Genomic DNA, 143615 nt, shown 5'->3' on the forward strand with positions numbered 1-143615 from the left:
GAAGACCATGAAGATTGTAATCGAAGGAAATGGATGTGTGTGCGCCGAGATCAAGGGCGGCCATTGTGGTGGAATGCTCAGGGTGGCCAGGCCATGGGACAAGAAACTAGGGCTTCCTGCAATGAGCAAAGCTCTAGCTTTCCCATCTAGTGACACCCACGGGAGATGGGTCATCGCTGGGAGGGGGTTGTGGATCGCTGGGTCACCGCTGGTCCTCACAGCTTGGCAGACCCCCTGTTTTACCCTTGTCCCTGAAGGTGGTTGTAGCTTGGTGGTAGGTCTGCAGCCGCTTTGTCTCCCTCTTCCCCTCCTACTTGCAGAGCAGTGCTGGGTCTGGGGTGCTCCGTCAGGCCAGGGAATAGATGGCATTGACAGGTGACGTAGCCTCCGAGCTCTCATTGCCCTCTGTTTCCTCCTTGTCCTTTTTGACTGTGTACTGGCCGATAAAGGAGCCGTCTTCATTGAACTGGCCCTCGCCACCTTCGCCATAGTCCACCAGGCTGTCATCACTCTCCTGCTGTTTGATGGTGCCATCCAGAGATGTCTGGCTGCCTTGCAGGGGCTTGTTGTCCTCATCACTGGCCAAAGAGAGACAGAGTCAGACCCGAACTGGCCAGCACAGCTTAACACGGGCCTGTGTGTGTGTGTGTGTGTCTGTGTGTGTGTGTAGAGCGGTAGGGTAGCTGACTTCCTACTGAACACACAGGGCAGGAGGGTGAGACTTGGAGATCATCCAGGGTTCACCCTCCCCTGCCCAGCAGACTCCACAAAAAGGGAAACTGAGGCACAAAGAGGACTAGCATCTTCCCCAAGGCAGATGGCATACTGGGGAAGATCAGGGACTAGAGCGATGCCAACGGTTTGGACCTAGCAAGTAAGAGAGTTGGGGAGTGGAAGGGAGGGAGGGACATTCAGAGACGCATGTGAGGGCTGATGGTTCGAGAAGACACTAGCAAGGCTGTTAGCCCCTTCTAGGCCCTGTCCTTAAGGCCCTCCTGGTTGACAAGAGTTCCAGGCCTTGGAGATATAGGAGCATTAGGCTACAAGAACAGATGTCCAGCCCATATATCAGCTATAATCTCCAGGACAGTGGTTCTCAACTAGGGTCATGACCATCAGAAAACACGTATTTCCAATGGTCTTAGGAACCCCCAACCATACATTTGTTTTGGTTGCCACTCCATAACGGTGATTTTGCTACGGAGTGATGTCCCAGTCCCTAAGACCATTGGTACTGTGTGTTTGCCAACGGTTGTGACCCACAGGTTGAGAACTGCTGCTCCTCTAAGCTGGTGTGGCGTCCTTAACTCCTGCCTGAAAACTTGCTTGGCAGGTGCTGCTGGTTACTTTTCACAGGTGACACAGGCTCCCAGGCTGGGAGCAGATGTGGGCCAGCAGTGGAGGTCTAGAGGCCGGCAGAAGGAACCACAGTGGTCCCAGATAGTCTGAGAAGATACACCGCTCCCTCTGTGCTCCTAGTCATCAGCCCTTCCCTGGCTAAACTGCCATTTTAACAGTCAGCGTGTTCCAACAGCAGTCTGGAGTAGACGGCTACCAGAACGGGGCCTTAGACGGAGCTGGAAGGAAGCATGGACAGATGGGGCCAGCCTGCCAGGCAGTTGGCTAACTAGGCACTCTTCCATTCAAGCCTCTGGATGAATGCCCTATTCTAGACCAAGGCCCTTTTCCACCAAGAATCCCACATGCTGAAGTCTGACTGCTGGGCCGTCTCTGCGCAGGGGCCCATTTAGCTGAAGTCCCTGGATCCTGTACAGGAGTCCCCCTAGGCCACCCTGCACGTGGGGGGGGGGGAAGCATGCATCCCCTTTACTTGCTAACCCCGAAGCATTAGCATTGCTTTGCCCACAGGAGCAATGCGGAGATGTGGAGAGGCAGCGGCCCCCTTCTTATCAAGAGCAGAGACATGTCCTGTAGTCACAGGCCATGGGCGCTCCAACGCCTCTTAATGGCCAGGCTACAGCCAGGTCACAAAGCCACAGGCCCACAGCTGCCATGTGCTGGGTGAAATCTGTGTGCTCTGATGGCAGGGCCACAGGAAGGGCGGCAGCAGAGAGAGGCAAGTGGGTCTTCAAGGCTAAGCTGAGTCCGGGCAGGAACTCACTACAGTCAGACTCTTACTGTGAGGGTTCTCCCCACACATGCCACTGCAGGGCACGGATGGTGCGCTAGGTGGTCTAGGGGACTCCTGTACAGGGTCCAGGGACTTCAGCTAAATGCACCCTTGGGCAGAGATTGTCCCTCAGAGTCAGACTTCAGCACGTGGGGGGCTCTTGAAAGGAAAGGGGGGCTGGGTCTAGAAGAATGGGGCTTTCCTAAGGAGACTTGCATAGAAGAGTGGTTAGCCAACTGCTTACCTGTCTGCAGACACCGCCCCCCCCAGACCTGTAAGGTCCAAGAGGACAGACTTGGGGAAGAGGCAGACCTCATGAGAAGGCCAAGGACAGAGCAGGAGAGCCCATTCCTTGTTCCCAGACACATTCCCTTAGGTTAGTTCTTCTGACTTCTTAATTTTAGCCTTTCTCCACCCAGTAGGATTCCTGAACTCATTTGATGCAGGTTCTAGGAGTAGAGCCCGCACAGCCAATGCTGGCTGGAGGGATGAAGGGTGAAGGTGGGAACAGCTTGTCCTGTGTTCACCCCCCACTCCCTTGGACAGCACCGAGGGCATGAGAAAAAAAAAAAAAAACAAAAAAACAAAACAAAACCCACGGCCTCTTAACTGAGGGCTAGAGGCAGCTCCCAGCCCACAGGAGGATAGACCCTGCCAGGTGATCCCAGGACAGCCAGGGAGGGAGGAGGAGACAGTCACAGGGATGTCAGGCTGGATGGACAGCTGCGGCCATAAGCCGCTTCTGGGTAGGCAGCAGATCCCTGCCCATTGACCTGGTGCTGTTTGCCAGGCTCCCGAAGAGCAGGTAGAAGAGGCGTAAGAAAGCAGGAGAGGTCAGAGGACGACGGGGTGACCTGTGCCCACTTAGCACGGTTGGGGTGGGGAAGGACTGTTTTCTGATATTTTCTCCCACCCTAAATGGTCTTGGATGAGATTCCATGTCCTACCCTGACCCATACCTGACTCAGAATATACTGGCCATCCAGATGGGCCAGTGACAACTTGGCAAAATCTTGCCGGAAAGGTCTGTTCAGCTCTGAGAGGGAGCACACAGGCCCAGGACAGGGGTGCCAGGTGGCACTCCAGGCCCAGGACAGGGGTGCCAGGTGGCACTCCAGGCCCAGGACAGGGTGCCAAGTGGCACTCCAGCTCCACCTCCTTCAGCTCTGCCACAGGAGGTCTCTCCGCTTATTCTTTCTCCTGGGGCTTAGGAGTGGGATGCCTGGGCTCGTTTTGAGCTGGGGGGGGGGGGACGACAAACAGGAAGTCCTGTCCAGTAGGGGGTACCAGGGTTTCTCAGACTCTTGGAGTGCATATACCCAGCCAAAGGGCTGCTGCAAAGGTAAAAGCAGCAAGCAGTCCCGTGGGCTGGAGGGGTGTGGGCGCAGAGACCCTGTAGCTGCCTCTGGGCAGCAAGGCCAGCTACCAGGGGAGGAAGGAGATTAGGCACTAGGCACCTGTAGTCAAATGAACCGTCATCTTCTTTGGGGTCTTCCGGGCCCAGAGGGACGTCCTTCTTTTCTCGAACTGGCCGGTAAGAGAAAACAAGATAGACAGACAGTCAGGATGATTAAGAAGGATGTCTCTATTCTCCAGAGTGCTTCTGAACACACAGCCCAAAGACATCCCCTTGGGGGCTGGAGAGATGGCTCAGCGGCTAAGAGCGCTTGCTGCGCAAGCATGAGAATGCAAGTTCAAGTCCGTAGCACCCATGTAAAAAGCCAGGTGGTGCAGTGTGTGCCTGTAACCCGGGAGCTGTGGGGGTGAACACAGGATGGCTGGGTCCAGCCTCGCTCCGGGCTCAGCGAGACACCCCGTCTTAAAGGAATAAGGCAGAGGATGATAGAGAAGGGCAGCCAATACCCTCTTTTGTATCTTTTGCACACCCACATACACCGCACCCTAGACACCATCTTGGGCTCAGTGACAGTCAATGACAAGCTTTCTTTTCACAAAGTACTATTAATGCCCCCAGGCTCAACCAGTTGCTAAGCTGATGACTCTCCTGTCACACCCAAAGGGGTCTTTACACCCCAGCTGACAAACCTCTCAGCTCCCTGCCATTTCTCCATCAAGTTGTCCCAATATACCAGAGATGGCATCCTTTTCTCTGCCAAAGGCAAACACTCCCTTGTTGAGTCCTTTCTGGGTTTGCTCTGAATTATAATAGTCTTATGTATTTCCTCACTGGTGACAGATGTTAGCTCTCTCTTTTAGGGCGGGGGATTGTGTTTCTCCAAAGCTCAGGGCAGAGCACTTAGAGGGAGGCTACTTCCGATGCCTGTGGGATGAAGGTGCTCTCCCTTGAGTCTCTCTTGTTGGCTTCCTCTCCCTATGTGGCCTCTGGGATGATGGCATACATAACCAAGGCCTGTCCTGCTGTGCTGTGGTTGGTCCCTCTGAGTTAGCTGTAATGTTGAAGTCTTGCCCCAATATTCTTAGTATTCAGCACAGAGCCCGACTGACATACCACAGGTGCTCACGTGAGGGGCTTTTTGATGCCTGAACGGGATAATCAACCCATTTGAGAGGGGAGAACAGGCCACAGAATCAGTAGTTGAAAGACCGAAGACTAGAGTCCATGCCCTGGTTCCCGGTTGGCTTGACTTGTTACTGTATGAGGGAAGGAGACTGGCTGGCTTGAGAGAACTTTCTGGGCTGGGACGCTTTGTGGAGGGCAAAGGTAGGCTAAGTGTGTCTGGTAGGTCCCTCAGGGGTCCAGTCCCCGCCCCACACTCAGTAAGCCCCCCCCCCCCATCTTTGGATCTCTATTCAGCTCTGGCTTTTTCTCTTGCAAAAACCACAACGGAAAACAGTGTTAACTATAGTGGGACAAAGTGAAAGAATTCCGTGCTCACCAACGAGGAATTAAATCCCTACCCTCCGTCACCTAGCAGGAGCATAGCTAGCTTCAGGACACAAAGGTCAATGGGTACCAGGCAGGGAGCGAAGGGGGCCGATCTTTCCTCCTCTTACTTGCTTCTTAGGGAATGTGTCTGGTGCCGGAGCTTTAAAGCAAAGCAGGTTCATCCTTCACTTCTCAGGTTATCTGTCCTTAGGCCTCCTGTCCCCTGACCCACCCTGTCACAGCCACATGGCTTTCTTGCCCATTTGGGAAAAAAAAAATCACTATTTTCTGAAACAAGACTGGAGAGGCCCTTGACTCTGAAGGCCCTTGAGGTACAGAAGAGACATGTCTCTGTGGGACTTGAAGGAAGGGCTAGGGTGTCATCACCCTGTCCCCAGAGCTGCGAAGGCTGTGGGCCTCAGGAGGGCGTGGCCCACCACGTGGATTCTCTCTGGGTCATGCTGCTTCTGCCTAGCCCCCTTCTCCCTTTCTAGCATGGCCACTGCACTGCCCCGCTTTGTTGAGCCAGTAGGTGGTAAGTCAAGGGTAGGCAGGCCCTCCCAGCAGGAGCCAGGGTTCCTTCCAGACCTCTCTGGAGCAGCCTAGGCGACAGCCATTCACCCGGGCAAATAAAATCAACTCAGTTGTTTGCTGGCAGATTGTAAGAAATAGGCCGATCTGGCTGGGGCCTGGTGATTCACGGGAGGGCCCGGCCACCCTCCCCGCCTCTCTCTCACCTGGGTACTTGCCACCTCGGCTCCTCTTGATGAAGCAGACGATGAGCAGGATCAGCACCAGAAGGGCAATGGCGCACATGAGCCCGATGAACCAGCCCTGGGTGGCGATGTCTGCCTGGTTATTGGTGTAAGCTGGCAGGGAGGGTGGGAAGGAAACCGTGAGCCGGTGCACAGCTATCAGGCAGATTTGTCCTAGAGCCTATTGCTTCCACCTAGCGGAACCTCTGGCCCAAGCCGGTGTGCTCAAGGGATGAGAGATAACGGTTAAGGAACCAGGGGGCAAAAGATCAGAGAAGAAGCCAAGAAAAGGGGTGCAGGGAGCAGAGAAGCAGAAGGCTGCGCAGGCCCTGTGGGATGGGGACGCTTACTAGAGAGAAGGCGGCGTTCATCGCACGCACTGGCCACAGCCTGGCGGGAATGAGCGGTGCCGCGCGGGGCGGCACGGTTCTGCTGAATGGGCCTGCATGGTACCTGTCAGGAGGCTGAGCACGGCCACACTTCCAGCTCTGCTGGAGGACAGCCTCTTTGTCCACCAGGCTTTGGCAGCGGCTCCCGGGCCAGATGGAGGTTCAGGTGGCCCTGTGCCTTTTCAAGTCTCCCCGGATGGACGGTGCCTTCTGACAGCAGGCACATAATTCAGGCCCAGGTGCCCAGGTCAGGCAGGCAGTGACTCCGGGTCGGCATCCCCTCGCAGGGTCACCTCGCAGGGAATGCCCCTGGTGGGCCGTGACAGGCCAACAACCTGCCTTCCTTTCTGCGGAGACCATCTCACAGGTCACAGGGAATGCAGGTGTGTCTAAAGGCCACGAGAGCTTGGATGGTGTCCATGCTGTCCAGGGGCTGGGGATTTGGGTCTGTGGGAGAGTGTGCTAAGTGCACACTCGCCATTCTTCCTGTGGACTAGAGGACAAAGGGGGATGCTTCCTGAAACACAGCCTTTCCTGAGAACTGAGACTGAAGAAGGGAGGGGTCCATAGAATGCAACATACCCAGGGAAGCCCAGAGCAGGCTTGGGAGAGTTAGGCGGCCCATGGAGCGAGTCACAGCACCAAGCCTCCTCCTAGGAGACACACTGGACCTGTGACACCCTGTGTCCTAGCTCTTGGGTACCTTTTACCCTTTGCCAGTAACAGAATGCAGAAACTGTTCCATAATCTTCCCAGAGCCAAGTCAAATACATCACGCCAGGAAGGCTCTCTCTATAAACACTAAAGAGTGACGAGCAGGCCCTCGGTGGCAGCCCAGTCCTAGCTGCCTTGCTGCAAAGAAGCCTGGTCCACAAGACATGCGGCTGTTGTCGCCTTGATCTGGGTATGCTGGGGAGAAAAGCCCTAACCTGTTTCCATCTGTGCTCCCGTCTGATGTCGCCACACTGTATCCCCGGACCCCACAAGGTGTTACAATACTCCTTTGCTTCAACACTCCAAAACTCCTAATTGCTATGAGAGGACACGCCACATTCCTCATCCAGTCAGGCTCTGCCAGAGAGCTGGCCCTGTAGCCCTACATCCCTCTCCATACTCCAACCCCTCAGCCACTTGCATCCTCCCTCTGGACCTTTGCACCAGCTGCTCTTTCTACCGAGAAAGATCAGTGAGTCTCTCGCAATGACGTCACTGTCTAGCTCTTGCCCCAGAACTAGAGGAAGATGCATCCTGTTGCAACTTGACCTCATCGTTTTGCTGGACTTTGCTGCTCAGGGTCCAGTACTCCTGTTCCTCTTCCTCCACTGGTCTGTAGACCATCCATCCCTTCCCCGGATCCTTCCCTGGACCAGGAGAGCCTGAGCCGACACAGCCTCTGCAGCTGTCCCCTCCTTACGTGCCAAAGGTCTTTCCTTCCCTCTTTTCTCCCTCCAAAGTCCTTCATTCCCATAAAGACCCTGGACTGCCAGCATGTTCCGTCTCTTCCTCTTTGCTCTCTTCTTTCTGTGTCTTAAACCACAAGCCTGGAGGAACCTGTCAGGCCTTCTGAGACGGCCCGTACTCTGTTCTGATCAGGTGGACTCATCAACTCTCATGGCTTCCAAATCCTGGCAAGTCTGCTCCTCATTCCCCGGAAGCTGTAAGCGCCACGTCTCAGTTGCCATTTCCAGCCAGCTGACCTCTCCCACACCTCCCACCCCACCCTGACTCTGACCTCAGGCAAGTCTTGACTTCTGCTTGGTGATGCTTTTAATCATCTCTTATACCAACAGCCAACCCCACAGCTCTGAGCTCAACACTCTTCCCTAACTTCTTGACCTGAATTTCCACACACGCTCCACATCTAAGGACCATTATCAATCCCCACCCCCCAAACAAGTCTGCTACATGGCGAGCAGCACCTATGCATCTTGGCGCCCATGGGCCCAGTGAGGCTAGCATTAGCACTCCCATTTGTTATTGGGATAATGCCTCCCTTATTTCCTGCCACACGGCCCATCTGACTTTCTTCCTGCCCCGTTCCCACCCTACCTGAGACTCTAGATTGCCATCCTCTCATCTGACTGCCTTTCAGATTCTCTACTCCCTCCAGAGCCTCTCTGGTCACTCCAGCTTACGGCTTCTCTGGACTATGCTCTCACGATCCCTATTCCACGCAAATTAACATTTCATTGTTCTGTTTCCTGGATCCTGGTTTCCAGTTTCGAGAACAAGGTGACCTCCCCCCTCCCAGTCCTCAAGCATGATGCGATCACATAACGAGTGAGTAGTGACTACTTACAGATTGACACTTAACTCTAAAGTAAGAAAGATAACCTGGCACCCCGCTCTTGGTTTCCCCCATACCAGCCAGTGGCCACATGGATGCTCCTGTCTACGTACCATGCCTAGGCAGTAGGTGAGGGGATTACGTCACTTGTATTTGGACAGTGGCACCCACATTTTGCAGAGAGGTTGGTTTGCATCTCTGCAACGACCCGTTTGCACCCCCATCTCCTTGTGTCTGTTCGGACACTCTGGCAGCCATCTCCACGACATGCCCTTTCTCTTCAGAAAGAAGGTCATGATGCCTGGGGAAAGTGGTCACAGGGGCAGTTTAGAAGGCAAAGGCAGCGTTCCACTCCTGACAGTAACCAGGAGAAGTCACAATGTAGCTTCAGACGGTTGGAAAAAAAAAAAACAGAGAAAAGAAAAAGAAAATTCTTGCAAACTTCAGACACCGAACCAAGTGGGGGCCAACTGACTGCATGTTCCTAAAAGTAAGTTTGTTTCTCAAGAACAGAAAACAATAGAACGATCTCAGCTTACACTGAGAGGAAGCCATTCCAGTGAAGCTCCCAAGAGTTAGCGCGCCTGACCAGCAATGCCACAGCTCCATCGATCTGCTAAACCGGCATTGAAATGCTAACTCTCAACCTCCAGAGACAGCATTTATATTCCCCACCTCCAACAGGAAGTGACAGGAGACACTCCTCTTCCATCATAGCCCTGGCAGGCACAGATCCAAATGCCTCTTGCCCCGAATTAGAAGTGTTCACATTCGAGCCTTCTAAGCCACACCCAAAGCAAGGCTAGTCTTCCTGATCATAGCCAGAGTGACCCTGCCTTGCAGCAAGCTTCCACGGAACTATTCTATACATCACACTATACACCACACAAAATGAGCCAAGTGGTTGGTTGGGCTCTGAGCGTTTTCTGAGACCAGGATGGAGCACACAGAGACAAAACTTTCTCAGTCTGGTTTTGTGTGTGCCTTATGTTGTCCAAGCCTGTAGTCACCTCTACTGCCTGGACCACATTTGCAACATTTCAGCTGGAGACTCAGAGTCATATCAAATATTAGGCTTGGCACTAGGGGCAGTTGGCAACTTGGGGGAAATGCATCTGTCCACAGTTGTCTGGCATTCTGTAATGATTGCTAATACACTCATTTCATTCAAACACATGAATGAGTCATTCCATGGGCTTTGTGCCAATTCTAGTTTGGGGCAGATGTCAATTTTATGTCGTGCTAGAAAAGTTCATGCAACCTCCAACCTATTTTTAAGAGATGGGAAATTCACTTGCTAACCAGACAGTCCATTCAGCTCCCATGTCTAGCTGCAGGAATCTGGCTTGGCCTTACACAACAGGCTCATCATTGAAAGTCATTCTGGAAATGGATGAACAAATACTGAAGCAGGGATGACTTTTCTTCACACACAGTTCCATGTCACCCTTCTCCATACGCCCTGTCTGATTCTGCCGTCTCTCTGGCCTCCCTGAGGTCTTAGCTGATTCTAATACCTATGCCGTCCACTACATTCAGCAGGGAAGCATGGATGGGCTTGTGAGAATCAAGGGCCATATATTTGTAGCCCCTTAGGTTTCTGGCTTCAGAAGCTTTAATAAGGGATGATTAAGTTCCCAATGGGATCTTTCTGGCGAGGGTTAGAAATCCTGTTAGCATTCCCAGAAGTCCTTTCTCCTTCCTTCCTGAACCACCACAGCATGCCATATGCAGACTAAAGTGATGCCCTGTGGTTGACTAAATGACCTGCGGTTGGGGCCCAGAGATGTTCGGAAAAGCTCTACTTTGATGAAATGCAGAGATCTGGGGGTTTGCGTGGCCTTGCCTCTGGAGTCCACCTGCAGGGAACTGTTTTGACACATTCATACGGGGCACACGCAGACTTCAGAGAGTGAAAATATTTTCTTTTCCTCGTGTGGTTTGCACACAGCAGTTTCTTGCCTGCCAAGAAGGAGGTGAACAACCTCAGCTCAGAGACAGGGTATTGAGCTTGGATGCTCCAGCTTGTCTGAGAAGAGGTTTGGGGAGACTTTGTGGATGCTATGTGTTTATGTGATTCTTAAGGCAGGCAAGCAGCCAGGGCCTCTTCAGATTCAGCACAGAGGAAGAAAACTGGGTATCGATGACAACATTCAGAACCAAGTATCACCACCCCCCCCCCCAGATACAGCATGCTTAATACTTGAAACAGATTAGGCCAAACCCAAAGGGAGGGTCTGGCCCTTTCCTTTTCTCTCTGGCTCTCTTTATCGGCAGTGCCTAGAGAGGCAGAGCTCTCAAAACAGGCAATGACAGGGAGCATCTCTAGGATGGAGTTCTACCCTCAGGCATTGTCGCCTCTTGCCCATGAGCCTGGGATCTCCAAGCAGGAGCAGGTCCAAGTCCAGCTACCCGCACTGTTCTGCCGGATCCAGACACATGGCTTCCCATGTAACAAGATGGCCTGGCTGCTCACTCAGATCTCCTGCCTGAGTGCGCCTAAGCAAGGAGCTGCACACTCCATTTCTGTGGGCTGAAAACACGTGGGAACTGGTAGAGGCACAGCAGGGAAGACACACAGCAGGGACCAGGCTAGAAGAGGTAGGGTGAGTCAAGGTTGCAGATGGACAGTGACTCCCTGGATACAGGCTACCAGTATCATGTGGCTGGGCAAGGGGACAGTAATGAATATTCAAGTCAACATTCAGAAATGCACATAAGTCATTGTGGGGTTTCCCCACCCTGTGTGCCTAATAACCCGAGTCTGACTAGGCCATCCCTAGAGGCAAAGGCTTATTCTTTTCTCGCATAATCCCTTTCCCTACCTCCCCTTAGCCCCAGGGCTTCAACTTGGCTGTGTCTCTGCTATGAAAGAGACACACAGATGCAGGCCCGCAGACAAGCAAGGGCCTCTGTGCTTGCAGATTCCCAGCTGCCCCCACCAGAAGAGAAATTTCTAAGCCTGGTCCCTCCAGAGCCCTAGGTAGCCTAGCCATTTGCTATAATAAAGATGCTTCTCTATCCAGGCTAAAGCTCCTGCAGAGCCAGACTGCTGTCCTCCTGCCCCTAACATGATTGAAAAACAAAAACAAAATGGAAAAAACAAACAAACAAAAAAACAAAAAACCCCAAAAAACACACAGCCTAAACCCACTTACTTTTAGGCAGGACAAACTTCGAGTGAAATTAAATAAAAACAAAACACTGATGTCGGCAAGGCAGCAACACACACACACATACGCCGGTCCCAGGTCTGGTTGCTCCTCCCCCTCATTCTACCTGGAGAGAGCAAGCTCCCAAACAGTGGGGCAGAGTGCACGGCTTGGGGGGGGGGCGACCCTACACGCACTGACCACGCTTGTGCATGCACTGAGCCCTTTTGTTCCAGGCATGGTGGGGAACCAAGCATTCCCTGTCCTCATTATCCAGTCCTTTGTCTCCTGATTCCCAACTCAGCAACCCGCCCTGGTCCAGAGCCTGGCTTGCTCTCCACTGGGACATGCACATCTGACTGACTCTTTTGACTTCCTGCAGGCCTGAGGCATGCCATGCAAGGCAAGGGATGGGGGTGGAGATGAGACCCGTTTCCAAGAAGAGACAAGCGGGAAGCTGGGAATGAGGATGAGATGCCCATGCTTGCGGGGGATGGCAAGGGCCAGATCCCCTCTCACCTGTACTTGTCATAAAGGTGATGACGGTACTGCTGATGCCCTCGTTGTCCCGGGAATACACCCGCAACGTGTACGTCATCCCGGGATAGAGGTCTGTCAGCTGTATAGGCTGGGCCTGGGCCTTAACAGGGACAGTTTTTTTCGTATGGTTGCCTGGGGAACAGAAACCTAGGTCAGCTTACAACCAGGCACCAGGAGCTGGAGGGAGCGTTTAGGTCCCGGCTCATCTGTCAGAAGTCGGTCCGGTCCACCACACACAACAGGCAGCTCCCTGACACCCAGCATGCAACCCTAACATGACATCTCCCCCCCCCCAAGTCTTCTTCACTGCAGACTTAGCACTAAGCACATCAAGATTGGCTGCCGCAGCCTTAAAGCCCTTCAGCTGCCATGAAAAGTGCTCGACAGGAGCCTCTGGGAGAGCCAGGAGGCTGGTTAGTGTGTCACATGGTTAGTGTCTCACATGGCTTTCACTTCACTCTTGGCCTCATCTCAAGATGTTGGCCACATTGCAAAGTCACATATCAGACAAAGTGCCTATGTCTCCCTCTGGGTGGTGGGAGGAAGGAATGATGGTAGCAGGCAGCTTAAAGCATCCAGGCCTGAATGGGGCTCCAGACCCTGAGGATCTACGCCTTCCTCTCAGAACCTAGCACCAGGTTTTTATTCCCTAAGAGTTGAGGGAAGGGAGCAATCCAGCTGAGCTTTCTGGCTGGCTAGTTGATTTCACTGCTTCTGGCAGATGTTAAGAGGTGTGGGCTCAAGAACCAGGGGTCCTTGCCCTGAGAAGGCAGACCTCTGGGACACATTCTGCAGTCTGTTTTTCATTCTGTTGTTTGTAAACCCCAAGCTCCGATAGAGCACACGGTTCACCTTGAACCACGGGCTGCCTGGTCTGTGTCTGTGACTGCTGCTTTCCACTGTTCTGTGAACAGTGAGCAGCTGCAGCTCAGGTCTGTGCTCTGAACTATGCAGCAGAAGATTCAGAACCCAGAGTCTTCTTGGCCAGGAGAGCAATATGGAAATGAGACCTGGCTCACTTTCGGATACTCAAAATCCTCATTCTGGGCAAGAGTGGACCCAGGTCACAGCTCACAGATCCTCCACAACAAATGCAAATCAAAGTCTTTGCTAATGGCTTTGAAAGCCCCTTCCTGTTCAAGTCTGCTCCTTCCACCTCTGCTATCTCTGGCAGGGATCGATTTCATGAGACCGCAATGAAGCCAGGCTAAAAGGCTTCTAAGCCTGTGGGAGTTCAACAGGAGCTCCTTAATGGGTATCTACCACTACCCACCACTGCCGACACCCCCTCCCCGCATAGCAATGCTTACTGTCGATGTACTCAACCACAAAGTCAGTTCCAGGCCTGAAATTGTGCTTCCAGGTGATGTTGGCCCATTTACTGTTGGGGAGCACCGTGACGTTCCAAATGGACTGCTCATCGGGGGCTGGCGGACGGGTTAGAAGAGGAGTTAGTGGTGAGGAGAGAGGAAGCACAGGAGACTCAGAGATGCACACACTACATGTGCAAACTCTCACACCCAGAGTCTGCCGGGAAAGGGAGGAGTCAGGAGCAACAGCTGTGCATGGGGCTCAACAGAGGTACAGGCTGTAGTCTTGACAGCCCGCCAAAGGTACCCAGGGGCGCACAGGACCGGTCTGCACGTGGAGGGGATCAGGAGGTTGTCTCTCGCTCCTTACAAGAAGGGGTTAGGAACAAGAGTGGGCTTTCACCCTTACCACTTGGGGCTCTAATCTGGATTTATTCCCTTTTTGGATCCCTTGTCATAGATTTAAACAGTGTAAGGAAAGGGGCAAAGAAACAGGCTCCGTGGTCAGAATGCTGGCCGAAGGAGAGAGAGCAGGCTTTCCTACTTCAACTCGAAGGGGAGGGGCTCTTTGAAAATCAAGCGGGAGTGCTTGGGGGTATGGCTCAGTACTGGGGTGCTTGCTGGCCATGTGGGTTCCATCCTTAGCACCGCCAAAAGGAAACAAAGTGAGAATGAGATGCCAAGGATAAGTCTAATTACAGACCCACTCTCCTGGCTGGAGAGTACTAATCACCTGACTTTCATCTGAGGCCCTCTGGTTAATGAGAGCCTGGATGACCTGTACTGTGTCCTAGAACCTCAGGGTCCCCAGTACAGTCAGAGTTGATGTTGCCAACACAGGCTAGATAGGATCAAAAGATGGTGAGCTGCCCTTACCATCCAACCCTTCCTTAGTGTCCCTGTATTAGAAGAGCCCTGCTTGTTGGCTTCTCGGCCACAGAGCCACTGAGGCTTGCTCTCCACGTAACAAAGGGGACATTAATTATCGAGCATCTGGGGGCTGGGAGCTACTTTATCAAAGCCACAGTGCTGTCTGAAACCATAGCCCATATAGAGGAGAATGGCAGCTAGCTGCCTTCAAATACCAGAGCCCCAGAAGCCCGATCACCACATTTCCCAGCAAAGGGCTAGCAGCAAAGGACTGGCAAGGATGCTTGTAGTTCAAGGGCTTTACAAACGCGGCTCCTGTATGTTTAATTAGGATGCAAGGGGCACTGTCACCAGCTCACATCAGGCGCAAATGACTACAGTATATCGGCGATGCATTTATTCATTATCTAGTTGACATGTGATTGAGTCTGCAGGGCTGAGGGAGTGATGAAAGATGCCCTGATTTACACTTCAAAGAAGTGTTTTTTGTTTCCCTTTCCTTCTGCAACCCTGTCAGGTGTTGTTTGCCCCAGGTGAACACAATGTGTGTCAAGTGAGGGCTGAGAAAAAGTTCCCATTGATGGTAGCAGGAGGCCCACTGCCTGGGAGGGAGGGAGGGAGGGAGAGAGGGAGACAGACTTTTTTTTCCTGCCACATGGGCCATTTTGATCACACTGGCTGCTTTAGAAATTACTTCTTCCTGGAAGTTCAAGGATCTTGGGGGTAGTAATGACTAGCCCAGATTTGGGGGTCTTTCTTGCTCCTAATCTCAGGACTCTGTATGACACGTAGAGAATTTGCATCTAAACAGCTTGTCCTCCCCCCCCCCCAAAGTAACACTGAGCCAGATCTGATGCTCTCCAGGGGAATGGTGATGATCAAGGTGCTTTTCGGAGCGGCCAAGCAGGGGCTGGAGAGAGGGCTGTGAGTAAAAATCCTCGTCATGCAAGCCTGTCAGACTGAATTGGGATCTCCAAAATCCCAAACAGAAGCTGAATAGGGAAGCACAAGTGTCTGTTATTGCGGACCAGGAGAGGGGAGGCTGAAAGAAGAGTCACGTGACACTTGCAGGCCGCTGTGCCGTAGCCATGTGACACTTGCAGACCTCCGTGTGAGCATCAAATGACCCAAATCCAGATAGTTGGGAAGCCAGCACCAACAACACTCTTTCTCTCATCTTCGTGTGTGGACCTGCATTCACACACACTAACATGCACACAGTAGCACGTACACACACACGTCCTACACACAGAGAAAAGAAAAACCTGAGCAACGGGAGGCCATGATGATTTTGAGGTGGGACCCATAAGAAGCGTCAGGACAGTGACTGCTAAAGAGCCGGGGTGTCCGGAGGGAGGGGCCAAGAAGGTGAGCTCTGGGCACTGGTGAAGTCAAAAGGAGGCCATGACCAGCATGCATTGCTCCATGGATCCCCAGCACGTCAGAGCTAGGGAGTAGCTCCTAAATCTAAAGACGACTCAAAGGATGCTCTGCAAAAGGACAAGCTTGAAACACTGCCCATTACGGTTTAACACAAGATGGAGGTGGATTACTGGGAAGCTGAGACACTTCACAGTTGTCCCCAAGCTCTCCACGCCGCCATCGGGGCTGTGGCCGGGCCCTCTGCAGCTTCAGATGGCCGGCTGCTGTCTACACTAGGGCTGTGAGTCATGGGGCCAGTGCTGCCTGGTTTAAGAGTGATGCTTCCAGGTCAGGAATTGCCAGCGAGCAAGGTTCATTGCTTCTGAATTCTTGGCTCACTTCTGTGACTTCGAAGCGCTTTAAGGATTCAAAGGCCTGTTCTGATAAAAAAGACGCCTCCCTATGCCTTAGAGGACAGCAACCCCCAAGTCTCTGATGGCATCGGATTGTGTAGAAGGCCTGTCCTGGGTTGGCTTTCCCCCTAAGTGCCATGGTTACATTCTAGCACCCAGCCTCTAAAGTACAGCAGCATTTCCAAGTGTCAGCTGTGAATCACCTGCCTCTGCCTGTGGCTCACTTAACACCAGCAATTGCACGAGAGCAAACACTAACAGGAGCCGGAAGCCTCCATCTACATTCAGAGGCTGGTAAGTGGGAGGATGGGAGGCAGCGAGGCTCAGAAGGTAGAGGAACTTGCCCAAGAGGCAAAAGCAGCAGAGGCTGGGCCTATGACTCTCTGGGAATGGAAGCCTTCCTTCTGGGTGCTCCCTGGAGGTCTTTCTAGTGGCTTCGTGCTATTTTTAAACAGCTGCGGTCTGGGCCCAGGAAGGTCGGGACCCTCTGCTCTATGATAATAATAGACTGATGCTTGGTATTCAGAAACGACTGAATTCTCCAAGTCCAGGGACCCTAAAGGCCATTCTCAGAACTCCTGATATGCAGGTTAGGGGTGCATGGGAAGGAAAGGGAGCATTGTCAGGCATTATGACCTGGTAACACCATTTCCTGCATGCTCTAACTTTTAAAACAGAAATACCTGCAAGAATTCCACGGGGACAGAGGTGCAAGGAAGGGGCAAGGCCGTGGGGCATGTTAGCCACTCCCCGCTCCTTCTTCTGGCCTCTGTCCCTAGAGGTGGACAGACATGGTACAGCCAGCTGCTTTCTTGGCCAGGCACATAGCCATTAGAAACTTCCCTTCTCACTACATCTCTTCCTGAGTGCCCATCCCTGCAGGGCTGACTGGTTGGCTTATGTTTGGGTCCTCTCAGAGAAGCCTGGCGCTGGGTTGAATGGCAGGATCTGACTAGCATAAGGAGTACTGAGTGGGGGGCCACCCATGTGTGCTCAGGGTGGGGACTCTGCCTTAGTGTTCAAAGTAAACCACCCCAGAGCCCACCACTCAGCTGAAGAAGCCTGGGGATGCCCGGAGGAGCTATGAGGTGGGCTCGGAGGGGCCAGGAGCATGGGCAATGCACAATACCGGTTTCCTGAATCTTAGTCCCAATGGTGGTAGTGGGAGGACTCTCCGTGGTGGTGGTGGCGGCGGCAGTGGTTGTAGTAGTTGTGGCGATGGTGGTGGCGATGGTGGTAGGTACGGCGGTTGGGATGATGGGGACTGTTGTTGCTTCACTGGTGGGAGCATCAATACTGCTCACAAGGCCTGTGGTACCCACAGTGGTTGGGGGTAACGTGGGAGGAGCTGAGAGGGAAAGGGGAAACAACCGAGTCTGGTTGGTCCCGTAGCACCCAGCGAGCACATCCGGCCCCCACGTGCAAGGCAGGCAGCCCAGTGGGGAGATGGGCTCAGGAGTCAGAAGCCTCCCCAAGCATCCGCACTGGTCCAGGAGGACCCCGCAACCGATACACAGCCATGGGAGGGGAAGAGAATGAAGCTGCTGTGTGTTTCATTTTCTTCTCATGGTCTGTGTAGCTTGAAGCACCCAGCATGCACCCAACCAGGGGCGGTGGCCGAAGGACACACGCGCACTGAGTCATTTGGACCCCAGGGGTGGCGCAGAGAGTGGGCCACACACCACCCACAAAGACCCAGAAACACCACGTGGGCCCGGTCCTGGAGCCTCGGCTCAGAGGAGATGTGGGCAGGTGACTGGCCTCTGCCCTTCAGGGACTCAACGCAAGCCTACCACCCCTAGCCCCTTGCTCCAAAGTTCCCCTTTATCATCTCTGTGGTTTCCTCACCAGCCCCCATCTCTCCCAGTTTTGCCTACTCCCGCATCCAAACTTCTAGTGCTATCTTTCTGTCTAGGGTACGTAGGCTCCATGCACCCCCAAATCCTTCCTGATCCCATTAGAACATAGTAACGTGGCCTGCGATAGGCAACCTTAGTCTCCCGGCCACAGAAAGATACGATTGTTAACAACAAAGGAGCTGAGTGCCACAGCCCCTCTCTGCGGAATCTCCATCTGGCCTCAAACATCTGGCTCCTTTTGGCCTGACTTGCTTATCTACAGTGGACTTTTCATGTTAGTTGGCCCTGGGGCCCAGTCCACAAATGCAGTAACATTTTCGTACCACCCTTCCTCTCTAGAACTTTCAGAGAAGCTAGCAAGGGACCTCCCCTCCTTACTTCCGAGATCTCTCTCTCTCGTGTGACATCACTGCTAATGATCTGACCGCTGTTTACTGTCTGGTGTTGGCAGTAGCCAGGGACTTAGTTGGACACACACAGTAACCCTAACTTCTGAGGGACAGTGACATCTGCTGCAAATCTCCAGAAACCCTGGGAAATAACACCCCCTGCATCTCCCATCCTTACAGAAGAGGGGTAGGCCAGAGATGGAAGGGGAGAACTTTCCCCAGAAGAGTCAAGTCCCGAGCCTGAGCCATTTCAGCCGGAATCCGACTCACTGCACCTCCCTGGGGCTCTGGTGTTATAAGCCCCTATTGGGAAGAAAGACATCTTTTCAAGGTGCCTGAAGCTCCCCTATTTGCTAAATCAGAGCTATTAATGGCCCTAAGTGTGGGGACTGCAAAGCCACACTGGGAAGATGACGGTCCATTACATCTCAGAGACTCCAAGGGACATTCAAAGCCATTAACACTGTATTTCCCTGCTTCCAGCCAACTATCAGACATCCAGAAGGCGTGGAGAGGAGTGGCTAGGGTAGGGGCAGGGAGCAGGGAGAGGCCTTCCTTCCTTATCATTTCTTTTACAGGGGTGTGTTCAGCCCTAGGCTGGAAGGTCACCTCAGTGCTCTTAACACTCCGCTGGAAGGGATCCGGCTTATCCTAACCCATCAACATGCTTGGGGAAGCACTGACTCATAAACAGAACAGCAGAGAGACTGGGAGGCACAAACCAGCTCCTTCAGGGCTGGCCCCATACCCACCCTCACCTCCGTCGCAAGTGACAGACCGGAAGGGAGGGTGTCCCTCTGAACAAGGCAGCTTTCGCCTAGTTCTGTGTGAATGATGTAGTTTCCAGTACTTTCTGCCAGATGGAATGTCCACGAGGCCCTCTTTTCTGTGACTATCATGAGAAAATACTCCTTGTGACTTGAGCCTCTGTCCTGCTCCACCCTATAGCTCGGGGATCTGCGTTTCCTTCCCCTCAGGGACAGTAGCTGTTCATTCTCCTGGGCCTGTGAGTCCGAGTCCATTTTCCTCAAAGTCCTCCTAAGACCGCATCCTTTAACACACAGGGACACACACGCCTCTCCTGCTCCCTTGGAGCCGCACGCTTTCCGGGGCAGCCTAGCAAATGCCCTTGGGACAGACATGCTGAGAGGTCAGAACAGGGTTCCAACTGCGTTGGACAGCTTGAAGACAAGGGTGAGGAACTACTATGTGGATTTCCAGCCCACATTTGACAGCCGCTCCTACCAAGTATTCTCTGTGGTGATAGTTCCTGGTACTTTTCCTTGAGCTCTGAGGCAAGCCTCGGGGAATAAGTGAGAAGGAGAGATGGGGAGAGAGGGCAGGAGCTACTGGCAGCTTCTGGGGTGCTCCCAGGGAGGGTCCCATAGAGTAGACCCTCGGAGATCACAGCTGGCAAGTCAGCATGCGCCTGACCCACTCAGTGCTGTGTCTATCATCCTCAGGATGGAGGATTATAGGATACAGCGAGGGCAGAGGCTAAGAGGAAAAGCCCTGCAGCCAGAGAGAACAGCCCAAGCCTTGGACAGGTAGGAAGGAAGGGATGAACTCTTCCCAAGTGAACTATGTATTTCTCAGGACATTAAGAGCATTTCAACCCGGACTGAGCTGGGGAGGAAGATTGATGAACCCTGAAGTGGGGTTGGCATACAAAGGGGACCATAGGCTACGTAGACATATTCCTGTGCTAGAATGCAATTTCTAGTCACAGCAGGAGCTGTGAGGTTTGGAAATGGTTCAGGCTGGTACTGATTGGCGGTCTCAGCTGGCCAGCAACCTAGAGCAATGAATGTCAAGTACCCAAGCTGGTTTTAGGGTGACCTAGATCTGGAAGCCTGGATGGGCCAGCTCTATAGAATATCTAAGGCCCCAAGAAAGACACAGCTAAGGACTTGAACGTTTGGGAGAGCATTGCATAGAGATGGAGAGATGACACATTTTTCTCATTTTCTTGTCCCCCTAAACCTGCCACAGAGCTGAGTTTCTATCAGCTACCCACCCAACATTTTGAGATCTGAGCTGAGTCGAAGACAGAAACGGCTTCCAGGCATTCCAAGATAGAATGCTCGGTCCAAGATTGTCCACATGGAATGAAGACTCCTCCAGCCAAGGCACAGATTGTTAGACAGATGGCAGCAACCCTAGCAGACTGCAGACACAGGTGGAAGACGGTTTATCGTTACTGGGTGATAGAAGGACTGATCCATCTTGGGGGAAGCACCGTGGTTTGGTGAGGATGAGAGAAGAGGGTGGTGGGCTGGACACTACTCCCTTTGAAAACGTTAGACCCAAGCTCGACTGTCCCCAGAAGGCGTTGCGTATGCAAAGCTGAGAACATCTGATTTTACTGGCACGTCTCAACTACAAAAAGGTACAATCTGCCCTCCCCAGGGTATCACGTGGAAATTGGAGCCTGACTGACGGCAGAGACCCTGGGCCCGTTCTGTCTGGCATGACGAGTTTAGAACCTCTAAAACTGGAAGGAGGAAGCGGAAGGAGGATTGGAACGGCACCTTCCATCCCCCTCGCAATGGCGGCTCACAGGAGGACTGCAGGCTGCCCTCCGAAGATGGCAGACTTCTTATGATTGGATCTGTTCATGGAGTGCCAGAACGGGAGGGAGACAGGAAGATGCTTGACCGATTCACCTTGAGTTGACTCGTCCCTGGTACCTGCTGTCACAATTGTGGAAGACAGGGTAGGGGCCACCGTCCCTCTAGCATGGCAAGGATTGTTGTCCCCAGACCCCAGACAACGTCTGTGTCTCACATCCTGGAAGAGGGCTTTAGATCTTGTGGAGAAGCACTGTTGGCTGGCGTGGTTACTGGGTGGGAGGAAGAGGGTGAGGAAAGGAATCGTGGTGGGACTTTTTTTTTTTTTTAAATCATTGGCGGATCTAGCTGGCAAAACAAAAGGAGGGCACGCAACAGAAGCAGAATTAACTTAGGAAGGAGCAGGTGGAAATAAATGGGCATAGGTAGGAAGGAGACCACGTGGCTAGGCTAGCTAATACACAGTGAACTCGGAGGCCTGCCTGGCTTGATTCCCGCACCTAAAGCATATGTCTTATGGAGCTTGCTTATGCAGGCTCTAGTGACCCCTGGCTTCTAGCCTTTCTAATTCCCCAGGCATTCTGTCCTTGGCTCCTAACTCACGGGATCATTCAAATTCACAGGACCAGGAAAGGAACCCTGGCATCTCTCACCTAGTTCTCTGGCTTGAAGACAGCCCTCTAAGTTAGAGCCCTTTGATGGTCCTCAAACCAATGACATGAGGACTGAAGGGGGACACTGTTAGCAGGTTGGCTTTTTAACACACACCCATCTGCCCAACTCCTGATCCCAAAGGAGAAAGTCTCTCCCCACATCAAACCCTGAGGAGCTGAGCTTCTGGGTCCAAGGAGATCTTCAATCCCTGACACCCAGCGAGACTCCAGGTCCTGGAGCCCCTGTCTTGCTCAGACATGCTTGCTTATTCTCACTGAGCAGAACATACGCTAACTGGTGGAATGGTTCTGGATCCCCCCATGCAGCATGCAAGGCCAGCATGCAGCGTGCTCACCCTTTCAGGGGACTGTGGCATGATCAGGGCTAGGAGCCAGCTGTTCATTCTGTAGCACACCTTCTAGAGCTATCTATATGCTCAGAGATGTCAGGTCCAGCAAGGCTCAGGGGGTCACAATAGATGATCTACATATGAGACCCCTTCCAGGCCAGCCTCCTTAGTAGGGGCAGGCTTTTTGTGAGAGAGGGCATGTTCATCCCTTCTAGTCAACACTCTCTGTACACCTCCCTTTCAAGTCTGGCTTCTCCACTGAAAGGGCGAGACTGGAGCACAATGTCGGCCTGAGTCACTTTCTCTTGCTGGGCTCGGGCCCGCTCAGGCTCCACCGCACAGCCCCGTGCCATGCCCGTTACCTCTGTTACTGGCACAATACCTGCAGTTGGAGTAGCTTCAGACACAGCACCCAAGATGGCCAGAGAGGGAGAGAGGACAGAGAGGGGAGAGAAAACAGTATAGGTGAAACCACAGAAGAAAGCAGAAAAGGCCTGGCTCAGGCCCCACCCCAGGGGCATGACTGGGTTGCAATGCTAAGCTTGCTAAATAGCGTTTAGGAGTCATGCTCCACCCCACTGGAGTCAGGCGGGTTCCTGTCATTCCATCTGGGGCTTAGAGACATTTCCAATACATCATGCTTCTACCCACATTCAAGGATTTGCCTTGTAAGAGGTGGCTGCAGGCACAGCTCAGGCAAAATGCTATATTTCCAGCTCTTTTTCCAAGGGCGTGTTCTGCCCTGGCTGTGTTAGGTGACCCCCCAAGATGCCAGGAATTGAGGATACAGATGTATGGAAGGGCAGGAGCAACCAACTAAGCACAAACATAGCCCCTGCACCTTCACAGCAAGATGCTGGGTAGTAGCGGGTGAGGGACCATCCCCACCTCAGACTCAGAGCTCTGAAATCACCCAACCTGGCTTCCCACTGTCTCAGTTCCCACCCCCGTTTACTGTACTTCATGAAAACAGGGGAAACCTAAATGTGAGAGCTCTAGAACAAATCTCTGAAAATTTCCACAAATCCCAAACCCCCTCTGTTCCCTTGACCCCTCCGGGGTTGCAGGATTTTCCCCTCCGGGGGTCACTAAATTTGGACAAAGGGGCTTTGTCTTCTGTCCTGTGCTGGGCAGAGAGGCTTTCTGCATATCTCTTGAACTATATATAGATCTGGCAGTCTTTGGGCAACAGACCCAAGCAGACACTTACCTGAAGTCCACCAGCCCTAATCAACTTCCTGCGTATCCAGAGGCTGGAAGAGGACACCAGGATCGGGAGTGTGTTGTGTGACTACTCCTGGTCTAGAAGACCAGAGAGGGCATAGGGGACCTCTAGCTTCTGCCTGGGTGCTGGCCTGCTGGGTGGAGGAGCTCAGGCAGCATGGCCTGGCAGCCCCTTGGGAAGCAGAAAGTTCTCCTGCGATGGGGGGTGGTGAAAAATCCTCAGAAGGACCCCATCTGGGTCAGGGTCAGACCGCAGGACCCGAGCCTCCCAGGAGGCACGTAACGGAGTCATCATCGTGTGGTGACCCCAGAGATGCCTGTTCATATTACCTCTCTTTTAGCCTCTCCATTTCATATTGAATGCCCTAAACTTCCTGCCCATGGCAGCACCTTCATTGGGGCAGAAAGCCAACCAGCCACTCTTGTAAATGTCTCTAGACTTTGTGAGCTTCGTATTACCTTTATGTCCCTTGCTTCTGGTGCAGTGTCTGGTGTGGTACTTGTGGATGGCTGCTCAAGAAATGGTTGCTGCATAGACCACTGTACCTCTGGAGAGGCAGAGGGTCCCCATCAATTTACAAGGACCTGCCAGGTTTGAGGCTTCAGTAATTTTGCATCTCTGGGAGGGTATGACGAAGCCAGCATATGGGCAAATGGGCCAAGAGTGCCCTCTAGTGTACACTCAAGTCAGGTGCAGCTCTCGGGAGGGAGCTGAGTGGTTGGGACTTGCCCTTGACTTAGGGTATTAGTTCACTTGCTCTTTGTGAAGCTGGCTTGGCAAATGGTGGTTCCCAGCTCCCATTTCTCTGCAGCCAGACATCTCATGTTATTCAGGCTGCAAAGGGAGGACATATTTCCTCTCTACTCTTGATCCAGTCAAGCAGCTTCAATCCCTGTCTCCTTGGCTCTGTATGCTCTTGGCAAAAGACAGGGTGTTCCCAGGGAGGACTCCGTTATCGCCTTGCCTCCCTCGTAGATGAGCGGTTTGACTCTTTGGAGTTCGTCAGATTGGCTATTTCTCAGGTTTCCCCCGACCTCCTCTCAGCTCCCATGTCCTTCCTTATTCCCCCACACGGATGGATGGGCGATGGTGAGTAGCTGAACAAGTCACCACAAAGCGAAGGACCAGGCCTGCCCACATGACTAAGAGTGATGACTTTTCCAGATACAGCACCCAAGACAGGCTGCATCATGCGGTGGGCGGGGCTGAGGATTTGGGGCCTCATTTCCTTTCTATCCTGGAAGGCCAAGCCCAGCCTCTGGTGTGTTTCTCTAGGCGCCCGGATTCACTAGGACCTTTCACTCCAGGGGCTGCTGCCATGGACCTACCTTCATTTGGAGGTGCTGGGGACTCCTCTGTGGCTGCTTCTCCAGAGCCCACCTGCGTCCTGGCACTGAGGGAGAAACGATAGCGCGATACAGGGTCCGCTCTCTGCACGGAGAACTTCGTCTGATTGGGAGAGAAGTTTTCCACCATCTGCTTTCCCAGTTTGGTTCCATTAACTGGAGAGAGAGGAGAGCCGGTGGTTTAGTACTGGCATGGGTTCTAGAAGCTGTGGCTTGGGCAGCTTCTGGACTTTCTGGAAAGGGATTAGGCACAAGCTCCCTTCCACCTGTTGGAAGCTCTGAGATATTCCCATCGGACCTCGGGGTTCACACTTGCCACTGGGTCCATTCCGAAAGCCATGTGGCCAGTTCTGAAAGATGAGTTTACACTTCCCAAGCCCCCCAACAAGGCCAGATCTCTGGAATTCTTTTCTTCTTTTGAAAAAGAACTGGGAAATTCCCCCAAGGCTTTTGAATTCTGTTTGTAAAAGGCCATTTCTTCAACACACCAGGGGAAGGGGCGGGTCCAGAGATCAGTTCAGAACGGCATGGAGGGCACATGGTTGTCTGTTAATATGTCAACAACATGTCACCGGACCCTTTGAGCTTCCCAAGGAGGGGAGGGGCAGCCAGCACTGCCTACCCTTTAACAACTTTGAAGTGTGATGGCATTCCTGGTCCCACCTGGTGATAAGGTAAGGACTTTCTGACCCTGGGCCCTGATGCAAATCATCCCACAGTAGCCTGACTGTTCTACAGATAGCTGCCTTATCAAACGATGCCAGCTTACAGTGTCTCCCCAGCATCCTTGGATGCCTGTGCACACACTGTTTACCCGTCAGACAGATGTGCCAATAGGGAAGGGGATCTCTTTCTTAAGACTCCTGACGGCTGGAGTGGTCTCTTTCAATGGACCAGAACAGATGGATCTGCGTAAGAGGAGCAGGGATCGGGGCTTGCCTGCTCCCTTTAGCTACAAGGAACTTTTCCTTGGTACTCTCATCCCTGTGCAATGCCATCTGCACCCACAGGCTTCCAATCTCCGCCCCTCAAGAAAATGGTGAGAACGGGTTTGGGATTACATCTGACTTAGAAAACGCAAAAGAAAAAAAGAAAGAAAGAAAAAAGAAAAAGGAAAAAAGAAAAAAGAAAGAAAAAAGAAGAAGGAGGAGGAGAAGCAGAACATACAGGCCACGTATTTGAGAGTGTATCCGATCAGGATTCCATTAGGGTGCTCCGGATGGTCCCACTCCAGGTTGATGGTCTCCAGGTTGGGCTGTCGGACTCTGAATCGCCTGGGGGCACTGGGTACTTGGGGAAGGAGGAGGAGGGATCCAGGAGATGAGGGCAGGGAGGATGAGGAGAACACAGAAAACAAAGCACAGGCATGAAGACATGACCTCGTGTATCCCTGGGCTGGACCACTGTTGAACTAGGCCCTAGAACCTGGAGGGCAAGGCTGCCTGCCTGGCATGCAGTTTCACCTGGTACGGAGCCAAGGAGGCTCAGACATTGCTGTTGAAGTGGCAGAAGAAGTCAAATGAATTTTCCTTTAGCAACCACCTTGGAGTTGGCATACGTTAGGCTGCTTCAACCCTGCAAATAGACCTCCAGATCTTAGAGCCACTCCCAGGCAGGGAGCCAACCCTAACTGTCTTGTGGCAAGGGTGCAGTTCTCAGTCCCCAGCCAAGGGCTCGCAGCATCACTGGGTGCAGTAGCGGGCCCCAGCTTCTGGAATATGGGCTTTATGGGGGAGGAGAGAGAGAGAGAGACTCGGGACACAGCACCCGGAGGGTGGGAGTGATGGGAGAGGCTGATGATGGGAACCAAACTGAGGAAGGAGAGACAGGGATAAAGAAAACAAGAGGGAAGGACAAAGGAGAAGAGAAAGGAGGAAGAGAAGAAAAACGGGAAACAGTTAAGGAGGGAGGGAGGCAAAACAGAAGGCAAAGCTCGTGCCTAGTGGACAAAAGAGCCCATGGGAAACCGAGGGTAGAACAGAGCTTTGTAGCCATCTGGACCACAGGGTTAGAGCAAGCCGTGGACCCGCAGGAGGGCGGGGTGACACTTGGTTACTACTCTGTACACACAGGCCAACTCCCCATAAATTTCTTGAGGCCAAAGGGAAGCTCGTGCAGGTCTTGCTTGCTGGTACGCAGGACATCGAAGTGGCCGATGCATGTGTGGCCTTTGCCTCAGAGGAGGTGCTGGGGTTAGTCTATGCAGACTGGAACGCATTGGCACATCGAACGCATCTCTTGAGACACAAGTTTCCGTAAGGATGGGCCGCCTTGGCGGTGGTCATCAGCTCGCTGAGGTCATCCAGGCTGTCCGGGCCAAGCCATGCTGGAGCTGCTCCAGGCTCACCGGAGACACTACCCTCATCCTACCCCACCTTGAAGAGCTGCAGGTCGGACCTACCTCCTTCCGGGGTGGTGAATTCCTTGGTTTCACTGCGAGGTCCATCACCTCTCCCATTGACCACAACCATCTCCAGCTTGTAGTTACTGTAGGGGAACAGGCGAGCCACCACGCCCCTGGGGCGGTCACCAGGGAAGCTGGCCTGCTGTCTCTTCTGAGACACCCACAGGTTCTTCAGCAAGCTGCTTTCCCTCCAGTAGTAAGCCTTAGAGACAGAGGCAGGCTGGTGAGGGACCAGGCAGCAAGGCCAGGTTAGTGGTTAGTGGTGGTAGTGACTGGTCCTTCCTTTGTTTACTACAGTCTCCCAGTCCCAAATGACCTCATCCACCCCATACAGACTGGGGGGGGGGAGGGTGGGCAGCCTTATGGTCCTTACTCATTAAGCAACCGTGAATAGAGTGATGTTGAACATGAAAACAGGGGTGTGGTTTCACCCATTTTTGGAGCCATGCTACCTCTTTGGAGAATGTGTCCGAGCTGGGCAACTTGTTTCACAGAGAGTCCATGCCAGAACCACGAACGCGGATCAGGGGTGTTGGTGCTGAGAGCTGTGCCTGGTGTTTAACGACCACCTCGCTTTCAGTTGGATTAGTACAGTTTAGGGAGGCAGCAGGTGGTCATGCAAGGAGCAGGTTGTCCCAAACAGTTGGGGTATAAGTCTCTGAAGCCAAGCAATTTCTTTATGCATTGTTGAAGGCCTTTAGAGATGGCAGGCACATGTCCAAGTGAGTTGGGGTTCAGGGCTGCGCAGTAGCAGCTCTTGGATGGGAAGGGTGGCCTTGGAGGGTGGCAGAAGGACTTATTAGTGGTGGGTAAGAAGCCACAGGGCAACTTGTCACAGCAGTGTCACCGGGGGGAAGCGGTGAGGAAATCCAGACTTAATGGAGACTGGTAAGTACTTCCGCAAAGAGAAATCTCCAGTCCAGCAGGTTAAGGGTTAAAAAAGGTAACTGTTGGGGAGGAGCTAGATCAGGTGCACATGGCCTTCCTCTCTTTAGTTCACTGCCAAGTTAAGTTCATTTCCCAAGAAGGGGCTGACCCCTTCTGCCTGTCCCCAGCTGTCCACCAGCCAACTCTTGATGACCTCCGAAGTCACAGGCCCAGCGGTAACCCACGGCTGTGTCATGCCCGCTGCCAGCCAGCTGAAATGTGGCTACCTTCCCAAGGGAAAACCCAAACCGCTCCCAGGCTGAAAGCACAAGGGGCCAGGGCCTTCAGGGGCTGTGCTAGGTAGCAGAGTTGGCTGCGGAAGGCGGGGGCTGGGGGGGTGGGGGGCAGCTTATGCCTGTTCAGTGTTTCCCCTGTTAGTGTGGCTTTTCTGGAACCAGGCTGGGGAAGCAAACGGCTCAGCAGGGGCCTCTGAGGGAAAGGGGGTAGCTCAGAGGTGCTTCTGTGAGGCACACGGTGATACACGTGTTCGTTCATACATGTGTCCCAAACACATGTGTTCCACAGTGCCAGCACAAACCCAGCACCCTCCTAAGGAGCTCTAGCTGACTGACTGGGCCTTCAATACACACGTGTGCTCATATAGTCTTGAGCTGTGTGATACTCTGCCAGCAAGGGACTGTGTGTGATTGGACAGTGGTCCCATCGGATGATTTCACCTAGTGATGGTGGTGTAGCCATCATGATGTCATATTACACTGTGTGTGTGGTGGTGCTATGGAAACAGGCCGACTGGGCTGCCAATCACAAAATCATAGCAATACAATCGGACTGCTTGGTAACGGACATCACTAGGAAACTGGTTCATGCATTTATAATACTATCCTATGCTTTGTATTTACTCAATACTCCCCATCTGCCTTTGTAGTGCTGGGAATCGAACCCAGGTTCATGAATGTTAGGCGAGCACTCTACCACTGAGCTATGCCCCTAGGCCCTACTTTATACAGTTTTTGTTTCTTTTTTTAAAGATCTATTGATTTATTATGTATACAGTGTTCTGTCTTCACATATGCCTGCAGGCCAGCAGAGGGCACCAGATCTCATCACAGATGGTTGTGAGCCACCATGTGGTTGCTGGGAATTGAACTGAGGTCCTCTGGAAGAGCAGCCAGTGCTCTTAACCTCTGAGCCATCTCTCCAGCTCCCCTACTTTGTACTTGTTTTAAAAATCCTATTTAGAAAATGCAGCTTACTGTAAAACAGTTTTCACTGTTACATTGGCAACAGCCTCACGCACCTTAAGCTTGCTGTGTGTGTTGGCTGCAGTGAGCGGCCGTGCTGAGGAACTGGCTTATATCAACTAGGTTTGCCTCAGTATGCACCATGATGCTGGCACAATGACGCAATTGCCTAATGATGCATTTCTCAGAACACGCCCCTGTTGCTAGGTGAAACGTGAACATATGTATAATGTACACAGATAGATATATGTATGCAGAATACATTCCCCACTGGGTAATTTTGAATTCCAGAAATCATCTTGAATCGAGTTTAGATCCTGTGAGCATTCCTAGGACCCCTTCCAGATCCCCTACACACGCGGCTGCTGCCCCTTGCCCTGGTTAGTGAGCAGGTGGTTAGGTAGGGCTGAGGGCTGGCCTCCTCACTCGATATTCTCTGAGCTGGCCTTGGACCGTGTCAGAGTAGACCCGGTTCCACTGAAGGCTGATGGCTGTGCTGTTCATGACTCGGATTTTAACTTCAGTGGGTGCAGCTCTGGGATCTGCAATATGTAGGGACAGAGAGCTGGTTATACAGGCAAGGTTGGCTCTTGGGTCCTAAGGTCCCCTGTGATGTATTTGGACACTCTACTGCATACCGGGCACTCCAGTGACATCTCAGAACTAGAGGGTGACAATCCAGGTGAATAGAAAAATTATTTGTGATACTCAAGTGCTGGGGTCATCTGCCTTCCTTTCCATTCTCCAGCTGTCCCAACTGCTCTGTAGCCTAAGAGGCTGCTCTCTTTGCAGCTGAGTACATTTTCCCCAGGCTTCTAGAGGAGTCTGACCAACATGAGGTGCCAGAGTAAGAGCAGAGGGGGAGTGGACATTGCTTCCTCTGCGGGGCTGCGGGTTGACAGAGCTTTGCTCCTCTGCCCACAGCCACAGCCCCTCCCCCCAGGGCTGTACTCACAAGTGGTGGTGACTCACGTGTCCCCTGTCCCCTTTGAGGCTCAAAGGGAAATCACAGGTTGTGGCTATGCTCACGAGGCTCCGAGACCTCAGTATTTTCCTCTAATCCTCTTCTTCATATATTTTCAATGGCCAATTCTGAGTGTGCCAATAGAAACACTATTGACAGACAGGAGATGCCCCCAATTTTGATCAGAAAAGAAACATAGCTCTCCGACCCCTGCTCTGCAACCAAAACAAAGCTGCTGCAATGGTGGACAGGCCCAGGGTGGACAGGTGCAGTGGAAACTATGGTGATGCAGAATGCCCCAAATCACTGACTGGCAGCCCCCACTTGACTCGTGCAGGAAGTATCTTCCATTGTAGAGGTAGGACTGGGATAGGCCCCTCTGCTCATATCCAGTGGGCTGTACCCGTGACTGCTCCTGGACATGGCCCTCGCCGCATTCCTAGTCACCATCCTGGGACCACTGGCCTTACCTGGAGCCCAGTCTTGCCTTCCTTCTGAGCACCCACCAACCCTTCCATCTCTGTTCGGGTCAAATGCAGACCTGGCTGCTGAGTCTGGTTCACTCTATAATACCCTGCTTTGCCCAGGAGCTCTGGGACTGATGCGGATGTGCAGGCACAGAGACCAGGCACACACTTTCACATACAGATCTAGAATGTTCTGTTTGCCCAGACCCAGCTTCTTAAGAAAATCCAATTTCACGTTCAGTCCTGGAATGCCGGGAGATGGTGGGTCAGGAGGACTCTGGTCGGTTCTCTGTAGGCTTCACTGCCTATGGCCCCCTTGCCCTGAGTGTCTAGCCTGTACCCAGCCTCTTTGGAGCATCGAAATAGCTCGTTCAAACAGTAGTCCAGATCTCTTTCTCAGTGCCAGCAAGGCTTGGCAGTAAAGCAACCTGTCTGGGGACCCAGGGACCTGGGTTCTATTTTCAAGCTTGACCATTTGTTGTTGTACAGTCCTGGGCAGGGCTGTCTCTAGACTCAGTTCTTACAGCTGCCTCCTCCTGATGTTACCATGGCTACAAGTAACAGCCCTGCAGGGTAACAGTACTAGGCCACAGTAGGGTAGCTCTGTATCCTGGGAACTGGTTGTCCTCACACGACATCCTGAGTTTCTGAACCTGTGAGAGTGGCCGCGCGTGTTTGGCACCGAGGACCCTGTTGGGGAAGGGAAGGGGGCCGATACTCACAATCTTCTCCTGAGTACCCAATGATGGTGTCAGGCTCGGGACCCTTCCCAAAGTCGTTTTCAGCCTGGACTCGGATCTCATAGGGTACGTAGACAGGGGTCTGTCCCACCACATAGCGAGAGCCCCACACTGTGACGTTGTTCCAAGTCTCTCGGGTCTCCCTCCGTCGCCACTTGACAATGTAGCGCAGGTTGGGGCCAAAAGCAGAGGTAGCATTCATGGGCTGTGCAGGGAGAGAGACAGACAGACAGGCAGACAGGGTGGACAGAGCGTTGGTAAAGCCACCCACAGCTTGCCCCCTCCATCTGTGCCAGACACTCTACCCAGGCTTGCCTGCCACCAGCCAGCTCCTTTCCAGTACAGGGGATGGTACTCTGCCTTTGCTGAGTCCCCAACGAGCCTAAAAACCCAGGAACTCTGTAGCACCCAGATTTTCTATGACAAATACGTTCCCCAGAGACTTAATCACTTTGGCTGTAAGCACCACCCACACCGCAGGTGCACAGGGAACAGATGCTTTAGTTAGGGCAAACCTCCTTCTAAGATAGAAGGATCTGGGAGTCGAAGTCTGACAGGCACGATCTCCAGTCGGAGAGAGGACCCTGGTCTCCTGCTGAGGAGCTAAAAATTCCAGAACTGACCTCACTCTACCAAACCTACATGACTTGAACCCATTCATTCACCCTGAGGACCTGGCTCAGGAAGCAGGCTGCCAGAGCTGGCCACACAGAGCTACAGGCCAGCTGTCCAGAAGTCAAGTTCAAGTTCAGCCCAGAGCTGTTGGCCAAGGATGATGGCCCGCCAGGCTTCAGAGTGATAGGGCTGGTGGTGACTCTGAGGAGCACATCCCTGACTTTAGAGACCCTTTAGAGACCACATTTTCAGCTTTTAGGGGTGGTTTAGAAGAAGTCAGTTTCTAAACATAATCCAGTTTTAATTTGGAAAGTGTAGTCAGGGAGCCAGGGTGAAGAGGGAAGCTGACAGTCCTAGCCTGAAGGGAATCACTCAGCCCAGGCTGTAGGAAGGACCTGGACTCCGTAATGGCCCCGGTGCCTCCGGCAACCCACTGCGCAGAGCTGGCACATGTCAAGCTCAGCACTGGTGTTTTGCATGTCTCTCTTTCCTAGAGCCCGACTCCCCCCTTCGACATCAGACCGTTTATTGTGGTGGCTTTCACAGTGAATTTTGCCAGACTGGCAGTCTGTAGGGTTGGATGACCTCTGCTCACATGTCTGCTCTGAACTCCTGCTCCTAGGCACTTGTCCTGTTTGGCTTCTGATTGCTCAGCTCTGAGACTAGTTTGGTTCTCCGAGGACAGCGGTCCCAATCAGTTATATAGTCTGGAACATACTATGGCCCCAGGGAGTAAGGAATGGGGGCTCCTGGGTGCCTGCTGCGAGGGTGGGGCAGGGAGGTGCTCTTACCGTCCACGTGATCTCCATATTGTTCTTTCTTGTCCCCTCTCCCTTCACGTCACTGGGGTTGGACTCGGGGGCTGGAACCCAAACAGATAAAGCTGAAGTCAAACTTGAGCCTGACCAGGCACCCACCCATTTGCTTCCCACCAATTGTCCCCTTATGCACTCTGGCTCTTCCCAGCTTCCAACTTTATTTCTCCCGTGCACGATACATCTTCCTAGCTAAGGTTTGAACCCTCCAAAGTAAACCTAATTAATTTCTTTTAAATTTAATCCTCTACCAGGAAGCACACATCTACAAACCTTTCTGCATCTCAGTAGCCATTGTGCTAACTCCATGTGTTGTATGTACCCTTCACAGATCATCCGCTAGTATGTCTTGTGACATGCTATGCTGGCTTATCCTGGTAGTTAATGTTCTGGGGCAAGCATGTCTACCTCCATGAGCTGGTGTGATCCCATAAGCTTAAACCTTATCCTAGTGTGCGAGGGAGAGAAATCCGACACAACACCAGATTATCTATTTTTATGTGTGCCTCTGCCACAGCTCTGCCCCTGCGAGCAGATAATAAAGAATCATTACCAGTAATAAAAATGACAGTTAAGATTTATTGTGTGCTTATTACGTGACAGGCACCACAGTCAGTGTCTGGCGTGTACTTTCCTTTTTTCTTTCATGTACATCTGTGTGTGCATGTGTGTGGAGGCCAGGGCTCAATACTGGTTGTCGTCTTGATCACTCTCCACCTTGGTTTTTGAGCCAGGGTCTCTCACTGTCCCTGGAACTCGGGGATTCGGTTCCACCCCACTTCCCCAGTGCGGAGCCTACAGACGAGTATAGTGAGATATTCACATTTCACGTGGGGACTGAAGGTCCGATTGAGGCCCTCATACTCCACAGCAAACATTTGGTCCCAAGACACATTTTCTTCTTTAATGATTTTAAAACATTGCATGTATTTATGTACTTAGCGTGTATATGTGTGGGTTCACACGTGCTACAGTGCATGTGTGAAGACCACGGGGCAACGTCGGGGAGTCAGTCATCTCCACCCACCATTTGGGTAGCTGGGATCAAACTCAGGTTTATCAGACTTGGCACCTGGTGCCTGTACCCCAGCTGTCTCTCCAGCTTTTCCAAGTGGCAGTCCTCACCATAGCCGAGGTATGTGTTACTATAAGGCGAGGAAGCCAGGTCTCAGACAGGCAAGTAAGTAACTTGTGGGAGTTCCCAGGGCCGGGAGCTGGGTAAACTCAGGGTAAACGCGGGCACCCGGGGCTCAGCTACTCACGTGCGCCACTGGTTCTGTAGCGCTCAGACGGAAGGCTGGGGTGGCTGCTCCCGACCTCGTTGACGGCGATGACTCGGAACTGGTAGTTGACATACGGGGACAGATGGAGCACGGCTGAGTTGACACTGCCTGGGAACTTGGAGTGGTCATGCCAGACCCCTGGTTGGAACTGGTCCTCTTCAAACTGGATGACGTAGTCTGGGTGGACAAGGAGGACAGGAGGACAGGGCTGTTTTGGGAGCCACAAAGTCCTGCTTTAGAAGCGCGTCCTTCTTGGCTTCCGTTCACATTTATCATCTCCCCAAGACAGACAGTGGCATGTGAAGAAGTCTTCCCAAGGTATGGGATGAGGCAGGAATGGGAACACACATGGGGGTGGGGGTGGGGGGATCATCCAAAGCTGTTTTGCTACCAGCTCTCTCTGGCTGTAGAGTACAGGGGCCCCGGGCTGACCTGTGATGGGGCTGTTGTTATCATCCCCTGGAATCCAGGTCAGCCTCACACTCCTCTCAGCCAGGTCAGTGAGTTCCAGGTCCCTGGGTCGGTCTGGCCGTCCTGGCAGCAGAGGAAAAAGATGCCACTCTGAGCTCCTGAGTGAGAGCCAGTCCCCTTCCTTGGGATAGGTGGCACTAGAGCTGGACAGCCCTGAGGGGCTCGGCTCAATACTGCCAGCAGATCAAACCCCAACCTACCCTGGAGGGCCAGTGCAGGGACCACCCCATTCCCTCCAGGAGATAAGGAAGAACCAAGAATCCCAAAGACCGTGGAACAAGGCAGGGCAGAGGGAACAGGGGCCAAGTCATCCTGATTCTTCGGATCTTTTAGAACACGTGCTTTGGGGAGGTATGGGGCTTCATCTCATTTCTCGCGATTACGGCTTGTTTCTCTGGCTGCCAGGGCTCTGAGGACCAGAGCCCAGAAGGACTCTGCCGTGCTGAGCAGAGCAGGTAGATGAGAAAGTGGAGAACGTTGCTAAGAATCCATCGGGAGAGACTTGGTTTGGATTAAGTGAGGGAGGAGAACAGTGGGGGCCAGAGGTGTCCACACAGGAGTAAGGGAAATGCCTTTTTATGGGGTGGTGGTGGTTTCTATTGTCCTGGCTTTGGAAGAGAGTCATCCAGCCATAGAATGCAGGTAGACAAATTCCCCCCACATCTTACCTCCCTGAACCAGCTATTTCCATCATTTGGCTGGTACTGGGAGGACCTAGACTGTGAGTCACTAAGTTCACGTGTCTGTGTGTGTGTGTGTGTGTGTGTGTGTGTGTGTATGTGTATGGGTGTGCGCACGCGTGTGTGTGCGCGCGCGCGTGTGTGAGTTGGAGGAGGGAGTACATATAGATGTGTGGCGGTCTATAAACTGGTGAGCCTGTACAGGAAAATCTGAGGAAGCAGCCTTCCTGACTGGCCATGAGGTACTTCTGAGGTGTAGTGATGGGCAGACAGCAGGAGCCTCAAACGAGGGCTAAGTGGGGTGGAAGGGAAGGAGATAAATGGTGGTCCAGACTTCTGAATCCAGCCTGTAGAAGGAGCCCAGGGCAGGGTTGTGACAAGGTCCAGAGATGCAGGTGACTGTGGGTGCCTGAGGGCCAGGGGTCACATGTGGGGCAGGTGGAGCGTTGTCCACCAGCTTGCAATGTGTAGTCTTCTCATGAGACACATTCCTCCTCAAGATTCTACCCCTGGACAGCAGAGCCCCTGATTAGTACAAATTACCTTTGGGCAGGGCAGCCAAACGGTTAGTTGGAGTGGCCTGATCAGCTGCAACAGTAAGACGGGTTATCCAGGTTAGCAGGTTATCTGGGTTAAAGGTTCTAGAAGGATGGCAATGGATAGATGAGGCTTTTGAATCTGTCCCCTCCCTTCCACGGACAGTCCCTCCTTCCAGCTGACCATGAGCTAGAGTAGGGTCTCTGGCTTCTTCCTGTCCAGATATATTAACACATCTGGGTCCATCATGGCCAGTGAGTGTGGCCTCCACTGCAGAAGTTCAGAGAGGGAACAGGACAAACGTGACAGCAGAGGACCTGCGTCACTGGGAAGGGGTAGCCTCCCTCCCTTCTGTTTAGGATGGCTTGGTATTTGCAGTCCAGCCTGGACATGTGGACAAGGAAAGGGGGCATCATTTTGTTCAGTGAAAGGCACAGTGTGAGCAGCATGGGAGGAAGTGTTGGAAGCACACACACACACACACACACACACACACACACACACCCACCACATACACACATACCATATATATACCACACACATGTACACACAAAATACACACACACACCACATACACACACACCACATATACACCACACACACACATACAACATGTACATACCAAACATACACACACACACATATCAAATACACACACACCAAACACATATGCACACCACACACACACACACATATACACACATACCACACCACACTTCACACACCACATTTACAAAACACACACAAACACACACACCCATCTTGGCCTAGCATTGCTTCTGGGTGGCTTTAGTCGACTTGGCGATGTGGAGAGGTAGCTGTAAGAGAGCAGGAGAGGCAGAAGTTGCTCTCTTCCATTTCACACCTTTCAGCTGGGGTCGGGAGGTCAAGGACCTCCCACAGGTCTTAGAGTGGCAGCCTCCTAATCCAGAGACCTGAAGAGGTCACCACGCCTGACTGCCTCTCACTAGGCATTGCCCTGGGGACCACCCAGTGCTCACAGCTACCATGGGCTGCTGGGAAGCGGGGGAGGGGTGTTGGTGCTGATGTGGATGGTAGCCATTACCTAGAACAGTGAGGTAGGCCTTGGCCAGGTCTTGGTCCAGCTCGGTGCTGGCCATGCACGTGTAACTGCCTTGGTCCCGCTCTGCCACGCCAAAGATGGTCAGGGAGTCATCTTCCTTCTTCATCCTGCAAGGTGCCAGGCTGAGGTTGGAAGGAGGGTGGCTCCCATACTGGGCGTGGCTGCTACCTTCTTCCCGAAAGGGGATGGTGAAAAGGAAAATAAAGGAGAAGGCAGGGCCAGGCGAGAGCCAGGGCTCCTGTGAGGGGTGTGACTGCACGTAGGAGAGAGAGTGGATGCTCCTCAGCATCCACACTGCATTCATCTCTGAGCCTTTCCCAAATTAGGGTACCGTTACCCCGACACACCCAAGACAGGCGGGTGTTACTGTTGCTTCTCTTCCCCTACCCGTGTTTTGTTCTGTGTGACAGTTTTGGTGCTCTGCCCCTGGGCTCCCCTGACCTGAGTCCTCCAGGGGACAGGGGGAGGGGCATCCCATAGTGATACAAGATTGTAGAAGAACTATTAGTACCAGTGGGTGCTGGCTGCCCATGCACACAGGCAGGGTGCATCCCTGCATGAAGCTGGGCGAGACTGGGAATGGATGGTGCCTTACTGCCTACAAGAGAGATAGATAGCAAAGAGAGCCCCAGGAAGGGAGGTAGGAATCAGCGGTCCTCAATCCTAAGCGTACATCAAGAAGAACCCAGGGGACCTTTCAATGCCATCAGCACCGGAATCCTACCCTTACGCAAATAAAGTCCGAATTGGTGTGGGAGGTACAGATGGGCACCATCAAAGCAAAGCACCCAGATCTAGGAGCTGAGAATCATCAGGCATTGCGCTGGGGCCAGACCTGCCCTCTACTGGCAGGCAGGGGCACTACAAGCAGAGCTGGAAGGCTTGGAGGGTGGAATGCAGAAGAGATGAAGGGAAGGCGGGGGGGGGTGGAGGGAGGAAGAAAGAAAATGAGATATAAATTAGGGGAGGAAGAAAAGCGAGAGAAAGGATGAGGAAGCAAGAAGATGGGAGAGGAAGGGTGGATGCTGGGGTTGCCCCTGAGGAAAGGGTCACTAAGGCCATCATCCCTCCTAGGAGCTCCCGCGTTGCATGCGTGACACTGAAAGCAAGATCAGACTTCCTCCTAGGTGTGCTCCCGGGATGGAGATGGAGAGCAGAAACCTGTTTCCAATGTACAGCGGCTCATCGTCCTTCAGCCAGGAGACCGTGAGCTTCAGGGACGGGTCATGCTTCACGCGACACTCCAACTGCACCGTAGTGCCCCTCTTCACCACCTGGTCCTCGGGCATCCTGTAGATCCTGGTGGGGTCTGTGAGGACAATCGGAAAGCTGGCATGGACCCCTCTTCTGCCCACCAGCCCCAGTGTGGCCATGAAGTGTGGCACGCCCAACCCTGAGGTGTCCATCAAAGTGCAACTAGCTGTAAGAATGGTGAGGAGTTCCTGCGTGTGTGTGGTAACCAAAGTCCCCAAATGGTTCTCTGGCTCAGACATCCACGATGGGAGTGGTGGTGAGGAGAAAGAGGTGATGTTCTGGATCGGGCTGCTAGGCTGCCCCAGTGTTCCCAGCAGACCCCAGGCAGGGGCATTTCCTATTGCACCTGTGGATAGCTGTGAGCATAGTTTTCTTGCCCCGCCTGAACTCTCACCTGTGAACCCCCTTGCTTACCTTTGACCTCTAGGCGGACTTGATTCTCAGCTTTGCCCAGGATGTTGGTGGCCACACAGGTGTAGATGCCTTGGTCCTCTTTGCGGATCATCTTGATTTCCAGACTGCCGTTTTCGTAGACGTGGTAGTTTCCACCATCCAGGTTGCTCCCTTGCCCATTCTTAAACCTCACAATAGAGCAGCGAACACAGCATACTGAGAAAGGACTGGCCCAAGGGAGTTAGGAAGCAGCAGAGTCCGCGGCTGGGTAGGGGTTTGGGGGGGGGCATGAGGTAGACACATGGAGTCCTGAGTTTTGCAGGCTCTGCCCATAGCCGCTAGCTGCCCCTTCTCTGAACAACACGGGCGTTCACCCAGATGGCTGGCTTTGACTGTTTAAGGATCCCTATAGGGCAGATGGCAGCAAAAAGGCAAATGACTCCTGCTGGGGAGACCTGGTTTCCTGGGACTTACCATCGGAGTGTTGGAATGGGAGAGCCGAAGAATGGACAGTCCAGCCGTGTCCGATTGTAAAGGATCACCCTGATGAGCTGGTTCCGGGGAGACAGCATCCGAGGGGGCACATCTGAAATTCCAGAGGGCCGATTCACCAATACGGGTGTGGAGCACAACCCTTCCCCTTCCTCCCAGCTGTCTCCGCAATATGTTTCCCCCTACAGCAGCTTTCCAGACACCTAGGTACCCTTATCCACCCCTTCCTTTTACAAGCCTCGTCTAAGGGGAACTGTCCAGCCTACAGCCCCTGGGGTCCAGGTGTCCCAAGATCATTACAAACGCTGCCCAACACATTTGTAGACCACAGTCATGTTACAATGTCAAAGGGTTACGATGTCCTTGATGTAAGGTTTAGATGAGGAGGGAGTATATTGATCCATCTGCCTGTCCACCATCTGCCCCGCATTCAAGCTAGCATCTGCAAAGGGTTTCCCCAAATTATCTCACAGGTTTTGGAGTTGATCCTCCACAGCCCTGAGGCATCTTGTATCTCCTTGCTCAAGGAGTGTGGCAACCATGCTCAGAAGCCCTTCCTTCCCAGCTTTTCTGATGGAATGGTCCCTATGATCCTCTGATTTGGTGGAGTGCAAACCCCACCTCCCCAAGCCCTTCCAGCATGCCCAGGCTCCAGAGAATGAAATGTACCTAATGGCATCACTATACTCCAGGAAGACCCCACTGCTAATGGGCAGAGACTGCTTTGAGGGCATGCTCACCCAGCACACTGACGAAGGCATTGGCCAGCAGGTAGCCATGCTCGTTGGATGTGTTACACTGGTACACCGCCCTGCTGCTGATCTGAGTGTCCCGGAAGATGATAGTATCTCCAGCCACCTCACGGTTGGGGTTCGGTGGTGCGGCTACAGGGTCCAAAAAAGAGGTTTTCCATAAGAAATGGGACCAGACGGACTGAGGGGTATGCAGGGCTCCTGGACAGGGTCCCAAATAGGCTAAGAGTTCTGTGGAAGAGGCAGCTGGGTGGACCCAGGTAGACCCAGCTTCCAGATTCAGCACTGCCGAACCATGTGACCTGGGTCCTCTGGGAGTTTGTTTCTCAATCCATCATCTGGCCAGAATCTGAATCTTTGCCTTATCCAAGCAATAGCTGGGCAGCTGTGGTTGAGGATATGAGCTATGGAAAAAGACTAACTTTGAAAATGGGAATCTAACTACATCTCCTGTCAGCACTTCAGACCCTGGTCTGTGGGACAACCCCATCACTTTATGGAGTCTTGTGACAATATCCTGAGACTTTCCACACAGGGGTAAAGGGAATAGTGGAAGGCCAAGAAATACTGTTAATTGTTTTGACTCAACTTATTTAGTTAATTAATTTTCTGAGGACAGGGTCTTGCTATGTAGCTCTTGCTGGCCTTGAACTTACCACGAAGCTCAGACTAGCCTTAAACTCATGGCAATCCTCCTGCCTTAACCTCCTTGGGATTACAGACATGAGTCAGTCATTATGCCAGGTATTCACCCATTATGGTTTTAACCCAGTGTGTATTGACAAGAACACAACAACGTCCAAGTAGCCAAAACCCACCGTCTTCCCATTCTCTGGGCAGAACCTATCTCACAAAAAGCTGCCCACCAGACAAAGCTTCGTGCTTATAAAAAGGTCTTCTTAAGAAAAGTGGCCTACATAGAGAGGGCATTCTTGCCTATAGTTCTCCCGGTATTGCTGGCTTTGGCGAGCTGTAGGCCCTGCCCATATGTCCCTCTGGGACTTGGGACAAATGAAGCAATACATATGTTCTGGGGTGCGTCATTCCTATCTTCCCCATAAGAAGGAAGCAGTGAGCGGAGGGAATGAGAAGGGGCTATAAAACAGAAACTTTCCAGAACCGCAAAGAACAACCACTCTTCTTATTTGTGACCACTGGACATATCTGGACTTGGAAGCAAATGCTTTGGCTTGATGGGACTGTGGGTTCCCTGGGGATTGCTTAGACCTGCAAGGGAAGCAGGAGTCTGGCCCTATGGCGCCACTCAACAGATAGAGAATCTGGGGACTCAGCAGACGGTAAACGAAGGCACGGTCGGTGTCCTGCTCATCTACTCAGCACAAAGGCACCTGGGGAGTGGCACCACCCACCTGGACGCCAAGCCTGGCCGATTTCACGGGCACAATTTCCCTGCCAGTCACTTCTCTTAGGCACTCCCCGCAGAGGTTGGGAGAAGACCTCAGGGCTGAGCTTCAGCCTGGGCCTGGGCCACATCTCCAGCACAGGTGCTATCAAGTGCAGCATCACTGCCTGCTTCCCCGAAAGTCTATAAGGAGGGCTGTGGCCACATCGCTGCTCATGGTGGGGTAGGGAGTCCCTGGGGACAGCGACGGATTCAGTGTCAGCCGGTGCAAGGCCTCTGCAGTCCAATGGGCAGCTCTCAGCTCCCCCCAGCCACCATGGCCTCTGCAGTCCTCACCTGCTGTGTTTGCCAGGGCACAGACACATCACCTAGCAGACTGCCTCCCCTCTTGGCCTGTGTCTGCTTCTCCTCCCGTTCCTTTCCTTTTCTTGACTATCTTAAAAATGAGTTCTCTAGGGCTGGAGAGGTGGCTCAGAGGTTAAGAGCAATGACTGTTCTTCCAGAGGTCCTGAGTTCAATTCCCAGCAACCACATGGTGGCTCACAACCATCTGTAATGAGATCTGGTGCCCTCTGCTAGAATGCAGACATACATGCATACAAAATACTGTATACACAATAAATAAATAAATCTTTAAAAAAAAAAATGAGTTCTCTACTTAGCACATGAACATCATGGGGCACTATTCTCGTGTATGCATGCCAATGAACTTTGATCATGTTGCCCCCTAGCTACGCACCCCCCCCAGCTACGCGCCCCCCAGCTACGCGCCCCCCAGCTACGTGCCCATCTCCCTCCCCCCCTCCCCCCCCCGCTCCTCTTGTTTCTCTCCGCACGGCCTCTTTTCTGTTTGCATGCCACCCATACTTGCGTTTAGTTATCCAACCATGTGAGAGTTTTGTCCTCCTACCTCCCCCCTCTTCCGTCTAAATCACTCTCTCCCCTTTTACAGACTTCTATTTCTGTGTCGTTGATGTGTGTATGCATGTACATATTCATATTCAAGCCCAGATCCCACACATGAGGAAACATGGAACTCCTGTCTGAGTCCGGCTTGTTTCACTTAACACGATGCGAGCCGGTGGTCTTCTTTGAAGCACCATTGTGTCTGTGTGCCGCGTTATTCTCTATCCGTTCACCAGTGAAGGAGGTGTGCCCCTGGAGAGGTGGCTTTGAGGTCTCATATCTGCTCAAGATACCACCCAGTGAGGTAGACTGTTGCCTGCAATCAACATGTAGTACTTCTAACTCCTCCAGCACCATGATGATTGGGGACTAAACCTCTGAAACTGTAAGCCGCTCCAAATTAATTGTTCCTCCTTTGTAAGAGTTGCCATGTGTCTCATCACAGCAATAGAAGCCCTACCCAAGACATGTGCCTTTTGTTTCTGTCTTGTCTTGTTGCTCTGAGGCTTCAAGAACTATTGTGAACATGAAAGCAGACAAACTTATAGTAGAGATACTTTCAGTTCTCCACTCTCTATGTTTTATAGGTTTGTTGCAATATAGACTTTATTCTGTGGAGGTCTGTTCTTTCTATTCCCGGTTTCTTCAGGAAACCTTATCATGAGGAGTGTTGGGCTTTGTCAAAAGCCTTTTCTGCATTGGGTGAGGTGACCTGTGCCTTCCGTCCATATGTCTATTTATCTGCTGTCTTACAGCTACTGATTTATACATGTTGAGTCAACTTTCCACATCCCAGCAAGGTTAGATAGAAGAAAATAAAAAGGAGTACAGGAGATTGTTGTGAAGGGGAAGAGGAAAGAAAAAGAGATTAAATGAAGATCACCAATGAAAAAGTCTGAAAAGAGAATGAGGTAGGCGTAAGGAAGGAATAAAACATAACATAAAAGACTTGCTGTGGCATTGAGGACACTACTTGGTTAGTAAATTGCTTGCTTTGATCTCAGATCATATGTAAAAGTGCCAGACACCGCGAGTATGTTTATAATCCCAGAACGGTAGAGGCAGAGACAGGTGCCTCACTGGCTCCCTGCCTGGCCAGCCTACTCCACTTGGCAAACTCTAGGCCAGTGAAAGACAAAAAACCAAGATAATGGCTCCTGATGAATAACACGCAAAGTTGTGCTCTAGCCTTTATCTGCAGGCACACACACACACACACACAGAGCATTTATTTGAAAACTAAGACGAAGTCAAGTAAAAATGTAATGAAAAAGAAAAAGGGGTAATAAAAAGGAAATATCAACAATGAAAAATGCATAAATGCAAGTAGTTAAAGAAAGGTAAGAAGAATAGAATATTAAAACACAAAAAGTTAAAAAAATAAACTGCAATAAATAAAACACTAAAAGTGCAGCAAAAAAAAAAAAAAAAAAAAAAAAGAAAAGAAATTTTCCCCAAACCACTTGATGGGGAAGTTCTCCCTCATATTCAACTGCAGTTATTCATGTTGTCACAGCCCCAGCCCCATCCGTGGTTAATGACAATAGATGGGTCTTTTCACTTCCTGAGCCCCACCCACCACTCAGAGACAGTGCTCAGACTCTAAACTGGGCAGAGTTATTGGGCAGAAAGCAAAGGCTGAGAAAGCTACAAAGAAGCAGAGATCCCTAAACATAGGGACACACCCACAGGCTCTAGGCTATTTATCCTCCCTTCTCTCAGAAAAAGAAGGAAGGCACTCTCTACCTCTGGGCTGCCATTCATTTCCTTCACCATTGACCAACCAACAAAACCTCTGGAGGGCAGAGGGGACAAATGGAGTCAGACTTACATTGCAAAGGCTCTCCGTTCACCATCCACTGGACAGTTGGCTTCGGGTTCCCATTGGCTCGGCATACCAGCCTCCCATCTTCACCAGGAGCCAGGATCAGGTTTTTGGGTTCGTCCAGCCAGTATGGAGCAGCTGAAAGTCAAGGCAGGCGGATGTAGATGGCGCAGGCTAGGCACGAGAAGCCAGGTGGGCTCCTGCGTGAGGGTGAACCCCAAATACCAGCCCTTATCTTTTACCCCCAGGGCGATGGCTCAGCCCAGCCTGCAGGTTGCTGCTTAGCCTAACCCATGGAGCAGAGTCGGCTTATTAGATTTTCCCAACAGGCTCTTAAAACATGGGGATGCTGGCACTCATCTCTACACCTACTGCCTGTCAAGGGACTGAGTGGCTGAAGCTCTGAGAGGCCATAGGCATTGATGGAGCCCTTGGTCGCATCCTTCAGGACTCCATTGTTGTAAGAACAGAGGTCTAAGAAATATCTGAACTATTTTCTTTTAGGCACTGAACTTTAGTCAGAGCAGGTCTTGGCCCTTCACCCTTTTTCATTATTTGGACAATTTTGTGAACATGTGGATTTTTCTGAGAAAAGAAACTTTTGGATTAAAACCTCAAACATCGTGTTATTCACCAAAAAAAAAAAAAAAGGATGAGAGCCCACTTGTGCGTGTAGGGTGCTGAAGGCAAGGTCATAAGATCAGTCACCTGTATGCTGAGAAAGTTCCTGTACTCAGCCCTCAACCTCCCACTGTGCATGAAATCCTGGGCTGGGAAGTGATTCACATAGCCCATCACACAGCCAGGACCCACAATGACAGGAGCTCTAGTATCCCAACCCCTGCTCGGGTGGACTGTGCCTGCTTTGAGGGAAGGGAAGCAGCTTAAAAATAAAGACGTGGTCCATGATGATCCCCATCCTTTAGAAGAAGCACAGTGCCATGCATTCAACACAGACAGCACAGGCTAAGACGGCACGTCACAGATGGGATTCCAAAGTGAAGAAAAAGCTCTGGAAGGAATGTCACTTGCAGAGAGCGAGCGATCAGAGCTGGGCAAACATTAAGGCATGTCCTTTTCTCAGCAGACATGCCCACGAGTGCATATAGTCACACATTCAGGGGTGACACCACCATGTCCCCACTCCCTCTGCCTCCTCGCCACAGAGGGAAGGTTGTCATGTTTGTGTTTAAGGCTGGCAACATAATCATAATGAGAAATACACACAACGTACCCTTTACTCTCACCGAGATCGTGTGCCGGATGCTGCCCATCTTGTTGGAGGCCAGGCAGAAATACTCCCCAGAGTCTTCTTCAGAGACATTGGTGATGCGCAGAGCCTTGTTAAAGTTCTCAAACTTGGTCTTGTCAGACGGGAGGTCCCCACCTTTCTTGTACCATGCAATGTCTGGTGTTGGGCTGGTAAAGGGACCAAGCAGGAGACAAAGGGCTCATTATAGAATGCAGCCCTTGTCTGCTAGAGAGCCTGACACCCAGCTATCCTAAAAGGGGACTTGGGCCCAGGAGGGAGGTGCATACCCTCTAAAAGCTGGGCTTTCCTACACAGAGGAGGCTGTTTGGCCACAGGGTCTCCATGGGAAGACAGAGCTAAGATTCCACATGATCAGCATGCCCAGCCATTGCCTTCGCTCTTTTTCCAAAGCGGGGACAGTCATAGTGAGATGCAGGTGACAGACATATAGTGTGCTGCTTGCTTTCCTTTCCCTGTGTACCGGTGTGGATTGATGCCCACCCATCCTCCAGGAACAGGGATAGAAGATGGTGCAGACTGTACGTACACCCCAGAGGCAATGCACTCCAGCAACAGGTCCATGCCACGGAGTACCATCTGACTGCTCGAGGTGCCCTGGGGATACATGAAGCTAGGCGTTCTTTCAGCAACTCCTCGGGCTGAAACAGGACAGAGCAAACTTCCGTGAGCCTCCTCCCCTGGCATGCCAGAACTGCTGGGTTAGAGAGAATGGTTCTCATGCCCCTCTCTTGGTTCCTTCCAGCCCACCCAAGCCACCACCCCCCGGATCTGGGCATCTTTATGAGGTGTGTTGGGAAGCTTGGGGTCTCCACCCCATCAGATCATGTTTGTAACCAGCTCCAGGTTCTGTAGAGAAGAGCCCAGAAACTCTTCCCTTCCCTTGGGACAGGGAGGGGGTCGTCAAGCAGTGAGATGTCCACTCTCTGTCAACTGTGTTGGGACAGAGGCAGGTCATTCAGCGTCAGTCTATCCTCTCCAGATAGGTACACTGGAGAAAGGAAAAGCATAGACTGGGGGCAACCTGCTCTTTGGGGCCCTGGCAAGGAGCTGGGATGAAGCATGCGGGGAGAATTGTTAATGGCATAAGGACGCATGAAGAGAACTGAGGAGAGATGCCCGGAAAGCTCTCTGGGGCCATGCCCACTCTGCCTCCTAACTCTTGACTCGCTGCATGAGGGGTGGGAGTGGCTTGGGTGGGAGGGATATGGCAGCCAAGGTGGGGGAGGTGGCCAACATTCAACTAGGCTGACAGCTCCCACATCGGTTGGAGAGGCTAGGTAGTCCACACAAGGATGCTATCATCAGCCTGTTCCCTGTGGAAGGAGCCATGGCAATCAGGTGCACCCATGGAGAATGGACCTCATCTTGTCCAAGGCTTACTTCTTTCCTATACTCTTTGTATAGCTCTAGAGAAACAGGTAAAAGGAAAATCAAAGATTTCCAACCAGAAACCCCAAGTCAAAAGGGAAGCTGGAGGAGGCATTACTGCTTAAAGATACTCGAGGACTGAAGGATCACTGTATGATGAGACTGCCGTGGGTCTTGGGCTCAGCCAGCCAAGTGGGAAGTAAGGGAAAGGCAGAGATGCCGGGAGCTAGGAGCCTTTGGAGATGCCTGGAGTGGGTACAAGGGCATGCTTCTGGGTTTAACAGGGGGAGGACTGGCTGGTGGGGGATCCGAACTTGTGCTTCTTATGGGAGCTGGCTGTATCTGCAGGTGTCTGGCTGGGTCAGGGATCCCCTGTCCTGGGGATGCTCAGCTTCTCTTCATTAGATTGGGAACCCTCTCACTGAGTTGACCTGTCTTTTATCTTTCCGTCAGGGGAAGAAAGGTTAAAACATATACTGGCTATCGGCACAATACAATGCATGACACATGACACATGACACATGTTCAGTCAATACTTGGGGGGGGGAAACAAATTAAAGGGGGGAGAAGAAACGAAAAAGGAGGGAACAATTTATCCCCCATGCTGTCTGTAGCTGTCCTTATCTGTCACAGCACACACACACACACACACACACACACACACAGAGTAGCAGCAACTGCAGGGTTAATTCATTAAGCGATTAGTTGATTACTGTCTACACCTGTGGACCTAGCAGCACCCAGCTCACAGTACCCAGGAAACAGCAGCTTCCTTCCACCCTCACCACGAAGTCACCAGAAACAGTCAAGAAAACACGGCACGGGCACCAGACTGTTAGGGAGAGAGATTCCAGAGCAGGAGGTTCATATTAAGTACATGAGTCTGTCCAGAGTTGTGAACCCCACGACGAGGCGGAAAAGATCCCAGCTCAGTCATCACACTCACGCCACACAAGACAGTCTGCAGGAGGCAGCCTGTGACCCTCCCCACACTTAGCTCACCCATGGCGTGCAGCAGAAAACCCAGGGTCAGGAAACAATAAGGGTGCGTAGCAGGAAGGTTAGTGGAGAGCCTGCTCTGGGCACCACGGCATGCTGGAATGTGACCGTAGCAAAGCTACATTTGCAGGATGTGGGCTGTCGGCCCACAGAGGTGTCTTAGGGAGGAAGCAGCCACTGGAAGGGAGAATGGAATGAAAGACTACCCTGTAAGGCGGAGGCAGCCATCACCACTCAGTGTGGACCTGACAGGGGCCAAGGCTGGGACTGCATAGTCTACAGCACCAGCATGTCGAATCCTCACGACACATCCTGTGTTTTATTTAGCAGAGGGCACTGAGTTTCTATGACGTTAACAGGCTTGCCCAAGCTCACAAGTTCACTCTGCTTTGGATTCTGAGATGCGCTTGTGAGGTTATTTCAAACTGACTCTGTCTGAAGCCGGAGATGCCACTTGTCCCCATTTCTGACAGACAATTTCAGAATAGATTTCTAATAACCCCAGCCAAAGAAACTCAAAATCCAAAGGTCGAGAGGTGAAGGAGAAAGGCGTTTGGTCCTATGATCTGCTCTGGTCTGCTTTAAGTTTCTCACTATCAAAGATCCCAGCTCTCCTCGGTGACAATGGAGAGTTGGAGAAGAAGCTTGGGAGGGAATAAAGAGGCTCCAAGGCCTCTCAACTGGCTTCTTAGGGGCGTGTGAATCTTGCAGGAGAATCATGGTGACTAGTGGCTTTTCAGAGCAAAGAAAAGGCTGGAACTAAAAAGGGTGGTTATGAAGAAATGGCTGTGCAGGACAGATCAAACGAAAACTTAAGGAAGGGGGCCTGGCTGGTGACTTTGGGAGCCCCTGCTCCCGAGGGAAGGTGCCTACTTCCTTTCCCTGGAGGAGACACAGGAACCAGTTAACTACCAAGATGAAGGCAAAGACTGCGGGAAGCTCTATGTAGTGAAAGATGTCTCCTTAGATAGGACAGCTCTCTCCACCATGGAGGCAGGGATGCTTCTGTCCATTTCCAGCCTTCAGGTTGGGGTCTACTCCGACGTGGAGGAACTCCGGGATCCAGAAGCCAGGCCCAAACCTGCGTAGATTCAAGGACAGCTGCCTTGCAAGCTATGGCTCAGAGAGGACTCACGGATCTCCAGAGCCAGATGGTGGGGCAGGGGACATCAGGGCACGACCCCCTTTTAATCAAATTGGCTTTAAGGGTCATAAGAGAAAGTTTCTGGCTGTCTTCTATTGAGAAAGGTCAAAAGTGCTGACTAACTTAGCTGTTCCCATCACTCAGTGCTGCCTGCCAGCGGAACAATGGTTCAATACATCAGCCGGATCTGGGAACGTTTGCCAGACACAGCTCCCTCTGGCAGCTGAACCCTACATCCAATTCTCTCTGCTGTCTTCAGTTCTCAGAACGGAGAACCAGAGACTTGTGAGGCAGGTTCCTGGCACCTCATCCATGCTTCTGGCCTTAGGAATGGCTGAGCAAATGGGGGAGGGGGAGCCTCTTGGTCTAGAAATACCTGGTGTGTCTCTCTGTCAGGAAAATTCTTTTATAAATTTAACTAACTCCTGCCTGCAATAGTTGTAGCTTTTTTTTTTTTTTAACCCAGTTCTTAGTAGAGCTCACAATCTGGGCAGGTTTCGTTCCTCTGGGGTACTCTGATGTCTCTCTCTCCCTGTGGAGTACTTCTCCTGTAAGTGTGCCTGCCTCTCTCTCCTAGGGTCCTCTTCAAATTCTCTGCATCTCCCTTAATTTAGAAACAGATGGCCTATATACAATCCAATCCACATAAAACCTTCCCCTTTAAATCCAGCAGTGGGTTGCATGTTACACTGTCAGTGTGAGTCAGCTTAGCAGGCTATGGGAACACAGTCCTCTTTAACCTTTGCAGCCGTCTTTGAGGCTAGTAATCTTCCTGTTTGGCAGCTGAAGAAATCAAAGTTCTAAGACATTAAATGAATTGCCCAGTGTTACCTGGTAGCTTGTCCTAGAGACTGGATTTGACTTGAGGCAGTATACCTCCAAGTACACACTATAAACCACCTGCTTTCTGGCTTGGGTGAAACCCAAGTGGCTTTCTCTGCCAATCAGAGGGGGAGATGGCTTCTGGTCCATGTCCAGAGGATGCCAACTCTGTGCAGATCATCAGAACAAAAGGGCTGGGTGGTCCTTCTGCTAGGAAGGAGACATGTCATATTTCAGAGCCAAATAGAGGTGTATACTGGACATTTGTCACTGAGTGTCCCTTGGCTAGCATCTCTGTCCACCCAGGAAGAACCTCCTTACTTTCTTGCTTTTTCCTTCTTTCTAAAACTATCAGCGTGGTTGTCCTTTGCTCAGTACGTGCTTTGTTTTACTGCTATGTCCTTCCCAGCAGCTTCAGGCTACGGTAGCCATGTTCAGGTATGGACGCAGTCTCCATGGAAGCTCTGTTGCCATTACAGTCCTGAGTGATTCTCACAAATCTCACTTATTTTCTTCGTAAAAAAAACAAAAATACTCACCTCTGGAGATAATGAGGGTCATGTATGGCTGAAACCACCCAGTATCTTCCATGGATAGAACAACTACATTTCCTGCCTTACATAAAGCAAAGAACTTGAGCCAGGTGCCCCCCCTCCCCTAAGGACTCTGATATATCCTGGATTTCAGAGCACTTCCTACAATAGATATTTGGGGTACTCTTTAAAAGGCACATTCCGTAGCAGTGCTCTGGGACTTTTGACACAACAGTGGCTGGCCCATTATCTTGAAAATAAATAATCCAGGATCCAACAAAGGCCGGAGCAACCGTGGGCAATAAATCTCTTTGGCAGTTTCTCAGTATGGGTTTTTGCAGCTGGTGCCAAGTCGGAACCTTTGCTTTCCCTTGGCTCTCGTTTCTTGTCCCATCCTCCACTCCAGACATTGATCATTGCCTATATTAGCAATCTCAGCGAAGACATCCCTGCCTATTTGAGCTCCGAAAGATCCCCGAGGGGACCTGATCTCAGCTCAGTAGCACAGCTGATGATGGAACCAGCTGCCTTGCCAAAGCCAGCGAATGCTGCCTCCAATGGCATTCTTTAGCTACAGTGAGGGGAGATTCAGGTGTGGAAACAGCCAGTTCCCCTGTTAATCAGACCTAGCAGCCAGCTGTGCTTTATTAGAAACACAACTGATTGTGATTGATTCATGACTTGTAGATGTAGCTGGTAGACACTAGATTTGCACGTGCTGCCGGAAGGGAGACAAAGCACAGGCATCAGGAATAGGGAGGGGCAACTTTCATAGTTGCTTGGAAAGAGAACTCTGGCCTGGAGTCTTAATACCACTTTCTAGAGAAGCCTTATATCTTTTAAAGAAAGATTTGCTTATTTTTATTTTACGAATATGCATATTTTTGCCTGTATGTGTGTAAGTCCGCTAGGTGCTGGCCTGATGCCTGCGGAGACCAGAGGGGGGTGTTGGATTCCATGAAACTGGGGTTGCAGGTAGGGCACCATGAAGGTGCTGGGACTCAAACCTGGATCTTCTGCAAGAGCAGTCAACGCTGTTAACTGCTGACCCATCTCTCTCTCCAGCCCTCTAGGAAAACCTTAGAGAGAGATGGGACCTGGCTGTGACGCAATACTCTTAAGAAGCAAAGTAGTTACAAAGCAGGCGGCTCATACACTCCCAATAGGAACTGGGCTTCCTGTCTCCTCCTAACTTCGGATTCTCGCCTGTTACCATCCCCTGTTAAGGTTAAGTCTGAAATGTGCCCTGCCCTGCCCTGCTTCTTTCTCAGCTCACGGTGCCGTTTAAGGGCAGGTGAAACATTCGGGTGAGGCAATAGCTGGTTTTAAAAGCAGGTAACTAGGGCTGGGCCTCTGAAGGACACCTGACCCTCGCTTCTTGCTGTGCTCTCTGAATGGCCTCTACATACACTCCAGCCAATAGTGAATGAAGCTACTGTGCCTGCTTCCCTGCCGTGAAGACCAAAAAAAAAAAAAAAAAAAAAAAAAAAGCTCTGAAACCGTAAGCCGACATAAATCTCTGACCTCTCAAGTTGTTTCTCAGATGATCTGAGCACAGTTATGCAAAGGTCCACTTTCCATCCATCTATCCATCTACCACGGGTCCTGAAGTCTCTGCTAGGTCCTCCATGGAGATCTACCCTGCTTGAATCTACCGTCTAAGAACTTAGCCAACGGGGACTTGCACATTGGAGGGGCAAGCAGAAAACAATTCCGATATGAGCTACCCCAAACTCCCACACTGGCCACCTTGCTCCAGGTGGGCAATATCCTGAGGTGTCCCTTTGGCATCTTGCCTGGCCAGCTGTCCACTCTGCCGCCCAGCAGGAGTTAATGTCACGGTATCAGTCAAGTTAGCCAAAGTGGATTAGGACAGGAGAAGTTACTTCCCAGACTCACCACTGTACATGTCAGGGTGGTTTCTTAAGGACGAGTCATTATAGGGGTTGTCTGCAATAAACAAAAGAGGGTGAGCAAACACCAGGAGGAAGAGAACAGAAATGCAAAGCCGCATCGCAGCCGAGGACAGCGCCAGTGGGTTTTTGCAAAAAGAAAATGGTGCTCGTGGAAAAGGAGTGAGCTTGGTAGAGAACAGCCAACACAAAACAGCTCAAAGGGAAACAAAACGGTTAAATCCTGCGAAGGAAGGCAACAATAAAACAAGATTATGTTGAAAGTAAAGAGATTAGGCTTGAGCTCTGTTTGGTCCATCTATAAACAAACGAGGTAAGGGTGAGGGTCTTGTAGCATCTTGGGGCTGGTCTGAATCACCTCCCCCCAGGTCCCAGGACTCCACATCAGACCAGCTAGACAAAAAGGAGAGTTAGTGAGACCTGCTGAGGATGGCAAAGCCCTGCCTGGCAGTAGCTAGGCTGCAGAGGTCGGTGAATGTGTGTTACAAGCAGTTTTCCCACAAGCCTGGTCCCAGAGCCACGTCAGTCCCAAATCACACACAGAGATGCTATGTTAGATATAAAGCTGTTGGCCTGTTACTAGTGTTTCTTATTGGCTAGCTCTGTCTTAAATACTAACCCATTTCTATTAACCTAAGTGTTTCCACATGGTCTTATCTTACCAGAGAGAGGGTTCAGACCTCTTCTCTCGTCTTGACTCTCTTCTACTACATCTCCCAGAATCCTCCTTGTCTCCTAGTCCTGCCTATCTTGCTTTCCTATTGGCCAACAGGGCTTTATTCATTAACCAATAAGAGAATGGCATCTCCCATCTCGTGTGTGTGTGTGTGTGTGTGTGTGTGTGTGTGTGTGTGTGCGCGTGCGCATGTGTGTGTGCGTGTGCACATGCACACAGACAGTAAGACAATCACCAGCAGAGAGGGACAGAGGGCCCTTTGCAGTGCCCAGCAACAAGAGCACTCTAATCTGACCAGGTGGGCATCCCTGTAGACCCTGCCAGACATCTGCTGGGGGGCCCTGGTGGAGGTTTTTGAAGGGGAGTAAGATGAAGGGATGGATTCTACACCTAAGACCTGGACAGCAAGGGGACAGGGACTTTCTTTTAAAAGCAGTGGCTTCCATTCCAATGTAAGACGACTAAACCCCTTGGTTATTTAGTCTTCAGTGAAGACATTATAACCCAGGACACATAAACATACCACTCTAAGTAGCATTTTGCTTTCTATCCATAACCCCAAGGGCTCAACTTCTGACTGTGCCCACAGGGGAGGGAAGCCAAGCAGACAACTCCAGAAGCCAGGACACAGTCCAGCTTCCGAGGGTCGCTAGCGGCTGTTAGAACATTTGCCTATTTAAAGACAGTTCAAGCCCCATCGCAGGTAATTATAAGAGGGCACATGAATTCTTTTCAGGGACCATCATTGAACTGCACCCCCAATCTGCTTTACAGCCTGCGATAGAAAGATCTTGACTCTCAGAACTGCTTCTCAGTGTGGGGCTGGTTGAGAGAGACACAGCCGTCTTGGAAGTCAGTTTGGATGGGCCTGGCTGGTTTGGATGTACCACAGTGCGATGAAGGGGTAGCTGGTCCCAGGTAGCAGGTGCTGAGGCAGTGCTGGGGGGGGGGAGAGAATGTCCACCCCCCCCCCCCCGGGGGGAGCACGCTGGCATACTCAGCCTGAGGGACCCTTCTCTTCACTCCGATGGTACCGGGTGGAACAGGGTCTTTCTCTCTTCTGGGGAAAGACCAATGTGCGCAGCAGCTTTGGGAGCATGTGGAAGAGGTCTAGGGAGATCCTGTCCTTGAGGGATGCCATCTGAACACCAGCAGGAAGTGCAGTGCATACTCCATTGTCTGTCCTGGCAGATCCCCTCCTCTCTATCCAGGGTGCCTCTTTTTTTTTTTTTTTTTTTTTTTTTTTTTTTTTTTGAGATAGGGTTTCTCTGTGTAGCTTTGGAGCCTGTCCTGGAACTTGCCCCATAGACCAGGCTGACCTTGAACTCACAGAGATCTGCCTGCCTCTGCTGGGATTAAAGGCATGCACCACCAACGCCCGGCACCAGGTGCCACTTAAGGTAGCAGTGGAAACCTTGTGCCTGTCACACTGTGGACAAAGTCACAGATGTGTCTTTATTGGCCCAATTCTCTTGGTTACATTTTACTTCATCCTAAAACAAGTTAAAATGATTTTTAGCTTGCCTGGTGTTTTGTTATATAGATATACATGAAAGTATTTGTGTATATCTTATTTCCCTTCCTTTGATACAACTAATAAAAAAAACCAGTGCAACGAGACTGATTTTGTTCCCAGAGACAGAATACAGGCGGACTTCTTGGCTTCCCATCCAGACCTGGTTCTGAAGGAGGCAGAGAAAACCTGAGCCCCTTCTAGACGGAAAAGTCAACAGAGCCCCACTGTGCTATTTTAAGAAACTGCCCAATTCTAGGCTGCCTCAGATGCCCAGAACTTGCTTCCAGCCAAAGCTGCTCTTGGGAGGACTCCAGGAAGCTGGCAGGGTTCTGCCCAGGTTACCAAGAGGGATTCTTGTCACTGGGAGAAGAGAGTTCCCAGTGGAACCGGACACTCAAAGTGAAGCAGAGACAAGCATCCCTTGCATCCTCTAGAGAGAAGAATGCTTCTGGAAAGTTCTGTTGCTCAGTGCCATTTAACCTGACCATGCTCCCAGACTGCCCAGAACAGCATGCCGCCTGGCTCAGGCCCTGGAGCAGCAGACTGACGCCCAGCATCACTCTTTCTGGGTGGACGTGAAGGCTCTGCCGTGTTACCCTCTTGACAACACTGCTGCTCCTTATTGCAAGGCCTGTCCTGGCTGAGGGCACTCAGAGGTCCTGGGCAGACCACACTGTCCTCCTTCACTCAGCCAGCTGGCAGACAACCACCTGAAGTCACCCGAGGCCCACAGCAGGCACATCAACTTCCTTTCCCAGGAGTCTCCTGGGGTGGGTTCAGGGGTCAGAAAGCCAGGGCTTCTTGCTGGGGTCTGCACAATCCCATGGGCTATCTGTCCCATCATGGGAGACAACACCCACTGGCAAAGAGGTAGCACAGACCAGGAGGCAGGTGACCAGGGGAGTGTTCAGAGGGAAAGACTAGCGAGGAAGAGGAAGAAAGAACAGAGGAAGGAAAAGAAAAAGGAAAAAGGAGGGAGAAGCCATGAGAAGCAAACGAGAGGAAGCTTCTCCTTACGGGTAAGCGCTCCATCCCAGAGGAAAGGGATGCGGCTGCGTGGATGCACCCCTGCCCATCACCAGCACAGACCAAAGTGGTCTCTGTCAGTGCTGAACAAGCCCATCCAGGCTTTTCCCCAGGGGACTCCCCAGTGTCAGCCCCTGGAGGTAGACCTTGGGAAAGCAAGATTCAGCCCCACTTTGACCTGTGGTGCTCGGGGGCATGCCATCCTCACATTCCTCACCACCCACAGCATGGCACTGACAATGACATTGGCAGCCTAAGTCGGGCAGGCCAGAGACTCTTTAGAAGGTCCCCTGCTAGCTGTGTTACATGCCCATGGCGTAAACAGAATCAGGAGACATCTTGAAAAAGCTGAGGGCTGTAGCCGAAACTCCTGCCTGGCTTGTCCTTGCCTGCCTCTGGAGAGAGCCACCACCAGTGTAGTGGGTCAGGGAATTCTAGTTTGCTTTTGTATTAGCCCCAAAAAAATCAGGGTATTAAAAAAAAAAAAAAAGAAAGAAAGAAAAGAAAAGAAACTAACTCCCACAAAGTGAAAACATAAATCTACGGTTTGTGGACATAACACATCCATGTGGCTCAGCAAATACACATTACAGAACGAAACACAATTTGTTCTGGTGTGTCCACTGGTCCTAGTATCTTTCCGCACTGGCTTTCTTCCAGAAACAAATGCAACTAATGACTAGAAATAAAAGGAATAAGCCAAGTGTACCAACTATAGGGATTCCTGACTCGATGGTCACCTAAAGTCTGGGTCTCAGACTCCAGGAGCATTTGAATGCGAGCCGAGGGTGGAGAGAGCCTTAGCCTGCTGAGGGTAAGACAGGGCTAGACCCTGGTATGTGACTCTTATTCCAACCAAAGGGCAAGCACTGGCTTAGTCCAGGACCAGGTTTGATTTATGCAAGGCTTCTGCATCCAGAGATGCTGTGTAAGGCAGAGGCAGTGGCTCAGGATGCATAATTCTGGGCCAGCTGCAGGTACGGATAATGTATGAGCTTAGGGCCTGTCTCCTGTGGCCCCCAGCTCTGAGCAGGGCCCACACTTACTGGTAAGGACCTTGAGGGTGAACGGGTTCTTCTGCTGGATGGTGTGGGTGAAGTGGAACCGTGCATTGCAGCTGTAGTCGGTCTGCATGTCCTGCAGCATGACGTTGGAGAAGTATAGGTCCCCATTATGACCCTGGGAGACACGCTTGTCCTGAGTGATGGGCTCCATGGCTGTGGGGAAGCAGAGGGGTGACACCCAGTGACAATCAGCTTTTTTGGGAAGGGGTTGTTTTTGCTTTTGAGACAGGGTTTCTCTGTGTAGCCTTGGCTGTCCTGGAACTCACTTCGTGGACCAGGCTGGCTTCAGACTCACAGAGATCTGCCTGCCTCTGCCTCCCGAGTGCCGGGATTAGAGCTGTGCTACACTGCCCAGCTGGAATCTCAGAGCTTTGAGGCGACTTGCTCATGAGCACACAGTTGTATCGGCCTCTCTGCACAGCTGTTTTGAGCCCTATGGCCTCTTCACATCTGCTTCTCACAAGTTGGTCGCCCAACTCAGAGAGAGCCCTCGTGTTAGTCTCCATATGTCTGTGCATCTCTGTTAACCAAGGCACCTTACGGAGGGATTTTTGTTTGTTGTTTGTCTGTTTTGGCTTAAAGATCCGGGGGAAGTTCGCCATGGAGAAGGCACGGTGGTAAAAGCGTGAGGCAGCTGCTCACAGCATTCACAGTCAGGGAGCAGAGATGCCAGCCGCTGCCTGGCTCCCTGTCTCCTTTTTATTTAACCCAAGATCCAAGCCCATGAAAAGGTGGGCATATTTAGGATTTTTTTTTTTTCATTTCAATTAACCTACCTAGAAATCTCTTATAGATAGGGATTTGTCTCCACGATGGTTCTAGAGCTGTCAAGTTCAGTTAAGAGTAACCATCATACCTCCAATTCAACCCACCCTCGGCAGCCCCCGGAGCTGGGCTCTGGGCGAGGCCAGGCTTCCACACTTACAGCTGCTCATCCAGAAGATGACTGGAGATGGGAGGCCAGGAGGGGGATTGCACTGCAGTGTCAAGGGGGCACCCTCTTGGACCACGACGGGGTCTAGGTTTTCCTTGGGCCACAGGGGAGATTCTGAAGAGAAACACAGGAGGGTGACGTGAAGCTGATGGCCAGAGCTTGCAGGCTCATGAGAAGGGGAACCGGGAGAACGGGGGAGGCAAGGATGAAGACATAGAGGGTTGCTGCTAAAAGGAGAGAGAAACTTTCTGTGACGGTGAATGTTCCCCTCTCCCCTCCTCCAGTGCTCAGAGTAAGATTGTGCCGGCTAGTCTGGAAGTTTTCTTTCCAGGAATCTTTCTGGGGTGGGAGAGACCCTTAGAGAGCTCTGTCTCCCGCATGCCCCCTACCCACTGGGGAGACAGCACCAGGCCCGTCCCTGACACTCACTGGACACCTGCAGGCGGATGCGGTTGCTAAGCGCGGTGCCAAATTTGTTTCGGGCGAAGCACTGGTATTCCCCTTCATATTCCTCAGGTCGTCCACCACTTCGGAAATCAATCACCAAGGTCCCAGACCTCCTCCTCATGGACACGCGCGGGTCCTTGGCAATGTTGAAGAATCTGCTGTTCCGAGTCCAGTGAAAACTGCGCGACAGGGGCCAAGCCAACCATATATAAGGGCTGGGAAGGGTCAGTTCCTAGTCCCTACTCAGTGGCAGACTTCTACTCCCTCTGTCACCCTACCTCTGAGCCAACGGACCCAGTCCTGGCTGGGCAGAGCCACACGATAAGCTTGGGAGAAAGCAAAGGCCCAGGTCATGTCTATTGGGACTGCACATCCTGTGAGTGCTGTTACTAGCTAAGGCCAGTGATGGGCAGTAGGTACCCATGTTCTCCAGCGGCTCTGTTCTGTGAGCACATAACTCAGGGACACAGTGGCTTCTTAAAAAAACAAAAAACAAACCAAGAGCCAGCTACTTCCTTTACCTTGTGGCATTCCTAGTCTCCTTTAGGAATGCAAACTCCTTATTTCACCAACCCGCATGTGCCACAATGCCACCTCCGCTCTGACACACTTTAATAGTGTAATTCACTCTGAAAACAACATGGATGGCAGAGGCTGCCTACCCCATGGTTGACAAGTGCTTCCTGCAGACCATGAACCAGCAGCATGGGAACCATGGAAGGGCAGCTTTGGAGGTGAACGAAAGAGAGCTGTAAAGAGCCTAAAATATCCCCCTAGGTCGGGGTGTGTTTGTGTGAGGGGCTCAGTAGCCTATCACATACAAGAATCTAATTCCACCAGGCATTGGTGTCACATGCCTTTAATCCCAGCACTCGGGAGGCAGAGGCAGGCGGATCTCTGTGAGTTCGAGACCAGCCTGGTCTACAAGAGTGAGTTCTAGGACAGGCTCCAAAACCTCCACTCTGCATCATCTCCCTTATGACAGCCACATTCTGAAACTTTGAAAATGGACCGTGTTATTTAATATCTTCACTTTGCCAGGTGAAATCTAGCCTTGGTGATCAAGTAGTGGGTCTAAATCCTGCTCCAATCAAGCTGGTGACTGGTTAGAAAGGCATTTAAAATCACCATCTTCCTCAGGAAGACACTGGCCTTGCCACAGAGGAAGGGGGGCAGATAAATAAGACAGCACAAAACAGTCTACATACGACGTTTTCCTCCTTCCTGTTTACTGACCTCCCATCTGGGACAAGCAAACACAAACTCAGAATGAAAGCCCTGAGTTAGCTAGGAAGAGGGACTGCCTGTAAACTGAACATAGGTGGGCGAAGCCCGCACAGGGCAGGATAGCTTGTTACACTAAAAGTCTGAAAATAACATCGAGCTGTGTCCAGAGGCACATACCTGTAACCCTAGTCCTCAGGAGGGGAGATGAGGCAGGAGAGTGATGAGTTTGAGGCCAGGCTAGGCTACACACCGAGATTCTAGGGTTTCACTGCAACAGAAACAAGCCTTTTAACACCTCCATCCTGGTTTCCACTATGCTGAAACTGGTAGAAACCCCACATATACGGGGCAGTCCTCTTTTTTCCAGAAGACGCGATGGTGGCTCTGAGCTTTGAGCAACTTTCTCATGAGCACACAGCAACAGCAGCCGCTGCACAGCTGTATGGGCCACATCTGCTTTTCACAAGCCTGCCTTCCTGTGTGGTACCTGGTGAATGTCAGTGGCTGTTTATCAGGTGGATGGACCAGACATTTAAAAAAAAAAAGATTTGTTGTAATTTTAGTTGTGTGTGCATATGTGCAGGGGTATGTGTGGGTGTGTGGGTATGTGTTGGGACATGTGTGAGATGTGTGTGGGTATGTGTGGGGCATGTACGAGGGTATGTGTGGGTATAAGGTGGATATGTGTGCGTGTGGAAAGTGTGTGGGGGAGTATGTACAGGGGTATGTGTCAGGTATGTGTCGGGTATGTGTGGGGCATGTGTGGGGGTATGTGTGGGGCATGTGTGGGGCATGTGTGGGGTATGTGTAGGGCATGTGTGGGGTATGTGTAGGGTATGTGTAGGGCATGTGTGGGGTATGTGTAGGGCATGTGTGGGGTATGTGTGGGGCATGTGTGGGGCATGTGTGGGGCATGTGTGGGGTATGTGTGGGGCATGTGTAGGGCATGTGTAGGGCATGTGTGGGGCATGTGTGGGGTATGTGTGGGGCATGTGTAGGGCATGTGTGGGGCATGTGTGGGGTATGTATGGGGCATGTGTGGGGTATGTATGGGGCATGTGTAGGGCATGTGTGGGGCATGTGTGGGGTGTGGGGCATGTGTGGGGCATGTGTGGGGTATGTGTGGGGCATGTGTGGGGCATGTGTGGGGCATGTGTGGGGCATGTGTGGGGCATGTGTCGGGTATGTGTGGGGCATGTGTGGGGCATGTGTGGGGCATGTGTGGGGCATGTGTGGGGCATGTGTGGGGCATATGTGGGGCATGTGTGGGGATTGTGTGGGGTATGTGTGGGGTATGTGTGGGGCATGTGTTGGGTATGTGTGGGGCATGTGTGGGGTATGTGTGGGGCATGTGTGGGGCATGTGTGGGGCATGTGTGGGGCATGTGTGGGGTATGTGTGGGGCATGTGTGGGGCATGTGTAGGGCATGTGTAGGGCATGTGTGGGGTATGTGTGGGGCATGTGTGGGGTATGTGTGGGGCATGTGTGGGGCATGTGTAGGGCATGTGTGGGGTATGTGTGGGGTATGTATGGGGCATGTGTGGGGTATGTGTGGGGCATGTGTGGGGCATGTGTGGGGCATGTGTGGGGTATGTGTGGGGCATGTGTTGGGTATGTATGGGGCATGTGTAGGGCATGTGTGGGGCATGTGTGGGGATTGTGTGGGGTATGTGTGGGGCATGTGTTGGGTATGTATGGGGCATGTGTAGGGCATGTGTAGGGCATGTGTGGGGCATGTGTGGGGCATGTGTGGGGCATGTGTGGGGTATGTGTGGGGTATGTGTGGGGCATGTGTGGGGCATGTGTGGGGCATGTGTGGGGCATGTGTGGGGAATGTGTGGGGTATGTGTAGGGCATGTGTGGGGTATGTATGGGGCATGTGTGGGGCATGTGTGGGGCATGTGTGGGGCATGTGTAGGGCATGTATGGGGAATGTGTGGGGTATGTGTAGGGCATGTGTGGGGTATGTATGGGGCATGTGTTGGGTATGTGTGGGGCATGTGTGGGGCATGTGTGGGGCATGTGTAGGATATGTGTGGGGCATGTGTGGGGTATGTGTAGGGCATGTGTGGGGCATGTGTAGGGCATGTGTAGGGCATGTGTGGGGCATGTGTTGGGTATGTGTGGGGCATGTGTGGGGCATGTATGGGGCATGTGTAGGGCATGTATGGGGAATGTGTGGGGTATGTGTAGGGCATGTGTGGGGTATGTATGGGGCATGTGTTGGGTATGTGTGGGGCATGTGTGGGGCATGTGTGGGGCATGTGTAGGATATGTGTGGGGCATGTGTAGGGCATGTGTGGGGCATGTGTGGGGCATGTGTGGGGCATGTGTGGGGTATGTGTGGGGCATGTGTGGGGTATGTGTGGGGCATGTGTGGGGTATGTGTGGGGCATGTGTGGGGCATGTGTGGGGCATGTGTGGGGCATGTGTCGGGTATGTGTGGGGCATGTGTGGGGCATGTGTGGGGCATGTGTGGGGCATGTGTGGGGTATGTGCATGTGATTGCCTGTGGAGCTCAGGTGTGGTGGCTGCTCCTGGGGCTGGAGTTTCAGGTACTGAGCTTTCTGACCAGGATGCTTGGAACTGATCCCAGGTCCCGTCAAATGCAGTACTCGTTCATAACCATCGAGCCTTGTGTGGGACTTATCAGTTTGCTTGCCTTCAGGATGACTAAGAAGCTAAGAAGTGGGTCCCGCCAGTGGTGGCTTCTTAGTCCTCTCCCTCCACTCACCTGGGGGCAGGGTTCCCTTTAGCTTCACATTCAATCAGGATGTTATCACGGGGGTCCACGATGTGGTCCTTCACCGACTGCTTGGTGATAGTTGGGGGCTGGGTCACTGCAACAGGACACATGTGGCAATGCTCAGAACTGCAGGGACCCGCCATGAATTTGGTTTAGAGAGTGGCTAAAGTCAAGAGCACACGGGGTGGGGTGGGGTGGGGTGGGGGGAGGCGAGCAGGTATGAGAAGTACCCTAAAGATGCAGCGTCTTAAACAGGGTTCCAGGATAGGGGTGGGTGTTACAAGTGGAGCATAGGAAACCCTTTAAGAAGATCCAGTCTCCCTCAGAGCAATTGACAAGCAGGCTTATGCCCCAGTGCCCGGCACAGTGCACAGGGCACAGTTCCTGCTAAATGTTTGCTGAATGGATACAGGAATGAAACCAGCTATGACTGCAGAACTTAGGGCCATGATTCTCAACAGATGGCCAGACTGCTGAGGCAAGAGCCAGAAGAGGCTTCAGTCCCTTAGAGCTTTGCAAGGGCTTCCTCGTGTACCAGCAAGCTGGTGTGTGTGTGTGTGTGTATGTTTGGTGTGCACATGTGTGTGGTGTATATGTGTTGTGTGTGGGTATGTGTTGTGTTGTGTGTGTGTGTGTGTGTGTGTGTGTGTGTGCAGTGCCAGCCACCAGTGGATGAAGGAGTTGCAGCAGCTATGGAGCATCCCAGCTGCCATCTGTAGCCCTTCTTCTGACCACCCTCCCCACCCCCTGCCATGGGACATCATCTTACATTGGCAAAGGACTCTCTATAGGACTCTAGGCTTGAGTAGCACCAGCGGGCAATGAACATGCCACCGAGTTCAAGCCCGGTTTTCTCAGCTGGCTTTCTCCCAGCCCCTCGTCCCTCCCTCCCTCCAACCTCCCAGAGACTCAAGGGCACGGAGGCGCACAAGGCACTTACGCTCATTCTGAATGCTTGCTGTTAGTTCCAGTGGGTTAGCAGTGCACAGGGAGAGAATGAGAACACTGTTATTGCACACAATTGATCAGCTCACTGCCGGGTGTCCCCTTGCCCTAGCACACGGGGTTGGGGTGAGGAGGCATGGGAACAACACTGGGCATGGGGATTTATCCCAGATCTGGAGCTTGGCAGATGAGCCAGGCAAGGTTGGAGACGAGACCCAGCAAATACTTCATGGAAAAGGCATATCACCGGGGAGACGGAGACTACACAGAAGGGCAGGGCCAGCAACCAATGGAGATGTTATCAGGGCGGTCCAAATGTCCCCAAATGGCAACGCTGCCTGGAAGGGACCCGTCAGATGCTCCCTAGCATCTGACAGCATTGAGGGAAATGGAAGCCTGGTGCACAGGGCCAGCGTGGAGATGCCGGGAACAAGTAGATGAGTGGATGCTATCCATGTCTGTGGGCAAAGGCCCTGAGGGCCTAGAACCCCATTCCCTCACTACATTCTCTGTTACACAAAAGCATCTTCTGCGAAAGTCCTGTTCCTGGGTGACAGAGTCCCGGCAATGGCCGAGCCCACCGCTCCTTCTTGTGTCTTCCATAAACGGTACGAAGAGGTAGGTAGGCGGCGCACATCGTCACCAGCCCCGTCTGGACTTACGGGCGGCGTACAGGTGTGCTCCAGCTTTTCACACTGTGACCCACAAATGAATCACTGCACCTAGGGCAGACGCGGGCTCTGGCTGGGAGGGCCTGCTGTAGAGCCTGGATTCTACTCTGCTGTTTTCCTTCAGTGCTGGGGGTGGAGCCCAGGCATGGGCTCTACCAGGGGACCGCATCCATTCTAAGTCCTCCACTTCTGACAAACGCCTGCGGCCTACGAGCTGTGCCCTGGGCAGCAAGGTTTTAGATGTGGACAGCAAGCATGGTTCAAACAGATGTGGAGAAAGGACAAAATATCTCTCTAGGACTCTTCAGTGTCTTTTCTTATGATGCCGAGAGGAAGCAAGGTGACGTCCACACGTCATGCTGGCGCAGAGGGCAGGCACACCGGGGCATGGTGGGCTGCCTTTTTCAGAGTGAGTGCTGTTGGGGAGAGCAGGAGGTAGGGGGCTTTGGAATATCACCATGGAGACCTTGATGTCTTCCCACCAGAGTGAAGAGACTCGGGAGGAGGAGGTGCGGGGGAGCCAGGGCTCACCTAGGCCCAAGAGAGCCATGGAAGCAGAGAAAAGGATGTGAAGAAAGGATGGTGTGTGGCAGGAATGAGCAGGCTGCCACGGAGGCTGTCAGCAAAAGAAAATCTCCATGCATGGCCTTTAAAAAGGGTCCACCAGCCAGGTGGTGTAGCTCTTGGAGCAACAAACAGACATTTTGCTTTTCACTTGGCCAGGTCTGCCTGGGCTGGAAACAAAGAAATGAAAAGCCAGACAGGACAGGCAAGGGGCCCTGAACGCAGGCTCTGTGGTGCTCCCCGCCGGCTGCACGGGGCCCTGAACGCAGGCTCTGTGGTGCTCCCGCCGGCTGCACGGGCTCTGAACACGGGCTCTGCTGTGCTCCCCGCCGGTTGCATGGGGCCCTGAACACAGGCTCTGCGGTGCTCCCCACTGGCTGCACGGGGCTCTGAATGCAGGCTCTGCGGTGCTCCTAGCCAGCCACCCAAGACTCTGAACACAGGCTCTGCGGTGCTCCCACCAGCTGCACAGGGCTCTGACCGCAGGCTCTGCGGTGCTCCCCGCTGGCTGCACGGGGCTCTGACCGCAGGCTCTGCAGTGCTCTGGCCATAGTACTTCCACCTGCGTATGGTTTTCCTGCCAGTATTCTAAGAAGCCTGAAAGCCAGGGGGCTGGCACAGGAGGACATGAGTCTTCAGACGGGTGGGGACCGGCACTTGAGCACACCCCTGCTGACCACCAGCTGGGCTCTAGCTTCATTTCAGGTCACAATGATGCCTGTTGGTCCTCATGTACCCTGCTCTTCCATGGCATCTTGAATTCAAGGAGGGGTGGTCACATGGCTATGTCCCGTGGAAGCTAGCCTTGGAGGCAGAATGTGTACTAGCTTCCCAGATGTTGTTGCAGAGCTGGTGGGTAGGAGTGTCTCTCTATCCCTCTGTCCTCTTCTGTGGGATCCTAGGAGGAAATGCTGAATCCTCTTGAGTGGCAGGAAGTTGGGAGTATATGAGAGCTATGAGAGCTTCTGGAAGACTCATTCTTGGCAAGGTTGTTCTGGCTGATGAGGTGACCATCCCTTCCCCCCCCCCCCCTTTAAGGTCATGCTGTCTCCTCTGGGCGAAAGGGAGGGATGTGGTGTGTGACTTCACTGGCAGGGCGATTGGAGCCAGAGGCTGGGCGAGTCAATAAGGGATTGTGCAGCCATCCAGGACGCTGCTCCAGAAAGATGCTGTGCCAAGCGCCAGAGTGGCAGCAGCGTCCCCGCCCCAGAGGTACAGAGAATGCCCTGAAGAGGCAAATAAGTGAGACACCCCCAGGACAGTCTCCAGCCAGATACCCTCAGCCCCACCCTGCCAGCCTGGTCTGTATATACAACACGAAAGGATGGCTCCGCCCTGTCCTCCTCCTCCTCAGTGGTGAGGAAGTTAGGGCCCTCAGCCTTCTGCCTCAGGCAGTACTTGGGTTTCCTGTTGTCTCCTGTAGAGCGTAGAAAACCTTATTTTCAATATAGAAGCCTGAACTATCTATTTCTATGTTCACGCTGCAGGATCACCCTCCCCTAAACCAGCCCTGTGTATCTAACGGCAGATGAGTGAGAAGTGGCAGAGGAGACACGAGCCTTCACCGTGTTCTCAAAAACTAATTTCCTCTGCACCCTCCTCTCCAGGGACACGCCCTTGCCACGCCGCTTATTAGACTGTCGGCCTGGCTGTTAATGAGACTCTCCTTGAGCCCACCACAGACGGTTGCCATGGGGACGTTGGTCTCACAGTCCTTGTCTTGTCTCCTTTCCATGTATGGATACCCAGGCAGCAGTGGTCTTGGCCAGCTTGCTTCTGGTCTCAGGGACCCCTGGTCTCTATCATCCAGAAGTACTGACTCCTCTGGGGTAGCAGTTACTGGAGTGGAGGAGGTCTGGCTTTACAGCGATGTGGGGCCTTCTTGGAGCCCATCTTTGCCTCCCACCTCCTTCATCGATCTGTTAGTGGGAGAGAGTCCAAGTCTATCCTGGCATCATATGGACTCTGTGACTTCCTTGAGGCAGAGAGTAGGGGGCAGATGCGCTATGCCTACACCTCAGTGCTGGGATGCTAAGACTTCCAGCACACAAGTGCCAACACTGTGGCAGAGGGGTGTATGCTTACAAGCAGGACCAAGGACCAAGGAACTGATCAACAGCCACCAGAGAACACAGTACCAGAGAGGGAGGATAGGGAGCCAGACATCAGTCCAGCCATTCAGGTTCACACAGGGCTCTGCCACCAGGAGCAGAAATGAGTTCCGTATTTGGATAGTTCTGAGGGAATACTGGGACAGAAAGGACCTGTACCTGGCTCCCCCAGGATAACATGTTATGGCATCATCTTTTAGAAAGATAATGTCCTCGCCAAAATCATCTGCCAGGCTATCCACCATCGTCCTTTTTACTCCAGCCAAGAGCGGCCTCAGCTTTGGGTGTGCCAAGGTAGAGAGAGAGACCAGTGATGATGCCCCCGCCCCACCACACTTGACCCTGAAAACAGCTTTTAGAAAGGGTGAGCCATGCGGGTAAGTACGGGAGAGAGAACTCCAGGTGGCTCTCAGAACTCCAGGCCACAGACACCAGCTTATCCACAGCCCTAAGAAGAGGCCTGCGTCATCTTAGTTTCCAATTTCCCAGTGGGGGAGAACACAGCCCTGCAGCCTGGAATTCACTGCTACCCCCTCGCCTCCCTGACCTCTCTCTGCAACACCTATTCCTCCAATATCAGGAGTAGAATGGAAAAGTGGGCACAGAACTCACGGTCCATTGGAATCTCAATGGCCCCTCCGAGGCTGAGGAGGAAGAGGATGAGGGCTGTGTGGACCCAGGGTGGCGCCTGCTGCCTGTCCATCCTCAGCACCGGGCCTTGCCCCCAGCTGCCCAGCCCACGGGCTCTCGACGCCTTGTGCCGCTCTACGTGGGCTCTCCAGACAGTGCTCAGCTGAGGAAAGAAAATGATACCAAGTGAGTTTCTCTTGAACTTGGGTTTTGCTCTGCTCACCCCCGGAGTCTCTAAACACTTGACGGGCCTCTTGGCCACAGAGCAGGAATCTCCTAGACCAGGGTTTCTAACTTTGGAACCAAACAACTCATGGCGTGGGAACTGTAGGCTGTCGGGAGTGCCCCTGGTCTCTGTGCCCAATGTCAGTAGAGCCCAGCCAGCCCTGTTGCCAATGAAAAGCATCTCTGGGCATTGCCACTTGTCCCAGATGTCCAGGTGCTGCAGGTGGCGTCTCCAGAGGACAAATCCACCAGCAATTAAGAGCCAGTATGGAACAAAGGCAACTTTGCAAAAAGCAGTCATTAAAACACACACTGTCCTAGAGGTCCCGAATAGATAGATGTACCAGCTCAAACCATCCCCCCAGGCCACCAGCTGAGTGTGCATGGAGCAGGATGCATTCGGTTAAGGACACAGGAGTAAGAGCTCATTGGTGGTCTTTGACCCTATGGAGAGGCAGGAGGACTATCCAAGGAGAAAGGATGAGCTGCGACTCAAGTTCAGCATGGTGACACTGCCTGAAGCTCCTAACTCTGCCAGCCTGCCAGCCTATGGCAGCGAGTCAAGGGGGAAGGCAGCAGGCAGGGGCCCCAGAGTCCCCGCAGCTTTCCGCCGAAGACATCTGTATCAGCTGAACACACAGCTCTGCCCTTGCTCTGTTTGGCTGGAACCTGAGGCCACAGTCAACTGCATACACCCACCCATCCATCTATGTAGATAGAGGACAGGGCCCAGGCAAGAGGGCCTCAGAGATGAGGCCATTGTTCTGGGGTCCTAGAGTAGGAGGCATCACCAGTGACTACTTCCCCATGCCAGGATGAAGGGTTCTGGCTCACCTTTCAGCAACTGTGTGTGTGTGTGTGGGGGGGGCCTCTCTCTGCCTGCCTCCCTTCCCATGGCCACCTCCTTGGTTTGGATCACCAGAGTTCCAGGCTAGAGTGACTGCAACAGCTCCCAAAGGAGCCCTGCTGCTCCTACTTCTGCCCGCCTTCATTCTCTGTCCATGACAAGGACAGTGATTCTAAAGCACCAATACAAACATGCCACTCCTTGTCACCTCTCACCATTGTCCCCAAGTTCACGCTGACTTCCCATACTGGCTCGATGCCCCACGCCATGTGCCTACCCGATCTTTCGCACTCTCCCTTGGCATGCGGCTCCTCAAGGACCTCAGTGTATGCTGTCTTGGCCACCGGCTCAGGAAAGATTAACATGTGTGCAGGACAGTCTGTGATCTCGGCCTCTTTCATTAGGATTTGCTGAGTGTTACTTAGGTGTTCCCAAATACCCACTCCCACGATGGCATCCTCGGCTTTGTACTCATCCCAAAAGTCACTTGAAGGTTCCATAAATGGGAAAGTTTATTATCCACTTAGGAATTTACCACAGTACCAAATAGCCCCTCAAAAAAAAAAAAATGCGTGGCAGAGGGACATAAGGACGGGTAAGAAAAATGAACAAGTAAATGAATGAATGAAAAAATTACTTAGATGGCATTATTTTTAAAAATATTTCCTTATTTGAGAATTCCATGACATGCATTTTGAACATATGTGATGGGAGATGCGATTCTGTATATATGTTTCTCATACTGGTTTAATGAATAAAGCACTGTTGGCCAATAGGAAAGCAAGATAGGTGGGACTAGGAGACAAGGAGGAAAGAGGAAGGAGTAAGGAGGAGTCAACATGGAGAGTCTGGAGAAAGCAGAATGCCGGCCGGCTCCCCGGTAAAAGAAATACATAGATCAGCAGAAATGGGTTAATAATTAAGACAGAGCTAGCCGATAAGAAACAAGTAACCAGGCCAACAGAATTATATCTAATACAGAGTCTCAGTGTGTTATCTGGGGCTGGCGCGGCGGAGGGACAAGACTCGGCGGCGGGAGGAAAAACCGTACTCGTTACACACATGCATCCCCTCTCCCACCTCCTCCCACATCTCCATGCCTCACCTACACAAGGGAGAGCTTTCGTCTTCTTTTATTAATCCCATCCAGTCTAGTTTGTGCTGCCCAGCTACTTCTAGGAGTGGGGGTGTCCTGCCCTTACTAGGAGTCACACCGTTAAAGAAAACTGACTCTCCTGGCTATTAAATGCCAATAACTCATCAGCTAGTATGTTTTTGTGCTCACCTTCCCCACGCCACGCTGGGATTTTGCCTGGCTGGAGCATGCACAGGTCTTGTGCATGTTACCACAGTCATGATGCATTCATGTTTGCAACAGCCCTGCTGTGTCCAGTAAACACTATTTCCATGAGGTTACCATGTCAGCTCTTACAATCCTGCTGCTCTCTCTTCTGTGAAGACCTCTGAATCTTGGGGAGCAGTGTGTGTGTGTGTGTGTGTGTGTGTGTGTGTGTGTGTGTGTGTGCGCGCGCGCGCGTGCGCGCGCTCCTCTAGAAAACCACTAGGTGGCAGAGGGAAGCACAAGCTGGATAGTGACTAAGGTGGAAGAAATCCCTTCCCTACAGGTCAGACACCAGGAAGCCAATGAGCTTGCAGAAGACAAGGGAGTAGAAGCTCTACCAAGCATGGGCCCTGTGGCTAAAAGGCATCACAGGAGTTAACTCTCCAGGATGGTCCTTTCCTTCAGAAAGGCCATTAATGCTTGACCTTGACTTAATATCAGCCTGACTTTCTGGCTGAAGCCACAGTGTGGGGGAAGCTCATGCTAGGGAAGGCATGGGCTTCCTTCAGGGAGGGGTGGGAGGGCTTATTCAGGCTCCCTGACCACCATGTGGCAGAAGTGATGGGAAAGGGAGAGATACTCATTCTGGGAATCTTGATATAACTAGGAAGCCAGAAATTACTCGTTAATCGGAAACACATTGGCAGGAAAAAGCCCAGCTGTTAGGGATGTTGAAATTCACAGTTTAACAGCACAGTAGATAAAGGACATCAAGATAACCACATTCCGCTGCCTGATAAATCCCTTCTTTGTTCTCAGGAACCCTTTCTTCCCCCAACCAAACGTTAAAAGATAAAAAGCTCAAAGGCTATCTAATTTTATACAAGCTACTTAATTGTAAACAATGCCCTCACTGTTTAGATGAAGTCAGAGGAGGACAAGACATTGCTTGGGATCACCCAGATGACTAGTACGGAGCTAGGAAAAGAATCCAGGCATCCTGAAGTCTTGACCAGGACTTTTCTACCTATGTTCCTTGTCTTTGTTACACAGCGAGGATGCTATTTTAAAAGGCAGCATATAGTGTGCCAGTTTTTCTGAAACTCAAACAGAAAACTCCCCACGATCCTTCAATTTTACTAGGTATATACCCCAAGGGTTTTAAACAGGTTCTCGAGTACGTGTGTGTGTGTGTGTGTGTGTGTGTGTGTGTGTGTGTGTGTGGACAGCTGTCCTGTAAAGCATCACAAGGGCCAAACAGTGGAAATAGTTCAAACATCCACCCAAGGTGGATGGAGAAGTGGGTGGGTGGATTTGGTTCATACATGCCATGCAGCTACAGAAAATAATGAAATGCTGAACTACACTACACTGTGAGACAATCCCCCAAAACGTGTTTAGTGAAAGAGCCCACACTGTCACACACAAATGATTCCATGTGTGGATTCTCATAGAAAGGCCTAGAATTTGTAATTGCAGACACAGAACACCACTGATGCCAGCCTGGAGGGTATCGTAGGGAGTGACCGTTAGTGGCGTGTGTTTCCTCTGAGAAGATGAAGATGGTTTGGAACCAGACAGAGGTAGTAGTAAATATACATGCTGTGAATATACTGAATGCCACTAAATTGTGTACTCGAAATGGTTTATTTTTAGATAAATATCACATCAATCATAACATTGGGCTCTGTAACATTCTCACAGAGATGGGAAAGTGGGTGACTGGAAATATAGACACAGTAGCTCGCAGCACAGAAGACAGGCACAGTTGTGCAAGCCTTCCGCACACTGTGCGGGGATTTCCATTTGAGTCAAGGGGATGCGGGCCTAGAGCTCTAGCTCTGGGCATAGAAGAGCGGTGTACAGCGAGGAAGAGAGGCCTGCCAGGACCCTCACATCAGAAGGCCCACGCCTCACCCAGCTAGAAACCAGGGGCAAGGGGGCAAAGGGGCGGGGCTCCTGGCCTACAACAATGACTCTAAAGACCGCCTGACTTAATGTCAACCACAGCGGCAAGGCCATCACTCCATGACCAAGGCATGGCATCTCCTAGGTCCCTTTTCAGGCCTTCCCAGTAACATAAGTTGCATCCATTCTTTTTCCCTGTTGCTGTGATAAGCACCCCAACAAAAGGAAGGGCTTGTTTTAGTTCCTATGAAGAAAGGGTTTATTTCATCTCACAATTCCAGATTAGTCCTTCTCTAGGGGAAATCAAGGCCAAGGAGCTTAAAGGAAGCAGTCACATCCATAGTCAAGAGTAATTCAAGATCCCCTGCCCTGGGGAGGTACCACAGTGGGCGGGTTTTCCCACCTGCATTAGTCAAGACAATCGCTGACAGACCCCCACACGACACACGACAACCTAATCTAGACGATCCATCATTTAGACTCTTTCAAGCTATGCTACATTGTATCCAGTTGACAATGGGAATTAGCCATCACAAGGGTTAACGGGTAAAGGGTGGGTGTGTGGGCTCTGGTAAGAGCCCCTTGGTGGGATGGGGAAAGCCCCATTCCCCATTCCCTGCAGAAAAAGGGAGCATGGAGGGTACACTGAGGTTGAAGAAAGCCCACTGGCCACCGCATCTTTCATGTTGGAAAATGAGACAAAATGTTTCTGTTTAGCATCACAGGGGGCCAATCAGAGCCAAGGAGGAGGAAGTTTCAGAGAGGAGGTTGCAAGTAGAAGTTACCCATCAGCCATAGCCACCACACACCATCCATGAAAAATGAATCAATTGAGCAGAGTGGTGGGTACCACTCAAACGTGCAAACTTCTGAATTCTAAACTTCTGGAGGAGGGGCCAAATCGGGTTTTAGATTCTTTCCTTCCTTCCTTCCTTCCTTTCCTTCCTTTTTTTTTTTTTTTTTTTTTTTTTTTTTAATAACTTGTGAAAACGAAAGTCAAAGAACTTCTGCTACCTTGTTTAGAAACAATCCACATCCTTAAGCATGGTGGTACACACCTTTAATCTCAGCACTCGGGAGGCAGAGGCAGACAGATCTCTGTGGGTTCAAGGCCAGCCTGGTCTCCAGAGCGAGTGCCAGGATAGGTTCCAAAGCAATACAAAGAAACCCTGTCTCAGGAAGAAGGAGGAAGAGGAGAAAGAGGAGGAGGAGGAAGAAGAGGAGCAGGAGAAACAATACACACCCTTGAGCGACCTGCCTGAACATTTGAGAGCCTCCTGAGCGACTCAGAATTGAGATATCTCCGACAGGCACAGGTGAATTTGGTCACTATATGCCACCAACCAGGGAAGACGCTGGCATGGTGTCTCTTGGTCCCATGCACTCAGTCTGCCTGCTTTAGGGTCATTGTCACTTACAAAGCAGGGGCCCCTGGCCTCAGAGCTTTGTACTTCATTCTGGAGCATGGAGATAATCCCAGCCCCTACCCCAGAAGCACTTCCCCTGGGAATCATGCGGCGTCTATGGGGCACACATGCTAGCTGCTGCCACGGATCAGGACTTTCCCTCCCAGGGATGAAGGGTACACACACTGGCAGCCCGTGTGACTATTCACAACGGGGGTGTACTCCCAAGAACTATCCACTCATTGTCACAGCTTGCTTTCCTATTTCTCCCTTTTGTTTTACTGGGTCCTGATTGCGCCCCCCCCCCCAGATTGAAAGCCCCTGGTGTTGATCCTACAAGCTGTTCCTGGCAGATGGAATAGGTGCCCAGAGCTCCGTCCTTCAAGCTGTCGCCTTCAGGAGCGACATCCTCACAGCCCTGTCTCAGGCAGGCTGTGACAGAGGTACAATATGTCTGAATGACAGAGAAAGACAGGCAGCCTGGAGATACGGCTCAGCTGGTGGCCCTGGTCCCCTGAGCAGTGGCTGCCACAGGCTTTCAGGAAGCAGGCTTCAGTCCCACCTGGTGTAGACACTGAGCTAGGGAACTCATGTGGGTGGAAACAAGGTTTATCCACTCACATACCCCACATTTCCAAACGAATTGGAAAGAACCAAAATGAAATGACCAAAGTTCAAGGACGAAAACCCCATCCACCCACACAGGATGCAGCAGCTCTACTGAGCAGGCGCAGAAATGCGGGGTGCCTTCCCGTAGGCAATGAATCAATTAGCTGTGACACACGAGGATGTTGGAACATTGTTCAGTGCTGAACAGAAATGAGCTACCAAGCCATGAAAAGTCGGAGAAGCCGCTTGGATGGATGGTTATCACAAAGCCAACTGTACATCATTTTGAAAAAGGCAAGGTACACTGTCAGTTAAGATCAGAGGGTGCCAGGAGGTGACAGACAAAAAGCCGTATCATTCCGTACTTGTGGACTGTAGACTCACATCGCTACAGAATTTTCAGACCCAAGAAATACATACGCAACGCGGAGTGTGATTCCTGCTGTCCTGGGGCCTCTGGTGATAATGGTATGCGGCTCTAGGAGTTATCAGTGGGACCCAGCAAAGAGTAGTGGTGCAGGTCACCGTCGGCGCCACACTCTGTTTACACAAGTCACTGTCTCCCAAGTTTGCCTCATCCAGCTTCCCTTCTCACCTAACTCATCACTCATCACCCAGGGCAACATGTCTACCCAGAAGGCTTCCTTTGCCACGCCTTCCCACCAAGTCTGCAGGATGTCCCCATCTTAGACGCTCTCAAAGCATTCTGAGATATTCTCCCCATAATGAATGCTACTTCTTGGTGTCAGCGAGTTGCCTGTATCCCCAGCTGAACCCCGAGTTCCTTGTGGTTGGAGGCAGCATCTTATTCAGCCAGTAGAATGTCTGTAGACACTTACAAGGTGCTCACTCAGCCTCCAGCCTCTCCTCTCATCCAGAACACTGCTCCCTCCCTGGGAGAATTCCTCACCCTTCCTAAGAGTGTCTTATCCCCGGGGTTCCAGGGTGGGGCCCAAGATTCAAGACAATCAGCACCACCTAAGGCTGTGGAACTGCCACCTGCTGGTCCTTGCAGACTTTCACTGAGACAGCTGGAGAAGACACATTCCCTTTCTTTGAAAGAGACCCTTCAGGGGTTCACAAGGGTGTAGGCTGCAGGTAGATGGCTGGGTGGGGCTTGGCAGCAGGCTGCTTTGTTCTAAGGCATCCCCCTGCTCTGCAGGGGAAGCTCAGGAGGGATGTTGCTCAGAGGTCTCCTCTCCTTGTTACTGTTCCTGTCAGCCCCAAATCCACAGGTGGGAGGGGGAAAGATGTCTGTCCCACCTCCAAGGCCTTCCTGAGATCTGAGGACTCCTGGGTCACATCTGGCAGGCTCTGGTGACTGACTGGTGCAGGACAGGAGGTGGCATGGAGAGCTCCAGGTTGGAAAGTGGACTAGCCACAGCTGTGGGGTGGTATTGAGGCTACAGAAGGAGGAGCAAATGGGCTCGTAGTAGGGATGAACAGAGTTTGGGCTGGGGGGGGGCGAGTTCCATTTGAAATGCCTCAGAGCCATGAATAACAGTCTTGTAGGCTCTCCCAGGCTGTGTGTGAATTAATGCCTAGGGATGTACCAACAGAGAGAGCTGAGGCCAGCAATTAGCTCTTGGAATAAGCTAATCAAGTGACTAGAATAGTACTACAAGAACCAGCTAAGGAACACATTCACACATCACTGCCACAGGAAATTGTGGGGGAGCAGAGAGATAATAAAAGCCCCCCCCCCGTGCCAATGCAAACCCCAGCCACTCCCATTAAAAAGACAGGCAGCGAGGCTGATCCTGATAGCTACCCCGAAAACAACCCAAGTACAAGAAAGTCTGTCCAGCTCATGGGCGTCTAAGGCCAACACGTGGATTCTTGGGGACTCAAAATGTGGCTATAGAGGGCCGGCCGCCAGCACCTATAAACAAAATCACCAGCAAGGAGGAGAAAGGCGGGACGGGGGTGGGTGGAAGATGATAATATTATACGAGGAAACAGTGTGGAGGACGGCTTCCCGACTCCGACAGCTCTTGGCACTGTGTCACCGAATCTCCCTCTTGTCACAGCTGAACTGTCTTTGCATCTTCTGAGAAAGCCAATCTGCCTGAATAATTGCCCCCTACAGGAAGACTTGGAAACTGCACTGCATCAGGGACACTGCTTGGTGTTGGGGGGAGTCACTCATTTACCTGCTTCCTGAGCACGGCCATGCCCGGTGGGGACAGCTACTGGCTTCCTGGCCTGTGTGTGGGCCAATAGCCATCTAGGATTTTCATGCAGCCAAGGAAACCTGGTACAAGGCTGCCCTCCCTTCTTGGTGCTGGAAGGGGTGGTCTCCATCTGCTGTGGCATGCCTCATGCTTGGCACAATCCCCTTGTCAGAGGGAGGGGAAGGGTGGAGGGGATGGAGAGGGAGGTGTGGAGGAGGGGATGGAGAGGGAGGTGTGGAGGAGGGGATGGGGAGGGAGGTGTGGAGGAGGGGATGGAGAGGGAGGTGTGGAGGAGGGGATGGGGAGGGAGAGTGGGGTGGAGGGGATGGGGAGGAGGGGTTGGGAAGGAGGGGTGGGAAGGGAGGGATGGGAAGGGAGGATGGGGAGGTAGAGGGGAATGAGGAGGGAGGATAGAAGAGCCAGGGTCTCCTTCCCATTAAAGATGTAAGCAGGGTAGCTGCCTCACAAGCAAGCCTCAGCTAAGGCCACTGAGGTTTCTGGACTAGGGGAAGGAGGTCAAGCAGTCTTCATGCTCTCTGGGGAGGGGCAGAGAAGGACACTTGCATTCACATTAGAGATGTGCCTGAAAAACAGCTGCTTCCTATGCAGCAAACAGACGGAACCCTGACGGCTCGGCTACTACAGAGGAGAAGGAGGGGTGGGAAGAAGGGAGTGAGGTGTGACCTTTTCCTCCAGGTGGCAACCACGAGGACCTGGGGGCATCAGTTTAGTTTCAGACCGTACTTCCTGGGGTGGGAAAGCACCCCACGACCCCGCGTTACTCACAGGCCACCGTCAGGACCAGAGCGTGCAGAGGACCCAGCCACCTCTGGAGCGGGGGGGGGGGGGGGGTGCCCTGCCCTCGCTGTAGGGACATAGAACTTGTGTCCCGCACTGCGGCTGCTTCCTCTGGGTCTGCACGTATCTCTGGTCACCGTGGCTCTTTAGACTGATTTTTCTCCACGCCCCCCCCCCCATCACAAGAGCAGCAGGATGGACGTCCTTGCATTTCTATCCCCGGCCACACAGGAAGTGAAATTGAAATGCTGCCTCTTGCTGTCATTCTGACCCAAGGCCAGCTGGAACCTAGTACATTCCAGTCTGGCACTGCAAGGAAGCCGAATGGACACAGGTGGCCTCATTCCTTAGCCCTGCAACCCGACAGGAGCGGCGCGTCTATGTGCTATGATCCAGCCAGCTGTCAACAGTTCTTTTGGAAACGTATTTGTATCATTGTTTCTTCTCTTGTCCTTTGAAGGACAGAACTGGAAAACACATGGTGGTATAAGCCGGGGTCCGTCCTACTGGCTGTGTTAGTCAGCTAGACCCTGTGTCCCCAAAGTTCCACACCCTCAGAGACCAGTATCACCAGTGCGAGCCCCACGGTTAACATTCCACACCCAAGCCAGAACCAGGGCTTGCAGGAAACCTCGCCTGCAAGTGCGGGAGTGTAAAGACGGAGAGACCTCGGACAAAGGGATGGGTTGGGCAGAGAAGTGGCGGGGTGAGGGGGGCACTCTTGGCCTCTGCTTTCAAAGAGCACTTGAAGAACGGGAAAGTTTAGCATTGCAAAGGCTTCCTGGCGGACCCACTCAGGAAAGGGTTTGGGGCAAGAGAGAGGACTCCTGCAGGCTGGGAAGGGCGAGAGCCTTGCTCCAATACTCAAGCCGGCTTCCATCCCTGGACTTCCTGTCCTGGTAACTACCATCCAAAGAAAGTTTACACGGCACGTGGACACAACTGGTCTTTCTTAAGGAGGAAGAAAAGGCAATCAGGAGAGCAGGCAGGGTTCCAGCTGTCTCCCCAGCATGCCACCATTAAAGGGAGTGGCTCACAGGAAGGCTGGGAAGACCATGATAATGATCCCATGTGACAGACCTCAAGGGTGAGGGGGGGAGGGGCTCACGAGGGGGGTGGAGTAAGAAGGAGGGGCCCAGATGGGATGGAAGGTGGAGACAGGAGGTAGAACACCAGAAAGGCATCCTGGGAACTAAAATTCATCAGAAAGAGAAGGGCAGGGGCCCCACAAGAGGCAGTCATCATGCAAACAAACATGGTCGACTCATGCAGCGGACTGTTACCCAGCCACTCACTGGAACGCAGTGCTTACCCATTCAGCTTGGATGAATCTCAATGACATCTGGCTAAGTAAAGAAACAGGACGCAAGAAACCAGACACAAAGATCACCTGTCACATGGTTCCTTATACACAAAAATCTCCAGAACCAGTGGATTCAAGAACAGGGAGGTAGGTTAGTGACGGCCCAGGACTGGGGATACAGCGGGGACAGACTCCTACTGCTAAAGAATGGTATGGCTTTGAGGTGGGGGACTGGGGGTGGAGGTACAATTACAAAGATTCACTTGTTGGTAGCTGTCCAGCACTAGACCCTAGCAAAACACTACATACCATCATTGAGTGTATGTGTTATACATTTATAGTATGTGAATTATATCTCACCAAAGCAGTTATTAAAAGCATTAACAAGATAACTTAGGGGACTTTGTCTTAGAAAAAAGTGTGATAGTTCATAAAGGAAAATGAATGATTAATTTTACAAATGAAGTTTTAGCACTTGCAAGGCAGAGGCAGGAGGATTTCTCTGAGTTTGAGGTCAGCCTGGCCTACAGAGCGAGAGTTCCAGGACAGGCTCCAAAGCTACAGAGAATCCCTATCTCGAAAAACAAAACAACAACAAAATTTACAAATGAAGTTTCAAATGTTGAAAGGAATTAAATAGACTATTTATATTAATGGCACCAAAGAAATGATTGTTAAGAAAAAATTATAAAATTAAAGATAAAAGGTTATGAGAGCATGGGATTTTGAGAGATGGGGAAGAAGAATCTAGAATAGCCACTCCTTTCCCTTTCCAAAAAGAAGTCAGCAATGCAAGTCCCCTCATCTCTCTGTTCCAAGACTCTGAACCCAGCACTCTGTGGCAGGTCCTCAGGCTCAGCCAGTGGATGTTCCTTTGAGGTCCAGACCGTGGTCCACCCATGGATATCCCTATTCATTACACACACACACACACACACACACACACACACACACACACACACACACCATGTGTGTGGCCAGGCACTGTTCTAAAGCCAGTTGGAAGCAGGTTGATTGCAGCAGAGAAAAAAGAGACAACATTATAGAATATGGGGTCGAGGGAGATTTTGAGCTTTTTGTGAGCAAGAGAAATGCCATCTATGTCCCCAGCCCAAGGCAGAAGTGGGTGTCAGTGCAGAATGGAACAGACCTGAGTTTAATAACTAGCTAGTTATAACAGAGCAGAGGGAATATGCTAGATCCTGGTGATTTAACTTTAAAAACTGATGTGTTATCTCCCTGGCACACAGAAGGCCTTGGCTTGCAGGCCCGGCCCCAGCCACGGAGGAGCATGCTGTTTTCTCTCTAATCCACTGTCTTCCTGTCTGTAGGAGAGGGACATATACACTCATTTATTGCAGGGTTGTTGTGACAATTGTTAGGTCAATCTATGGTCTTCTAACCCAAGCCTCTAACTCTAACACACCTTCCCTTCAAGAAACGCCAGACTTTTATCCTTCCCGCTAAGTCACAATGGAGTACCGCTTGCTACCTGGTTTGGAACAATCTGGACTTCCGCATCTATTTATATGTCTGTAAGTGAGACAATGCCTGTGCAGACCACTCCAGTCTGGCCCTGATGCCCAAGGAGCCACCACCACTCACTCTCAGGATCAGCAGCGGCTTATCGGCGTGGGCAGTATCTATCCCACCCGGTAAGAACAGGAGGCCCCTGAAGGTCCCCGACCAGCCACTAAACCTTTGCTCTCCTCCTTCCTGTTCTGGCTCACCATCTCTAAAGCAGCCCACGCCTCCTCTTCCCACCAGCTCTTTCTACCAGGACCCAGCCAGCCCTTTGGCCATCAGGAGACCGTGGAGTCAGTTCTGATGGGACTTCCGTCCAGAGCCAAGGGTGGGTTTGCCACCGCCGCTGTCAAAAAGAAAAGACAGGCACCCCGCTGAAGTCTTAAAATTCCTGTCTGCTGTGACAAGTGGGACACAGAAGGAAAGGACGAAGCCAGCAGGAGGGAGCTACCACCCCACACCCTCCTCCCTCCTGCTCGCCTCCCTCTGCCTTCCCCATTTACATCCCAGGCAGACAGCAGCCTGAATCCGACTGCCATGGCGGCAGGCAGGCTCCCCCAGACAGGAAGAGTCTGAAGGCAGGAGGTGGGGAGGGGGCTGGAAAAAGGGGGAGGCAACAGACGGGAGAATTTTCCCAAGTTTTAAGTCGCACCATTTGGCCAGGAGTCTGCATGTGTGAAGTGCGGTGGGCCGAGTATGCCACCAGACATTTCGAGCCCCCAGTGGCGGGAGAGGAGCTTTGCCACAGTCTCTGGCTGTCATATCAGAAACCAGAACTCAGGGTGGGGCACAGTGTCTCTAGCCCTGGAGAGATGGGCTTGGGTTAGCAGAAAGGGCCAAGGGGAAGCAGGCGAGCCTGTTATCTCAGCACCTGAGGGGAAGATGCTAGAAGACTGTGAGGTTGAAGCCAGCCTGGATTACAGCATGGAAACCGCTCTTAAAAGAGAGAGAAGAGACTAGATGTGACTGCATTGCTCCTGCTGAACGAAGATGGACAACAGGAGCTCCTAGGCCCCAGCTGTCACCTCTGCCAACCACACGCCACACCTACCCCTGCCTGCCTCAGCACCCATGGGCAGAGGTGGCTAATGTTGATAGCCCGGAATCCATTTTGGGAAGTTAAACAGTCCCCAGTGAAGGGTACAGCCCTGGTCCCGTGTGTCCCCAGCTGCAGGTCCTGAGCATGCGCTGTGTCTGTGGAGCCTGTGGTGAGGAGGCTGACTGGCTGACAGGCAGAGGGGCTTAGGGGTGGGAGCGCAATTAACCAAATGGATCCATTTGTGAAATTGAAGGTCTGGGGAAGCTGGGTGGTTTTTCTGCACGAGTCGGAGGACAGGTGTCTGCTCTGAGTGACCCCGGCTGATAATGAGTTGGGGCACTGGGCGCACAGGAAGGCTCCTCCTGCTGGGAGGGGAGGAGAAGGGAAAGGGTAAGGCCTCGGAGCAGATGCCCGGGGCAGCTCCAGATGGTCGTGGGCTGAGAACAAAGGGGGACAAGACAGAGGACACCTGGCGGGCAGGGCTCCTTCCCGAGAAGGCTTCCCAGCTGGAGCCACCAAGACGGCACCACATCTGGGACCCCGAGGACACCTGCTCAGAGTCACCACGCACTGTTCTCATGAATCCTGGACAAACCAAGCTGCAAACGCCCTCAGCCCCAAACCTAAAGTGAACCACAGAGACCCCAGAGTAGGCACGACACTGCCTCAGGTGAGCCTTTGGCAAGTCCTGAGCCTCTGTGACTTGGCATCTGTCACAGAGTACTAAGGGGTCTTGTCTCCAAGGGCTGCTGTGAGAGAACATGGAAGCCACACGCGTGTGCAGAGTACAGGTCCCCACACGCAGAAGGATGGCCATTGTCACGGGCCAAGAGCCCAAGGTGGGTCTCACAACAGCCACATGTCCATGCTCTTTCAGGTTCGTCTGTGCCCGGGATGAAAGAAGGGAAGCTGGGCCAGGGCTGAGGACAGCTGACGAGGCTGGCCCAGCTGAACTGAGCATGCTCTGATCAGAGGCCTCACACAGAGTGGGCTTCGGGCTCCAAGAAGGCAAGGAAGGGTCCCTAAGGGGAACAGATTACAGTGGCCCAGTGAGGGCTGTGGAGGCCGAGCTAAGTCTTCAACCCTGCTGAACCTTGGAGAACTGTACCCACACAATGTTATGTCCAAGAAACTAGTGCCACGTTAGTTTTCAGTCTTCCACGTATAGGAGAGAAACAGAAAGAAAGAGGGGTTATATTCAAGTTCAGCTCTTACCAATGGGAGGATGAAAAAGACCCCAAAGCTGACAGTTCTGGAGCCCAAAGGGGGACCCGCACAGAGACTACCTGGGTCCCCGTACCACGTCACCTTCACACTCTGTCTCTGGCATCTCTGGCTTTGCCTCCTCGGCCTCTGGGGAGACAGAGACTCCGAGGAAGCTAGGAGCATGACACGAGGCGGAAATGACCAAACTCAAGAAGGAAAAAGTGCCCAGGTGTCCCGGCCGCTGTCCTCACAGCCTCCTGGCAGTGGATTGCCATCTCCCATCGGCTGCTCTGGTGAAAGTGAAGCCCTCACTTGCATGCCAGCCTCCACCCTTTGCAGGGAAGGCAGGGGCTGCTGGTGCAGTAGGAAGTCCTCTGCACAAGGGAAGAATGCAGACCCTGGATACAGGGTGTGGCCTCAGTGCTGTGAGCCCCCTCGCTCTGTGCACCCTGGACAGCCATCCATCTGCCAAGGCCCTGAGCCCCACCCAGAGGGGGGGCTCTCAGACTGCCCCCATATGCCAGGGCTGTCGCTCAGGAAGTACCCAGGATGCTGGGGCCCAGGCAGAGGGGTAAGGATCATTAACAAAGCTGGTTTCCAATTGTTCAACTAAGGTGGACAGGAGAGACAATGACGGCAGCTAATGCCAGCTGACTGACCCTCCTACAGCAGGAGCCAGAGATGCCCCGGCACAGCCTCCTTGGAGGGCAGGCCCCATCATGGTGTGGCTCTGAGCTGACCCCTGGCTTCCATGCCTGGGGAGAAAGAAGGAGTCCTTGAAGATTAGTGGGGCCAGGTAAAGAGCCTGGGAGAGGGGGTAACAATGTCCCCCCACCCCCCTACCCTCCAACTCATGCTCAGACCGGAACCCCATTGGTACCTTATCTGCTTCATTCAGCCTGCTTTGTGCAACCCCAACGGAGACTCTGCTCCAGTCTGCAGAGGGCGAGAAAACTCCAGGCTCCCAAATTGCACATAAGTCAATCAACCTGTCTCAAGGCAAAGACAAGAAAGAGACCCAGGGTTACTCCAGCCATGTATGTGGGAAGACTCTGCGGTTTGTTTGTTTTTTTAACTCAATTCACTCAGGAATGACATCTCTGTCCACATCCATTTGCAGTTTTTGAAGAACATAACGGCATCTTTGTTTACTCTGCAAGAAATGGACAGAGTATGCAAGGTGCTTAAGCACGCTGGCCTTTGGGACCGGCAATTGGCTCTATCGTCCATGAATTACCTCTTCATGCTCTGACACCACAATCCAATTGCTAATTCCTCAATCTCCTAGGGGAGTTATAGATGGAAGTCCCTCTCTCTCCTACACTCAAGGGAGAATTTACTCATAAATACCTCATTAATATCTTAACTTCCTTAGAAAAACTACTGTGTTTTTTCTTCCCTACCTACAGAAAAGCAAACAGGTTCATCCCAAACAAATCCGTAACACTTTGTAAAGGGTTCAGACTTTATGGTTGGGAGCCAGGGGTTTTAAGGTCTAGCATGAGCTGCGTCTCTCAACAAGAGTGGGTCTCTGCCTATGTATTTACTATCTTTCGCAGCTGCACAACGATAGAGTGAACCAGAACCTGTGTTGAGCTGGGCCTGCTAGCACGCTCCTCTCATCCCAACACTCTTTCAGAGAGATGGGAGGCAGAGACAGAAGAATCCTTGAAAGTCACAGGCCAGCGAGCCTAGTGTAAACAGCAGTGAGCAGCAAGATCGCCCCGAACAAGCTGGGAGGGGAGGGTCAACCTGAGGCTGCTCTCCGACCTCATGTGTAGCATGGCATGTGTCTGCACATACTCACACATGCACACACAGTCACACATGTCTCTCACACATACACACGCGGGTAAAAAGAAAGCAATGAGTAAATAGAATATTGTCTTTTAGATCTTAAGGGTGAGAAGTTTCTAGGTCATATACGATAGCAAAGCAGATAGGCAAGAATACAAGGGATGGGGTGAAAAGGTTTAAGCAGGGATGGGGGAAGTTAACCCAAATGAAGAACATATGGAAAAGCCATTAGGAAACCTACCATTTTCAAGCCAATTGAAAGCTACAATTATTTATTCTTTTTAAAGAGCTTGATGGAGGTATCCTGCAGAGATGGATGATATAGCCTCCATGAGCCACAGGGTAGTGAATGAAAACCCAGGTGTAAGACACTTTCCTATGAGCTGTTTGTCAGGGAGGTTTAGAGCCTCCAAAACAACACAGGCTACTTCCGTTGCTCTCGGTTACCCACCAGAACTAGATGGTAAGATCCTATGGTTGAAGACATTCAAAAGTAGGTTCAGGACATAAAGAAATCAAGCTGGAACTGATCTGAATACCTTTTCCTTACTGGCTTAACTATGCAAACTGCTTAAGGAGTCAGCAACAGTATTACCCAGCTATGAGTCCTGCAAGCTGCAACTCCAACCTGCCAGTCAAGACATGCACTCAGGCACAACAGCAGCGTGACTGTTGCAGGGGTAACCAGCTACCTTCTGGTTGAAGATGAAGCCTGCTCCACAGGAAGGAATTCATGCCTAGTACTGTAAACTTGGTCAAAAGTCCGTGGCTGGGAAGGTCACTGGGGTAAGGGGGGCTTATTACTGTTGTTTTGCTAAAGGGTCCTGCATATTAATGTTTAGACTCACACATCGGCGTTGGTCAGAGAAGCTCTGTTTAATGCATAGAGTCATAACTGGTCCATTCCAAGTGCTGAGGATGAATCACATAGTCCTAAATGAACACCCGCATTGCTCTCCTCAAACCTCGGGAGACATCACAGAAAGGAGAGCAAAATGAATGGGAAGACCCAGAGGACGGGGAAAGTGCTGGGAAGCAACATCTTCAGGGCACAGCACAGCCGCTGCATTCACAGTCTCACAGAAGCTGCTGTCATCTACACAACACATTTACAAAACAGGGCTGCCGACATCCCATCACGGTGGCGGAGGGGCTCGGGAGGCCGTGTCTCGAGCTGAGGAGTTATTGGAAGTAATGCCTGCCGGAGTCGTTTTTTCTTTGGTGACGTCACTGCCGGTTGTTGCTCACGCTCATGGGAGCAACTGTAACCAAACTCAGTAGTCACAAAACAAGCGAAAGACTTGAGAGTAGGAGGGAGCCTGCTGACTGAGTGGGAGTGGGAGGGCATGAGAGAGGGCAATAGGGTGTGAACAAAGACCAAAATGCATTGCATATGTTTAAGAAGTCATCAGATGCTAAAAAAAAATACGTTTTTCGCATTAACGTAAATTCCGCTATGTGTTTGGGTCCATTCCTCAACATCTTGTTCTATTTGTCTCTTGACGCTGATACCACTCCATCTAATTTACGTTAGTTTTACGACAGATCTTTTTATCTTCTTTCAGATTTTTCCCATTTATTCTTGTATTTTAACCTTTTCTATATGAACTACATAACCATATCCCCTAGTTTTCTCTTCGCGTATGTATGTGGAAACCAGAGGTCAGCTTTAGCCATCCTCCTTGGGCTTTTTTGAGTCAGGCTCTCTTAGCCAGCCAGCCCCCAGGAAATCCTTCTGGCTCTGCTTTTCCAGAAGAGAGTGGAAAAGAATGGGCCACCATTCCCAAGCTTTTAATGTAGATGCTGGGGAGCAGGGTCAAGTTCTCATATCTTCACCCAAGTACTCACCAGGTGACCTATGTCCCAAGCACCCAGGTTCCCTAATTCTTAAAAGAAAACTACATAGTATGTTTTCCATTAGAATCGTGTTAAAATGATAAGCAGTCAAAGAATGAACATACTGATGACTTTGAATCTCCCAGTTTAGCAATGTGTCACAAAATAGGGACAGTATAGAGCATAAATCCTACAAAATAGTAAATACTATAGAGGTCCAGTGAAGAGCCAGGGGCTTTAGTCAGTAATAGTGCACAGTCAATACTGTGGAGAAAGGAAACTTTAACTGCTTTTCAAGCACACTCAAGCATGTACACACACACACACACACACACACACTCATTAATTCATTCCTTCATACACAAAGGTAATGTACATAAGATATGGACATGTTAAATTGACTCCATGGGAGCTTACCCCATGTGTTTACCTCACAAAATTGTAGAATATACTTTAAGTACACATAACAACATACATCAGAAAAGAATGTGACACTTGGTTTTATTTTGTTCCAGCTTCCAATTGCTTTTTGAAGTTTCCTCATGTTGATTTATGAACATTTCATAGTTTCATTATGTACTTAATCCTCCATTCATTACTTAAAACAAAAGCTTCGTATTAATTTTGAACGCCACCACAGCTCTAAAAGTCCACAGTTCAAAGAGAAAGTTTCAAGGAAACTAAAAAGCGATATACTGAGCTGATTGAAATGAAAATGGAACATATGGACTCTGGGGAAATTCAGATAGAGTGTTGTTGAGAGAAACTTGTAGCATGAGATCTGCATGGGCGGAGCGGGGTGGGGGTGGGGAGGGAGAGAGTCAATACTGACAAAATGCTAACACAACTGTGAAGAAGAAAGAAAAAGACACAATTAGCCACACTACAAATGAAGACATGTATGTCGCTACGGACCCTAGTAACTCAAAGGCATGACCAGGAAATGCTGCACACACACAGATTTACCCATGGATGAAACGGGACACATCCTCTAAAACAAATAACCTCGGCTCCCATATGCAACAAAAGCGAACCGTCTTTATAATCACTAACAAAATTGGATTCATTATTTTAAAAAATTCCCTCAGAAGGAAATCTCCAGGCTCAGATTGTTCACTGGAAAATTCTGTCAATCACAAAAAGAGCTAACTCAATTCTGTGCCATCTTCTCCAGATTGTGAAAGAGGCTGGCCACGTTCCAAGGCACTCTGTGAAGCTTGTGTGACCCTGGGATCAGCACCAGACCCTAAAAGTCTACAAGAGAAGCCAAAGAATGCAGACCAAATAATATTCCTCAAAAATAGGTTCAGTTCAGATCATACTGGGTGGTGAAAAACAGAATCCTGTCCCCTGTCGTTGAAGACAAGCAAGCGTGTTTTCCATCACCATCGCTCAGCAAGGTACTGCTGCTGCAGCCAGTAATAAGTCAAGAAAAGGAAATGCGTGGCACAAACCTCATAAAGGAAGAAATAAAACTATTTCTAATTCCGCATGGTGGTGCACGCAGACAAATCCAAGGTATCTATGAAAGCGTTCTTAGAACTAATGAATTCATCAGGATTGTGTGATATAGGATTAGCATACAAAATTAATTGTATTTCTACATGAAAGCCATAGCCATAAGGAAATAGAAGTTTAACATACAATACCATTTACAAGCCCTCAAATATTCTTAGACATAAAATAAACAGAGCACGTAAATGACTCAGGCATAGTGGTTTACACGTGTAACCCTAGCACTTGAGGCTCTTAGGAAGATGGCCATGGTTTGAGGCTAGCCTGGGCTATTATAGTGAGTTCTAGGACAGCCTGAGCTACAGAGTGAGGCCTTGTCTCAAAGGACAACATCAACAACAAAATAAGCACAAGACTTATGTGAACATTTCAGAAAATTTATGAAAAGCTAAAAATGATAGGATTAAGCAGAAATATCATTCTCATGGATTTGACTCAACACAGCAAAGAGACAAATTAACCCCAAATTTACATACTAATTTTATGTAATACTTATCAAAATCTCTACATAATTTTTAGTAGCAATAGACAAGATTATCCTAAAACTGACATAGAAAAATTAATCAAAATTGCTTAAACGATTTGTAAGAAGAAAAGCAGGAAGCGGAAATCTATCAGTCCAAATTAGAGTCTTATTGTATAGATAAAGAAATAAAAAATGCATACGAATGACAAAGGAACAGATTAAAACTAACAAAAAGGGAGCATGAGAACTTTTTCAGTGATGGACATGCTCTGTGTCTTAATTGAAGTGGTGTTTACCAAATCATGTGGGTTTGGCAAATTCACTGGACTGTAGATCCAGCAAAGGTGGATGTCATTCTGTACAAATTATAACTCAACAAACCTGACTTGGCAGGAACGTACCTTCAGGTACATGCGTGGTGATGCGTTAGAACCTGGCAGGGGACCACATGGAGAGAGAGAACACACTCAGAGATAGAGAAGATAGACACCCTTCTGTAAGTGACCCTTTCCCCAAATAACGGCACCACGTGCCTATGAAACGGAGTTGTTGTGACCTAAGCACCTCCTGTTGGTGCCACAGATTAGTACTAACTGTCAACACCAGAGAAAAGTACCAGCGACCTCAGTGTGCTCAATGGGAAGATGGGGGGTGACCAGGCCACTAGCCAGCAGCATCTTTCCTGAACCAGCATGGATGATCGATCTGTCCTCTGATACAGTTTCCCTTGTCAAGCTTAAAGACCACCTTTAACACTCCTTTTCCTCCTCAATCCCCAATACCAGGTCCTCTTCTCTCAATTTCCTGATGTTGAGAGCATGGGCTGCACGCCAGGAGCTCCTCTTTCGCACACACACACACACACCCTGCTCTGGTGTCCTCAATGCATTCACACCCCGAGTCCCACCCTTATGTTGCAAGCCTCCAGGTTTAAATCTAGCTCCGAACCCTTGACCTTCAGACCCACACAGCCACCTTTGGTGGCATTTCTAAGACTGTCTTGGAGCCAAGAAATCTTAAATTCTTTCCTAGCACCCTGCCAAACACAGTCTGTGCTGTGATACTCTGAGAGCCCAGTGTCTCCTCTCCATCTCTGCACTCACAGCTGAACGGGAGCAAATCTTACCACCTTCGAGTCTTGGAGCCCTACACTGTCCTCCATCCTCCTGCCCTGCCACCCTTCACCCAATAACCCCAAGCCCCCACCTGCTTTATTATAACCAATTCCTTAGCACTTAACTAACATACCCCTATCTTTTACTGTGTTTTTCCCATGGAAAAGACAGGGGCTTTGTCTGTTTTGTTCATGTCTGTATCTCTGAAATCTAACACTTTAGAAAGTGATTGTGATGATTAATCCTCCTTATCGATTCGATTTCATTTGCCTAGAGGACACACCTCTGGTTGTCTGAGGGTGTTTTCTCGAAAGGTTGAACCCAGGAGGGAAGATCCATCCTGAATGTGGATGGTATCATCCCATGGACTGGGGGATCTGATTTAAGAGAACAGAGAAAGACAGCTGAGAAGCAGTATTCATTCTCTGCCTCCTGATCACCGAGGCTTTGTGCCCTGACCACTCCATGATGGGCGGTGTCCCCTGAGTCAGATGAAGTATGCCCTGGTCTCTCTGGAGCTCCCCCCCCCAACCCAATGCTCAGGGTTTCAAGTACGGCCTTCAACATGATGTGGCACTGGTGCCAAGCTAAGCCCTCATTGACCTGCTGGGTTCTGAGTTCTCCAAACCATAGCCCTTGACTTTCTCTCTCTCTCTCTCTCTCTCTCTCTCTCTCTCTCTCTCTCTCTCTCTCTCTCTGTCTCGTGTGTGTGTATGTGTGTGTGTGCACATGTGTGCTCATGTGTAAGTCAGAGAACAACTTTTGGAAGTCAGTTCTCCCTTCCAACCACCATGTGGGTCCTAGGAATTAAACTCAGTTCATCAGGTTGGGCGGCCAGGGCTTTACCCCCATGAGCCCTCTCTCGCTGCCCCCAGTTATTTATCTTTTTAGCCCCCTCAGCCCAAGCCCTTGAGTTGGCTGTTCCAACAGCTCAAGTTCAGACAGACTACTCGTTTTGGCTAGTATGAATCTCATATGTATTAGCCACATTGTTTTACACCCGACCCCCCCTTTTGTCAATATTGTCAGCATGTAGGGCCCTGCGTGGATCCCCGAGGCACCCTGAGCAAGCCTGAAGCTGTTGGCTGGAACATCTTGCCCCAGAGTAGTTCTTGGTTCTCTTCTTGATTTGCTAACACACATCTGCTGGGGAGGAACTGAGCCCGAGAACTGCACGCTTGACCCTTGATTGTTTTCCACTGTGCTGTGAGTCAGTGTATAAGCCCGCTCCTTCCTGTCAATATTCGGCATTCAGCATTCCAGCTACACGAATGATCCACTGTCTTGTCTTTTATTTCAGTCTCTAGGCCTTCACCGGATTGGTGGAACAGATTTTAGCATGGGCGCTGCAAGCATAATGCTCCACGAGGAGCTACTAAACACTCCAACTTTCTGAGCCCTTTCAGCATACTCACAGTAACTGAGTTCGGTGTCACTCATAAATAATACTGAATCTCAAATGAGTTTTAAGGCATTTTCTCTGAGGAAAACCAGAATCACCTCACCCAAGATCACACACTCAGGGCGGAGCGCAGAGCTGAAGCTGGGGTGCTCTGATTCAGGTCACAGGACCTCCATCCTTCTTTGATGCTGACTGGAAAATGGAGGACTGGCTCGCCGTGGCACATGAGTAACTTGTGGGACGAGAGAAAGAACCCGATCGATCCAACATCCTTCTCAGCAGACTTCCAACAATCGCAGCCACAGTTCCAGGGAGAGGTGTCGAGGAGGATGGGAGATGAGACAGGAGGGTGCCATTTTGCCAGAGCCAACAAATATACCACATGCTAGACAGTGGGAGCTAACGGCTGTGTCATAGACTGGCACCCACCAGTCTGGGCTGTAAGATGGCTGGGAAGAGAGATGCCAGGTATTGCCAGCTACCCCACCTCAGTCTCAGGAGGGTCCCCTGGCTCCAGCTTATGTCCATTCATCTGTGAGTGACCAGCTGTATGACTTTGGGTAAGTTATTCGACTTATTCGTGTTTTGATTTCTGTGTGTACAAAGGAGCGGCAGTATTCCTTTTCAGTCCGCATGGGTCCAAACTTCGGCTAACACAGCCTTTCCCAGCTGGACCCGCCTCCGCTGTCATCACATTGGGTTGTGCAGTCCCAGACTGTCCACAGGCTACTCCTGCTACCCTCATTCACTTGGCATTGTCTCTTCCCCAGGCCACCACTGGCTCCTCACATGGCAACAGGGAAGACATTTCCATGGAGAGAAGGGCTCTCCTTTATCCCCTCACTGAGACCTGGTTAAATCCCAAGCTTCCAAGAAGTACCCCCCAGGGGTTGGTGTGCAAACAAATGGATGGCCTCTTGTAAGGTGTCAAAATGAGCAGGTTATAATTCCTGATGAACTGGGGTATGGTCCAACATAGCCATTTCTATCAAGTTCCAGGTGATCGGATGTTCCCGGGAGGAAAATGGTCCCTTAGACACCCACAATTGCTCCATTAACATCATTTGTATCTATCTCCTGCCTGACTCCGGCCCTGGATAGCCCTCTGCCCTGCTCAGCCTTTGCTGCCTGGATGGGAAACATCCCAGAAAGGTCTAATGACTCCATGGAGCAGCAGCCATAGTGTGGGCAGCCTGGTTTTCTGGTCAGAGTTAGAAAAGAAGCAATCATAATACATGTACTGCAAACAGCAAGGGCTACATCTTCTCTTTTCTACTCCAGATCATTCCTGGAATATCTTGGGCCCATAACTAAGTTCTTGGAAACGTTCTTCTGAGTGGATGAGTAAACAACCAATCCCATAAGAGGCTCTGGCCCGTGGTCCGTTAGGAGCAGGCAACATATACAGAATGACACAGTTAACACATCACTGTCTCTCCCTATAGCCCAAATCTGGCCTTTTACTGGGGGTCAAGAACACAGAATTTGAATGTGGGTCCCAAACACCAAAGAGTCACCAAGCATTCCTGAGAGCAAACAAACAAGTTACAGAGCCCAGGAAGGAGGGTTATTGTTTTAAAAATTATTTCCGTAGTCCTCCAAGAACTGGAACAAAGCGGGATTGTCCCGGCTGCCTCCCCTGCAAGAATTCATATTCTCGACTCGTCTAAATGCCAGTGCAAACGCTGCTCAGAACACCATTATTAAATCAGCAAGCAGCCGTCACACCGAGAGGGGCTGGAAGTCCCCGCCCTTCCATTCTGCAGCAGCTTTGGGCAGTTTAGTTCTTTACCCCTAGTGTTCCTGTGGCCCAGCCCCACGCTCCTCCTTATTGTTTCCTTTGACCTACTCCATGCTGCCTCTCCCAGGAGAGATAGCGGGTGAGTATGTGTGCAGCGTGGAAGCTTCTGGAGAGAAAAAAAAATCATCTCAAGGAGGCCAGTAGATTGGGCTGGTCCTGGGATATCTAACCCACTTTCAGAGCCCGATCCCTTCATCCTTGACCTCCAGTAGACCAGGAAGAAAGCAAAAACCAGGAGATAGCGTCTGAGATTCGAGATCCTGCAAGGTGATCACCGGGTTACAGGAGCCACTCACAAAGGGAGTTGGGAACGTCCACACTCAAACTCAAACGTGGAGTCTTGAGTATTTAAAAATGAAAAATACAAATGGTATTGAAGTGATGCCTCAGAGGTATCACGTGCAAGGGCCACGTGACTCGGCCAGCTGTCCTGGCTAACCGGCAGCATGCTGTTGTAATTGAATCAGTCTGGGCAAGCACCCTTCCCCACTGAGCTACATTTCCAAACCCTTCTGCAATTTAAACTTTGAGACAGGTTCTCACCAAGTCACCCAGATTGGCCTTAACCTCTCTTAAAACCCGGGGCAGACTGAACTTGTGATCCTACTGCCTCAGCCTGCTGAGTAGTTGGGATTCCAGACCTGTGCCATGGGCTTGGAGACAAATCTTAAGGGTGTTTTTTTGAAGGCGGGTACCCTGGGTGTCTGAGGTTCTGTTGAGTCTGGCCTCACTGAATGAACAACGGCTGCAAGAATGAATGCACACCCTCTAAACAGCTCCCAAAGAGCAGAGGTGAATGACACAAAAAGGCCAGCCATGTCCACTGCCTGCCAGATTCCTGATGGCCGACAAACAAAGGGACAGCTCTATACTCATGCAAAAGAGGTAGAGACTGGGGGAGGTTTCCAGGCAATGAAGGCTGTTGGGTATATTAGACCATTGAGGTTCTAAATGCTTGAGGAAGGAGCAGGAATGGGTTGGCCAGGAGGGAGAGGAACAGAGCATGTGGCATGGCATTCAGTTTTGGTTTCAGCAACAGCTTAACTGCTCTTAGGGCAAGGGGGACATTGGTTTGAGCAGAGAAGAAAGTTTGCATGAAAGAGAAGCGGGAGGCGGAGGAGCTTTGAACGCTAGGCTAGGGTTTCCTCTTCTGTCAGTCATGTGAACAACACGTGAGGCATTCTTACAGTAAAAGGCCTGCGCGATCCAGTGAGGCTAACACTCCTTCAATACTCTTCTCTCACCCAAACCCCCTCGCAAGCCTATACCGTTATTAGCCCAGTAGCTATCCTTCTGGCAGATGGAAGAACTCGTGCTACAGGACAGGTGCTGCCAGACCTTCTTGAATCAAGGTTTGTGTTCAAGAGGGAAACAGACCGAAGACATGGCAGCTAACTCTTGAGAAGTGGGCTCAACAAGGCATGGGATGGGCGAATATGAATGATGCAGGAGGAGAGCAAACAAACAAGCTTGTGGTGGTACCCGAACTGGCTGCTAGGAACTAACGCTGTGGGGCGTTGCTTAGAGACAGAAGAATAGAAGGGGCATAATTTAAAGGGAAGAGTTGAAGGAGCAGTGATTCTCAACTTTCCTAATGCGGAGCTCCCTTAATACAGTTCCTCATGCTGTGGCGACCCCACAGCAATAAAACTATTCTGTTACTACTTCATAACAGAATGTTGCTACTGTTAGGAATTATAATACAAATATCTGATATTCAGGACACCTGATATTTGACCTCCAAGGGTGTCTAGGACAAAGGTAAGCTTATATTATAAACAAAACAAAGATGATGGGGTTTAGGATTTTCAAAGGTGGGTTACCACACCAACTGAGATAATAAGAGACCTCCCCCAAAGACTGAGGATGTAGCTCAGTGGTAGAGGACTTGTCTACCAGCCACAGTGATCTGGGGTCCATCTCTAGTCCCCACAAAAAGAGAATCAGCAATAATCCCACTTCAGAACTGAGCAGAGCCTGGAGAATTGCCTCAGTAGCTCAAGAAGGAAAAAACTCTATGAAGAAAAATGGCTAAGAGGTGGTGGGAAGGGCTACTCCTTATTTTAAAATCTGAAAGCTGGGCTGGGTGGTCACAGTGTACATCATCTTCAATCCCAGTACTCCAGAGGCAGAGACAGGCAGACCTCTGAGTTCAAGGCTACCCTGGTATACAGAGTGAGATCCAGGATAGTCAGGGCTACTTAGAAAAGCCCTGTCTCAGAAAACCAAAATTGATGATGATGAGGACGACAATGAAGATGATGATAATGATGATGACGATGATGACTATGATGACGATAGTGATGACTATGATGACAATGATGATGACTATGATGATGATGACGATGACGATGATGACTATGATGACGATAGTGATGACTATGATGACAATGATGATGACTATGATGATGATGACGATGACGATGATGATGATGAAGATGATAAATATCTGAGAGCTTGGACAAATGGCAAAGCCTGTATTCCCAGACACTCAGAAGACAGACACACAGTCAGCTTTGACCCAGAAGTTTGAAGTCAGCCAGGGAAACACAATCAAAGAAAAAAAAAAAAAAACATAATAAACTATATCTGGGCAGCTATCTTCCTCAGTGGCAAAAATAACAATCCTTGCTACATAGTCACATGCTAGGAGCTGAAAGTTTTCAATCTAAATTAAAAGGTCTAAAGTTAAAACCAAACAAAAAGACTAGGCATGGGGTTTCCAACTCCTCGGGTCCTCCTCCTCCTCCCCCGGCTCCAAGAAATGAGCTAGCTAATGGTTTGGCCAAGCCAAGCAAACGGTGATGCCACTTCTCTCTGCTAGCTATTAACTTAGGGACAGGCAGCTGGCCAATGAGGCACAAAGAAGTCAACTGAGGAAACGTGTGGCAAGTACTTTGCCTCCATGAAGCACACAGCAGAGGCATGGCATTTTATTTCCACCAGGAACGTAACTGTTTCAGGATATGTGTTTGAAATAAGGCATCCATTTTGAAACTATGTATTGCGGTAAATAAGGATCAGGATAAACAAATAGGCCGAATAGATGTTTATTCAGGGAGAAATAACTTACAACCTAGACAGATGAACACCAGGAAATTCAACCCGATCCTCTCCTGTCCGAGTCACGCCAGAAAGAGAGCGCCTTCCTGGCCCCCTCCCACCTCCTTCCACAGGTCACTTCCGCCCATGGCTCCACCCCAATGGGCATGGTCAGTGCCACAGAAGGACTATCTCACTACAACTATGAGGTTATGAATATGGGTGCTAAGAGAGGCATCAAGCTAAAGATATCAAAACAGAAAGGAAAAAAAAAAAAAAGCCAGTTCCTAAAACCTAAGTCTTACTCCAAACTGGAAAAGAAACTCTCTTGAGACCGAAAGATAATTAATGGCCTCTTGTTGAGTACATGCTGCTTCGGCACTCTGTTAAGTTGTGTTAAGGCAGGCAATAGAGAACTATGCAATAACCTCACCTGCTTCCCCAAGACTCCAAAATACTTAACTGACAGCAAAGTTTCTCCTGCATCCTGGACAAGAGGGAAAGGGGGAGGAGCTAGGCAAAGTCAGGAGAAGCCTAACCCTGGAAAAGCAACCTGGGAAGCCATGAGGCTGACTCACTCAATTCAGTCCAGTATAGCACAGCACACTTTACCCTGCCTAACTCAACGGACATAAATTACACACTCTCTATGCACAATCCTTTTGGAGAATAAAATGGTGAACAACTGTCAAGGTTGGTCAATGGGACTTAGAATCACTACGGAAACAAATCTGAGGATACCTTTGAGGAGCTACCTAGATTATGTTAATTAGACCCACCCTAAGTATGTGTGATAGCATTCTTTGGGCAAGACTGAATAAAAAGAGAGTTTGGTGCAAGCATTCACCACTCAACAGTCCTGACTGTGATGGCAACTTGACCAGCTGCCTGAGACTCATGCCGTCGTGACTTCAATGACTTGACGGATGGATTATCCATTTCATACTGTGGACCAAAATAAACCCTTCCTCACTGAAGGAAAGCAGCAAAATACCTGCTCTGCCAGGTATTTTGATACGGCAGCAAGTCACACAGAACAAGTAAGGTCTAAGAACTAAGTGCTAAGAAGTGGGAGCATTGCTATGGAAAACCACACCACGTGTTCTTAGGCTTGCTGTGGAGCCTCTTCTCCCTGTCCTTTAGCTGCTGGAGATTGGGCACCAGGCCCTGCTGCCACGTCACATCCTGGTCTTCTCCCACCGTTAGTCTTAAGCAATTCAAGCGTGGCTGCTCCCTGTGACTCCCCATGATGCTCTCCGTCTCTGCCCCTCCCTGCATCTTCCCTCCACCCATGGTTTCAGCCACTTCCTACTCATGTTGACTTCTCTTACCCCTTCTCCCACAATTAGATTTATGTAGTCAGCTTGTTTACGGCTCATCTCTGCCTGGGGGACCTTACAAACTATATGTTTAAAACCAGACCCCTGCTCTTCTCTACCAAACCGATTCTTCCTACATAAATCACCCTGTCCCAGTCCAGCAAGCTCAGCCTCTAGTCCTGACAGCCAAACTCCTATCTCTTCACTGCCCATATGGAACCGCCATCCACGGGGGGCTCCTAAGTACCAGTTTATTCTGCTCCTAACATTCCTGCTTTAGTTCAAGTCTCAACAGCATCAACGCGAAACCGAGTCATTGTTTACTTTCTAACAACATCCCTCCCTTTTCCTTTAGCTTCTGCAATGAATTTCTCCTTGGCTGTTGCCATGTCTGCAGACATCTGAGTCAAAGGCAAAGATGGACGTACTTGGGCGCAGCCTAGGTACTGCCCAATAGAAATATGATAACAACATAGACCACAGGGAAATTATGATATTTTCTAACATTCATCCTAAAGTAAAAGAGAAAAAGGTGAAGCTATTTCATTATTTTATACAATTCAAATATTATCTTTAAACATGTAATCAACATGTAAGAATTACTGAGATAATTTACAGCAGACATAATAAATCTTCAAAATGTGGTGTACTGTTGACAATGGTAGTGTCTCCTAATTCAGGGCCAGGCATGCTTCAAGTGTGCCAGTGGCTACCACGTTGGATATCACAATCTTAGACCAACCAGCTGACAGCAGTGTCTTTAAGTCATCCTGCTGCATTTGGGACACAAGATGACCACAGGCATGCGACTGACTCTCACCATTGGAAGAGTTTCCCAAGCTGAGCCTAGCTTAATTGTTGCTCTATGCATTGTGAATAAATAGTCCAGCTCTGTTAAGCCATGATGTGTAGGTTTGATGCACAGCACACGCTAACGGGCCAGTAGCAGTGTTTATATTCACTAAATTAGAAGTGCTAAAGGCTGAGCAAATGATGAGTTAACTATTCAAGGCAGATAAAGAAGGGCGGTATTAATACAGCAGCCTTAAAGCATGTGGTCCGTATCAGAGAACTAATGGTTATACAAACGGTTCCCATTCTACAAACATGAAGCCCTCCATGTTTATAAGTTACTTTCTATGGGCTCATTCAAGAACTTAAACATGAAAGGTAGACACTGCCTAGAGCATACATGGCGTGCTGCATCAACTATGACTTGTGGTGCCTTCCTTGTAGATGCTTTAGTTGAGACCTGGTTCTCCCATGCAGTCATGATTTCTCCCCCTACCCTCTTTGCCTCAGAAGGCCTGGTCCATCACTAGGGGAACATGCCACTGTCACTCACCCTATAATCCCCATAAGACAGTGCCCTCTGCTTTCTAAGGACACACGCGTGTGGCATTTTTCTTATTTCTCCACTTAAACTTGAGACATTCCTCCCTTACCCCCTTCTTCTGGTATTTCTTCATACCAGAAACCTGTGCGTGGCTGGACAGGGGCGGCGCACACCTTTAATCCCAGCACTTGGGAGGCAGAGGCAGATGGATCTCAGTGAGCTCGAGGCCAGCTTGGTCTACAAAATGAGTTCCAGGACAGCCAGGACTGTTATACAGAAAAACCCATCTCAACAAAACAAAGAACAAAAACAAAACAAAAAGAAAGAAAAGAAATGTGTGTGTGTGTGTAAGGGGCGATCACTTCTTGCTTTATTATTCTATCAAATAGGACAGTATTTAGGGGGGCTGGATGCCCTAAGACATGTTTGGTTTTTCCAAGAAGAGTAGTTCAGTCACATGAGCCACAGAAGGGAATATACCATGGGGTCTCACACTGCTGTAGAGCCTAGGCTACCCCCAGCATCAGCCCAGCTGTGTAGCAACGCCTGGACCAGTGGATGGAGGAAGGAGTCATGTTACCAAGGAGACACCTCATAACCTCCATCCCAGAGACCTCAAGTGATAACTTCCTGTGGGTCTTGCAGGAAAATCAGCTATGCTCTGCCTCTCCCTAAGCAGATCTGGGGAGCCCACAGGCCCGTTTCTGCTCTCACCTGAAGATTCTGTTAGACTGGCCTCCTCTCCCTTTTACACACAGAAACCCAGGCTAGCTAAGACAGCTGTCAGTGTGGGGAAAGTCAAGTTCAGTGCTGAGATAAGGTGGAGTCTGGTTACAATTAGTGGCGCGCACACACGGATCTTAATAGATTCTACAAATTTGTAGTCTGAAGACGGGATGGCAGCTCCCAGCCACCAGATAAATATCACCAATCACCACCCGGTAGATTCACCTTCCCTGATCATTCCTGGCAGTGGGAACTGCCTGGAGCCACCAGTTTAACCGGAGGAAAAGAAACAGGGCTTATACACACTAGAGGAGATATCTGGCTGCCTTGATCTGAAAAAGACATGCATAGAAAGAGAAACACAGAAGTGGGAACAATAGGCATTTTTTTGGGTTTGTTTCCCAGTGGATTCTGGTTCTTTCAGGAGGAAGGCCAGCCCCAAAGATTCCAGTTAACCTAAGGCCCGGTAATAAGAAGGTCCTGCGCTTCAGCCCTACAAGGACAGTAACTTTGAAACAACTGATCTGCTTTTGTTCCCTGCTTTTATATATATATATATATATATATATATATATATATATACACACATATGTATATATATAAACACACATATATATATATATATATATATATATATATATATAATGTGTATGTTTTGTCTGCCCACCATATTTGTGCAGTGTCAAAGGCTAAAGAGGGTGTTGGATCCTGGGACTGGAATTACAGACAGTTGTGAGCGGCCAAGTGAGTACTGGGAATTGAACCTGGGTCCTCTGGAAGAGCAGTCAGTGCTCTTAACCACTGAGCCATTTCTCCCCTCCTTGTTCCCTGTCTCCCCATTTCTATTCTGCAATCTGATTTTAAAGTCATAAAATAAAAGTGTGTAAGCTAAATTCTTGCATTTCTGCCCTTTGACCATTGTTTATTCTACCTTTTAGTGAAGAGAGCTTGCGGCGCTGGCTGGAGATGATGGACAGAAATACAGTAAATGAAAGCCCAAAGGCACAGACAAGACAAATGTGAACAGAGGCTGATGACAGGGAGTCCGAAGTGGGCCAAGCACAGGACAGAGGAAATCCAAGAGACCATGTGTTAGCCCCGGTTGTGAACTGTGAATAACAAGGTCACTTGATTGCGAGGCCTCGGGGCGGTCGATTGCCACTTAACAGCAGCACCAGATGGGGAGGAACTAGGGTCTGTTCTGGGCTGGCTGCTTCCCCAGATCATTTGTTAATTGCAGGTCCCTATTTCCAACTGCAAACTCCCAGAACCCAAAGCAAATTAGGTTCTTCAAAAAACTGCACACTGATTTACCCCACGATCCAGCAAACCTGTTTCCATATTTGCATTCAAAAAGAATTGAAAGCAGGACCTTGAGAGGTCCTGCACAGTCATGTTCACAACAGAATTGGGTTTTTTCTTTTTTGTGGGGTGGGGGGTTTCCAGACAGGGTTTCTCTGTGGCTTTGGAGCCTGTCCTGGAACTCCCTCTGTAGACCACGCTGGCCTCAAACTCACAGAGATCCACCTGCCTCTGCTCCCTGAGTGTTGGGATTAAAGGCATGAGCCACCAATGTCTGGCCAGAACTGTCTGGCTATAGCTTTCTCTAGAGCTCTCCAATGCCAGCTTCAGAGGGCTGGAATTACAGGCAGGCCACCACATCCACCAGGCATTTATGTAGGCTCTGGGGATCTGGTTCTGATCCTCACACTTGAATAGCAAACTGCTTTACCAACTGAGCCATCTCCCCCACCCCAGGGAAGTATTTTTCATGAGCACTCAAAGATGGAAACAAACCAGATATCCATTGACCAGTAAAGGTGTAGTAATGCATTCCAGCTAGGTGCAAGCTAGACAATTACAAGAGTGACGAGCTGATGTGTGCCTCAACAGGGGTAAACATCCAAGACATCCTAAATTAAACCATTCACTGAAAGGCCTGCATGGCTCCACTTAGCCGTCAGAGTGCTCACGGAGTTATTGTATGATGGGTAGAGTTTCGGTTTGGGAAGATGAAGAGGCTTTGGAGGCTGGGGCATGAGGACTGGGAATTTCAAGTCAGTTGGGTGCTACGTGGCAAGACACCATTTCAAAAAAACCAACCTAACAAACAGATCTCAGAGAAGGCTTGGATAGTGGTGAAGGCGAGGAAATAACACTGTCTGTGTTTCCCACCACAACCGCACGCCTCGAAGTTTGTTATATTATGAATCTGATAGTATAATTTAAAAAAAAAAAGTCAACACAGGCTTTGGCCTGTTGAAGTAAAGACATGGCCATATCACAAGAGATAATAAGAGACCAGTATATCTGAAACCAAAGAAGTCCCACAAGATGGTAAAAACGTGTCATCATGTAAACTAGTTCTTCAGATGCGGTTAGAATCGGCATAGGGATGCTCTGTCTCCCAGCTGGACCATTAACCAATTATGTGATACCATGGGACTCATTTTCCCCTGGGCCCCAGTTGTACAAGGGGTTGAATTAGATGACCAAAGGCCCTTGATCTATAAACATGATCCTGGAGTAGTATCTGAGAGTATGTGAAAATGCAAATTGCTCCAGAGAAGCTAGGAAATAAGGAAGATCCTAAGAGAGACATGCATGGTCCACCAGAGAAGGGGAAAGGGACAAATGGGGGGGTAGGAAACAGAGAAGGGGGAAAGGAGGGGAGAGGAGAACATGAGGGAGCAGGAAGACTGAGTCAGGGGAAGAATAGAGGAGAGCAAGAAAAGAGATACCATAATAGAGGGAGCCATTATAGGTTTAAAGAGAAATCTGGCACCAGGGAAATATCCAGAGATCCATAAGGATGACCCCAACTAACAATCTAAGCAATAGTGGAGAGGCTACCTTAAATGCCCTTCCCCGATAATGAGATTGATGACTACCTTACATGCCATCCTAGAGCCTTCATCTAGTAGCTGATGGAAGCAGAAGCAGACACCCACAGCTAAACACTGAGCCGAACTCCTGGAATCCAGTCGTAGAGAGGGAGGAGGGATGAGCCTAGGCCCTCCCCCAAATGACTTGACAGACTTTGATGATCCCCCATGGAAGGCCTCGCCCTCCCCGGAGAGTGGATGGGGGTGGCATGGGGAAGCCGGTGGGGGACATGGGCGATGGGAGGGAGAGGGATAGACATGTAAAATAAGATAGTTTATAAACTAAATAAATAAATTTAAAGAGACAAATAACTGCATCTCACTGTAGACTTTGTGTCAGAGCCCCTGTGTGGACACAGCAATCTGGGTCCAAAAGCTTATACTCTGTTTGAAAGCCATAGAGATCAGGTATTTTATGTGTTTATAACTAATGACCTGGGGTAAACAAGCGTTAAGAAAATAAGGACAAACACACTAAACGAATGCATTACTGAATGAACAGGAATAAAGATAATAGCTCTGTTTTTAAAATCCAGCTTTAGATATGGAGTAGCAAATAATTTAAAGATCATAACTAATATGCCCAAATGGCTGCTGTCCTTAGAAATTACGGCCTGCTACCTGCTGCTCTAACACTAACCTCTGCTCAAAGAGTTTTGAAATTTTATTTACAACTTATACCCTCATTCATTTGGAGCTAAGTCTCTTCATTCAGCTTGATACACCGACTTGATAAGCAGCTTCACAGAAGCAAATTCCCCCTCAAGGATCCTCCTGAAGATAATCAAAGGTAAGGCCCACCGTGCCATCTTACAGATGACAGATGAGGGTCAGGGTGGCTGAGGGGGGTCATCCAAATCTAACAACACAAAGTTACTTCCTAGGAACTTGCCATGCGCACTTTTACTCCCAGCACTGGGGAGGCAGAGGCAGCAGATCTCCATGAGTTCGAGGCCAGCCTGGTCTACAAAGTGAGTTAGTTCCAGGACAGCCAGGGCTGTTACACAAAGAAACCCTGTCTTTAAGAAAAAAAGAACCTTCCCAGGTCAACCAATTTTGGACCTGGGAGTGGGGACAGAACCAGATGAAGTCCCCACCCACCCACCAGGCTGTGATGTCAAATCAGAAGATGGAGCACCCAGCCTAGCTACTTTCTTTGTAAACAAGGCTCTTTTGAATTTACTGAATATCTTGGCACCAGCTTTGGTCAATTCCTTCTCCTTTGGTGGGCTGAAAAATATTTCTAGCATCCCACATAGTCCAGTGAGCACAAAGGGTGGAGGGTTCTTTACCCACCCAGCCATACAGAGTTTCTGGTCTTTGGGAAGAAGGTGCCCAGCAGATGATGCCCAGAAAGAGAGAGGAGAGAGAAGCTTCCAGAGCTTCTGCTTGGCTCTGGCTGGTGGGCTTCCTGCTTGTCCCCTATAGTATCTGAGATCTTCATGTGGCAACACACAAAGTCATTTTTATGACCCTACCCCCAGCGCTCTAAAGACCTCCCCCACAGATAACTCCACACACTGGTGAGTTGCATACCCACAGATAACTCCACACACTGGTGAGTTGCATACCCACAGATAACTCCACACACTGGTGAGTTGCATACCCACAGATAACTCCACACACTGGTGAGTTGCATACCCACAGATAACTCCACACACTGGTGAGTTGCATATCGCCTTTCCCCCTATGTAATAGAATGACCCTGGGAAATCGAGGACTGGAATGTGACACTCTCTTTATTTCCCAAATCACCAACCATAGTGGCGGACACCGTATGGATGTTCAAATCATTGTCCTGATGAAGAGGACAAAGCCCACGTTGTCACGTACACCTACTGTGTGCTGGGCAAACGGGTGAGCGACCCACTTAGTGTGCCATCTCAGTTAACTGAGTACCAGTACTAAGTCCTCTCAAAACATGGTTCCAAAAGGTTACATAAAGAGCCTATGTGAGGTCAAAGGAAGGAGTTCAGGTGCAAACCCTGAGCACTGACTACCCCGCTCCCACAGAACTGAGCCTAAACTCTGCCTGAAGCTCCTACTGCCATGTCTCACCTCCCTGCCAAACCCTCAGACGGAGAGGGCAGAAGGACAGGATCCAGTGCACACGGGCAGGTAGCTGCGTAAGGTAACGTAAGCCTGTCGCCTCAACATGTAGGAGGCTACAGCAGGAGGTCGGTGAGTTTCTAAGCCAGCCGGGGCCATGTACAAAGACTGCCTGAAAACAAACAAGACCATACACTTACAAGTTTGTGTGTGGTTTTTAAAATCCACCTCTGAGCTCACTGGGCCTGGAGAATGGAAGCCGAGGGATAAAGCAGCTATGCCTTAAGTGGCACAGGCCTCCTTCATCCACAGGCCAGCTGCCCATCCCTCCCAGGCTGTTCCACAGGTGGGTGTTATCCTCTGACCTCAGTGTTCTTAGAGCTGACGGGAGCCCAGTGCTGCCCGCCATCCCTGAAGCACCTGGAGGTGACGGATGAAGGAGCCACATCGATGCCACTGTGCAGAAGGATGGATGTCACTCTGGTACCGGGCAAAGGGCACTTACTGCAACCCGAGCCAAGTCTACAGGAGTCTAAGGTGCGGGGGCACGGTTGCTGCCCAGCTCTCCTGGCCCCCAAAGAAGCCAGGCATCAGGACCCCATCAGCTCCCGGCTGGTCCTCAGGTGCTTAGCGTGGGTTACAGTGTGGCTTCAGAAAGGTCTCTTAGGGGCTACGTCGATAGCCCTGTGACTGGGTCGCAGAAGCTGCAAACGCCAGCCATACACTGCTGACACGGGCCAGACTGTGCATCATGGAGAATGGATGGAGATAGGGCTTCATTCCAGACAGCTCCCTGGAAACCTGACCCTGCCCTACCGCCACCCCCACCAGCCACAGCAAGCTCTGATGTCTTCCAAGGAAAACACTGACCTTTGGCCTGACAGGTTCCCGGCTAAACAAAGGACTGCAAGCTGCTGAGCTGAGGACCGTCCTCCTGGGGGCTGGGTCATCCTCCACCTGCCAGCTGACACTTACACACACAGATGCCCCACACCCCAGCTGTGCAGGCCGTGGGAGGAGGATCGGTGCTCCCCAGAGGGGCCATCATGCTAACATAACTTCAAAGGTACATAAGTGACTGGGAAGGGGCCAGAACACAGAGTCCATGGGTCACCGCTCTAGGTCAGTCTCAGCCCTGCACAGCCTGTCATTCAAATGCAGGCTTTCAGAGCCCTCCTCAACCCCTTTACCTTGTTCTATCAAAGCAAAGACTCCATCTGGGCTAGACAGATCTGCTCCCCAGTGATTACAGGACTTGGTCTATGTGGCTCCTCAACATCTACACAAATCAAGGTCCCCTCTGAACACTGCTCAGCATGTTTCCTGCCTTGTACTAAAAGCTGCTCAAGATCTGCTTTCCAGAGAAGGCTCTGGTGACTGACTCCAGTGCATCCCATCTCAAGCCCTTATGTGTGCCAGTTTCCTACCTGGACTCATATGTAGATACCCACAGAAGAAACAAAGTTCTCCAAAACCCTATGAGCACCTCAGGGAACATCACCTCACCACCACCCCCAGTCTACATAATGCAATGTGAGAGACATTATCTTTAACCTAAGTCTACCTTCATGAAAACTGTCTTTCCATTGCAGATTAGAATTGCAAATGAGAAGCATTGCCTTTATTATAGGGAAGACAATAGAAAAACATACTGCAAACATTCTCCCGGAATTCGATGACGTTCACAGAGCTGCAGTTTGTCAGTCACTCATTATTAATTGAGTAGCTCTCATGTGCCAGGCAGAGCCCTTGGCAATGAGAGTCAGGGGTGAGCAAGACATTATCTCAGGACTCAGGGATGGATGGATGTGATAGGCAATAAAACAGAGATAGATAAGTACCACAAGTACAGGAAACAGAGATATAAAGCTGGGAGAGAAGGAAAATGAGATGTCTTCGCAGGAAGTGATTGGGAATGATAACCAAGCAGAGCTCCGTCTAAAGTGAAGGCTTAAGCTGAGAGGCAACGGGAAAATAGCTTCGGCTAGAGGAGCAAAGAAGAACCCCAGGGCTAACATCAGCCCCAAACCCAATGTGGTGTGCAGAATGCGGCAGATGTTGAAAAATGAGTTGGGTGGGCCGGGTCACGAGGCCATGGGGATGAGTCTGATCATCCCATTGAGATACAAAAGGAGGAGCTGGGGTTTAAAATGAGGGGAGGGGAAACTTATCCCATGACACTTGTTGGTCAAAGAAGATAAGTTTACTCGGGACCACTAAGGTGGGAAGACAGTAGCGGGCAGACTGGGCTCATTTCTAATAGAGCTTGGACGGGGGCTGTGTGTGGGAACTGCTGACAGAAAGCTTGAACTAATCTGACCTAGTAAGATTCCTGCTGCAGACAGGCCAGGGAGAAGAGACATCGCTTAGGAGATGATGGAGGCTGTGGACCCTGGTCGGGTATTAAGCAAGGTAGTCAGATATTGAAACGAAGACTCTTGCCAAGTAACTCAACAGGACTCATGGTAAAACTGGATTCCCCAAGGAAGTACATAGGTAGGCCTGGGAAGAGGCTCAGAAACCTGAGTAAGGTCTGGTCCAGCAAAGCATCTTTTGCGGGGTAGGGGAGGAGGTTGTGATTGGATCCAACCCTGCTATGTGGTCCTTCTACCTCAGCCTCCTGGAGTGCTGAGACTACAAACACGAGCAACCACACCCAGGAAATAAAGAATCTTTTAGCACACACAAAGAGGCCGCCTGGTCCTCTGCCTCTCGCCTCCTCTCCTGTGTATTGTATTCAAGGGCCCCTGGCTGTCCCATCAGACAGAGAGCTGGCTGAGGGCAGGGTCTGTGTTCCGTCTACGGGAACTCCCTGATGACATGAACTGTACCTCTCCTACCTTTTGACATGTTCCTCTCAGCTTCCAGGACAAGTCCTACTTACAGAAAGCTAACTTGTGTCCTTCAGTTCAGGGACACACTCCAGGGAGCACTATCTCTGTTAGCTCTGTCAGCCTCCAGAACTAGAACGGCAGAGTGGTCAGTGATGGACAGGTCCCCCTAACGTGGGCTGCACAGTGTGGCTGAACTCAGGTACACACCCACATGGGTGGCTTGGCCAGTTGGAGTCCTGGCGGCTGAGGCGGGGCACAGACAAAGCTAGTCCCTGCCTCTGCGAAGAGGAACTTTTGTAGCCACAAACAGCTCGCCTTGCTTTCCAACCCAACCATGCTGCCATAGCCCCAGGAGAGCCTCAGTTGCCTGTATCCATAGCAACCAGCTTTTGTGAGCTCCAGCCCCAGGGAGGGCAGGAGGGCTGCTGCTGCTCTTGAGTTAGCTCAATTGGTGAGAAGACATAATTTCTCTGGAAAGCCCGTGGTTCTTGAAAGAGATGCCCTCCCCCCCCCCCCCGTCTGTTTCCTCTCCCAGTAGCAAGGACCACATGGGCACGAAGGATGTGCAGGCTCAAGCACAATACCTCCTCCTAAGTTCTCTTTGAAGGTGATCCTCTTGCTTGGATAACCCTTGGGGACTCAGGGTGAGGGAAGACAACTAGGAAAACTACACAAACCCAAATCCGCTGCCCCAGAGTCAGAGGAACACGCAGCTCATCACAGTGAAGGAGCTCAAGCCTTTGCTTTCCAAAGTAAATCAAATACCAACGTGAAACAAATCAAAGGAAGCTTCTAAAGAACAAATGGGAAAACCTAGTTCTTGTGCTGCTTAGAGATACCAGCCACTCCCAGGACTCCCGCTGCGATGGTTCACCCCATCCCATCCCCGGGGTGTTGCAGGAGCAACCTAGGTTTAACCCTGTGCTCACATCACCCACCCTCACTCCCGAAAGCTTAGCCTTAGATGTGGGCAGGAAAGCAGCTGCCTTCAAGGAAGGAGGCCCAGAAGTTTTGCTTTGATCACTTAATTCTGCCACTGCCGGAGTAGCTAGGTCTGCCTCCTGTCCCTAGGAAATGCATTGAAACTCATAAGATAGGCCTCAGGCAAGAACTGGTCATGCATCCTGGTTTCCCACCCCAGCGGATCGCAGCACAAGTTGAGGGCAGAACAGACACTACCCATGCTTTGTGCCTCACACTGGCTTTATCCCCACTATTCGCCCGGGACACAAGCTAAATCTTCTTTTAAATGAACAGAACAAACCTGTGAACCCAACTGGATTCCCTCCTCTTCCCCCATCTCAGGCTCTGATCTCCACTTTTTCTCTCCCCCAAAGAACTGTCCTGTTCTCTAAATAGAAATAAGCCCCATGGCCCTTTATTTGGTCAAGAAATATGTGCCATTTGGCTGCTCCCCAATGCCACACATCTGGTGGGGTCATACACAGTCACACTCCTGCCGTTTGAAGTGCCTGTCACCTGTACTCACTTCCCTGCATCTCAGACCTGTGCTGCACATGGGTAGCATGAAGCCAGTCCCCTCTGAAAGGTGTGCAGAGTACCCTCATCTAGTTCCCTCATGTGAGACAGACTTTGTCATGACCAATTGCTGGGGTGGGGGCAGGGTGAATATAAATAGCCAGACGTCCTCATCATCCCCCGTGACACGAAAACCATTGCTATTAGTCTTTCCTTCTGTGGACCACAAACTTCCTGAGACTGGCTACCAACTTGTATTCTCAGCTTTCAGTCAGTACTTCTTGGTACACTGTAGATACTTTCAGGGTGTTTTTCTTCTCTCTTCTTTTATAAAATTAGCACAAATGGGTGTGGAACACTCGGGAAGCTGAAGATGTCAAGTCTGAAATCTTTGGTCACACACAAGACCTGATCTCAAAAACAAACATATTTTTGCTGAGTATGGTTCAACCATCTTTTGCCATAAAACCAACAGTTCTACCATGTCCCCTTAAAGTGAAGATTGTCCTCATTTGACCTCCTTCCACTCAAAAGACTCTCCAATAAAATCTATCTACAGGAAGAAAATGCTCCAAAGAAGAGAAATGTCAGCCGGGTGGCAGTGGTGCATGCCTTTAATCCCAGCACTTGGGAGGCAGAGGCAGGCGGATCTCTGTGAGTTTGAGACCAGCCTGGTCTACAAGAGCTAGTTCCAGGGCAAGTTCCAAAGCCACAGAGAAACCCTGTCTCGAAACACACACACACACACACACACACACACACACACACACACACACACACGAGAGAGAGAGAGAGAGAGATGTCTCTGCAAACCATCCCAGCAGGGCCAGCTGGCTTCTCAGATCTGCCCCTCCCCAGCCTCCTGGACAATGGTCAAGAACTGGATGAAAGATGCAGGGACTCTGGACTGGGGCAATTAACACTCTGCCAGCTGGGGAGGGTTTTGCTCCAGGATACCCAGATCTGTCCATTTTCCTGCCCCCATCCAGAAAACACCAACTGCTACACCATGAATTGGGACTCCAGATCAAAGAGGAGAATCTGAGAGATGAAAGGAGATGGACCAAGCGGAGATCACTGTTGGCACTGGGTGGTGGACACATGGGGATTCATTATGCTGCTCTCCTTATTTTTTAATATGTTGTAAAACAAAACAAACCCTTAATTATGATTCTATATTTTACAAGAACTAGGGCAAGGAAACCCCACAAGCTTTTCTTTCAAGTCATAGAGGGAATTCCCGGCTTGAGTTTCTATCAGAAGAGAGAAGCTTGGGAAATTTCCCTGTTTCACTTGCCTGGGAAGTTCAGGGAATGACTTAGGTATGCAGAGGAAGATGGTGAGCCTATGTGAGCTGGAACTCTGAGACTCTCCTCAGATCTTCTACCCGTAAGACCCAGGTTCTCATACTACCTCCCAGAACCACTGTACGAACGATGGCTCTTGTAGGAGTGTGGTAGCACTGTGAGTAAATACAATGGTGCTTGAGGACATACTTTCATGTCTTTTCTAGATGAAATAATGATGTTCTGTCATATTCTTGCCTGGAACCCCACTCCAGAAGTCAGCTAGTAGCTAAGACATACTGAGAAGGAAGCATCTAGAGAAAGAATCACAAAACTCCATGGCCTAAAATCTTGAGTCCCCATTATCCACCAAGGCTGACATGTGAATAGCAGATCATCTGCTGGAGGCACCGACTAAAGACACAGAGCAGGCCTGGGGTATAAACACACAGTACTCAAGGCCACTGAGTATCCGAAGGCTGAAACAGAAGGAGTTGCCAGGAGGGCGCTGAACATTGCTGGGTGCAGTGACCTGAACAGATACGTGTACACCAATGTCCACCAGAACAGCATTTTACTAAAAGCAACTTATATGTCTGCCTACCAACAGATGGAAAACCAAAAGTGACATGCACATCGTTGTGGTCTGATATTACTTGTCCCCTACAAGTGCACATGGAGAGTGGTTTGTCTCCAGAAGGAAGCACTATTTGGGGAAGGAGAAACTTCAGGAGCTGAAGAAAGCATGTCACTGGGGGACGTACCCTTGAAGATTCTACTGGCACCTACCCGCCCCCAGTTTCCTGGCTACTGTGATGCTCTTGGTGGCTTTGCTCCACCACACCTAGCCTGCTGTGATGAACCAAAACTTCTGAAAATGTGATCTAATCCTTTCTTAAGTTGCTTTTCTTAGCCCTCCCCACCCCCAGGACAGAAAGAATAACACAGAGATACAATGTAATGAAAATGTGAGCTAATCCTTTTGTAAGTTGCTTTTCTTAGAGTTTGTCCAATAGGAAGAATAACAGAGAGATACAATGTAACTTTAGTGCTCTTTAGAAAGACTTCTGACACTTGCTGAAACCCAGTGGAGCTAGACACTGTGTGAAGTGAAAATTGATGTAGTGGAAACAAAGTAACAGAGCTGGTGTTAGAAGGGACTCACTAATAGGTTTGCTTAGGAGACAAGTGGAAACAGAGTAACAGAGCTGGTGTTAGAAGGGACTCACTAATAGGTTTGCTTAGGAGACTAGTGGAAACAAAGTAACAGAGCTGGGTTAGAAGGGACTCACTAATAGGTTTGCTTAGGAAACTAGTGGAAACAGAGTAACAGGGCTGGAGTTAGAAGGGACCCATTAATGGTTTGCTTAGGAGACAAGTGGAAACAGAGTAACAGAGCTGGTGTTAGAAGGGACTCACTAATAGGTTTGCTTAGGAGACTAGTGGAAACAAAGTAACAGAGCTGGGTTAGAAGGGACTCACTAATAGGTTTGCTTAGGAAACTAGTGGAAACAGAGTAACAGGGCTGGAGTTAGAAGGGACCCATTAATGGTTTGCTTAGGAGACATTAAGTCACACAAAGTAGAATTTAGCTAAGGGAGTGCAGCTTACAAAACTCCTCAAAGATAAACAGACCACTAATTAGGCTTGTTGGAGACAAAATGTATCAATGCTACAATGTAAATATGTAAATATTTGACTGTCAGGACTGATCAATCATTAGGTTCAGCCATCAAGACTTCTGGCGGGAAGTTCAAAGGAATAGCACAAGGTACAGTCATTGGTAAGTTTTGGCCTGCCACAAAGGTCCCAGTTCTTCAGAAATACATAATTCTGCCAGATGGGCAAGATGACCCTGAGTAATAATTATTCAAAAAGAACAACTCTGGTGCACTTTAGAAATAATTCTGGCAATATCTGCTGTGTAAATCTCCTATCTATCTGAGTGGCCAGACTCCGCCTCTCCTGTTTCTTTTTAAGCTGTCTAAAGTGTAAGCATGGGTTGGGACCTAAGAAATTTAAGGGTGACAGCATATGTGAATGGGTAAGTCTAAGTTGTATATAAGTTAGTAAAATCTGCTATTCAAGGCCAGCTCCCATTTGAGCATTAGCCAAAGCTGCACACACGCTATCAAAGAGCCTTTTCTTTATTAATGTGTAAGTATGCAGAGTGATTTCTCACTGGGAAGAATATTATTTCTGTAACAAAATAAGCCAAACACGAAAGGACAAAGATGGCCTGCCTGTGTTTTATCTGAGTTCCCGATGTACTTAAATTCACAGAGGCAGAAGGAAAAAAGGTGGATATTGGGGACTGAGCAGACAGAACTTCAATTTAAATGGTAAGGTCCAGGGTTACACACAGAGACAAACTGTCTGAGACATCTTGAGAATATTAAGAACAACAAACTATGCCTAGTCAAGCACCTCTGTCTTGTTCCTATACCTAAACAATGCACCTCATAAAGCCACCTTATAATGCCATGTACAAAAGGAAGTCATTAAAGAAAAATGGGTATCCTAGCTCCTGAAGGGTTTTTTTTTTCAACTTAATTTTAAAACTATTTCAGTTTTAAACTTTGATCATTAAACTTTGTATAAATTATATCCTTTAAGTATTAATAAACCACAGAATTACACACACACACACACACACACACACACACCCAAGTACCCCTCTCTCAGAAAGCTGACACCCATGTCATGGTTTTCTTATTCTAGTCTCTAATTACTTACTATACTCGATTTGCTCCACTGACTGGCCCTAAAATTATTTCCAGATGCTTCCCTGACTTTACCTGAGACGAGATCCCTAAGGGGGAAAAGAAGTGACACACTGAGTCCACTTTTATGAAAGAAACAAAGCTCCGGTAAGACAAAGCCATCAGCGGTTGCCTGGGGCCAGGGGCTGTGGGAAGGATAACTGACCGCTTGTGGGAAGAGACACTCCGTCTTCACTGGGATGGCGGGCACTTATTGTCAAAACTCACCTACTCTGCCTTACAAAGGCACACTTTCCTGAGTGTTGTTGTACCTGGGTACAGTTGATTGTGAAAGTTAAGAGAAGTGCTTAGCATCCAAGAGGATCTAACACCACAGAGTCAACTACAAAGCGCGCGCGTGCGCGTGAGAGAGGGAGAGAGAGAGAGAGAGAGAGAGAGAGAGAGAGAGAGAGGAGTGGAGGGGTGTGTGGAGGGCTGAACCAGCTCACCTGTGTGGCATGCCACCCCTTCCCCCCACCAAAGCTGTCAGCCACTCAGGACTGCACAAGTTTCTGGCCCTTTGGCCTCTTGGATAATCTGCAAACATTTTGCTGAATGTGCCCTCACAGCCTGTTTTGTTTTTAAAGAAAAAGAAGCACCTTATCTGCTAATACTGCATTTCTATTGCTCAGCCACCTCCACATTCCCTGCTCTGGTCTGGAGTTAATTGTCATTTCCCACCATGAGTCTCTTTCAGGCACTTACTGGGAGGCTAGCAGCCTTTCCTCCCCATCCCAGTCTGGCCTGAAGACTTCCAGGGACCCTGGAAAGCTCCATCCTCCCCTCCTTTAGGCTAGTTGGTGTGAGAAAGGTGCACATGGCCACTGTCTAGGAGTTTTGGAGGAAACACCACAGCAGAAGGCTTGGGTTTGCTCACTCAGAAACCCAGCTCCTGAGTAACAAAAACTCAGATGTGCTGATATTAATCTTCTTTAATCCACACCTTCTAGAGGCACAGTGGTTCCCAGTGACTACTTGAGAACGTACGTTGAAAGACTACAGCAGTGAAGTGTCCTTTACCAGAGTGAAGGACGCTGTGTTCACACCAGAAATATGCCAGATCAGCTGAGTTCACACCAACATACAGATGTGGGTCCTCCCAAGGTTTATAAAGCCGAGACAAGGCCCTTTGAGGAATGCAAAGCATGCTTGAGTCTCTAGGAAGTACACACCAGGGGTGGGGCTCAGAAGAGGTGGAGGCTGCTGGAGAGAGAGAGAGGCAGGCTGAGAAGGGCAGGAGGTGGGGCAGGTGTGATCAGGGCTAGGGCCGGGGTGGAGACTGGGTAGAGGATCCAGAATGATGGCTGGAGATGCAAACCTGGAGACAGGGCCCCGGGGAGCCTATCAGAGCACAGAAAGGGCGTGGAATATAGCCAGGTCCCAGCAGTGGGGATACTTTGAGTTGTGAGGAAGACATAGGAAGTCAGAACTGGCACCAAGCTCAACTGGCAAGAGAGCTCACCCCCAGCGACCCCAAACAGGACCAAAGACAGTCTGGGAAGAACTAGCCAGCAGTGGGCCTGTAGCCCTGCACTGGCTCCTGCAACTATGGAGTGTAGCAGGAAGCCAGGGCAGTGAGCTGGAGTTAGGAGCCAGAGCCAGGCTTAGTTGGTACACGAGGGCCCGTCTGCATGTGTACTCCAGTATGAAGAGTACACAACCCCGGCTGCCACGTGCACGTGGACAGGGACAGGGACTTCTTCCTCCTGTGCCCCTGGTTTCAAGCATCAGTTTATCAACCCTGGCAAAGTCCAAGAGGCGGGAGTGTCTTATTAGTGTCACACCTCTGGGGGATTCTCCAGCAACCATGTCTTCTCTCTAGGATCCAGCATGGTTTTTAGAGTGGCCTCTATGTAGTGATCAGCATCCAGCATCTCATCTAGGCACATAACCCCCCCCCCATAAGGTCCAGAAAACAGCCGCCACAGTCCTCAGGAGAACCTCAGAGTGGAGAGCCTCAGCCTGCAGCGTACTCTGCCTAGAGAACAGGCATCTCCCAGCTCTGAGGAAGAACACTCCACACAGCCGCCTCATGGGCAGGGAGTTTCCTTTGCCTCAGACTTTAGTCTTCCTGGTGGTCACCAAAAATAATTCACTGTCATCTACTCCTGAGAATCAGGGTAAAAGATTCTAATATGTGTGTTCTTGGGCCCGGTTGTTGGGAGAGCTATGAAATTAGGGGCATGCAGTGCTGGAGCGGGGGTGGGGGTGGGGAGGGGTGGGGGATGGAAGTGGGGGAGGGGTGGGGGAGGAGGCCTGTCCTGGGGACAGTGGAGCAAGGACACTGGCTAAAGTCTTCATGATTCCTGACTGTGTTACAGCCTGGGGAAAGGCAGACCCATCAGTTCCTTCCGGTGTATCATGAGCCTCGATCTCAGAGAAAGAAATGACCAACAACTGGACTACTAACTTCAGCCTCTACGCAGAAGGTCATGTCTGGGTCCGTAATCCTTCCAGTAACTGCTCACAACAACTGACAAGCATATGACAGGGCCAATAGTTCCTGCTCATGCCCCTCAAAAGCGTGCCAGAGGTCACTGGGCCATTCCTCCAAGCCAGGTGTCTTCCAGGCAGCCTGTGGTTGTGTGTCCTCTCTTGACAGAAATGCAGGTGACTTGGCATGTACACAACAGAAACAGCCTGCTCCCAGAACTGGCAGGGGCTTCCTTCAACTCTGGGGGCTGGGAGAAGTGTGATTTTGTTTGATATCTCCTCCTCAGGCCCCACAAGAGCTGGTGTGTGTGTGTGTGTGTGTGTGTGTGTGTGTGTGTGTGTGTGTGTGTGTGTGCTGGGCTCTGCTTTGTTCTCCATGGTGAAGGAGCATCCTGGATATTCCCATTTCCTGACATTGCCCTTGGGGATGGATAGGAATGCCTTTGGAGAGCCTAGCCCTCAGGGTTCAATGAGTGATGCAATGTTCCTCCAGTACTTGGGGTCTGTTCCTTCTGGACCTAATGTGGCCTTTCTGAGTTAAGCAAGGTCACCGAATCTTCAACCCAAATGCAACTTTTAAGTCACTGTATCCAAACTTCTGTCTCAAAGAGCCTGTGCCCATGAAGGCAAGACAGACTGCCCTCCTGCACACAGCCTTCTTATTCCCTCCCTGTTCCACACCTCCTCTTAGACAGAGCTGTCCTTGGAATTCGGTTTTCCACCTCAGAGGAGTGACAGGCAAAAGCTGCCCCAAAAGGCAAGGAGGGCCATCAGGCTCCAACAGAGCCAAGCGAGTCAGGCCAGGGCAGAGTCTGGTTCTCCATTCTCATTCAGAACTGACGGGAACCAAGGTCTCTCAGAACCATTGAGCATTCTCTTCCCAACAAGCCAATTAACAAAACGCACAATCCCAGCTCTTCCCAATGGCAGCTTAGCATCTGTGTCCTGACATCAGAGCCACCAACACCGAGCCTCAGCTGGAACGAGAGGTGGCTTGGGGTCCACATGCCCAGAGCCAAGGGTGAAGGATACTCCTCAGGGAGAAACAGCCAGAGAGCCAGCACGGCCTTGAGACAGGGTGTGCACCCTCAAGCCGGTCCCCTGACAGCGCTCATTCACAGACCAGGTTGCCTCTGCCCACCCTGCCCGGGGCTTTCAATACTCAACCCTTGCCTTGTTCCTTCTAAAATTTTAGCTTGCTGAGAATACAAGACCCTCATCCTCACTCTCTGCCTTCTCGCCTGTCTGCTAATCCTGACCAAACCACCCCTGGGTTAGGATGTCCCAGACACACCTTCAGAGAGCCTCCAAAGGTCAGAGCAGATTTGGGGAGGGATGGGCAGGAGGCCAAGAGCAGAGAAGAGCTTACCCTTCGCCTCTCCTGGCTTGTCCAGAGTCTGGCCAGGCGCTGTCCTTGTGGACAGGCTGACACCGAGAGCTGGCTTTTCGTAGGCCCTAGGCAAACTCAAATCTGAGTAAAATCCCAGCTGGACTCTCTCCCCTGAGTGCTGGCCTTCTATCGAGGAGCAAAGACAGCAGCCCTACCCCCAGGAGGAATCAAAATGATTCCTGGTGCCCTTGCTCCTTTCCAGCCCCCACTTGCCACCTCCCAGCCCTGTGTAACATAAACAGGCCTTTATTATCTCAAGCCCACCACGTCCTCTGAGAGTGCTGTAAATGGAACACCACACAATAACTTGTTTATTAATAATGGCTTGTCCCCTCCCTCAGCCTGGCTCACTCGCGCACCACTGGGTCCCCCTCATGCATAATGGAGGAGCTGTGTGGCCTGTGACACAAGCCAGGCTGTGCTCTTCAGGCTGAGGGGATAAATGGGGAGAGGTGCCAGGCTGGGCCAGGCTCCCTAAGGGGGGTCAGTGGGGAGCAGACCCCCCCAGTTATAATTCAAAGATGTAATGTTAATGGGAGGAGTTCGTGTGGCAGCTCTGGGGCCAGCCCCGCCCTATACGCACATCCTACGTGAACCCTCCTGTTCTATTCCGGACAGACAAGGCGAGACCTCCACAGCCTCAGCCCACTGTCTCACTTCTGTGTAAAGGTCTGGGGGCAGACTTCTCTCTTCCATTCAGCACTCCGTGACACTTAGCTATGGGTGAGACCACCTCACCCCCTCTCACTTTTGCTAACTAAACACCTCCAGTCCGACAACGTCCCGGCAGGAACCACCACCCTGTTCTCCCTCTGATGGGCAAGCTGGGGTGGGTCGTGGTTTCCGGAGAGCAGACCTCAGCAATGTCCTGAAGGAAGCTAGAACATTTAAACATCTTTCAAGTGTTTATGCCCTTTGTTCCCCAAGCTTCATTTCTGGAAGTCGATCTTAAACGAAAAGAATCAAGGATGGTGGGAATATTTAAGACAGAGCTCATGCGAATGCAGACACCCCCAGAATCTGTGGGAGCAATGTTCCAGGCTCTGCAGATATCCAGACCAAAGGGCATACAAGCTCTAACAGACACACAAGCTCTAACAGGCACACAAGCTCTAACACTGTTGGGAAATTTAAGTCCTTGTCCCTTACAGCTCTCCCTGCCCACCCAGCTGTAGAACTCCCGCGCTCTCAAGGTTGATCAGACAAGGTTGTTCTCATAACTTTCTGGTGTGCAGGGCCCGTGCCTTGACCCCAGGTGTGGGCGGTGCATGATTCCTCCTTTGCTTACCCATCCCCTGGCTTGGGTAGATAAGCCCATCACTCTCTGTAATAAAGGGAGCAGCTTCCTCTTCACTTCTCATGGTGGTCTGTTAAGTGTTTCAATCCTGACACCCTCCGCCAAGCTCCGTACTCTGGCCACACCATCATACAAACTCTAACAGACACAAAGCTCCCTCCCTGTTAGATGCTGTCTGCACAGCACCTGCTTTTAATCATCCCGCAGTACCTGTAACCCCTGGTACAATTTAAACAATGTGTAAACCGTTGCTCTACCATGCTGTTTAAGGAACAATTAGAGAAAAATTTGACACATGTTCATACAAACAGATTTTTTTTCCCAATATTAGTTGGACCCATACTTTCAAACCCATACACATGAAAGGTTTAAAAAAAAAAAAAAAAAAAAAAGCTATTGCTAGGGGAAATGAAAATTCCCCTACAGGAAAATAGACATTAAAAATTCTGAAACCAAAGGACCTGGCTTCAAAATCTGTCTGTGTCTTTTATAGGCTGTTACTTGGAGGAAGGTTCTTAGCCTCTCTGGGCCTTCATTACTTTATTTACATGTTAAATTACAAGGATTCAATGAATGACGGTGTCTGAGGTACATGGTAAATATTTTAAAAGCTTAAACTCTCATCGTCATAAACAATGTAACACAATGATGAAATAATATAGGGTGACATCTCAATAAAATGGAAAATTAAGTGGCAAAAATAGAATGATTGTCACTGAGAGTGGAATTATGAACCATGTGCATTTCTCCCTTTATATTTTATAAATTTTCTGGAAATGACGTAAACACTATCTGTTAACAGGAAAACCGTCCACAGGAGCATGGTGATCGGAGCACACTGGAGATGGTGGCCTCAGCGTTGGGTATGGTAGTCCCCAAGGGACGTGCTTATCTTGTGTGGCCTGTCTGCTCACCACACTGGTCACCAAACAGGTCAATAGCTCTTGCCTCTGGGTTCTCCAAATCCACATCCTGCCCCAAGCCCAGTTTCTCTCCAGGGCTGGTGACAAGCCATATCCCTGGCCTACAACCAGCACAGCTAGCGATATTTGTGGGGGACAGGGAGATGGAGAAGGTACGTGGTGGGTGGGGGTGATGGCTCAGGATTCAGAGCTGGAACGGAGCAGGTGTCCTGGGTTGGGGCTGGGTGGCTGAGTCTATCTCCCACAAAAGTGGCCCTTCTCGCAGATGAGTTGGGTGGGGCGCTAATGCCAAACCCAGACTTAGCCCAAAGAGAAACAGGCGGGGAGATGTGGCTGGGGGGTAGGGGACCCCCTCCTGCCTCTCACTCCCGACACTGCATGAGGTCAGCTCTGTTTTGGCCGTGTCTTGCCACTCCCCTGGCTTTTGCCATTCCCCAGCCCTCTCTCAAAGCTTCCTGAAGGTATATCTCCTTTCCCAGCCCAGAGAGCTGGGAAACAGGGAGGAGGGAACCGGAGTGGAGAAGAGTAGCGGGCAGCTGAGGGACGCGAGCAACGAGAGCTGCCAGCCCACCTGAATGTGGGTCACATTGGCAGAGGACAGCAGGCGTGCCAACGCAGAATGACTGCGGTGACAGCTGGCGGGCTGGAGGAGCACTCAGGCCATCCTGGCCAGGCAGCTGAGTCGTGCTCTCTATTGCTTTCCATCCTCAGGGTCACTTGCCTGCTGGCCGTACCCCCATCCCCGGGTAACCTCACGTACCAAGTCCAACTTGCTGGCTCTTTCACACTGGATCAGATCTGCAATCCCATGATTTGGAGAATTGCTGGCTTTTGTGGCCAAAGACTGCCAGGCAGAGGGGATAGGGGTAGGCTGAGCAAGGCAGAAGCCTCCACCCATTCCTGTTAGCTGACAGCTGGCTTCATCTCTGGGTACATGCTCTGGTCCAGATCGGAAATCAAATGTTTTTTACCACGGGGAACTTGGGGTGATGGTAGGCTCTGTCTGAAGAACTTACGCAGACGTTGGGCAGCCCTCTCAGAGCTGTAGAAGTCTGGCACTGGAGGGCAGGTGGGCCACAACCATCACTGAGGTCCTGACCTAGAGTGCAGCAGGCTGGCAGCATTGGTGGTGACGTTTGACACTGAGCTAGCCAGGTCAATGTGCTACTTGATAGGAATAGGAAACATCTATGACTAAGATTAACGAAACACACCTCTGGGAACATCTGTTTATGGAGAGGACTAACTAAGGGGAAGACCCCGTCCTGAATGAGGGTAGCGCTTGCCAAGAATCAAAGAGAAAGGGAAAAGCCTCTGGCAGACATTGTATCTCTTTCCTGGCTGCTGTGAGGATTACGGTTCTGTTCTGCCATGTTTCCATACCATACTGGACTAACATCCCTGCCATGGTCAAAACAAGAAATTCCTCCCTTGAGCTGTTTCTCTGAAGTATTTGATCACAGTCATGTGAAGGTCTGACTAATGCAAGCCTACAGAGCAGTCATGGCCTTAAGAAGGGACCACAAAAACGCGGTGCCTGACTCTGCTTAGGTGTGGCTGTGTGGGTCTGGCTGTGTTGGTGTGCAATTGGAGTCTGTGGGGGGCACAGTGCCTCTGGAGAAGGGTTTCAGTCTCTGCGTATGTTCATGGATGTTCCAATGTACATGGGTACAGGTCTGTCTCCGAGATATATCTATATCTATCAGTACATGTATGTGTATACAGCTGGATTCCCAGGCTATTGTTGTTAGTGGTAGCAGTGTGTGTGTGTGTGTGTGTGTGTGTGTGAGTGTGTGTGTGTGTGAGTGTGTGTGTGTGAGTGTGTGTGTGTGAGTGTGTGTGTGAGTGTGTGTGTGTGTGAGTGTGTGTGTGAGTGTGTGTGAGTGTGTGAGTGTGTGTGTGAGTGTGTGTGTGAGTGTGTGTGTGAGTGTGTGTATGTGAGTGTGTGTGTGTGAGTGTGTGTGTATGTGAGTGTGTGTGAGTGTGTGTATGTGAGTGTGTGTGTGAGTGTGTGTGTATGTGAGTGTGTGTGAGTGTGTGTATGTGTGTGAGTGTGTGTGTGAGTGTGAGTGAGTGTGTGTGTGTGTGTGTGTGTGTGTGTGTAGTGAGGTGTGTTCCCAAGTCCCATTTATGCTACAGTCCATGGCTGCCTCATCACAAACATTCTCCAAGGCCAAGGTTCTCCTGCATGAGTTGAGCTTCAGGTCTGTGAAGATGGGCTTGGTCAGTCTCCATCCACGACCAGCTAGAGCTCTAGTTCCCAGAGCAGAGAAAAATCTGACAGCCACTGACAGAGAGGTGACAGGAAGTCCTCTCTAATGCCTGGTGCTGGAAACGGTCCCCTGGCCAACTAGACAGAGAAGTACTACATGACAGCCGGGTCACCTCTAGATACGTATACCCAAAAGAACTGAAAACAGGAACCTGGGTATTTATACGTGAATGTTCATATCAACATGATTCATAATAGCAACAAGTGTAAACAACCCGGCTGTCCTCAAGAGCATGAAAAAGATGAAGGTGTTCAGAGTGTGGCTCAGTCTGTGCAGTGTGAAATGAAGAAAGAATAAAATTCAGATACATGCTATATGGATAAACCTTAAAAAACACTACGCCAGGGTTAGAGAGATGGCTCAGGGCTAAGAGCATTTGTTACTCTTCCAAAGGACCCAAGTTCGATTCCCAGCACTCTCATAGAGCTCACAGCTCTCTGTAACTCCAGTCCCAGGGGATCCAACGTCTTCTGCTCTACAGGATCCTACATGCATGTGGAACACACAGCTCACATGGCCACATGTATACACATGAAAATAAAAGATAAGCACTTCAAAAACATCTTTAAAAAAAAAGTATGCCAAGGGAAAAGACTCAGACGCAAAGGGACAAGGGTTACCATCCATGATTTCATGTGCGTGGATGAGCTGAAATGAGGGATTCCTGGAGATGAGAATTAGAGCTGTGAAGGGGCTGGAGTGTGGGGAATGGGTAAGTGCTGCTTGGTGGCTACAGGCTTCTGCTGCAGTACTTTGGAAGTTGACAGTAATAACTGCTGCACAGTAGTTACTCTCTGGGTATAGAAAATGCCAGTCTATCGTAACCCTGAAATGACTAAAATCATTTAAATGTCCGTATATCCAATAATTCCAAAATTAGAGGGGGAAAACCCTGCAGCATCCTGCTCCGCTCTGCCCATCAAACCATCAGTACATGACCCCAAAGAAATGAGTACTGGGGTAGCATTTCCCAAGGAGTCTTCAAACCTTGGGGTGAGTTACTGTGGTGACGAGCAGCAAGGGGACCTATACTTGGCTCTGAAATTCCCCGACCTTGTCGTCTACTTTCAGTCCTGGTTGCAAATGAGAACAGTGTCAGCAGACTCCAGTGTCCCTGAAGTCTCCTAAGAATCTGACAAAGCTTCTTTAGCCACGCCTGACCCCCACCCACCAGACCACTCCCTGAAACCTCTCTGTTCTCCGTCTCTGTCTCTGTTAGCTTTGGGGTTGTGAACAAGGAGGAGACCCACTCCACCCATTTGGTCAAACGTCTGTGGCACACAGGCCTAGGTGCTTTGCCCAAAGCTACTTTTCCAGAACTTTCCAAAGCTGGCTAACATGCTTCCTGGCAGTCTAGGTAATAGTAGAAGACATGTTATTTAAAAACATTCAGAATTTAGCTCAGCAGCCTCCCTTCTCTTTACATTACCCCTCCCCACGCACACAAAGGGAAACGACAAAGGCGGTGGTGTTCTCTGCGTGGTCCTCTTCCCAGCCGGCCTCCCTAGGTACCCTTCCATCCTTGCTAAGATGCAGACACCTGTTCCAAGCCTGGGTTCCCCATTGGCTCTTTTAAGACAAAACCCAGAGACAGCGTTGGAATCAACCGTCCTAACCACACCTCCTGGCTGTATTTCAGACATCATTCCCTTAAAACTCCCGAAACCCAAATCTTCCTTTAACTTCCTAAAGGCGTACATAATCCAATAACCATTTGCACAGCTCTTTATTATAAGCCTACAAAGCTGTCTGACTCTTTTTCTCAAGTGAATCGGAATTTATACATTTAAATGAGTGTTGTCTTCTTCAAAGAGGTCCCCTGGGAGCCTATCTACACAGCTGACAATGTGCCGTTCAGCTTGGAGCAGGTTTTCCCTTTTATTTCTTCCTTTCTTTTTAAGCTCTCTCTATGGCACTACCGTCCAAACCCCCGTGGACGTATGATCGCATCCCATCAGAGTACATGTGATTTTCTTTTCATTAGGCTGAAGGAAAGATGGCGCCGGGCGGTACAGCTGGGAAGCAAAGGAAGAGGAGAGGAGCTTTCAGGGTTACTGCCCGGGAAGATGAGACCAGATTCTGCATGCTGGCTCCGAGAGGGAAACACATGTACACCTTGGGGCCGGTGATAGCCGTGAGTGAATCACATCCCGCCACAACAGCGGAATGGCGAGGAAGCAGTCCACAGCTCTCCTGGCGCGCACCCTTACAGTGTTTCAACCGTGTTACTTGGTCTTGACCAGGGGCTAGGAACCAGAAACTTCTCCCAAGTGGCCTGAGGGCAGCACAGGGAGCAACAGACGGTCTCCAAGACAGATGTGAAGAGGTAAGCTAGATGTGGCAGGTCCTCCAGTAATTCAACACTGAGTTGCCACATGACACAGCCCCCCCCCCCCCACTGCTGGGCGTGCCTCCAAAGGACTGAACACAGCGTCCTAACAGAAACTTACATGCGAAAGTGTTCCTAGCAGCACCTATCATGGCAGTCGGAAGGGGGAGACGGCCCAAACAGCCCACTGACAGCAGTGGATAAACGCGCCATTCAGAAAGGGGCATCGGGTACTAATGCTCAGGAGACCAATGGCTTAAGCCTCACAAACATAATGAGTGGGAGAAGCCAGACACCCAAAGTTACATCACATGACTCAACTCACATGACTTGTCCAGGGCAGGTGAATCTGCAGGGGCAGAACAAGGGGTGGCCAGGGGCTGGAACCCAAAAAGGGAAATGACCGCTTATCCGGCAGGGGGTTTCCTCTGTGCTAATGAATTTGCACTTGAGCTTGGTACAGAAGGTGGGTGTACACCAGGCATTGGTGGCATACCCTTTAATCCCAGCACTGGGGAGGCAGAGGCAGGCGGATTCAGATCTCTGTGAGTTCGAGACCAGCCTGGTCTACACCGCGAGTTCCAGGACAGGTTCCAAAGCTACACAGAGAAACCCTGTCTCGAAAGCCAAACCAAAACAAAAAGGCTGGCATGTGAAAGGGCTGGGGTTCAAACTCCAACAATGGAGAGAGAAAAAAAAATGACATAAATGTAAATACTGTGTATATCTGTTTTTCTGAGAAAGGAAGGGGAAATGTCTGTGCTGGGTTCTGGTAGGGGAGGTCTGTACATGGGAGAACAGTGGCTGTGGGACCCAGTTAATAACTCTCCGACGCAGCAGGACTGAGACGCTCAAAGGTGTCAAAGTGGATAGGTCAGTGCAGAGGATGCTGCCCAGCTACTGTCAGCCCCACGCCACGGGCCGCTACCACCTCAAACATCAGCCTGTCATAAACACTGAAGAGGTGTGGGGAAAGATCTCTGGGGTGGGGGTGGGGAGTTCGGGGGGCACCTCTGAGCAAAGGGAGAGGAGGATCTCTGTAGTGCAGCTGTGGATCCCACCTGCCCTAAACCTGCCTCAGCATCATGGCAGCAGATTACAAACTGCAAGCTGCAGAGGGGGAGGGGAGGGGCTGGCGGCATGGCCACTCTGCCCACCAGCAGCTGGTGGTTGCCAGAGCCACCCAGCCTCACTCCCCTGCTGTCACACTTCCTATTCTGACCCTGACCGACGCTCACAGATGTTCCTGGTGTGTATCCGTGACCGGCTCTGGCCTTATCAGGAATGGACCGTCACAAGCGGCAGCCGAGCCTGCTGTCCAGCCTGCCAGCTTCCATCCCAGTGGTCTACCTCCCTAATCTTTATGCAGAGGGATTTACCAACACAGAGGCGAGACAAGACCCTTAGCAGCAATTACCAGACTGGTAATGAGAAGTCCTAGATGATTATTATGGGCCCAGATCTCTTTATTAGCTGTGAAAGCCAGTGAGTCCAGGGAGCAGCAAATCCTACAAGGTGAGACAATAGCTTGAAATTTCCAATGGTCTCGCTCAGTATGGCTGTTGGAGCCCCTGGGAAAGAGTGGGAGACGCTCAGAAGGGAGTGCTCATGGCCTTCGCATTTACTCTATAAATACACAGACGTTTCCGGGGTTCCTGCTGTGTGGCCAGTCCCTGTCACACGATTACTGGGGTAGAGTGTGGGACACAGACACTGCTGAGCTGGCCACATGCTGGCCATCCACCGCGACCAGGAAGGAACGAAGGCCTGGTTGTTGCATGATGCCCTGCTCGGTCACAGGGAGCCAAGCGTGGCTAGAATCAATGCAGTCCAGTTAGGGGAGGCCACCAGGCAGGCTGTGTGAGAGATACCCAGGGTGCCTGTGCTAAGGCAAGAGGCTTGGGGGGGGGGGGGCTCTACTTTTGACGTTTTTTAGAATCAAAAGTGAAGGTCATAACCCTGGTGGAGACAGAGTTGCCACAACCCTTGAGGGCCCTAAAGTCCCTGCAGTGAGCATCCAGGTAAGAGAGGGGGCCCAGGGGCAGGCAGGCTGTACGTCACAAAAAGACTCTGAAGACAGAAGAAAAAGGGGGGGTGTTAACTAGAAAGCAATGCATGGGGGAGAGAGAGGCAGGGAGGGAGGGAGCTGAGTAGGGAGAGGCTGCTCTGAGAGGTAACAGCCGAGCAGGCCTGTTGCCATGGCAACCCCCTCCTGCCTGGTACCCAGGAATAAATTATTGATCAGGGGCAGTGGTTCTCTCCCCTACACAAAGCCCACAGTGCCCTCTTCACTACCATCATTATTCTCGCCCCCACTTCACTATCCTGCATCTGCCTGGGTGAGTCACTCTGACAGCCAAGGGGAGAACAGAGAATCACAAGGCCTCCCCCACATGCCCCAGGCTGTCACTTGCCATCATGCAGCTTTGCTGCAGCAGCCACCTGTTATAGATGGACTGTGTCACCTTCAAACTCACACTGAAATGCTAACACGCTGGACCTTAAGAGTGAGAGGCAAACTAATAATACACGGTCACTGTCGAGGACTCCAGTCCAACAGTAGCCGGGTAAGTCATCGGGATACAGATAGGTACAGAGAGAAAAGGGTGTGGAGACACACAGAAGACCTGGCCAGCTATAGACATAGGGAGAACTCTCAGAGGAAGCCATCCCTGGGGACATCTTCATCTCACTCTTTAGCTTCGAACTGGGAGGAAATGAGTGTCTGTCGTCGAAGCCACCTGGTCTATGGTAGCTCTAGAAAACCAGGACCTCACCTGATGAGGAACCCCTGAAGACCACTCTGCAGGACTGAAAACGATCTCAGCCACGGGGGTCAGAGGACAGTGAGATGCCATGTGTTTCCTACATGAACCCCAGGGCAGAGGCCACCAGAAACGGCAGGACAACCAGCCCTAACCCCAGCCGAAGTCCTGGCATCAGGTGGGCAGGCAGACAGTGCAGGAGACAGCCCCTGTCCCACATCACAAATTGCCGGGTTTGGGGGGAGGGGTTCATTCTGTAGCCCAAGAAGACACGTGGCTGAAGATGAGCAGAAGGAGACATAGTACAGTATGGGGAAAAGCAGCCCAGGCTCCTGCCAGAAGAGGGGCTTGTTTTCAGGGAGGTGGAGAGCTTACTGTCCAACTCCACTGGGCAGAGCTGGAGGGGAGGCCTTAGCTTAAGAGACTGGAGCCACCAGCTAAGACCAGACAGGTCAGAGTTCCACCCAACACCAGTGTGGCTATAAAGTAGCCACTGCAGATCACAGCATGGCGGACAGCAGGACTGCCATGCGGCCCTCAGTTGCATCCCCAGCAATCCTCCCTGGAGAACCAGAAATAGGCCCTACTCACACAAGCCCTGTGCCTCTCTCTGTCCACCAGCTGGCGAACGGTGAAGGAAGCTGTGTGTGAACACAGTGCAGGATAGATAATTCAGCCCTCGGAAGGAAGACCCGATGCGCACCATGGCGTGGATGACCCTCCAGGGTGTTAGTGAAAACGGAGCAAAGCCAGACACAAGGAGCTGGGTGCTGGCGAATGCGAAACATCCATCTGTGTTAAATCTACACACAAACAGCCACCGGGGACTGAGAACAGGGTGGGGATGCTGCTCATTCGGCATGAGACATCCTCTGCAGTAAGGCAATGTCTGAAACTGGCGAGAGACGAAGCTGTGCAGCACAGCAAATCTATGGACGGTCAATTAATTGTTCACTTTTAAATTACTGGCTTTTTTGGAGGGATATAGTGAGCATTGAGCCAAGGGCCTCATGTGAGTGAGGCTAGTTTTTAACCACTGAACTATATCCAGTGTGTGTGTGTGTGTGTGTGTGTGTGTGTTTTCCAGATAGGGTCTCAAGACTGGCCCTCAGCTAATTCTGTCCAGTGAAGTCCTGAGCTTCTGATGCCCCTCCCCTTAGCTGGGATCACAGGCCTGCCTGCGCCACTAGGCGTGGCTGAAATTGTTGATTTACGGCATGAGAGCTAAGCCTCAACACTGTGTGTGTGAGATAGCTATCATCCTTCTGTGTTTGCCTATGCATCGAAGGGGGGGGGCTGGGCACACCCCCCTAGGATTCCCCAGTCAAGCAGGGAGGCAGCAGGACCCTGAAGCCACATACAGGCTGGACACCCCTAACTGAAAATGTTCTGGAATGGGAAGCCTTTGCATGCTGACCTGGTATTCCCATCTGCCATCATGCTGCAGCTTGGACAGTGAGACGAGCATTGTGCCAGAGTCATGTGGATGGACTTTTTTTGTTTGTTTGTTTGTTTCTAGTCCTCATTTAATGACTGAGCCTGAGTCCCAGGAACCCTGGTTGATTGAGGGCTCCCAGTCTGAGCACCTGGCAGTACCATTAGGAGGTGGAGATGAGGCTCTCCATGCAGCTAAAGGGACACCGTAAGGCACGAGGGGGAATAAGATGACATTGGGAAAAGCACGCGCTCACTGACACTCTACCCTCAGTGCCTCAGCATCCTTGTAGTGGTGGGCCTGAAGGTCAGTTGCCTGGCTACCCAGAGAAGACTCAGCAGGACTCCCCAGGGGGCTGAACAGCTCACCTAAGGAATAGGACCTTAGCTAAATAGACCTATCTCCTGATGCCAGATGAGAAGAAAGACTCCAGTTCGGATGGACCAGTGCTAGGCTGAGCTGCCTGCCTGCCTCAGGGATGTATGCCTTGGCAAGAGCTGGCAGCCCGGAGGGATTCCACTAGGGTTCATGCCCACATGGGCAGGCAGCCTAGTGAAAGGAATAGAAACCAGAGGGTTAATCCCAGAGTATGAACAACTGCCCAAGTGTCCCCTCCCTGCTTACAGGTAATTAGGACAGCTTAGAGGATTTCCCAGGTCGGGAGGTCGGGAGCAGGTGGCCTAACTAGGCTCTGTCAGGGCAAACTCTCGGGAGCTGTGCTGGCCCCTTCCCCTGCTTTGGTTGGGTTAAATGCCAGCCAAAAATGAAGGTGTCGCATGTGGCAAAATTAGAGGTAGGCAAGGCTGTTTACATGTAGCCCTACCTATGTATCCCCTAAATGAACTCAAGTCCCAGTCAGAGGATATGGGGGGGGGGGAGGAACTAGTCCAGGAAGTCTGCTCCTGCTGGGCCTTCAAGATCAGACAGGAAGTCTAGGTAAGAGAGGACAGCTGCAAAGGTTAGGGTGATGGGCAAGGTTAGGCTGGTGGTCAAGGTTAGGCTGGTGGTCAAGGTTAGGCTTGTAAGACAAGTTAGAAAGCTCACCTGGAATTTCCCCGAAAGAGGAACAGAAAATGGCCAGGTAGAAACCCTGCAGCTGACTCTCTTGAATCCTCTGTCTCTTTTCCTCCCACAGGCAGGCTATCTTTTGCCAGAAGAGACCCAGAAGAATACAGAACTGGCCCAGTGGGTGGGTACCAAAGAAAGAGTGTTGTAGGAAGCCCAGCTGAGAAATTCATTCACACACACACACACACACACACACACACACACACACACACACACACACCACGGGGACTCCCTTCCCCAGTGAGACAAGCCAAGGCCACCAGAGACTTCTCTAGACTTGTCAGGACATAGGGAATTAGGCACAGACTTGTCATGCTACCAAGAACCATGTGAACAGCTGGACTCGGGACACACACACACACACAGCAAAGGTCCCCCACAGACAAAAGAACACAAAGAACCTGTTCAAGCTCAACCTGCTGCTTCATAACAATACTCCAAAAATACTCAGGAAGCCCAAGATAGGTCTAGACATACAGAGTTGCAGAAAGAAAGTTCTAGACAGGTGCTTAAGAGGCTGCTTGGGCTACATAGGGCACACACATCCTCTCTCATAGAGAGAGGGAGGGTGCTGATGGCCAAAATTGATGATTAACACATAAAAGTGCAAGCTAATATGCCCATGGAAACTAAAAGCTATCCTCGGTGATCTACAGTAAATGTCAGGCCCAGGCCAGCTTACCTCAGAGCCTAATCGTACTCCAAGCTGGCCACTTTCAATGTGGACTCCGAGTACATAAAAGCATTCGGTTTTAGTCTGAACCATAAAAAAAAGGAGGAAGGATAATCTACGCAGATTTTTAAAAATTGTATCAAGTCATTTGTTCCTAAACCAAATGTGAGCTACAGATTATCCGGGGTGGGCTTCCCCCAGCCTGCTGCCCATCTGTTACTGTAGCCATGAAAACATCAAGCCAGAATGGTAGGAAGCCACCCAGGGACTTTCACCCAGTGAAACCAAGCCCAAAAGAAATTCTCAGACCAGACCATCAGACCCTCACCTGCCCACGGCTCCGAGTTCTCTTCAGAGATCTCTGCAGCCACCCCCGGTACCTAAATGTGTTTACTTACTTCGGTTTATTTGGGTGTTTGTTGTTGTTATTTTAGTTTTGTTTGGAGACAGGAGCTTGTGGCCCCAATTACCTTGGCACTCACTGTGTAACTCAGGCTGGCCTCACACTCACAGGCGCTGGGATTATAGATGTGCCCGCTAACTTAGGAGAGGCATGTCCAGGACGGTGACAAGAGTCACTTGGCACCATGTCAGTACTCCTGGGAGTCCCAGCGCCAGGCCCAGGTTCACCTGGGTAAGGACTAAATTTCACTAAAGAAATTGTAGCTGCAAGGAGAGCTACACTCATGCTAGCACGTCTCGTGAAGGACTTAAATAGTCCCGAAGAAGCTGCTATTAGAATCAGGTACAGCCAGAGGGTCTAACAAACCCCAGAACGGGCTGTGTCATCCCGCTTGCGATACCCGTCCTGTAAGCTTTGATCAGAACTTCTGTAAGGAAGCCCCCAAAGCAGGCTACTGGCACGGCATCGATACAGACATACATAAGGACACACTTGCCTGGACCAGCTGATCTCCCTGCCCTCAGCCCCAGTCTCCACATGTCACACTTGACTTTTATATTTTGAACAATGCTAGTCTGCAGTTTACTGTTGCTGTTGTGATGTGTATTAACTAACAGTAATGATAGTGGATACTGCTTCTGAGGTGTAGCTATAAGAGGGAGGTATTGGAGGAGTCATGTGTAAGCAAATACATTCAGACGCTGGTAGAGTATGGGCTGAGCATGCTGCTGAGACCAGGCCTTGGGACCCTGGCAGCACTAGCAATGCTGGCCACACATGGTGTTCTGGGTCTTATTCACTGGAAAAGGTCCATCATTGGGCGATTGTTCTCCACCCCCCACTTAGGAACCAAGGCCCTGCCTCACACTAGACAGACAGGAGACAGACGACAGACATCTACAGCCCAAGATCTGGGCTCGCTTCATCTCACCTCACATTCTGGATGCTCAATAGCTCAACACGCTAGGCTGTGGCTTCACAGTAGTAACTACACCACGGCTTAGTGTGCCAGGCTGGTGTGGCCTAGGAATAAGGATAACTGTAAATCACAGGGAATGGCTAGCTATGGGGAGTGGACTCCAAACCCACATCCTAAAATGTGCACCTCACTTCTACATCAATCTTGCTGATGGACTTTCTTGGGTTGTTCTCATCTTCTCTTGGTCTCTGTTTAAAATCAGGAAAGGCCCTCCATCTTCCTCTCCAGCCTTTGGCCCTGTGAATGTGGCCAGCATGAAGGACATGTGGGCATGACTTTTGTCACCTCTGGGAGAGGAATCAGAACTCCACCTTTCAAGACTCCACTCCAAATGCCCCTCGGAGTCCTTCCAGATGCCGCCGGTCAAAATGTTCCCAGTCACTGCTAAGCGGAGGGAGTTCTTGGGTAGGAATCGCTCATTTGCATTTATATTTCATTATCTTGCGTAGCGAGCCATCTGTACCGTAAGTGAATGCTGCCGAGAAAGCTTCCTCGACTAGGCTACAAAGTTTTATTTATTTATTTAAAGTGAAAACTGCCTCTTTGTCTCCTCTGAAATTCTCAAAGTGCCCGGCATACCACTGAACACCTACCCAAGGCTCGGATGTTTGGATTGCTGGATTGCTGACCTCCTGCAAGGTGGGGTCTGTAGCTACTGTCAGGAAGCAGTATGGGGAAACTGAGGCACACGCTGACTTTCACTGTGCAAAGGGGGTCGTGGGCTTTAGTCCTAACGACTCGGTGCAGGGCAGGGTAAGCAGCATTTAACTCCCAGGTTTGTAGATGGAAAGGGGGTCGTGGGCTTTAGTCCTAAGGACTCGGCGCAGGGCAGGGTAAGCAGCATTTAACTCCCAGGTTTGTAGATGGAGCTAGAGAAGACTGAAGTCATTTGTCAAAGGTCACACTCGTGACTAAAAACCAGCTCAGGCCCAGACAGTCTGACTCAGGGGCCCCTGTTCTCACACCGTGTGCACTTGGAACACACAACAAACCCGAGGAGAAGCAGAAAAACCTTGTAGTGGCAGGTCAGCCTGAGAAACCGAGTAAGAGGTATGGGAAAGCCTAAGTGCGAGAGGCTGGGCCCCTGTCGGCGTCCTGGCTGTGAGAGTGTGCGGTGGTTGTGACCACCGGGAAACCCTTCTTTTCAGCCTATTATTTCTTACAAGGACATGGGGATTCATTATCTCCGTAAAAGTTTCAATAATAAAACTAATAATGGAAGAGCCACAGTCCTAGCAAGCAGAGTGCCCCCCCCACCACTGAGGGGTCACTGACCTCTTGTGGTCTAGCCCCAAACACCAACATCTGGACACCCCAGGTGAGTCAAACAATGAGAACGGGTATTCTATTCTTTTCATGGTGCCGTCTTAGAACCCCTCTTTATTTTTCAAGGTTTCAAGAACACGAAAGGACCATGGGATGTGTCCAGAGATGACTTCCCCAGTCTGGATTCAGAATGAGGCCAGCCCTGGCCCCACCCCTGACCCAATCCCTAACAGCCTTCCAAACCTTTCCTGTGGGCCCAGACACAAGCAGTCACAGCTGTGTGATATATCTCTTTTAGGTCCCAGCTCCCCTCCCCAACCCAACACGTACCAATGGCAGACACACCCTGCACCCCAGAAGGCGAACCCCAAATGTCAGGGCAGCACAACAACACACTAATGGCCTTAGGGCTGAGGGCAACCAAATAGAAGATGACTTGAGGCACCTCTGGATGTCACCAGCCCATCTCATCCCAACCCCCGAGTACGGTAGGCTCAATGCCACTTCCCACAATACTTGGGGCAGGTGGTACAGGGACAGTGAAGGACATCAGTAGCAGAGAAAGTCAGCACCAAAACCCCCACCATCAAACTGGCCTTCATGTCTTGCATGGAATAAATCATGGGTGGCCAGGCGGTGGGTAACACGGTGCCCATTTGTACCCCAGCCGACCTGGAAATCTACTTCTGCTGTGGAAAGTATAATCAGAGACAGAAAAGAGAGCTCTAACACACAAAAGACTCTAGGGACACCGAAGAAATGGAGCTTTAGCAGAAAAGCTACTGACGGAGAATAGCGCACGACCCTCTGTGCTCAAAGTCACACAGAGACAATGCACAACCAAAACTTCAGGAAGTGCCGGGGTCGTCACACTGGTCCTCACACAGGAATCAATATCCAGGCACAGAATACACAGAGAAGCTAGCCAGAGGGAAAATCACAGCTGATTGCACCTTAGTGAGGAACATTAGCTATAAAACTAGCCTCGACATGGCATCGACCTAACTGTCCCAGGTATAGATGAACTCGGTGGCTCCTCCCTCCAACAGACCGTGCGAACTGGTCCTCCCGCCCTTGGCCAAGGTAACTAACGTCTGCTCGGATGTATGCTGTGACAGAGGCACCAGCGTAGCAGCTGAAGCAAGAAGGGTAAGCAAAGGGGAGCAGGGAGCAGACACCACAGCCTCTGCCCTCACTGGAGATGGGTAACCTGTTGCCTTCTACCCAGGGCGAGGCCCTGGCAACAGATGGAGAAACAGCCTGATGGCATCACACCTGGGACTAAGGTGGGCAAGGGTGCCTCCCACTTCCTTTTCCTACCAGAATGAAAAAGTGAAACGAGACCATCAAAACCCATCAGACAGGTCCAGTGGTTCTGCCAAGCAGAGAGGCGTCCCTGGGGCAGTTGGTGACACTTTGAGGAAGGCACCACAGCCTCAGACTCGGAGGTTGAAAAGGCCTGAGGACTGATTAGTGACTCGATGTTATGTCACCGGCTGAGTCTCAGACAACTCCAATGCTCAGACCCTCACACTCTCCACAGAGGACTGGACTTCCTGTGGTCCCCACACCTCATCTCACTTGCAAGTGGCCCTTGGACGAGAAAGGGATAATTAGCCAGGCCACAGCCGGCAACTGTGTAGAAGCTGATGAGCTATGATTAGGGGACTTCCAAATGAGAAAGACCCAGGTCCGTCCCAGCTCTGACACAGGTGTGCACTGACTCTAATGGAGATACAGTGTCTAATTCACGGGCTGTCACTCAATAAGACGGCATGCACATTTAAATAGGTCTCTGACACTGATAGCCCCATCCTTAATCTGAGAGAATGAAAGCTTGCTCTACACATTAGCCTTGATCGACAGCACCCTAGAATGGCTTTCTTGCCATTCCACACTGGAGTCATCCTCACTCACTTATAACTACAGGACATTTTCCAAGTTCCTGGCCCTGAGCACCTACTGTGCGCTGCTGTTCCCAGAGCCAAATTAGCCTGCTCCAGGCAACCAGACTCTGTGATCCCATGAGACCGGTAGCCACAGGAGCAAAGACCAGAGCCACCAGTGCACGTGGGCTGTGGCACCAAGTGACATCACTTGAGCATCATGCAACCCGCGGAGTCAGGTTCTGTTGACTGTGAATCCCTGTAGGCCAAGCATCAGCAAGATGCTGCAGGACGTTCTACCTCTGAGCCACTTACAGAGTCCTGGGGTAAGGAAGGGAGAAGCAGACGGAAGAAGAGGGAGGAGAAAACCAACCATATCAGACAGCCTGGGGCGGGGGGCTTTGTGCACACCAGAGCATGGTCCAGTGTGCAGGAGTTAGGATTGGATTGGTGGGGGTTAGGACTCAGTGTTGATGTCTTGTAAGTCCCCTGCCCCAATCCACATGTTTTCTAACATCTTAGCAGGATTCTGTTTGTCAAGGTGTGGTTTGGCGTGCAGACTCAGCCCGGTTCAGATCTGCTGGTCTTGAACCTGTATCCTATCAAGATCCCACAGCGAGGGAGTCAGTGAGGAGCAGACTCTCCCCACCCACCCACCCCAGCAGCCAACGGAGAGTCCCTCCCTGGCTGCAGCTGAGAAATGCAATCCACCTTCTCCCAGCCAAGCAGCCCATCCACTAGTAACTAGGGAAGGGGGCTGGGTGACTTTTGGCGACCACATGTCCAGCTCTTGTTCTGTCTCCTCCAGTCTGTGTCTGGATCTGCATCTGGGAACTCCATGTCCTGGGACTGTGAGAGTCTCAACAAACCTTCTGTGACTAACGGGAACGAGCCCTCCTGCCACCATTTTATCAATGAGAAGAAAAGGGAGCCCCTTCCCTTTCCCATGGTGCCTTCTAAGCTCCCTCAAGTGGCCTCTGTAAGGAAGAGGTGACCTCAGGATAGTGCTGCCTCGCTTCGCCCCAGTGACGCCATGCTGCCTGATCGCTCATAAAGACAGCACTGTCGATTCAGGCATGGAGCTGGCTGGTACCAGGAGGGAATCCTGAGATGGCCAGACAGAGGCACATACATCATCCACCCTCGAGCACTCCCACTCCGACCCCCATCCCACATCCAAGCCAGCACTTCTGTTCCTATCTATCTGTCGCTGTCCCATGAGACTGGTAGCAACCATGCTCAGCTCCTTGTCTGTGGTTGCCTACAGGACCAAGCATGGGGCCTCACACCCGGCAAAGGCTCAATAAATACCGTTTGTATTCACGTGCACACTCCTTCCAGGGGTTGAGCCCCTGGCTCCAGGCTAACAAAGAGCTACTCACTGGCAGGCATTTGACACTGGGTTTCTGTAGGAGAAACAGGGTGACAAGACGCCCCTCGAAAAGGCGTGCACTCCGGTTTGAGAGATCATCACACACACTGTGGCAAGTCTAAGGCCAGAGACCCAAGTATATCAAGCACATCTTGTCACAGATAACATGGACAGTCTGATCCACCACGGAGGAAGTTTCTGTTCTGTTCCTTTGATATCGGCCGGCATAGTACCTTTCCCATTCTCCCTCACCAGCACCCTAAGCCATGCCCACTACTGCATTTCAACAGGATGGGAATAAAGACACCCAGAGTTAGAATCGGGGTTACGGCAAGGCCAGAACTTGGCCCAGTCAGTGCCAGCCATGTGACACAGCAGCGCCTCCTCTGAAACACCTGCGTCACCTCAACGCAACACAGCACAGCCTCATACATGCTCACTTTCCCCAAGGCTACGCTTCCAGGGCCAAACACACGGCTGCCCTTGCCCATCCAAAGCTCCAGAAAAATCTTGGACTGGGCCGCGGACATCTAGCCAGAATTTAAGGTCCCCTCTGTCTGGGTTTCCTGAGCACAGGGGTGAAGGGCAATGGGTAAGCTTGCTCCCATTGCAAAACAAAACGAAACAAAGGGCGTAAGGGAGAAACAGTGCAGCCACAAACTTCTGTTGGTTTCAGCGTGGAACACTTCAGCATCAAATGTCTGCCTTGCTCTGGGACAATGAGATCAAGTACATGGGACCAAAAGCAAGGACTGGTGGCCTTACCCAGGGATTCTGACTGTACAGAAAGCTGTAATGTCTAAAACAGCGGCTTCTACCCACAGGTGGCTACTTACATTTGACTTGATTCAAAATTGGAAACACATTTGGGGGCGGTGCCTGTGACATAGCACATACATCAGAGGGCAAGTGGATCCCCAGGCATTAATCCCAGGTCATCAGGCCCGGAGACAAGCGCCCCCACCTCCAAAGTTTAAAGCTCGAGCACACCTGTCTTATCAGGATCTAAGAGGCATGGGGACAAGCACGGGCTACGCAATGAGAACTGGTCTCAAAAGAAAAGTTTTTTCTCAAATCTCCAGTTGAATGAGCCACTTTTCAAGGGCTTGGCAGCCACTTGGAACCAGCAGCCACTGTTCTGGCTTCTAGCAGAAGTAGAAGCAGGAAGTTGTGCCGGACGGTGGTCTTAGGGAACTCACGCTTTGTTTGGGTCTGCTGGAGGGATGTCTGGTGCTCTGGCGGTACATTTTCTCATGGACTGTCACACAGAGACTGTAAAAGTGAACCTTGCAGGCTCCCTTGTGGATGATCTTGGCACCATGCACACACACGGTCCTACACAGGCACAGTGTCCTTCGAGGGACACGCCCTTTTGCTTTCATTGCAAGGGTTGTGGAGTTAGATGCTGCGGCCAACTGGCCACCCAAAGGTCCAAACTCTGCCTTGCTCTGGATAAAATCGCTTTCTGGGGGCTTTGGATGATTCTAAACATCCCTGGCTTTACTTCAGCCTGGCCTCGCAGGAGAGAAGAAAATAAAATCCTCACGTCAGCACTGAGGACAGCGACGAGCTCCCTCTGAGTGGACCAGAAAGTTTCAGCACTGCTAGCAACACACCTCTTCAGAAGAACGGTCCTCAGAAACCACTAGGTGTGTTTGCTACCCAATCCTCACACCACACCCTTGTCTTCAATCCGTTTGCCAAGGAAGCTTCAAAAACCGTTCCCCACACGGCCTCAGGCTGAAAGGTAAGTTTCTTGCCACAGTGGCCCTAGCTGCACCTTCCACTGCCCAGCAGGCCAGCTCATCACCATGGCCAGAGCCCTGCTTCCTCCGACCTTTATGGCTATGCGCTTGTTCCCTAGAAGGGCCACCACTCTGGAGAGACCCAAGCGAGACCCACCACTTTTCCAAATCTCCCCCAAGGACCGCAGTCTGCAACGATGTCCTCCCTTCTCTGACATCCCAAGGCATTACCTAGCTTTCGTGGTGCTCTAGGGGCTTAATTACGTACATCGGGTGTAAGTACTAGGTTCACGTGTAGCTTTTAAGGTTCCAGGTGGGCCCATAAGCAGAAGAGCTAGCCTTGGCAGCAGCTCGCTACACTACACAGCCGCATGGAAGTCATACCACAGTTCCAAGCCTCTGATGCTTGACCAGAAGACTAAAGACCTCGGCGAAGACATTTCTGACACTCATGACGCTCAAAATAAGCTGCCAATGGAATTGCTGTGCACATAATAGGGGTATGAAGAATACTTCAGATGCCACAAACAGTATATACAAGCAAGGCAGAGTCTGGGGCTGGACTTAGCCAGAGAATCCTGAGCGAATTCCCGCCTCAGGTTCCACTCAGTCTACGATGATGACAGCAAGGAGCTCTGGTTTCTGTTCTTTCCTGCTCCAGTACTGGAAGACGGCTTACATCCTCAGAGGCGTTTTCCTAAAGAACACGTCACCACCAACAGGGAAAGATACCCACACAGTGGCTTCTTCAACAATGGCCTGGAAGCAATGTCTCACACAGACATCTCCCTCACCTGAGTGGATGGGCAGCCTGAGATAGAGTTCTGTCTGACACCATTGCTGAATACGCAGAAGCAAAACAGCTGTTGGATGTTTACCTAAATGTTAGTGATGCCCCCACAGAGCTGGTTGGTCTCCCAAGTCAAGACATTGCAAGGAGGAGGTAGAAGCTGGCTTAAGATTTCAGCTCAAAGATCTGGTCCCTGTCAAAATGAGAGATCAAATACCTCATCCTTCTAACATCCTATTCTCAAAGTACTCACTCTTCCTATCTACACGCGGTGAGGTACACGGTGACTGTTTCCCACTTGTGCAAGGGGAAATTACTGCCAAGAATTTTTCATGGAGCTTACATGTGTGCACACATGTGTGCACACATACATGCAACACGCCAACATATTCACAACCTTACAAAGCTCTTGGTGACAAAACGAGATGAGCTCTAAAACTCACTGAACTCACTGCTGGAATTTTCCATTAAAATACTTGTTTTGTTTTATTTCTTAAATTGCTGCTGGAGCCAACTGGCCAGCATCAGTGGTTAGGAATTCTCATCACTGGGGAAAGTCCTCAGAAGTGGTCTGCCAGCCATTCACTCTCATCCTAGAAAACCACAAGATCTGAGGACCAAACTTAGCACCTGGTCAGGGCATCCCAGTTGGCTTGATCTGCAACCAGGGAAGTTAGTTCAACATGAAGCCACAACTTTCCTATTCCAGGAGGCGTGCCCCAAGATAGCTATGCTAAGTGCTCAGAGAAGCAAGGTGAAGAGACCCCAATATGAATGGAAAAGGAGAGGAAAGGCCCCTGCATTTGGGGGTTCCTGTATCTTTCCTCCTAGCAGCTCTGATCAGTGAATTTCCAGGTGTTCCCATCCTAAGACCCACAGCAGGTACTTCCTCTCTATGACAAAGGCCAGGGCCACAGTCCACAGATCATATAGTCTGAAATTGGAAAATGTCTCTTAGAACTGAACCTATGGGACCCAGACAGGGTCTTAGAAGCCTCCATGTTGCTATAGGCAGAAGGATAACAGTGTCTTAGAACAGTCAGGCAGTCAGGCAATGCTAATGTTCACATCTCATTTAAGGGCTGAATGAGGCAGGAAACTAAGGATGTGGTGCTGGGAGGGGCAAGTTCAACCATTCCAAGTGGGAGACCACACGGAGGGCAAGAGCCTCATGCAGCCTTCCTCCAAGTCCTTGTGCCCAGGACTTATCCTAAGAACCACAGAGAAACCCTCCCTTCCACCCCAGAGCTGGGCTGGGGTTTTTATCTCGTTAACTTTGTTTATGGTGATCCTGTAAGAGGTTCTGAAGTCCTCCAAGCCCCCCTAATTAAATTCATTAGAACAGATTGGGGCTTTCTTTCTGGATCTCAGGAAAATTAACAACACAATTAGCATCATAATGATGAGAGAGAGAGGGGCTGGGGGGGGGTTCAGCCAAAGGGGAGGAGAGGAGCAGGTGAAGGAAGACAGTGGCCTTGGCAGCTGCTTCTCTGAGGAGGGGGCTGCAGGAGGAGAGGGGATGACCCCACAGTGCCCCCGAGCCATCCAGGTCTTTTCTTTTGAGAGAGTAAAGGCAGCAAGAAATTAATCAATGACATAAACCCCAGAGACAAGAACTCACAGGAATCTTCTGGTTTTACGGAGAAAGAAACACAGTTAAATTCTATCGGTGATGGGAACCAAAACATGCTTTTTAGGATAATGTTCTACTTCCCAACCCCACACTGATCGTGTGTCAGGAAGCCATTGGGGAGCAAGCAAGGTGAGGCAAGACACTTCTTTCACAGAGTCCCTCAAGTTGCCAAGTGTCCATCTGATGGGTGTCCTGTGTGACCTCAAAGGCTGACCTCCCTTAGTGCCCTGATGTTCCTTTAGTCTGAACCAACGGACAGATCACACCTCCCTGAGAAACATTCTAGGTTTCGGAGTGGCAACGAGGGCTTAATCACTGCGTGCAGCGCTGCTCACAGGTGTTTTCTGTGATCCTCCCCATCTCTATGTTGTTCAGGAAACAGGGGGGTACCAAAAATGCATCCTGAGCCACTCTGGTACCCCTCCCATTTCGTTATCGTTCTACCAGGACTTGGGAGGTCAGTCTCTTATGTAAAAGGGGGAACGTAGGCTTTTAGTGTGAACCATGTAGATCTAAATTCTGGTTCTGCAAACTCATGCATTCTATAATCTTCAACCAGCATCGACCTCTGGGGAGTCTGTTGTTATCTGGAAAACGGAAACCTGAAAAACACCTGTTTTTGCAAATTTTGCATGAGGACCAACAGAGAGGGTACAGATAAGGCACGAAGCAGGGTGTCTAACACAAGGTGAGCATCCAACAATGAAGATTCTGCTACTAGGCTACTATGTTTCCTGCCTGGACTCAAGAGCTCATGAAAAGAGAGGCTCCAGAGTTCTCAAGCTGGCTGGGTGATCTGACAGATGCCCTGGATCAGCAACACTGTGGAAGTGCCTACTAAAGCTTTTAGGGCAGCCATTGGCTTCCAGGCTCCCCTGGTGTCCCAGAAACCAAGTCATAAGCCTTCAACCCTTCCCCTGCAGCAAGGTCTGGGCCTTATGGTTCCTGAGTCACTGCTCAAAGATTTGCCAGCAAACTAGCCAAGACAGGGGTCTAGCCAAAAAGATTAGCCATCACTGAAGAAGGTTCTCTGTCTACTGTGACCCCTCAGGCATGCTTCTACAATACCAGGAGCTTTTCGACCTCTGTTACAGCATTTTTTACGCAAAGTTTTGGGTTAATTTCTTTTCTTTCCAACTTATCACCAGACACTTTGCACAGACCCTAACACAGGCTCAAAGGTTCAGGGCACACTACTGAAATGAATGACACTGGATGTGTGGGAGCCAGAGAGGCTACCATCATGGTTTAATAAGGCTCGGGAAAAACAGATAGGCTGAATAGATGTTTATTCAAGGAGAAATAACTTATAACAGAGACAGATGAACGCCAGCAGGTTCCTGGCTCCAAGGATGCCTCCGGATGCTCTCTGTCTCTGTCCAGCAAGAGAGAGCTCAGGGCCCCTTCCCCGGACCTAGTACCCCCCAGGTCACATCCACCCCTGTCCCCGCCCCCAATAGGCGTGGTCAGTGCAACAGGTACAGACAAGGTGAATATCTCACTATAGCCACCCTCATGAAAGTGGGGTCTCTAGCTCTTTTACTAGCACATCTATGGAGGCTGTGAGAACCTTCTCAAGTGTGTAACTTTGAAGTCTCTCCCCCCATATGGACATATATGCTGCCTGATTCTGGCCTACTTATGTTCCTAAAACCTCCCACCCCGACCACATGCATCAACCCACTTGCCTTACTTCTGAGAATGACTGTATCTCTCACACACACACACACACACACACACACACACACTTTCTTCATCAGACTGGCCACTCCCTGAGGGGTTCTCCTCTGAATAGCTCCGACATTCCAAGCACTCACAGACCATATTTTGGCTGTAAAATACATGTTCATGGGAGATGGGCTTGGGAGAGCTCGGTAACCTCCATCTTGTCCCAGAGTCCCTTCTGGGTGTTTCTCCACAAACTGGGACAGCACCTGTACCAGGATTCAGCTCCACACAGAACGGCAGTCCTCTTGCTCTGCTTAAGCTGGGGATCTGGTAGCACCTTGAATCTCACCTCCGTCCCCATCCTTTCCCAGGCAGCCAATGTCAAGATCAGCTCTGAGCTACCATTCCAGATGGCTGTGGGCAAGGAGGGCTGCTACCCGGGATTCGGGGTCCTGCAGTTCAGCATCCTTGTCTGCGCATACCCACTCAGGCTTATCTGTGTGATTTGTCTGATGACCTGTCTCCCTCTTCCATTACACCAGGGCTCTGAGACACCTGGCTCTGCTCTGGCTTTTCCTCTCTGATCTCAGTGGCAGCACAACACAGGGTTTAGTGAACATCTGTGACAGGAGTAAATACGCACCCAGTCTTACTCAAGTTTCCCTTCTTCATCCCCACGGTCCCCCTCCAGCCAAACACAGTAAGGGTAGGACCATTCTGCACCTTCCTTTATGACTTCCTACATTTTTTTTTAAGACAGAGACACTTACACCCCCAGCTGTGGGGTGGTTGTGGAGATCTCTGGCCTCCAAACCAGCTGGGGAGAGAATTATGTCGCCAGAAGTGGGAGCGAGTTGTGACTGATGATCAGAGGCATCCTGTCCCTGAGTCAGGGCAAAACAGGACCCTCCTGCGATCTGCCCCACCTGAAAGCCAAAACCGAACCTCCAGATCTTAGCCACCTCCTCGGAGTGCTGTTCAACGGACCAGCCATTGTGAGCGGAGCCCGTTTCGGTCCACAGGGAGCCACTCCTGCAGCCGGTCCACCTGAGGCAGCCAGTAAAGCACAATTGCCAGGCAGGTCCTGCCCCCAGCTCCCTGGGGAGCTGGCTCTGCGGAGGGTGGGCCTGGATTTAACTCTCTGTAGCTTTTGTAATGCCAATAAGGGGGCAAGGGCTAAGATTCGTTGCACGAAACTGGGAAACATGTAGGCTGTTATCAGAACCCCCCCATTTGACCTGAGCCCCAATCAAGCCCTTCAACGTCAGAGCCTTGATCCAATCAGCTCCCGACAACAGCTGCAGGTGATGCCTCTCCTCCGACACCAGGAAAAGCTGGCCGCCTGGAGGCCCTGATGCCAGGGGAAGCTTCCAGCCCTGCCCCCACTGGCGATGGGGAGGGGCAGAGAAGGGTGACAAAGCTGGGTGTCCCCTGGCTGAACACAGTCTGAATAGAACTCCGCATCTCATATATCGATCAGCCAGCGGTGTCCAGCACCTCAGTATTCCAACCAGGGCTGAGCTGCAATTCAACCTCCTCAGTTAAGCCTCCGGATTTCAGAGGAGGCTTTAAGATGGAGAAATGGGAGGTCAGGGCTCTATTTTACAAAGGCAAACACAATTTCTGGGGCTGTGCCTTTTTTCCCTCAGTAATATCGTCTCTCTCTCTCTCTCTCTCTCTCTCTCTCTCTCTCTCTCTCTCTCACACACACACACACACACACACACACACACACTTTCAGCCTAATCCAAAGACTAAAGGTAGAAAATTTTCTCTCTCTGAAGAGCCAGCTTAGTCAGGACAAAAGGTGGAAAGTACCGGATGGAAGGCAGCTCCGTCCTCCCTCCTTTGCCTCCCCCCACACGCAGTTTCGCCTGATCCAGCATCCATGGCCACACGGAGGACAGAGCTCTTCCCCCTTTCCTCTGCCAGTCCACACAGCCACATCTAATGGGGCCCTGATCTCCAGGGTCTTCATTGCTCCACACATTTCCCCCGGCAGACTTAAGTTCTATGGGATCTGAACCTTCCAGTCTCCGGCCCTATTCAAACCTCACATCTCCTGCCCACCCAGGTCTCAAAGGCTATGTCTGCCCTTGCCTTGCTGAAGATTGGATCTGGGCCCAGCAGGGCTCGCCTCAGTTCCAAGGTTAGAGGCGACTCACCAGGGCCTTCTATCAGGAAAAGAGAAAGGCAAGAAGGTAAATACTGTCATCCCCTTCTCTAGGCTTAGAGGAAGCATCTCTGTCCAACACACACACACACACACACACACACACACACACACTCACACTGCCAGAAGCCAAGGAAGAACTCAAAAGCAGAAACTGGCTCAGGGAGTGGGAAGGGCTGATGTAGGGACCAGAATCTCAGTGATTCAGCACTCTGCCCACTCCAGGCCCAGCCATGGACCACACCAATGACCACTCCTGATGCCAGAGTGCTGACTTGGAAGCCGAGGGAGAATCCTTGCTAACACCCCCAGTTCTCGGGCCTTCTGAGAACTCTCCGCTTCTCAGCTCAAGCCTTTGCAGCCTAGGACCCATGACAATTCTCAGGAGCCTGTGGGCCATTCCCTCGGACTTGCCTCCTGCTCTCCCTGAACCCATCTAGGAAACAAACCTGAACAGTTCCAGGAGAGGAGAGGACCACACAGAGGCCTGCTAACCCAAGTGTCTCTGTCTCTGTCTCTCCTCCCCCCCCCCCACCAGCTATGAACAGGCTCAAACAAGCAGCAGAGGGCTTTAAGGGGACGGCACACGCAGCAGTAAACACCTGGCCCGCAGAGCCCTAGGCCTCTGTGGCAGAGTAGGACGATGCATGAGTGGGTAGGCTGAGTACCAGCCAAGTCAGCGCGGGCTCTACAGCACCAGGAAGGGCAGGTGGAGAAGGTGATGGGTAGTAGGCCATAGGCCAGCTAGGAACGAAGGAGAGCAGAGAGGCTGCTCCCGAGGGGGAGTGCTGCATGGGGAAACAAGGGAGCCACTGAGAAGGGGTTGGGACAGGGTGTGCAGAGCGGGAACCGCGAGGATAATCAGCACGACGCAAGGCGACTGGGTCAAGAGACAGAAAAGGATGAGGGAGGGCAAGCAGAGGGGCCTCGGGCGGAAGACATCCATGGAGCGGGGAACTGGAAAGGAAGACGTGGAGGAGAGAAGCACGGGGGCCGGCAGGACTCAAAGGATGAGGCTGAGACAGGGAGGAAAAGGGGGAGAGCGAGGAAGAGGGGTGGAATGTGGGATGTTGCCAACCGAGTCTGAAAGGGTGCTGGGGTGGAGAGGGATGAGAGCTGGAGAGATACCGCCAGAGTCCGGTGGGTTCCAGGCAGGTGGCTGTGCGGAGGGGAAAGGGCACAGGGATGTGGATGGAGGGGGATGGGGCAGGTCGGAAGATGCGGATGCACAGAGGAGGGCGGAATCGACGGGATGCCGCTCCACGGGCTCCCACGACCCTGTTCTGCTACCCTACCGGGTGCCCGCGCTCACCTTAGCTCCAGGAGCTCCGGCTCCAGCCCTGGGCGCAATCCCAGATGTCCGCTGCCGGCGCCGCCGCTTTCCTCGCGTCCCCTGCAGCGCCTCTCGCTGCCAGCCGCCGCATTAGGGCAGAGACTAGCCCGTGCGCGCCCCCGGGCGGCCGGCGCGTCCCCGACGGCCTGCGTGCGCGCCCCCGAACCCCTCCCTGCGCGCGAGGATCTGTGACCAGGACCCAGTAGCACCGTAAGCTGCTCAGGTGCCACCACCCGCCCAGCGCGCTAAGGAATAATTCGCAGAGCCAGAGCCTGGGAAGCCTGTGTCCTCACTTACCTTCCTTCCGGAGAGTAGCACTCAGTGTCGCAGGACTTGGAGCCAGAACTGTGGCGGGTCTGCCCTTTATGACTTCTAGGATCGGGAATTTGTCCACAGCTTTGGAGGGGCAAGCTCGGCGATGCTCATGGTCTACCCTCCAGGAACATCTGAAGCTAAGGGGGAAAACAAAAACAGGCAGGTGCTGTTTTAAAACTGGAATATGCGTTATGCTCAGGGGAGACTCGGGGTACTGTCCCAGATTTAAGTTTGGGTGGGAAAAGCCTTGAACCTGGAGACCGCACATCCAAATGTTTAGCTTTGCCTCAGTGGCTGAGCAAAGTGGGCTGCGTCTTTGCTGGGACCCCTCCTCCTTGGTGGGGAGTCTAGTAGGCTTCAGCTAATGCGCACCGCCCCAATCAAAGCGCCCTTCTTTCCATTCCCCACCCAAATCTACGGCCCCTTAGGCAGCGCGCCTCTGAGTCTCCTCCTGTGCTCACATCCAGGTACCACCTTCATTTGGATCTGCCCCCACCTTCCTGCCTCAGCCCCGCCCCCCCCACACCTGTCGGCTCAGGAAAACAAGGGGTAGAGATCCTTCCTGCCCCACCCACTGACAAAATGCCCTCTCCAGCTAGGAGCTTCCAACCCCACAGCTGCAGATAGAGAAAAGGACCACGCCAAGGGAAGGGGTGGGGGGAGGGAGAAGGTTGGAAGCAAAATGGCCCTTAGGTGTCAGAACGCAGGGCAAATCCAGGGCCCCCTTATACACGAACCATTAAGTCTCTCAAAATCAGCATTTTGGCATCACCCTGATATCAGTGAGACTTCACCTCACCAGAGCCAGGCTGCACCAAGGAGCCAAGTCAACCCAACCAGAGGGGCAGGGTGTCAGGTCTGGAAAACTGTGTGGCTGCTGCTCCTGGCCCCTGGTAAATCCCAGACACCTGACAGACTCTCAGGGAGACTTGGAGGGGTCACACTCAGGTGTGTGAGGGAAGGGCCCCCCTTTACTGCTGTGCCCAGTGTCGGCTGGCCCATGACGTAAAGAATTCTTGCATCCTAATGGCCCAGTTCTGGACCTGGACCTTACCGCATAGATCTCTATTGTGGCAGGGGGCAGCTCTCTTTTATTGGCAATGCATAATGGCTATGGCGGCTGGACTCCAGATGTCATTGTCACCATGTCAGACCTGGAAAATGAGGACTTTACTTGTTTTCTTTTTATTGTTTGTTTCTGTAAATATTTATTTATTTTATTTCACATGGATGGTTGCTTTGTCTGTAAGTCTGTGCACCCAA

At 50.9% G+C, this 143615-nt stretch overlaps 1 protein-coding gene across 1 annotated transcript; it reads right to left on the reverse strand.

Annotated features, from left to right (window-relative positions):
• Window positions 1-317: 317 nt before the first annotated feature.
• Window positions 318-66393, reverse strand: Nfasc (neurofascin). The gene is made up of 29 exons (XM_051204180.1): window positions 66215-66393; window positions 61300-61405; window positions 57321-57517; window positions 56883-57005; window positions 55940-56110; window positions 45423-45534; window positions 44858-45042; window positions 43630-43761; window positions 39518-39661; window positions 38760-38871; window positions 38307-38473; window positions 37800-37947; window positions 36621-36745; window positions 35561-35605; window positions 34299-34400; window positions 33846-34043; window positions 32560-32630; window positions 31136-31358; window positions 29409-29524; window positions 26851-27055; window positions 25617-25739; window positions 24432-24605; window positions 22261-22275; window positions 17187-17405; window positions 13413-13529; window positions 12082-12234; window positions 5717-5848; window positions 3589-3658; window positions 318-578 (listed from the first exon to the last, which is right to left on the reverse strand). Exons 1-29 carry the CDS (start codon window positions 66303-66305, stop codon window positions 347-349), a joined length of 4008 nt encoding a protein of 1335 aa, XP_051060137.1. The 5' UTR covers window positions 66306-66393; the 3' UTR covers window positions 318-346.
• Between the last annotated feature and the right edge of the window lie 77222 nt (window positions 66394-143615).

This window comes from Phodopus roborovskii, unplaced genomic scaffold (assembly GCF_943737965.1).
Source record: "Phodopus roborovskii unplaced genomic scaffold, PHOROB, whole genome shotgun sequence".
Classification (NCBI taxonomy): Eukaryota; Metazoa; Chordata; class Mammalia; order Rodentia; family Cricetidae; genus Phodopus; species Phodopus roborovskii.

Bases quoted from the DNA above. Each gene is read 5' to 3' on its own strand.
- Nfasc (XM_051204180.1), bottom strand. From the start codon at position 66,305: ATGGACAGGCAGCAGGCGCCACCCTGGGTCCACACAGCCCTCATCCTC. The intron at 25,740-26,850 runs GTAGGTCCGACC...TCCTTCCCCAAG, and splicing joins ATTCACCACCCCGGAAGGAG to TACCCAGTGCCCCCAGGCGA. The intron at 5,849-12,081 runs GTGAGAGGGGAT...CCTCCCTGCCAG, and splicing joins CACCTTTATGACAAGTACAG to CTTACACCAATAACCAGGCA.